We start from the raw sequence: 142,657 nt of genomic DNA, 5'->3' as shown, positions 1-142,657 counted from the left end.
GATGTGTAGGGGAGTGTTTTTTTGTAGGCAATGGGGGGGCGTTTTGTCTGAGCAGCCACATCGCTGACGATGCGCCAAGCCGCCGGTGACAGGACACTAGATACGCGCTGGAGGCTGTCTAATCCCTGAGGTGTGATTTCCCCGGGAACAGGAACAGAACCGGACGAGCGTGGTTGAAATGTGTGGCAGATGTGAAGACGTTGATGTCTTCATCGTCATCTCTCAAGGAAACCGGCCTCCCCTCCTCCACCTTTTGTGCCACTGAGACGACAACTTATCCCCGTGAACAATCCGCCTGATCCAGCAGGCCTCGCTCCGCCTTGGCCACCATAAATCGCCGCTCGGCCCACTCGGGACAGCTGGAACAGACCGGATAGAGGCGCCTGAGAGGCTCCTGTTTCACACAAAGCATGCTGGACAAGAGAAGAAGAGGATCCATATCTGATGCCTTTTCACACTCTGGTGCTCTGGTGACGTTTTCCTTCCTCAGCGCAGCGATGAGTGACGACGTATTTTTCCGCCATGCACACCTGACTAGTTCTCTTTTTCTTTTTGTACAGTATTCATAATTTGAGAGTGAGTACGTGAGCATGAAATGTTTACAGTAAGCCCTCATTTATCGCAGTTCATTGGTTCCACACCCAACGGTGATAAGTGAATTTCTGTGAAGTAGGATTCTTTATTTAAAAGTGGAATATTTAGATCGTCAGACCATAGAAAACCTGTTTCCCACCTTCTAAATATGTTTTTTTTAACATAATTAGAGCCATAATAGACCTGAAATAACACCCCTATTGTCACCATACACTCCTATTACCCAATGTAGAAGACTTAACAAGAGAAAACAAGACATATAAGACATAAATAAGACATAATATACACTCACACATGTGAACATTGGGAGAGTTCCTTGTTGTGGTTCTTTTTTTACTTCCACTTTCTGTACAGTAGTACTGCGGTGGCTGTTGTCGCATCCATGTAACATTACTGACACCTAGTGACCAGTGTAGAATACTACATATCATCACAACCTTTGAATGCATCTTCTGAATGCCTTACATTTGTATTTTATTTCATTTGGGCATTTTTATGCTTGAAAATGCTTCATTTAGGCGAAAAATACATAACATTTGCTTAAATGTTATGTATTTTCTTACTAAAAATAGTCCGTATTCAATCACCAAACAGCATTATTAATGAATTAATATATTTTTGAATAACCGTGATAGAGTGACGCTGCGAAATTTGAATTACTGCTTAATTAATTAATTAAAACATAACACAAAACGTTATAACATGAAATGTCGGGACATGGCGTGTACTGTACATTTCTATTTTCATTAAAGACAATCCACGGTAAATATGCTGAGAAGTTGTGCAGTATGTAAATTATATATGTAAGAAGTATTAGCATTATTTGATTTGAACTTGCTCTTGCCTTTTTGCCCTTGTTTTTTTAGCTTTCTTGTGTAATTGTAATTTTAGAAGTCGTCATGGGGCCAATAAAAAATGAGACGTGTCTGCAAATGGATCCCTGGGCGCATCTTGGAGACCCATGATTGAATATCTCCAGCGACCCCTAACATGCTGGTGTTGGGATGTGGGAGATGCCACCCGCTACCAGTCCATAAAAATCCAAGTTATTTCGGTCATTTTACTGTAATTTCTAATCGCATGCTGACTTGGGCGTTGGAGGTGAATAAGTATGGTGGCCTTAAAGGCTAAAAAAAAATGTATTTTGGACAATTGCGTGCTAACGTGAACACTTTAGGGAAGGCGCTAGTTTGTTCCCTTGCGCAAAGCAAGGTGTTTGAACAAGTTTGGTGTGGGAGAACTCGAAAAACTCCCTAATTGAAATATTGTAGAAAGACTCCACATTTTCTTCACTTTTCACGTCCTGTATGTGTCCCGTTACTTTTGTCCATTCTGTGGATATTCCACTCAGTGCTCAGATGTGACAAGTCAATCCTCTGTGGCATGAAACATTAGCACCCAGACTAGGAATGCGTCGGCCTTCCAACGAGGTGCGTTTCATCTTCTAGACATTTTGTGCATGCGCTCCTCTGGAGGTGAAGGTGGGCAAATGCTTTCTGGAAATCTTGTTTACTGGAATGCACGCTGACAGCTTCACGGCCATGTCTTGATGGATGCTGGCCTTCTCCACAAAGCCAGCTGGAGCATCATCATCTGTGTGTGTGTGTGTGTGTGTGTGTATTAGATTAGTAGATGACGTTTCTTTCCTTTCCTTCTCGTCTGTCCTTGCCTGCAACCTCGACTCTGCAGATGCGTTCCCAAGATCCCAGCACATCCGCAGCAGGTTTACGATGAAAATATATCTCGCTGTTTTTATTTCTTCTCTGTGGCTGGGATATGTGTTGACGTGCAGCGCTCTGTCGCAGTCTTTTGCATTTTCATAATTAATGCTGCAGAACAACTTGTGTTTTCATTTCATTTCTTTTTCAATATTTTGACTTCTTTAGGTAGCACAAAAAGTAAGTGAGGATAACTAATTTAATTTAATGCATGTAATGTAATGTTTTTTTGTTGTGCTTCTTATTTTACTTTATTTAGTTTGATTTAATGTAATTCACATTTGTTTAGTTAAATTACATTTTAATTTTATAATTGTATTGTTTGATATTATTTTAATTTATTTTGTTTAAATTAAATTAAAATACATTAAATTATTATTTGTGGTAATATTTTGATTCATTCAAGTAGCAGAAAAAGTAACCCAAATTGACTATTTCATTTTATTTTATTTTATTTTATTTTATACTGTATTTAATTTCATTTAATTTGATTTACCTTAAATCAAAGAATATATAGTAAAATAAGATCAAATCAAATCAATTAAAACACAATTATAAAATAAAATAAATTTAAATTAAATTAAATGTGAATTGACACATTAAATTAAATTAAATTAAATTAAATTAAATTAAATTAAATTAAATTAAATTTTGGATATTTTGAACAGCTCTACATTTAAAACAAATGTTTTTGTCGTAAATATTATTGTTAAACTATGTGTTTTGTTATCCTGTGTGGACCCGTCCCATGTGAAGTATCATCAGTGTATTATCGAAGACTAGTCATTGCAGGTGAGTGAACAACAAAGGTTTTATTGTGTTGTGAAGTAGCTTGTTGGAAGTGTGTGCGTGTGTGTGTGTGTGTGTGTGTGTGTGTGTGTGTGTGTGTGTGTGTGTGTGTGTGTGTTGCGAGTGAAAGAGAGTGTGGTGACCTGTAACAGCTCCATGACTCCGGTTGGGGGCCTTTAAAAGTCCACATGTCGGGGTCCTGGAATGAACCCGTAGTAGAGACCTGCAGGCCGCCCCAATGGGACGAGGATTGTTTGTTTAAGTACTCTTTTATGGAAGCGCGAGTGACAGGAAGTCCTTAAAACAGCACCAGCCACTATTTATGCAGTCCCCTTTGGGAGTAAACACCCCCACCATCAACACCCTGCCGTTGAGGAATGTGTCCATTCACAAGCCGGCGGCCATCTTGGACGCTTGGCTCTCACTTCCTGTTTCCATGGCGACTCTCCCGCGCCATGGAGAGATGATAAGAGCGCTTAATCCTCGTCATCGTCCGGCTCGTTTTCTACATCACTTGATGGCCGTCAGACGCATCCAGGCCACATTTTTGGACGGAAACAAATGTGGAGGGACAAGACGTACAAGGGGACGTCTCTTGTGCAAATATAATAATGCTCATTTTTGATTATTGCATTATTTTTACTGAATGGAAACAACTTGAAGGAAATCCCGCTTCTTTTGGTTGACAAAGTAATGAAATGTGACATGTGACAGGATACGCAGGTTGTAAGGAAGCAGAAGTGAGATGTCCCACATGATGACATTCCCAGAGAGGCCGGCATGGATCATGTGGTCCCAGTGGTCACAGCGATGTGGAAAGCAGATGGCGAGCGCTCCCCACCATACACACAGTCCACAGCGTGATGTGTACATGCCGTACACGTTCATATACAGCCTCCGTGGGAATGTTAAAGAAGAGTGGGGGTTTCACACTGTTGGCTTCATGTCTTCACCCGAGCCGCAATGACCTGGCGCAACCCGATCCTGATGCGACCTCATGGACAAACGTGAAGAAGAAACATTGTGTCTTCCTATCTTGTTTCATAAACAATATTACTCTTAATAAAGTTATCATAAACAACAACTTGGAAAAGAATCAAATGCATTCCTGAAATGTCTCAATGTATTTTTACGGTAATGTATATTTATGGTATTATTTTTATGACCATTTATTTCAATTCATATATTTATTTTAGTACATATCATTTTGAAAGACATTTTCACCTACTCTATTATTTAGCTCTCATTGTATTTGTAACTTTTTTCATTTATTTTTTTCAGTATTTAGAAAGAAATGTAAGTAAGTTCCACTTATTTCAATATGTATTATTAATATTTATGTACTAGTATTGTTTTTATCATCATTTATTTCGCTCATATATTTACAAATAAATGTAAATACATATCTACTTATTCCAATATTTATTATTATTTATTTTGTATAATTATTTCTAAAGTTATTTCTTTTTAATTAATTAATTAAATTAATTTTTTCAGTATTTATAATGAAATGTCAATATTTGTTATATTTACATTTGTTTATTGAAATTAATGCATCTATTTTAATACATATCTTTGTCTCCATTTTTTGAGTAATTATAAATACGTGTACTGTAAATACATTTCCACTCATTCCAATATTTGTTAATATTTTGTTTGTATAATTATTTTTAATATTATTATTTATGATAATTAATACATATATTTTAACATATATGTTCTTAATTTTTGGAGTATTGTGAATAGCAATTTAAATGTAAATTCATATTAATGGACATAAATGTCCATGCATTTCCATCTTTATTATTATTATACTATATAAGTACAATAATCATAATAATTATTATTTATTTTATTCATATATTTACTTTAATACGTACCTTTGTATTTTTTAGTATTTTAATATTATATGTAAATGAATTAATATTCATATTTTACATTTGATTTCACTTTCTTGAGGTGCTCTGACACGGTGATGTCATTTGATGACTACCAGACATTTCAAGGGTCAGAGTTCATGACAAAGTGTCGCTGGATGATAAAACTAGCACACTGTCCCGTTTGCTTTAACAAGAGGCGGTGCTGAGGTGGGGACCTTCCTGTTATCTCCAAGTGCCTTTTAATAGCAATGAACAGAGAGTCTTGCATCCAAACCCACCCCCCCATGCGTTCTCCACCCAGGCCCCTGCTGGCAGAGTCAACAGTGGGCGAGTGCTGCTTTGCAGGTCATAAACACTCTGTTGACGGTCTTTGGAAGCTCATTATCCTCACTGCAAAGGACAGCAGGCTGGAACAACCTGTGCTCTTGTTGTCTCGGCATCTTTCCACCCATCTATAAGTCACAGAGTCATCATTCATCTGAGCCCACTGACCACGCGGTCCAGGAAACGTGGAAGTTGGAAATTCAGTGGAACACTGAACTGGATGTTGGGAACATCGGAGTAAATGGGCCCGCTTTCCCACTGCAGGGTACCCACTCACCTCTGCAGTATTTAACTCCACACTCCACTCCACTCCACATTTAGCTCCTCTTGGATAAAATGTGTCCTCTTACCAGCAGCTGCATACTGAAAAGTAAATACAGGAGAGCCTCGCTCTCCTCCATTCTTGTTGTTTATTAACGTGGGTGTCAGGAAAATATGCTTCGCTATTGCACTGATAAAACGTCCATCATTCCATTTGATTTTACTCATCTGCTCGAGGCACACACCTTTATGGGACTGACCAGCAAGTGTGCGTAAAATTTGAGCAAGATTGGTTGAAAAACATGGCCGCCATCAAGCTAATGTCTACAACTAATTGCTCATAAGTCACTGAGTATTTGTCTCATGATGATGAAACTTAGAGGGTATCAGCATTGCATGTATGCTAGCATGGCTTACAAAGCATTTTGACCACAACCCATAGGGGGCGCCACTAATCTCATTTCTGGTCACGTATGTACACAACACATGTACCTCTACACATATGAAGGAAGTATTCTGTGTCTTCCGTTACAAAACAAGTAGCAGGTTATCACCGTGGTCTGCCTTTTTTTTCGATACTTTGTACCAGGCCGCTCCATGACGGGCCATCGTCAGCTCCAAGTGTTGATATTTCCTACTTTATTGAATGCAGCACCATATTGTCGTAATCAGTTGACCGCACCTATCAGTTCAATGTGGGTCAGAGGTCGCCGCGGCGGCCCGGCACACATACGTGAGTAAATACCACGGTGGGGGTGTGGGGGGGGGGTCTTTGGTGGGGTGTTTGTGCTGTCAGCTTTGGTTCCCAGCGTGGCCCCTCCTGCATCGGCGGCTGGCCCCTCCCTGGCCCTTTGTGTGTGGAGACCGCTCCCCGTGGACTCTCTGGCCTTTCACATGCGACTGTGTCCAATCACCTCCTCAGACACTTCAGACGCTCACCCCCCCGCCCTCGTCTCCCACCAGCTCGTCACCCTTAGAGGTGGGGGGGGAGGGGGGGGGGGGGGGGGCAGCTATCATCAGTGAGAAAAGATGAGGCTCTCATAAAACACCTCCCCCTTGTAAGGCTTTACAAACTAACTGATAATGGCTGCTCATTTTTACTGGAAGCTTCCTTTATCACCCCCAATGCTAACAGCACTAGTATACAAGATGATAAAATTTTTTTATGTAAGACTGGAAATAGTCCAAATAGTCAGAGAAGTCGCCGTAATAAAGCAGAAGAGAATGTGTCATTTCATTAATGTGATCTCTTGCAAGGAATGAATGATAGCGGCAGCCTCCTGCAAGGTCAATAATCACAACAATGGCAAATAAGACTGGAAATAGTCCAAAAAGTCAAATGGCAGGAAAACAGAAGAACAGAATGTGTCATTTCATTCATGTGATCAACCCCACTTCCAGTAATTAATGGTAGTGACAACCTTGTACACAATAAATAATCAGAACGACTCCAAAAAAGACTGTAAATATTCCACAAAGTCATATAAGTTGCAGTAAAACAGCAGAATAGAAGGTGCCGTTTGAGAAACGCGATCCCTCTCTTGCAAGTAATTAATGACAGTGGCAGCCTTGCACACAATAATCAGAACGACTCCAAAAAATGGAAATAATCCACAAAATCATAGAAATTGAAGTAAAACAAGAGAACAGAAGGTGTAGTTTAATTAACACGATCGGCCCTCTTGCAAGTGATTAATGGTAGCGGCAAGATTCTCCAAAATAAGGAATCGGAACGACTCTAAGTAAGTCTAAAAATAGTCTACAAAGTCAGAGAAATGACAGGAACACTGGAATGGAATGTGTCATTTAATGAAAGCGATCGCGCACACTTGGGGTAATTTATGACAGTGGCAACCTTGTAGGCAATAAATAATCAGAACGACTTCAAAAAAGACTGGAAATATTCCACAAAGTCATACAAGTTGCAGTAAAAGAGCAGAATAGAACGTGTCATTTCATTAATGCAAGCCATTTATGATAGCGGCAGCCTTGTACAGAATAACCAGAATGGCTGCTTGGGTTCTTGGGTTCAAAGTTGCGTTCGTTTGAATGTTAACACACAAAACTCGTACGAGTCTGCGTAGCCGTGTTGCCAAGGTAACAACACCATGACATCATTCAGTCAATGGAGGCGTTCTTTCTTCCCCTCCTCCTGTCATGTCAGACATTTGTTGCCTTTGGCCTCCGAGGCCTCGCCGGGCAGAGGATTGGATCACACCTTCCGAGGCTGCACCTGCCGTCTCAGACAGACAGGGTGGGCCTGCTGCCATGGACCGCCGTGGACCGCCAGGCGTAATGAGCGCCTCATGGATGATCATGTTGTTGACTCACGGCCGTACCAACACAACATGACTCTGTCACACGCACCCCCTCTAACAGCCCCGCCTCTGTGATGAGGAAGCGGCCTGAGCCAACCAACACTCGGTCCCGGTCCAACGGCAACAAGAAAAAAAATGAACAACCACCTAGCGTAAGGCAAAGCTCTCAATTTACCGGGCCATCTACGTTCCTACCCTCACCTATGGTCATGAGCTTTGGGTAGTGACCAAAAGAACAAGATGGCGGGTACAAGCAGCCGAAATGAGTTTTCTCCGCAGAGTGGCCGGGCTTCCCCTTAGAGATAAGGTGAGAAGCACTGTCATGGGAGGAGCCAGCTGAGGTGGCTTGGGCATCTGGTCAGGATGCCTCCTGGACGCCTCCCCGAGGAGGTGTTCGGGGCACGTCCGACCGGTAGGAGGCCTCGGGGAAGAACCAGGACACGTTGGAGAGACTATGTCTCTCAACTGGCCTGGGAACACCTTGGGATCTGGACGAAGTAGCTGGGAAGAGGGAAGTCTGGGCTTCCCTGCTGAGGCTGCTGCCCCCGCGAGCCCATCTCGGATAAGCGGAAGAAGATGGATGGATGGACGGGTTTTCCTTATTTGCAGGACAACACGGGTGTCCAAAGTGCAGCCCGGAGGCCATTTGCAGCCTGCAGCTGTTTCTTTATTGGCCCAGGGCACATTCTAAAGATACAATTCAGCAAGAAAACAACAAAAATGGGAAAAAACCCTGCAATATTGTTACGAAAAGAAAGCAGAAATATTAGAAGAAAAAAACGGGAGGAAAAATCATAATCTTGTGAGGAAAAACATGTAATTTTTAAATGCATACAGTTGAAATATTAAAGAAAAAATATGTTATTTTCTAAAGTCGTAATAATAAGAGAAACAAAACAAAAAGATTGAAGTTGCACATTTTGGAAAATGTGGTTGGGAGAATAAAGTCATAATATACGAGAAAAAGTTGTCATTTTAGGGGAACAGATGTCGTCGTTTTACGAGAATAAAGTCCTAATATTCGGAGGAGAAAACAGGCAAAAAGTGTAATTTAAGGAGAAAAAGTTCAAACAAATAATCCGCCTTTTCACCTCTATCACAAAGCTGAGATGCGGGCTGTTTTTTCTTTAAACATACAGGTATATAACTTCTTAGCATATCTACATGGGTTGCTTTACAAAATATAAATATCAAAGTGTCGGTCCATTCTTACATTTTTCAGTATGCGAGAAAAGGCAAAACTAAGTTTGTGACGTCGCAGCCTTCAATGAAAGCGCAATGTTGTGTTTCTGTTTTGTATAAAAAGTGTTAATGCACACATACTATGAAGGGATGACCCCCCCCTCTTGTCTCTCTCTCTCTCTTCCAAGCCCCTGCCCCCCCCCACCCGCTTCCTCCCTCCTCCCTCCAGTGGGAGCACCATGCGGGGCTGGGACATTCCAGCCTGGACGCCGCTGCCATGATCCACGGAGCACGCCGACCTAGGCTCCAGAGGTGCGAGTGTTGCAGCCGAAGACCACCTTCACTCCGCGGCTCCTGACAGCGTGTTGTGTGGGCAACTCAATGGGATTTTGGTTTCGAAAAGCTACAAAAGCACCGGAGTTTTAAAAAAAACAACCTCCACACCTGTGTAAAGTGCTCCACCACAACCAGCAGCAGCGGCAGTTCTCCTCTGGCTCGTAACTGACCGCACGGAAATTGTCGCACTTTGGCCCCGAAGCCTGCGACTCTTCCGCGGGGAGGCGAAGAGGCTCCAGGCTTCTGGTGCGGTGGTCTCCGTGTCGCCTTCGTGGAATGGAGGGCCCCGCTCGGATTTTTCACCGGGAGAATGCGTTTGGCTGCTGACTCAGTCCCCTGCAACCAGCTCTCCTGGAACAGAGGTAAGGACATCGGTGGGGGGGAGCTCTGGGAGTCAGTCTCTCCGGGGGCGGGCTGGAGTGGCTGCCCGGTTGGAGCGTTCGGTGAGCGGCCGGGGGAAGTTCGGAAGAAGGCTCGCCTTCGAACCAGACTGGCCAGAAAAGGTTCACTGATAGCTGGGGAAAGTTAGTAGCGGGTCCGTGTGGAGGCTCGCTAAGTGGCCGAGGAATGCTTACTGAAGCCCGGAAGGAGTTCAGAGAGAGATCCAGGGAGGCTTGCTAGCCACCAGAGAATGGTAGCTCAGTAGTCGAGGAAGGTTTACTCGAGACTCGGGGAAGATCCGTAGAGGGACCGGGGTTGACGCTGCGTGTGGTTGCTATCTTGTTTGTTTTTTTTTTTAGAATCATCAAGGGTTAGTTTTACTTGTTTAATCTTTATTTTTCTGTATTTAACCTTCGAGGAAAGGAGGAAAAGTGGCTCCTGTATTGAAAGGAATGAAGTGGACACTTGAATTATAAGCAAAATGATCCTCTTCCAACAAATCACAATATTGATTCATGTTTTAGTTGTTGCAACAAAAAAAAGGCTTTTGCTCAACATATATCTTCCATGTTTACTTGTGAGGCAGCACCAGGTGACATGCAGAAGAAAGTATTTAGTATCTGCAAAGCATCAACTCCTCATCATGTCCATTATGTCTCCGCAATATCCTCAGTTAACGTGCTGCAGGGTCATTTTCTTTTCACAAAGTCCAAACATGAAGTGCAGTTTTTTTGTTTTGGTGAATCATCAATTTGTAGCAAAGAACGTCGCACTTGCACTTTTGGGAGCCGTATTTCCGCTACATTAACCTTGGAGTAGAAACATGAAGTTGTGTTTCTCTCTCAAGTCAGAGAACTTTTATTGTTTGACGTCAAGCGTGTGATGTCATCTGCGCCAAAGGCCAAAACTAGAAACTTTTGACAGGAAACAGCACAGTTATTTCTTTTCTTTAAGCGTTTACATTTTAAGTATTCAATGTAGTACTGTGACTCCTGGACCTGATTAACATGTCATGTTCAGATCATTGGTGACTTAGTGTAGCATTCTGTCAGGCTAATTGATTAATTGTCGCATCGTGGTCCATGTTTTGTCAGCTCCAGGCAAAGTGAACACTCCAAAAGCGGTGGAGAACAAAGAGTGGAATCGGAGCGGAGCGCCTGACACCGAGCGAGTGCGACACACATGGCTGCTCGCAGATAAAAACGCCTCCCAGTTCAAACGCTGGCCGAGCATTGTGGCGTCAATGGGTGACAAGGAGACACTTCCGACGGCTTTCAAACCCTTTCAGGGATCCCTGATATCATCCGGCTTGTGGACATGTTGGTCTTTGTGATGCGGACTCACTTTAAAATCCTCATTCGGAGTGTTTTCTCACCGTTGTCATTGTCTAGGAATGACCTCAAACGTTTATTTTGGTATAAAGTTTCTTTGGAATTATGACCGACTTCAGCTTAAATCTGATGTTTATGGGTAAACAGTCAAACTCTAATTAATCTGTCAGGTTTTAAACCATAAAATAGAGTATTTTGTCCAACAAAACTCACTCAACACAGTATTTTTCTCACACTGATGCTATGTGGGATCGACCGTCTTTGTTTCCTTGCCTCTTGCAGGGAAATTAATAAGCCATTAGCGGCCCGGCTCTTATCGGACGGGCCTGGAACAAAGCACAACGATGCCATTAAGGGCGCTCCCATCAACTTTTGGCTATTAGCGTGCCCGCTAATGACAAACACATGTTGCTGTGGCGTAGCTATGTTAAGTGGGCAATTTGAATGGGAGCGTGTAATGGTACCAGTCAGCCCTCCTCCGCTTAGAACCACACAAGAACCTTTTCAAGTTCCAGAGGCTAATGGATGATGAGGCATCTTGCTGGTTTCCATAGCAACAACGGCCAGAACAGGTACGCGTCAGGAAGTTGCATCACGTGCGAGTAAGGAAGACAAAGTGACTTGGATATGATGGGTGGGATGAGGAGATTGTCTACAAACAGAGTTAAATGAAACATTAAAACATCATGCTAGCTTTTTCTGTTGCCTATTGCTGCCTACTAACATTGTTAGTCAGCAGCTAATGACATGGCATGCTATTCAGTGTTGCTACTAATCATGCTAGCTTGTTTTGTTGCCTTGCATCATGTGAGCTTATTGTGTTACTCGCGAGTCATGTCAGCCTGTTGATCATGCTAGCAAGTTTGGCTGCTGTGCTAGCTAATTATGCGTCATGCTTGCCGACTTTAGGCCAGACGGTTTGCGGCCCCTGAAGAGAGCACAAGTGGCCTACATCACAGTGCGGCCAGCGTGTTTATTTGAGCTCGTTCTGCCATATTTCTGCTCCACTGTGCTGACCTCTGCTCGAGAGTCATAAAAAGACGAGAGACGATCACTGTCAAAATATTTTGACATTTGGAACGACTCGACCTCTAAATCCAAATTCTAAATGATTCAAATGTAAGTTCAACCCCCACCCCTTGTCAAGGACAGACCCTCAGCCGCAGCCCCACTAGGCGGACACGGAGGAGTAGCGGGCAGTGTGCCAAAGGGCCGCCATGATCAAGGAGCCTCCGGGTGCTGATTGACAACACCCAGCAGCCAGGAGGGCTGAGGGCGGATGGGAAGGACATGGGGCGACCCAAGTTTGAGTCCTCGAGGACACAAGCCCTCATCTGAAAGCACCAAAAAAGGAAGAACTCCTTCCACCTACTGGCCTCCTGTGTAAAATACTTTATAGAGAACATAAATTATACAACATACCAATATATTATTCACCAATTAATCCTTAAGCTAAACAAAAATGAGACCAGCAGTGCAGGTGGAGGCGCCGAGCTAAATTTCTTCAACAAAATAATGAGCATGTCACCATGTGGAAGCAGTCCAGCTGCTAAAACCGCTACCATTGCACAGAACTTGCGGGAATTACTCCTACAGTAACGTGCTAACTTTGCCAGCCTGGGGAACCTCACTCCATTCATGAGGGCGTCGTAATATCGGCAACACGAAGCTCAAAATCTACTTTCAATCACTCCTAAGTCTGTTGTCTTCCTTTCTTTTCTGATTGGACCGCAGTTCGTTTTGTCAGCAAAATACTACTTTTAGCCGCGCCTTCTCTGGTCCATGAAGTTCCCATAACGGAACCTTGTTGTTGGGGTGGTTTTAGGTTGCTATTCCCGAGTTCTTCCTTGTGGAATTGAGCAATCATTCAGTAGCTGAAGGTGTCTGCCCTGTTTATGCAGTGCTGTCATTAACAGGATGTCTTATTTTTAACCGTGCTCCTCAGGGTCCCCCGACTCCTGACAGATGATCCGCCTGTCCTATGCTATATAGCATACTAGGCTATGCTATGCAAGTATTGTTACTCCAGGAGGTGCCACAGGCGGTCCTGAAGGCACGGAAGCTCGACGCCAGCTTTCAGCAGGCGCTCGGGTCAGGTTTCTCCAACCCGGGACCCTGGAAGGACCTGAAAGGGGATAATGACTTTCGAGAGATTGCAGAAATGAAAGCAGGAACATGGGCGGGTGATTGTGAAGACAAACAAGCAGCAGAAACAGATGTTCCAGACAGCCGCTGGAAGGCTGCAGCAGGGCGAGGCGGTACCAGCTGGACTCGAGCCTAACTCGGAGGTCTGCTTCTCCTCTGAGGTTGGTTGTTGGTGTCGTGAAAATACAAACCTCATCTAAATATACACAGAGTATGATAAGGGGATGTAAACCATGAAAATACGTCAAGTCGGGTCATCTTAAAAGACGCAGATTGGCTGCAAGGGAGTCTGAGCTGTGTGAAGCCGCCTCCTTAAGCCATGCTATTTGAAGTGTCTATAAATACTCTTTATTATGCACTTGGAACCATCTGAGGGAGCGCCTTTTGGCTCACGTCGCTGTAATACGCCGTATGTGCGTTTCACGTGTTGCACAGCGCCACATGGACCAAACATCCTTTGATGCAAAACTCGCCTCCGGACAAAACTACCTTGTCATTATCATCACGTAAATGCTCGGCCATTGTGTCTCATGTTCTTTGACGTTGTAGTTCTGGAGATACGGGCGGGGGGTGGCGGGGATTTTTTTAAGCATCCTCAGCATCTCCCTGTTTGTGACGTGACCTAACTAAATATGCCCCACTTTGTTCCTCGGCCCGACGGGGGCCCCTGGAGAGCTCACTTTTTTCTTTTTGAGAGACCGCAGCTTTCTATTTCAAATGCCGAAGCCAACAAGTCACATCTGACTTTGGTTTTCTGCGGCCCAGAATGTGTGCGCTGCTGCGAAGGAGGCGAGGGCCAGCAGGACTATATTAAGGCGGAAAACCAGCGGCCGCCGCTCTCGCCTCCTGGCTGACGAGCAGGCGACCGGTTTGATCTGGGACAAAAACCTCCCTTCAGAGTGCTGGTCGGCGTTGCTGCTGCAGCCTCTGGGCTTCTGGATGAGCTGTGGCCCCATCGGGACTAATAAGCCTGACGGAGCAAGGGTCCGTTGGCACCGTTGTGGGAATGTCTGCCTACTGTTGCACTAACCAATCACAGTCCTCATGCGACTCTTCCACAGTAGCAAAAGATGGCACCAGCTACAAGAGGCCATGCGTTCTCTATTATTGTTATGTTTCGCTGTTGACATGAAGTTGTGTTTTTCTTGGCTCCCGTCGCATGGACTCTTGTGCCGGATTCTCCGACACTGCAGCACGAAGCATGTTGAACTCTTTAGACTTCTTGTACGACAGCCAGAAGCTAAGACTCTCATGATGCATCTGTTTATTGACTCCAACAAGTTTGTTTTGTGATCTTCTGATTGGTGCGCAACAAACAGCTCGCGGAGTAAACATTTCGACAAACTATATAAAGATTTTGCGCACTCTTATTTGCAGCTCCCGGCGGCTGAGTTTGTTTGAGTTTTCCAAGAGGTTTGTGCTTGGGTGAAGAAGACTAATTATATTTAGCCTCTTTACAAATGTTTGTTTTTGTTCTGGCGGCTGACTGGAGCGTTTGCAGACCAGGTTCTCCATCCTGTAAATCCTCACCCCGAACCTTCCCTTAATCCACTTCAGTCCATTTATCATTTGCATGAGTTTCTCCCTCATGCCTTTCAGTGACACAAAGCCTGTTTTCTCTCTGCTTTTTACATGAATAATATTTGTTTTGAAACATTTTGGGCAGCCGCCATGCCTCTATCAGGAGGAGACTGACCAGAAGCTGTTGTCCGCCGCTTGTTGCTGTGGAGACATGTGCAGTGATGGAATCCAGGAGGGAGGGGATTCAGCCCGGTCAGGGGCAGCTGGATCAGATCACTGCATGCCCCGCACAACAGATCCTGACTCCCCCCGGCGAAGGTGGACCTTTTGGCAAACTTGATCCTCCCCTTGCATCAACGCCTTTTCCCATCATTTCTGGAGTCAAGGCTGACTTTGAGGAATGTCTCACCTGGCGCAGTGAATCAGACTCTTGGCACATGTTGGAGTATTATAACACTCCCCGCGGGTAAGAGGGCCCCCTCGGGCATTCCTCCTTTCCATCGGAATTACCTTTTGGTCCGAGTAGGCATCCCGCTGAGGACTGAAAGGCCTGTGAAGTCAGCTGGAAGGACCCCGAGCGCTCCCACAAAGGCCCCGGGTTGTTAGTTACTTTGCAAATGGTCTGGAGGTGGCCTTGTATGGTGGCGATACCCTGGGATCTGTTTCCCGTGTCCGAGGCCCTTATTGAGTTTTGTCACTGTCGGCTAATCCGGCTCTTCGAGGACCTTGGGAAACAAGCGTACCTCCCACCAGCCCCTGGCCCTCCCCCTCACAGATTCCCAGGAGAAACAAGACATTGCAGAACAATCTCCAATTAAGACGGGCCTTGCATGCTGTACTATTCAGCCTCTCTCTCTCACCAGGCTCTTCCCCTTCCTTCGCTTCTCTCTCTGTTTGCAGCCTCGGCCAAAAAGCCTCAGGGCGGACTTAGCGTTGTCTCCTAAGTCTCCAACCCTCGCACTTTGGGAGGGTCGGGCTTTGGTGAGTCGGGCGGGATAGGAGGTGAACGGAAGGGGGGGAATGTGTGTCCTTGGTAAACAGGGCTTTGTGGGATGTGACTGTCTGATCCCCCGGGGCCTCCCCTTTCATTCCTGATCCCACAGTGCAGCCATGCCGTCACGGCCGCGGTGTCTTTAGGCTCTGAGACCCGCTTGGCCTTGCTGTCACCCTACGCCGCCTCGACTGTTGACGCTCTGTCCTTTTGCGGGACTTTGCATGAGGATGTGTCCTATTTCTCCGCCTACGCACTCGCACACTTTCAATGACTTTCCCCTCTTGGAGAAAGGTCTCTTCTCCAGCGCATAATTCTCTTCACTCATTCCAAATCACGCCTCTTCTGTCTTTTTTCGTGCTGTATGTCCCACATTGCCAGGGAAGCAGACTGTTCGCTTGGTGCTTTCACTCATGAGTTTCCTCTGTGGCCCCAGGCTGCCTTGGTGGGTTCATCCAGACCAATAATGGACTCCTGGAGTCTCTTCTCTCAGGAGAGACCAAGCTGAAAGTACAGTAGTTGGACTGAATCATCAGTCAGTTTTTTGGCAGACGTTGATGCGAGCTCAGCCATTATCTCTGTCTGAGAGGGGGGGGTAGAATGAGACAGGGCTTGGCAACTTTTCACCTCTTTGTACCCTCATCTTTTCCTTTACCCCCTTCTCCGCTTCTCGTCTTCTTGTTTTGCGTTTATCTCCCATCACGGAGTGTGCACATCTGTCCTTTCCAGCGGGTTAGTCTCTGTGTTGAGCTGAGGAATGTGTGCTCCCTGCTCGGATCCTCTTGTCAGGGAGCTGAGGGGCGAGTGCAGGCAGGTTTGGGGTATAGCATGTGTTCTGCTGGCAGGTCAGATCAGACCATCGTACCGCAAGTGACCTCCTTCTGCATTCCCTTATTCTTCAAACCGTCGTCTCCTCGGGTTTGATTCAGTGTCGTACAAATATTTCCAGATCGATGCCATTCCGGGAAGGAGATTTGATCGGGTTCCCGTTGCCTGCCGTTGTTTGTCATTGCTTTCACTCAGCTGTGCAGCCTTCTGAAGCCGAGTCAGGAGCGCCAGTTGCGACCTGTTCTGCCTCTGCCCTCTGGGTCTTTTGATGCTCCGCCGCGTCGCTTTTATTGTCCCTGTTTAACCAATACGCCGGGGATAAGGGTCTGGCCCGCATGGGGGCTGATGGGGCTTTAAGTAGTTCCTGCAGGTGCTCGAAACCTCCCAGATTTGAACCCCCCCCCCCCCCCGGGGCAACCTGTCAGTGTGTTTATTTTCTCCTGTGTCAAGACCTCACATCCCTCTTGTCCTGCACGAAGGGGGGGGATGGATGCTTCTATTCTTGCCAGTCCCGCTTTGGATGAATGACGCTGCCTCTGTGCTGCGATTTATTCCGTGATGCCAACATTGAAGATAGATGTTTTGATAGATTTAGTATGTGAGGGATGTTGCCTGCCTTGACTGCTAAGCCAGGTGCCAGTCAAACATTTCTTAAACATACATTGCTCAGTCAACCCCTTCCATTCCTCCTCCCTAAAAAAAAAAAAGAAAAATCTTTCCACATGAACTCCCTGACACCCACCTCATTTATTTCAGTAAGCCTATGTGCATGCGTAGCAGCATTCTGCTCACGTTTAGCCGCTTGACCCGTGCAACGCTTGTACGACACATAAACACAGACAACCGCAAAAGGAGGTGGAAATGCAGACTTTGCAAAGCAGCCAGGAGGTTTGGAGGAGGAACGAAGAGCTAATTCCACTTTCCCTTTTAGCCACGCTAATGATGAACCTTGATTGGTGTGGCGCCAAACAGTCCCGTCAATGACATCTTGTCAACATGAACTAATTCTAGTTTCTCCCAACCTGTGTTCCTGATTTCTGCTTTACTCTGCCACCTCTTTCTCACACTGTGGCCAGTGCAGGTAGACTAATCTTGGGTTGTGTTAGCTAGCGCTGGTGCTGACGTTACTCGGCAGCGCTTGTATCTTAAAAATGTGGCTTTTGTTTGTAGGTTTCAGTGTCCAAAAGGTTACAATTATCCCTTGGTATTGTACATGATCTTGTAATAACTTGTCTTTTGTCGCCGTTAAGAACCGTGATTGACTGTTTAGCGCGCTATAACATTGGAGGATTAGCTCAGACACCTGTAGTTGCTAACAGTGCTATTTAAAGTTGTGTGCGTTGGTTTTAGCTTACAATTATGCCATGGTTTAGCACTTTAGCTTGCAATGACTTGTCTTTTGTTGCCATTCTGACACAGATGATTAGCTCGGACACCTCTGTTTGTGTTCGCTATAAGGCAAGGCGCTAACATTGCTATTTAAAGTTGTGTGCGTTGATTTTAGCTTACAATTATGTCTTGGTTTAGCACACTAGCTTGCAATGACTTGCTGCCAATGTGGACACAGACACCTGTTAATTGAGCTTTAATATTGAAGGATTAGCTCAGATACCTCTGACACAGACACAGATGATTAGCTTGGACACCTTTAGTTGTGTTAGCTCAAAGGTTAGTTGCTAACAGTACTATTTAAATTTGTGTGTGTTGATTTTACGTACAATTTTGGCTATGTATTGCACATTAATTTGTAATAACCTGTCTTTTGTCGCCATTATTATACGATACATGATTAGCTTGGACACCTTTGTCTGTGTTGGCCATAAGGATCGGAACTAACAGCGCTAGTTAAATCTGTGTGCATTGATTTTAGCTTACAATTACGCCTTGGTATTGCACATTAGCTTGCAATAACTTGTTGCCAATGTGGACACAGACACCTGTTAATTGAGCTTTAATATTGAAGGATTAGCTCAGATACCTCTGCATGTGTTAGCCGTACCGCTATTTGCTAACAGTACTATTTAAAGTTGTGTGTGTTGATTTTACGTCCAATTATGTCTTGGGGTATTGTACTTTAGGTTGTAAAACAGTGTTCCCTCGTTTATCGCGGGGGATAGGTTCCCAAAATAGCCCACAATAAGTGAAATTCGCAAAGTAGCCAACTTCTTTTTTTTTTTTTTCAACAATTATTATATGTTTTAACGCGGTACAATCCTTCACTATAGACTTTATACACTTTTCTCAGACAGGCAATAACATTTCTCACATTTTTCTCTTGTTTAAACACTCATAAAAGTTCAAACCTTCTTTTGAATTTCAATGATCAACCTTATTAAGTCACTCACGCATATTTCACACCTGTGACCGTGCCTTTTTGTCTCGGCACTGTTCCTCGGTACTGTAGCCTTTTTGTATCCTTCTTAAAAGGTACTGCTGCAGACGAACCGAAGATTCATGTACAAGCTCGCAAGCAAGCTAGCTAGCGATGAGACATGAGACATAGCAGGACGGCACAAAGGAGATTGATTGACAACGGTCTAAAGCCAATCAGGATGCAGAAAACAATGGGCGGAGCAGACAGATGAGAGAGAGGGAAGAGATAGACACTCAACTTCCCACAATGCAATTCTTCTTAGAGGCTCCACCTGTAACACTTTATAATATTAGCTCGGAGACCTAGTTATGGTTGCCATAAGGCTAGGTGCTAACAATGCTGTTTAAAGTTGCGTGGATTGAGTTTAGCTTGCAATTATGGCTTTGTATTGCACATTAGCGTTTGATAACTTGTCTTTTGTCGCCATTATGAGCACAAATCCCCTGTTTTTCCTTCTATAATACTGGTGGATTAGTCCAGACACCCCGCAAACTGTGTTTGCCACTAGCGTTGGTGCTAGCAGTCACTGTTTAGAGCTGTTAACAGTGCTTACAGCATCATGGCTTTTGTTTATACAATAGCTTGTAAGGAGAAGAAAATTTGTGTCTTTTGTTGCCATTCCGACACAAATTCACCTGCTTTTTTTTTTGTAATGCAAGCGGACCAGCCTGCACACCAGTTGTGTTGTGTTAGTGTTAGCATTGGTTGTTTTTGTTTCAGTTGTGTGCAGCATACAAATCATACAAATGTGTTGTGTTAGCGTTAGCATTGTTGCTAACTGTACCGGTCAGAGTTGTGGACGGTGCTTATTTTACATTTGATTTATTTGATTTGATTTATTTTTATTTTACGTGCTTGTTTATTTCAATGTTGTTGTTTTTTTGTTTTTTTTTAGCCTTTAGCAGGTTTTTTTAGCGGTGCCGCCAGCATTAGTTGCAAATGGGATTTTGGGGGCGACACCAGATACCCCAGCGCTGTGCGTCTCCATGGTGGCGGATGTCAGAGTAAAGGCAAACAGATAACAAAGAAGATGGATGCCCTTGTGTGTTTCCTCGCCGCGCCAGATGAACGGCCGTGATAGGCAGCTGTGTGCCTGTGTTTACACAAGGGCGCCCGGTCGCCACAACGGTAACGGGACGGTGTATAGAAGGATGGCGTTTCCTTGTTCGACATCAACGCCGCCGCAGGCTGCGTGCTTTATAAGCTGGTGTCTATTATTGTAATTCTATATGCTGATTCCAGCGGCACGGGCATGGCGGGGCCTGTCACAGCTTGCGGGTTTGATGTGAAACGCCGCAGAGTGCACTTGAAGTGAGATTACACAGTAGCACGCTGAAATCCAAACTAGCGAGACGGCCTTGCATTGTTTCTCGAAGCACTTTTACACCTGTTTGCTGGGGAATGCATGAATATGAGTGCATTAACGTGACCTCCGAGGGCTGCTGGAGGACCCGCAGGCACCCGCTGGGTTGCCCTCTCCCTACTCTTACATGACCTTTCACCCCGGGCAGAGATGGGGGCGTTGGTTAGCAGCTGGGAGAGTTTATTATTTCCTGTCTCCTCTCTCCCTCTCCTCTTCTTCTCCTTCTTTTTTTAAAGGCCACAGTCAGTGTTGTTTGTAAGCGGCAGCGTCCTCATATTAGCAAAAATGTGCTTGGTCGTGTTCGGCTGCCGTTGTGAAGTAAAAATAAGATGATGCTACTCTGACTTGTCATTGGAAGAATCTCACCTGGCCTACGCGGTCACATGGATGCTAACCTCACTATTTCGAGCTCCATGAGGCGCTGGGACAAAGTTTGTCACAGCCTACAATGGTTAGGTGATGGTTATTTTCAAATAAAATTACATTATAACATCTGTTTTAATATCAATGAAAAAGACAATGTTTAGCATTAGCCAATAAAAGGGAGTTCTGTTAGCTTAGCATGCTTGACCTTGCTTCTTTAGCTTCTCTTAACTAATATGTATTTATTAAACATTATTGACACTATTTTTTTAGGGCTGTCAATCCAAATTAAAATATTTCATCACGATTAATCACATTTTGTCCACAGTTAACTCATAATTAATCGCGTTTAATCGCAGATAAAAATAAGTTTTTATCTATAATAAGTAGGGATGTAAATCTCTTTGAGGTAAACAATTTGATACGCAACTACAGCGTTAGCTACATCAAATTTGATGTAAAGGGATATCAATTTTAGAAATATGGGCCATTATTTTTTAATAAAACAATGGCATAGAAATGCATAGAAATGATTATAAAAAATAATACAGTTAGAAATCCCACAGTTTTTGAATATTTAATCCAAGCGGACATTTGTCCCACTGTTTGACGGTCCTGGAACGCACCTTCTACGTTCTCTCACGCTGCACAGATAGACTACTATACTGTATTTTGACTTTTCCTTTCACCACGTATTTGCTCCCAAATGCTGACACTACTGTATGTGGAAATGCATAAAGGTAAGATTTGATGGCATGATTGAGTGCTAATGTGTATATTTGTGGCAAGTCCAGGCTGCTACTGGTGGATGGTGGTTCTGTATTCATTTAGTGCTTTTAATTGGAAGTTGTTCCTGTCATAGTTTTGCGCAATCCATAATAAATAAGGTAAATTAGATCGCTATGGTGTACGTATGTTTTACTGATGTGTTGAAAATGTTTCCCTGTGACGAGCCAGCTAGCTAGCGCGCTAGCTCATACTATTTAGATCCATTGTCATTGACACTAGCCCCCGAAAAGACAAAAAAAACGGGTAAAAGGATGGAAAAAAGTGCAATAATTTTACGAGTATAGTTGAAATATTAAAAGAATAAAGTTCTACTGTCCCAAAAAAAAGTGGTAATCTTTCAAGAAAAAAAAATCATAATTTTACAGCAATAAAGTCATAATGTTAGACAGAAAAGATGTCATTTAGAAGCATGAAGTTGAAAATTTAAAGAAAAAAAAGGATGTTTTTTTGTTGTTTTGAAAAAAAAAGTCGTAAAATCATGAGTAAATGAAAAAGAATAAAGATGCAACTTTTGGAAAATTAGGGTAGAAAAAAAATTAGGAGAATTAAATTAGGAGGAATTCAATTAGGAGAATGAAATCAAAATATTTGGGATAAAGCCATGCTGGTATGAGAAAAAAGATTTGCAAGAATATAGTTGACATATTTGTAAAAATAATAATCATAATCATCATGAAAAAAGTGTATTGTAAGGAGAAAAAGTCGCTAAACTGCTTGACAAAATGTAAAGTGGCCTCGCATCCTTTGATTTTCCAGTCTGCGGCCTTCGGTGGGAGAAGTTTGAGCGCCGATGCTTTGTTGTATTTTTAACTGCGCGTAAAACCACAATATAGTTTTTTGTGAGGCAAGTTCCGCTAGTAATGGACGCTATGCTATGCTAGTGATAATATGATAATGAAATCAGGTAATCATAGTGGGAAGATGTGAGAAAAGTCACAAAACAAAGCTTCAAACGTATTAGATGTGCTTTTCTTTGGACAGAATTCTTGCCAAAATAAGCCTCTTTAATTCAATTCATTGGCAGGTTTTTACTTTGGTTGTTTTAAACGAGTGCTTTTCTGTCACTAGCATCAATTGCGATGTGCGTTGTTCCGTCACTGGATCGCCACACGTTATTACTTTTCTTGTCTTTGCGTCTCGCCGCCGAGTTCCGTCGACATTTTCTGCTGCCGCGTCGTCCCGAGTGACGATTAGTCTTGTTGCTTCATCTTTGTCCTTTCATTCAAGTCGGTGGTGAGGATCATCATGCCTGCTGGTTCTCACCTGATTAATCGCGCTTTCCACAGGGCTGCAATCTACCTGTGGCGGGGGCTTTGCATAATTGCGCATGCCATTTTCGTGGACCACTTGAGAGACAAAAACTGAGCAAAAAACATGAAAAATAAAAGAAATATGTTTAGAAGTACAAATGAACTTTCTTCTGTCACTTAAAAAAAATGTTTTTTTAATGTCACAAGCAAGACGGAGCCACCCAGGAGGAAGATCAGTACGCGCTTTCATGTTAGTGTCCAAAATAGCTTTGTCACTGGTTGTGTTTGAAAGACTCAATAAATATGGCAGCAAGGTGGCTAAGTTGGCAACACTGATCCCTCCTGCTACGTCTTCTTATTCTCAGGTGCGTTGAGAAGCAGAGTTAGGATGCCATCTAGTGTTCGCAGTTGGAACAACAAGCCACATTGGCAGACAGTCCCATTATGACGTGTTTATGAGCGAGGGCCAACTTGTAGCTCCAAATCTATTTGTGGCGGTCCAATTTTATTTGTGTCGGGCCGCCACAAATAAGTGAATGCTTGGGAAACCCCAACGGATTTTTTTTTTTTTTAAACAGACGTTACGTCTTCAAATGCTCTCAAATAATAAATGAAAATGAATCCATATATTAATATCGTCTAGCGTATATATTTTAAAATATTATATTTTTAAAAATGATCAATATGAATGTATTTCAAATATATTAATAATGTATTGAATGATACAATTGATATCATTGAAATCATGTTTAGAATTTAAAAATGTGAATATATTTAAAGATTTTAATATGTACGTAGAGTGATTACATTTGATTTTTCTTGATAGATTTGTTTACAGTATTTTCATTTTTTTAGCATCGACAACCGGCCCGGTCGTGTATTCAAATTGTTTTCACTTGAATTACAAAACATGGTATCGATGCTGCTGTGGTTCCTGGTCAGGACAGCAGCATCTGTTGTTGCCACGGTGACGGTGAAGCAGGTGGAAACCTCATCTTTTTCATTTGCGACACCCCTGAGCTGCTCTGGGCTCTTCCTGCTGAAGCTCCCTCATCAATATCCCAGCTGGGCGGCCATTGTTCCCGCGTGCTCCAGCTCAAGCCCTGGTTACCGAGTAGGAACCCCCGGGATCAAAGCCTGGTGGGATTACTGTCCTGAAGAGGAGCTTGAGGGGGGGCTGGTGCTTGAAAAGGATGCAGGAATGCTCCTAATTACCTGATCCTTTTTTTCTACGTCCTCCCGTCCGTTCTGGGCCGAGACGTCAGGCTACAGTGAGCCTATGAGGAAGCAGCGCGCTGTGACATGAGACTGATATGAAGAGGACACTCCATCAGTCCTGCGGGGGGGGGGGGGGGGGGGGGGGGGGGGGGGGGGGGCGAGGTGGGGGGTGCATTCCGGCCTCCGTGAAGACCAGTGTGTGAGAAGGGGGGGGTTAAGTGGTGCGACGGGGAGATTAGCGACGTCGTCCTGTGTCTTCTATGGCCGTAACAAGCGGCTCCTGTCTGACGTGTTTGTCTTTTTCTTCCTCCAGGTTGGCCAATCAGAGGAGAGCGTGCACGGCGGGCAACACGGCTGCTGGCAGGGGTCAAAGGGCACCATGGACAGTGGCCTCAGGGTCCTCCTGTCCACTGTGCTGTGTCTCAGCCAGTCCCTGCTCGTCAGCAGCACACGTGAGTTACCTCCACCAAGGCCAAACAGACCGAATTTGGATTGTCGTATGTACTGTATACATGTTGTCCTTAGAGGGACAAAACTTTTCAGGCCTACAGTGGTGTGAAAAAGTGTTTGCCCCCTCCCCTTCCTGATTTCTTGTTTTTGTGTTTGTCACGCGTTTGAGATCATCAAAGAAATGTAAATATTAGTCAATGACAACACAACTCAACACTTGATGCACTTTTTACATGAAACTTCTTATCATTAAGGGAGAAAACATCCAAAGCTACATGTCCCTGTGTGATAAAGTGATTGCCCCCTAAAGCTAATAAGTGGTTGGGCCCCCCTTAGCAGCAACAACTGCAATCAAGCGTTTGTGATAACTTGCAATGAGTCTCTTCCAGCGCTGGGGAGGAATTTAGCAGAATTGTTGTCATTCAGCCACATTGGAGGCTTTTCCTTTTTAAGGTCATGCCACAGCATCTCAATAGGATTCAGGTCAGGACTTGGACTAGACCACTCCAAAGTCTTCAGCCATTCAGAGGTGGACTTGCTGGTGTGTTTTGGATCATTGTCCTGCTGCAGAACCCAAGTTGCTTTCAGCTTGAGGTCGGAATTCATGGTTCCATTTATCACAGTAAGTCTTTTAGGTCCGAAAGCAGCAGAGTAGCCCCAGACCATCACACTACCACCACCATATTTTACTGTTGGTATGATGTTCTTTTTCTGAAATGCAGTGTTACTTTTACGACAGATGTAATGGGACACACACCTTCCAAAAAGTTAGTTTTGTCTCATATTTTCCCAAAGGTGTTGGGGATCATCAAGATGTTTTCTGGAAAAAGTGACACAAGCCTTAATGTTGTTTTTGTTCAGCAGTGGTTTTGGTCTTGGAACTCTGCCATGCAGGCCGTTTTAGCCCAGTGTCTTTCTTATGGTGGAGTCATGAACACTGACCTTAACTGAGGCAAGTGAGGCCTGCAGTTCTTTGGATGTTATGGTGGGTTTTTTTGTGACCTCTTGGATGAGTCGTGGCTGCACTCTCAGGGTCATTTTGGTTGGCCGGCCACTCCTGGGAAGGTTCACCACTGTTCCATGTTTTCGCCATGTGTGGGTAATGGCTCTCACTGTGGTTGGCTGGAGTCCCAAAGCTTTACAAATGGCTTCATAGCCTTTTCCATACTGATAGATCTTAATCTATCTTCCCTCATAATAATCTAAAGTTTCATTTAAAAAGTGCATAAAGTGTTCAATTGTGTTGTCATTGATTAATATTTACATTTGTTTGATTATCTTACATGACCTTGATCTTAGTGGTGTGAAGAAGTGTTTGACCCCTTCCTGATTTCTCAGTTTTTTGCATATTTGTCACACTTTTATGAGGTTGGTGTGTCACTCCTACATCTCGTGAACGGTTGGGTACGAGAACGTAGTGAGGTTTCTACGAGATCTTTTACATTTCTCATGTCACAACTTTAGAAATTGGTGACAGCTGTTCGGTGTCGTTGCTCGCTTTTTACTGACAGTGGCAGGCAGGAAGCGTTCTTTCGGATGTAAGAATTGGACCTAAATTGCATCTGAATCAGAGTAAGGCAGCAATGGCAAGAGTTTTAGTTTTCACGGGAGCGAAAGAGCTAAAGCCGTTTTGCGAACAAAGCAAGGTTCGAGTTCCACGCCCGGTTCTGCCAGCAAGGAAAGCGCTCACTTGTGTCTTTGTGTGCTTTGCACAGGATGGTGCAACATTCCGAAAAAGTACGTGTTACTTCCAGCTATTCCAGGGGTGTCCAAAGTGTGGCCTGGGGGCCATTTGCAGCCCGCAGCTGTTTTTTTTGTTTTTTTTAATTGTTCCGTGGCACAATGTAAAAATATAATATAATATAAATAAAGTCAAAATATTCCGAGAAAAAGGTTGGAAGCTCGCCCTTTTATGGGAATGATGTCATTTAGTTGCATAAAGTTACAATATCAAAGAAAGATGTTATTTTTTAAAGTCGGAATATTATGTAAAACAAACAGAATGACCAATGAAGTAGTAATATTTGGAAAATTAGGTTGCGAGAATAAAGTCAGTCAGTCAATAGTTAGAAAATAAATTTAAAAAAAAACACATAAATGGAAAAACAACTCTAATTTTACGAGAATAAAGTCTAAAATATGTGATAATGAAAAAAAGCTGCAATTTTACAAGAATAAACTGAGAATATAATTCTGAAAAAATAATATCATTTTAGTCGCATCGACTTGAAATATTAAAGAAAAAAATGTGCAATATGGGAATCAAGTCAAATATTATTGGAATAAAGTAACATTTTTATGAGAAGAAAACTGACAAGATTATTTTAAGAAAAAAGACAGCAAAAATGTGGGGAAAAAGAGTAGTCAATGACAACACAACTGAACACAAATTGCAGTTTTTAAATTAAACTTTTTATTATTAAGGGAGAAGAAAAAAAAATCCAAACCTACATGGCCCTCTGGGAAAAAGTGATAAAAGTAACACCGCATTTCAGAAAAAGAACATCACAGCAACAGTAAAATATGGCGGTGGTAGTGTAATGGTCTTCAGCACCTGGAAGACTTGCTGTGATAAACGGAAGCATGAGTTCTGCTGAAGGAGAATGTCCGGCCATCTGTTGGTGACCTCAAGCTGAAAGCAACTTGGGTTCTGCAGCAGGACAATGATCCAAAACACACCAGCAAGCCCACCTCTGGATGACTGAAGAAAAAAGTTTGATTTAAAAACTGCATTTTGTGTTCAGTTCTTTTCATTTAAGTGTGACAAATGTGCCAAAAACCACCCGTGTATATAACTTCTTAGCATATCTAAATGTGTAGCTTTAGAAAATATTAAAGTGGCCAAGTTGCATCCTTTCATTTTTCACTATGTGGCCATTGCTGAAAAAACGTTTGGATTGTCTGCTCAAGGCTAGACACCTCTTGTCTCCAAAACAAGTCGTCCACATGCTTAATGACTTGATTCAAATAGCCTAGTCTGGGCATGTGAGTCTGCCCTTCATGGTCTCTGTCCCTCATAGAAGGAGGATATCAACCCTCTCCTCACATATGTGACAGTTTAGCATGAATGGTCATACATTTTCTCTAGAAGCCATCAGGTTGTATTGATTTGTCTCCTTGCATGTAAGTTTGTTTTTTTCTCAAAGAACACGTCTCTTGAACCTTGAATGTTTTCCCTCTTCCCAGTTCAATACCCGTCCTTCCGCTCTGAGCCCGCCTCCTTGCTTCAGAGCCAAGGCTCCGTGGCTCGCCTGCGCTGCTCCGTCAACCCTCCATCGGCGGCCGTTTCCTGGCGCTTCGGAGACACCCCCCTGCGAGCCGACACCCTGCCCGGTGTGGAGCTGAACGGCGGGTCCCTCACCATCTCCTCCCTGCAGGCCGCCCACACCGGCGTCTATCAGTGTGTGGCGCGCTTGGAGGATGGGCCGGCCGTAGCCAGCCGACATGCACGTGTGGCATTAGCAGGTACACACGGTTCCCTTTCACTCTCATTAAAGCAGGCGGGCGTAAGGCCAGACAGGAAGTTGCACTTAGAAAGGGAAGTGCGTGCTTAGAGAGGACGCCTGCCGCTCAGCGGTGGCGGGAAGGAAGCAGTAGGAGTTTTTACTTGGCGCCCTTCCATCTACATCCTTAATGAGCCTTTGCCTTTTCCTTTTCCTTTGCACTCGTGCACATTACACGCCAATATTGTCTGAGTAGCTTCCTCTCCTTGGACGTTGCAGAGATTTCAGAATACGAAGACAGTCGGCGGCGGACGTTATCCGTGCAGGAAGGCAGCAGCGCAGTCATCGAGTGTCCTCTGCCCCACAGCGTTCCCCCGGCTTTGCCCAGGCTACGAGTGCGAGGGGAGCGTGTGGAGATGTCCACAGGTGGGTTGGGTTGGACCTGCAGATACATCGAATTTCTGGACATACACTACATGGACAACAGCACTTTGTTATTACAACATTGGTTCTGTTGCTGTGCTGTGTTGTGCTATATCAGAGATGTCCAAGGTGCAGCCTGGGGACCATTTGCGGCCCGCGAATGTTATTTAATTGGCCTGTGGCACACTCTAAAAATATAATTAAAAATGTAGACAAATATTATAATATTAATAGAAAACAAATTGTAATCTAACGAGAAAATGTCATAACTTTATGAGAACAACAAAATAATATTATGAGGAAAAATAACATCATTTTAGTTGAAATATTAAAATCCATTTTTTAAGTCGGAATGTTATGAGAAACAAAGCTAAGTTGTTATTTTGGCAAAATTTGGTTGCGGAAAAAGTTATAATGTTGCAAGAATAAAGTGAAAATATTATGCAAATAATCTGCTAATTACGAGAAGAAAATCTACAAGAAGAAAGTTGAGATAGTTGGGGAAAAAAACAGCAGAAATTGCAAAAAAATACATCATTTGACAAAAATAAAGTTAAAACTTGAAGAGAAAAATGTTATAATTATATAAAAAATGTTATGGGAATAAAGTCAAACTATTATGGAAATACAGTAAAGTCATAATATTACAAAAAGAGAATATGTGAAGATTATTTAATAAAGCTGAAAAAAACAGATGTAATTTGACTTTTTCAAAAAGTTGGACTCTAACGAGAAAAAAAGTCACAATTTTATTGTAACTAATATGATGAGGAAAAATAATGTCATTTTAGTGGCATAGAGTTGAAATGTTAATGGAAAAAATACGTTTTTAAAAGGTCGTAATATTATAAGTAACAAAACAAAATAAAGTTATCATTTTTGGAAAATTAGGTTGGGAAAAAACTTCTAATAAAAAAATGGGAATACAGTCATAATATTATGGGAAGGAAATTTATTTGAAATTTTTTTTTTTTTTTAAGTTAAAATATTTGGAAAATTAAAAACAATGGTTAAAAAAAGAGCGAAGACAGAAATTGATACTAACAATGGGCTTTTTCGCCTACATCACAAAGGGGAGATGTTTTGTTCTTAAAATATATATATATATTTATATATAACTTCTTAACATTACAAAGTATCAAAGTGGCAAAGTTGCAGCCTTTTATTTTTCACTATGTGGCCCTCGCTGGAAAAGGTTTGGACACCCCTGTGCTATGTACTTGCTATGTTTTCCTTTCCACTTTCTCATGCGCTCCACATTATTATTAAAGTATTACAACAGCCTCTTCTCTTCAAACCTGGACAACTACTGTATGTCTGGTTTCAGATGACTACTTAGTTCTTCCGTCCGGGAACCTCCAGATTGTGTCTGTGTCAGCTCGCCACCAGGGCGTCTACAAGTGTGGCTCGTACAATCCCGTCACAGGCCAAACCGTCACGCAGACTCATGGTACCAAACTCACTGTCAGACGTAAGCCCACGAGAACTCTGTGTCCGTTTTTTGTGTTCTTTTGTTATGGATCGCTCCTAACGCTTGGCACATTTTGTTTAGACGCCGCCTCATCCCCGGTGCGGATAGTCTACCCCGCCTCCCCCGTGGTTGTGGTGCTGCAGCAGTGGCAGCCTTACACGCTGGAGTGCGTCGTGTCCGGTAGTCCTGCGCCAAAGTCCACGTGGTTGAAGGACGGTAAGGAGGTCCAGCCGGTGTCGTCGGTGCGACGACTGCGCGGCAATTTGGACTTTGGCGCCGTGACGAGGGCTGATGAAGGTGTGTACGCCTGCGTCGCTGAGAGCGAGCGAGGGCTCGTGGTCGGCGCCAACTACACCGTCAAAGTTCTCGGTGAGGGGGTGACTCCCAAGTGTGTGTGTGCTCCGTTGGGGTCTTTTAAAAGTCTGACAGGGGTCTGGCCCTTTGCAGAACCTGCGTCCATCCTGGGGGGCCTCATCGACCAGCGCGCCTCTCCGGGCTCCACCGCCCGTTTTTCCTGCGTAGTGGCGGGAAACCCCGCCCCCAACGTCACCTGGCTGTTCAACGCCGAGCCCGTCACTCCATCGAGTCACGTTCAGGTCTCCGGAGGCTCCCTAGTCATCACGGGCGTGGAGCCGCGGGACGAGGGCGTGTATCAGTGCGTGCTGGATAACGGTGTCGGATCGGCGCAGTTGGCGGGCCTGCTGAGCGTGCAGTCAGGTACGTAAAACTCAATCCTGCTCGGTAAATAAAGCTTTTTCTCATGAGTTTTACTTAAATAACGAGGTGGGGGGCATGAGAAAGGGCAGAGGAAAACGCTCATTTATGGACAATTATTGCACAACACAGCAGCCAAATGAATAGAACCAATGTTGGAATAGCAGTAAGGAGCATTTTTGCACCATTGCACACCCACATGCACCCACATGCAGAGTTGGATGAAGCTGCTGGATGCTGACTACTCGTGATACTTCAAGTGCCACAGTGTGGAGTAAGACTACCTCAGGAGGTTGCCTACAGCCACAGCTGATAAAGCCAATGCTTGTTTGAACTGGCACTAATTAGAGACCCCAGCGGTTGTTTGCATGTGTGGTTAATTGAATAGAGGCGTTAATTAGAGCGTGTGGGCACGGACGCTTGATATTCATGTAACATCTGTCGTGATTTTGTTGTTTGATTTTAATTGAGCAACAGTCATGCATCTACGGAAGCCCGTTTCCGCCACTGAAAGAAAAACATCCCACTGGTAAAGTCCTAATTATGTCTTTTTATCTTTTTATGTCTGACTTTTTATCTCATAATTATGATTTTTTTTTGTCTCAGAATTTTTACTTTTTATCACATAACTGTTTTTTTTGTCTCGTAATTTCGACTTTCTATCTCATAATTAGGATTTTTTAATCTCTTAATTTCGTCAGTTTTTTTATGTCATAATTTTGGCTTTTTACCTCATAATTCCGACTTAACATTGGGATATTTTTTTCTCTTTCAGTGGTGGAAACGGGTCCTCCATATGGATGTGACTATTTCTCTGGCTTTTGTCTCTCTCTGTCGCTTTATGTTGTATTTATCTATGTTTATTTATATATGTTGTATCATAAACAAATGGAGGATGTCCGTTGGGATACATGGTGGTTATTTACATGCATGTCTCGTGGAATAATCAAAGCTTGGACTTGAGTCTGTAGTTGGCTTTGTATTTGTAGGTATCGGTCGCAGGGATGGGGTCAATCCAGTCCGGTATTGGCATCGGTGTAGGGTTCCCATACCAGCATCATTCACCCAAAAATTGCGATACGGCCTGCGGAGCAAATGTAGCTAGAAGGATAACGTAGCCAAAAGAGTATCAGCGAATGTAGCTGTCCTGAGGCGTTCATGGCCCCACAAAACAGTCCTAACACTAAAGAAAACTTCCAGGGTCGCTACAATATCGTGCTTGCCTCGTATCAAATCAGCATTAATGATAATGTAGCTCTGGTATCGGAATAGTATCAGCACATATGCGAATTGAGGTATCCTCCACTACCTTTCCTCCAGAAAGCCTCCACTTCATTGGCCAAAGTTACTTTTACAGTGACACAGTTAGCAAACACGTACCTCGTCCAGAAAGGACAGGGTTAAGTCAAGGGCCCCGGACTACATCTGCAGGGAGTCGCTGTTTGCGTCTTCTGTTTGCAAGGCCAAGGCCGCCCTCCTTCCTTGAGCGGCGCGTGGAGCTCGAGCGTGAGAGTGAGCTTTGTGCACGCCGTCAGGGATAAGCCCCCGGACGCTGGAATGCGAGGAGTAGCCGTGAAGGGTTATGACGAGGAGCAGACCACCCGGCCTGTCAGCGTGCTACACAACTGCCTTTTAGCTACGAAGACATCACAACACCCGCCCGCTTCCTTCGTCCTCCCCTCTGGTGGTTCCACAGGAAGACAAAATGTGAGGCTGATAAGAGCGAAACAACCAGCTGCGGTCAGTTTGGGCTTGAAGGCATCAGTGTGTTATTGTTACTGACCTCAGACAGAACGCACAGGTTATCTGCTTGGGTGTGTTGTCGCCGTCACCGTGGCAACAAGAGATGCCGCTGTCTTTTCCTTTGGTATGTGATTGGCTCTTTGTGAGATGCAGGAGGGCCAACCAACCAACGGTTGGTCATTAAAGTTCTCACACTTCAGCAGCTTGGTAGAGTTTGCGCAGGTGATGTAATTAATTCCTAGATGCAATTAACGTGACGCTTCCCTGTTGACCAATCAGCGAACTGCAATGTCTGTAGCTCCACCCTTTTGGCACCCTACCACTGATGCTTCGCTCTTTGCTCTTTTTTCCCATTTTTTTTTTTATATTTCAACTTTCTTCCTATAAATTTTCTTGATTCTCATAATATTTTGAATTTATTCTCATAATATTGTAACTTTTTTCCCCCAGCCTAATTTTCCCTAAAAACTCCAACTTATTTTGTTTTGTTTGGTTCTCACAATATTACGGCTTTAAAAATAAATAAATAAGTAAATTCATTAATAGTTCAACTTTATGCTACTAAAATGATTCTCATAATATTAAAAGTTTATTCTTGCAAAATTATTTTGACTTAAATTCTCGTAAAGTTGTTTTTTTTTTTTTTCAATTTTCAACTTCAATTTTCTTCTCATAAGATTATGACTTTATTGCCATATTTTGACCATCCATTCATCCGTTTTGTATGCCGCTTCTCCTCATTAGGGTCGCGGGGGCATGCTGGAGCCTATCCCAGACTTTGGGTGAGAGGCGGGGTACACCCTGGACTGGTGGCCAGCCAATGGCAGGGCACATATAGACAAACAAGCATTCACACTCACATTCATTCCTATGGACAATTTAGAGCAGGGGTCACCAACGTTTTTTCTTGCGAGAGCTATTTTATATTTTTAGAATGGCCCCTGCGGCGCACCTTGGACACCCTTGGTCCAGAACTCAAATGAACTTTCTTCTGTCGCTTCTTCTTATCGTTTCTTTTAAATGTCATAAACAAGACGGAGCCACCTGTGAGTACTTTTTGAGAAGAATGATGCGTCTCCAAAAGTCTTTTCACTAGATTGTTTTAAAGTGTATTAGAGGGGTCTGATAAGTCGCTACATATCATCGCTAAGTTGGCAACAATGAACCCTCCTGCTGCATGTTCTTCTTTTCTGGCAGACCAGCCGCTATATAATGTGCTTACGAGCAAATCTATCTGTGGTGGTCCAAATGTATTTTATGAACTGAACTATAGCACTACACCACCTCCCGTCCAGCCAATAATGAAAGTCATCAGTAACAACCTCGTGGACATTAAGGGATGCCATCCATACGTCTGCTTCCCAGCCAGGGAATCCCTCATAGCGTCATCTCCTTTACCTCGCAAAAGCGGAATTTTTTTTTTCTGCGCAAGGCCCCGGCAGCCCTCCCTCCATGGCATCCTCTGGTGCGGCAGCCTCAGCCGTTACTCAAGCGGACTGCATGTGGATTCTCTCCGGTATTTTAATGGTTGGCGTGTGGAATGTGCAGCAGCTGGCAGCGCTCCCAGGATCAGGTTTAGTGTTACCAGCCTGCAGCCTGTTTGCTTTACACTGTCAAGCAGTGCCATGCTCACACGCACACGCGCGCACACACACACACACACACACGCACACACACACACACAGACGGAACAGAACCTTGCAATGTGTCCTTGTGGTAAACCCCTCCACTCTAACCTCTTCCTTCACGTGTTTGGCTTTGAAAATGCCAGCGTGATGCTCGCTGACGCTTCCGTCGCCAAACCGTCGTCAGACTGGAAGGGTTGAAACATCCTGGTGGACTTCAGTGGCTTACTCTTCAACACCTCCGACCTTCAGGCTTGTAGACAAGCACTGTGGCATCTCATAATGTCAACCCGGTTTATCTTCCTCTCTTAGGTCTGCGCTCCAGAGGCGTCACGCCCGACGTGTCGCCGTCGCTCCCGCCCATGCTGAGTGACGAAGGCCACGAGCGCTTCCTGACCGATGACGATGCAGAAGGCGGCGGCGCTGGCGGCGGCTCCGACCGCCTCACGCCGGACGCTCCCATCATCATCAGCCCGCCTCAGACGCACAAACCCGACGTGTACGACCTGGAGTGGAGGGCGGGGCCCGACGGCGGGAGCCCCATCAACGCGTATTTTGTCAAATACCGAAAGGTGAGTCGCATTCAGTGTTACCTTTTGAAATAACGGAGAGTAATAATCTTCTCCAGTGTTTGAAGATGCATCGTAAGTGGAAAAAGAACTTAACCCACCGCAGGAGGTTACGTGCCGATAAACCGCACACACGGCTCACTCCTCCGCCTCCAAATCCTCCGACTAGCTTGATATTGACGTTCTCGTCAGATTTTGGATCAGCATTTGCAATAAAAGAGAATTGCATCGGTGCTCACCACACCGCTAATGAATCATTTAAGATGATCCATGAATAGCGATCCTCACGCCTGACCATCGGGCCATATCGTGCAGCCAGGACGGAGATGTCCTTTGTCGCAATCATTTCCTGTTCTGTGGTTATCATCGCATTTCTCCGGGTACACTTCTGTGGTGGTGTCACCAAAACACTCATAGACAAAGAAAAATCTAAAGTCTCATTAATCCAGCTTTCCCATTGAAAATGAACGGGCACTTTATTTGGTGAAAAAGTTCTCCTCCAATAGCACGAGGCAGTGTGTCCAAAAGTTTGACTTTTGAACAATCATTCTCCTTTTTTTTTGTCCCCAAACTTCTCCAACATTTCTCAGCCGATTGAAACCGTTCCAACATCAAAATGCTCAGCTCGTTTTATCATTAAAAATTCCTATATTTTCCATGATTCAATATTTTCTCTGACATCTTTCCCATTGAAAATGAATGGACAAGTTCAATGTCGCCCCCTATTGGTGGAAATTCATTTCAACTCCCAACCTGACGGTCGCTGGTTCGCTCCTCACTACTCGTGCACCGGTTCAGCGTACACGGCCAGTCAAAGGTTTAGACACACTTTCTCATCCAGTAGCACGAGGACGTGTGTCCAAACGTTTGACTGGTAATCAACAATCGTTGCACAATTTTAAATTCCGATGGTTTTTTTTGGTCCTCTAACTACTCCCACATTTCTCAACCGCTCCGAACCATTCCAACATCAAAACGTTCAGCCCATTCAGGGCATTTAGGCTATCTGTCGGGACTTTGGACTTTTCTAAGAATTCCTACGGTTTACATAATTCAACTTTTTTCCCCATTGAAAATGAATGGACAATTTCAATGTCGCCCCCTATTGGTGGAAATAAACTTTACATTTAACGTTCTGCTTATTCTGCGCATGTTGGCATGGCTCAACTCCCAAGCAGAGGGCGGTTGCTGGTTCACTCCTCGGTTGGTGAATAGATTTCAATGCATTTCTCTGATACGTCACCATTTATTCTACATTTCAGTTCAGCTTCAGCATCGAGTTGTTTAAGTTAGCGTCTTGCAGGCCTGGTTGTGTTACGATAAAAAAAAAAAAATAGTACCTGGACGGAGCTGGATGTTGCTCATTTCCTGTTTTTCCTCGCTAATGAGCTCTCTATGACTATAAAAGTGATTTGGACCACGTTGGCAGCAAAAGAACCTGCTGGCATTGGAAACTGTGCCTGAAATCTCCCAGGCTTTCTTTGTGAATCTCATTTCCCAGAACCATGACCCCCTGCAAGATGATCCCACTTCTGAAGTTTGTTGCTTTGTGTGCCTCAGGTGGAAGAAATGGCCACGGTGATGGAAAACTGGTACACGGTGCGCGTCCCGGGCAGCGAGCGCTCCCTGCGTCTTTCCGAGCTGGAGGCGTCCAGCCTGTACGAGGTGCTGATGGTGGCTCGCAGCTCGGCGGGTGAGGGCCAGCCGGCCATGCTCACCTTCCGCACCGGCAAAGGTGCGTACAAGCGCTTGGCCGGGCCGGCGCTCTGAAAACAACAATTAGCGTCGGGCCTGAAAGGAAGCGCTTTCACACTTGCCAGGATGTTCCCAGTAAATGTCAAGTTTTGTTGTCATACTTTCTGGAAACATTCAGCGGAGGAAAGAAAGACGTGTTTGTACATTAGATTCATCGTCCACTGTGGAAGTATTTGTGTATGGAACACAGCGCACAGTCTTCTCAACACGGGCCTTTTTTTTACTTCTTACTTCATCATTTCCATGTTTAAAAAAACACAGCAGACTGCCAACTGATGCATGTTTTAGTTTTGCAAAAAGGCTACAAAATACCTTTTTTATATGTATTTCAAAACAAAACTACTGTATGTGTTAGCTTTGTGACACAGCATGTTATTATTAACACCTATTATTATTATTATTATTATTATTATTATTATTATTATTATTTGCTGATGTTTTTTTTTATGTAATATAATTTCTAAAATGTGCCAATAATAAACGAGCTACGGGCTGCAAATGGCCCCCGGGCCGCAGTTTGGACACCCCTGATGGAAAAAATAACAAACTTAACTACAAATTCATGCACATTATGATAAATTATTGCTATTATAAATTGACTTATTATGTCCTTAAAGTCTGGGCACAAGCAGAAATGCAATGATAAAAAGTGATGTTAAAAAAATGTATTTAATATATATAAGTAAATGAACAATATGATGCAAAAATATAAATATAAGAATATCCGTCCATTTTCTGCACCGCTTGTCCTCGGTGGGGTTGCGGGTGTACTGGAGCCTAATATGAAAATATAACACAATATAGTATAATATTTATACTAAAATATTTTTTAAAGCATTTTTTAAATGTATTAATATTAATTAAAAAAATTATTCAAACCATTTATTTTAATTCAGATGCTTGTATTATTTATTTATGATTATTCTTTAAAATAATTATTTAAGACATTTATTTTTCACATTTACAAATGATTTTTTTATTTATTTAATTTTTAAATCATTACTCTGGGAAAAAAAACGGATTTGAATCTAACATTTGAGCAACATTTATGTCAAAATAAAAAGTGAAATGGTTATTTAAATATAATGGAAGCTTCCTACCAGAAATAAATGGCGTTGTGCTTACCTGGTGGTGTCTGCATTAACCAGTGGAGAGAGCAGAAACAAGCATGATTCTCTGGCACTTTTCTGGAGGTGAAAAAAATGGGACAAATAAAAATAAAACAAGAACCACAAACGTTGTGCAGCCCAAGAATAATAGCGACCACACCACAGCACGGCTGGAAAACAAAGTTCAAACTGCGTCCAAAGCAGCCAGAAACCACTGCTGTGATTGTAGGATGCTTTTTTTTTTTTACCCTAAATTGGACGCCTCCTCCCTGGGAAATATTTGACTCGTCCGCAAAAGGGCGTGTTTAGATGAGAATGTGCGTCCTTTATTGGATTTCCAGTCATGCTTTATCAGGAAGTATCTGAGGTCTTCCTGATCTTCCTGAAATTGGCGTGATGTTCCGCCGAGACCTTTCTGTTGTGTAACACGGTGGCGCCGCCGTCCTGCAGAAACCTCACGTCCAGTGCTTTTGTCAACTGGGAACATCTTTCCCGCCTCGTTTTGCTCACGCCCGTCTCTCCTGCTGCCCCCCCCCTTCAGAAAAGAGCGCCTCGTCTAACAAGAATCCCTCCAAGCCTCCCGTCGTCTTGATGCCGCCCAAAGCTCCAGAGGATAAAACTCCCAACACCCACTTTGGAGTGGTCATCCACGACAGAGGTCAGTGCGGGATATTTGTCTCCTGCTGGGAATCGAACAGTGAACTCTCTGCCTGCAAGCCGTCCGCTAACCCCTCTCTTCGTCTTACTCTGCTGCCTGTCTAACTGTGTGGCTCTCAGCTGGTGCAGTAAGTACACATTCCTCCTGTGATTTATCCTTTCCTCTTCCTCCTCCTCCGCTAATTTCTTCCATCCTTCCGTGAGTCGGGATGCGGCGACATTTAGAGACGGTCTGCTCGCTTCCAAGCTTCATCTCTCGTTTTTTGTTGTTTTTTTTTTTCTCTCTCCTCCAGTACCAGAAGCTCCTGACCGGCCCACCATCTCCATGGCGACCGAAAGCTCCGTCTACGTGACCTGGATCCCCAGAGCTAACGGCGGCTCGCCCATCACGGCGTTCCGCGTGGAATACAAGCGGGGTCGCAGCGCCGAGTGGGGCGTGGCGGCCGATAACATCTCGCCGCTCAAGTTGTCGGTGGAGGTTCGCAACCTGGAGCCCGGTGAGCCTAAATGATATTTTTGTTATTATAGTATCGGACGCGTGATGGCGTGAACGCTAATGAGCTGTGTTTGTCCGACAGAGTGTGTCTCCAAGAAGTGCTATAAACACTGTATATCACATACAACCTAAATCAATTCATTCTTAAAAAGTAAGGATAGTAAAGAAAATATTGAAGAGGCCCCCCACTTCCTTACAGTTTTCTGAATGTGGCCCTTGTCTGCAAAAGCCTGCTCTCGGGTCACTTTTAGAAGATCTTTAAAAAGTCCCGTGTGCACAATAGTGGACCTTTTTATGTACTTTATAAAATATGATACATATTTGAATGGTTGTCCCATTGTGAAGCATCACCCGGTATGGTCGCTTCCATGGTGTCACCACGCCACTACTGGCTCGGCTTAGCTGACGTCGCTGCTGCGTGTTCCAGGCTCCAGCTACAGGTTCCGGGTGGCAGCCATGAACTTGTATGGCGAGAGTCCACACAGCATCCCATCCAGGCCCTACCAGGTGCCCCAAGCCAGCCCTCGCATGGCGGACCGCCCCGTGGTGGGACCGCACATCTCCGCCACCGACGCCATCAGCGACACCCAGATCATGCTGCGCTGGACCGTGAGTGCTCCTTACCTCCTCCTTCCGTTCTCGTGGACTGCTGTTTGCGTTAGCCCCGACTGTGCGCTGACGTCAGCCGTGTTTGTTTCTCACAGTACAGTCCCTCCAGTAACAACAACACCCCCATCCAGGGCTTCTACATCTACTACCGCCCCACCGACAGCGACAACGACAGCGACTACAAGCGGGACGTGGTCGAAGGTGCGTCACCTCACCTTCTCTGCTCTCAACTTAACTGGCCGGAGGCGAAACGCGAGAGCAGGCACTGCAGAGCGACTCAGATTGCCAGCTGCAGGAAGAAGGGGGGTGGGTCTTTGAACTTGGGATGCTTGGGATGTCTCTGGACGCCTGGCGCCCGTTGGGTGGGTGTCCGCTGGTGGGGACACTTCTAGTATGTCAAGACTTGACTTTAAGATAAATGTTACTTTTGGACATTTGACCGCAAGCTTCATACTAAAACCTTTCATAACCCTAAAAAATCCTAATCGTACCGCTTTATTATACTGATTTATTGCAGCCAGTCAACTCGTTACGTAGATCTGTCATCACAATTTCTAACAGGCTAAACACGGAAAACACGGAAAAAGAGTCAAATTGACCTTCACCGCTGTTATCATTCTATACTTTTAAATGAGTAAATACATGAAAGCTAAAAAAAAAAAAAAAACAGTAGCTTAAATTGCATGCCATAAGACAAATAAATACATAAAAATACTCCAAAAACATATTTAGGAGCATCAAAACCAGATACCACAAGAAATACCAAAAGATGAATAACAAAGACAGTAAATATGCTGCGCTGTACTGCAATAAACTCACTGACAACTACCCACATACTATATATAATATATCCTATACAGTCATCCCTCATTTATCGCAGTTAATTGGTTTAATTGGATTCCATATTTAGAAATGGAATATTTTTGTGGTTAGACCGTAGAAAACCTGTTTACCACCTTCTAAATATGTTTTTTTTACCATTATTAGAGCCCTCTAAACATGAAATAACACCCCTATAGTCACCTTTACACTCCTATTACCCAATATAGTAGACATAATAAGAGAAAATAAGACATAATGTAGGCTCACCCGTTAGCATTGGGAGAGTTCCTCGGTGTTCTTTTCGGGACAGTGCACTCCCTGCGGTGGCTATGGCCTCATCAGTGTAACAATACTGACACCTAGTGACCAGTGTGCAATACGACACCATCACGACATCTTTGCCTTAGATACAGGGCGTATTTGACCTCATTTGGCCATTTTAATGCTTGAAAATGCTTCATTTAGGTCAAAATGTGCTTAAATATGCATCTTTTTGACGAAATATTCAACCAAGAAATGACTTAATGAATTCAACATATAAAAAATGTGCAACACTTTTTATTTTTTTTTTATTTTAAGATCTTCTAAAAATCCTTTTCTGAATTTTAACCAAATTTCTGACATTTGATTTCACCAAAGCATTGGACAAAACGACGCCGCTCGGTGGAGCCACCGTGCGTACGTTGGAACGCAGGCCGAGAGAAGACGCCGGGTGGGGTACTCGGTGTTTGTGGGTTTTTGTTGTGATGGCGTCCATGGTAACGTAACGTCAAAACAATGAAAAAATAAGCGGCGATTCTTGTTGGAGCTGATCTTATTGGAGCCTCATTGCTTGGACATGGTGTGTTTTTGTCAGGTTGTCGTCTCATCTGTGTGTTCGTGTGTGGGGGTGTGTGTGTGCGTGTGTGTGTGTGTGTGCGTGTGTGTGTGTGTTAAGACTGGAGGAAAGCCAGCACAAATATGAGCTGCCATATATGGAGCTGCACCAGAGTAAAGCAACTGCGTGAGGGCCCCTGGGACTGACAAGAAGGGAGTGTGTGTGTGTGTGTGTCTGTGTGTGCGTGTGCGTGCGTGTGTGCGTGCGTGCGTGAGCATGAAAGAACATGACCTCAGCGCGCTGGGAAAAACTAATGACGGTGTGATTACACGGGATTAACAGCGGCGAGAATCAACGGCGTCCTTTTCCAAGGAAGTCATCGCTCACCTGATCCCCCCGCCCCCCCTCTCCTGACCCCTCCCAGGTGTGAAGGACCGCCACATGATCGGACACCTCCAGCCGGAGACGTCGTACGACATCAAGATGCAGTGCTTCAACGCCGGCGGCGAGAGCGAATACAGCAACGTCATGATCTGTGAGACCAGAGGTGAGCCGCCATGCTGATCTGTGATCTGTTCCAGGGTCAAACTGTGCTTCAGATGATGTTTTCCTCGTAATAAACATACAGATGTCATTGAAAGCGTAAAACCTAAACACAACAGCGTGTGCTGTAGACGCTGTCGTCACTCACGCTCTACTTCCCGTTCTCCGCCGCAGCTCGCCAGTCTCCGGGCGCCCCCAGCCAACGGCCCGTCACCCCGCCCTGGCCCCACCCCCAGGAGCCGCCCGCCCCGCCCGGAGGATTGCTGTATCTGATCGTGGGCTGCGTGCTGGGCGTGATGGTGATCATCCTGCTGGCCTTCATCGCCATGTGTCTGTGGAGGAACCGCCAACACAACAACATGCACAGTCAGTCCTCGCCTTGCTTGATAAGCATCGCTTGTGTCCTTTGTCCAACACGTCCATCACACCCCGGGGATTTCTGATAGTGAAACAATATTCAATTCAAAACAAATGTAACTTACTACACATGTGTGTATAATATATAGTACTCTATGCCAGGGGTCACCAAGGTGGTGCCCGCGGGCACCAGGTAGCCCCCCACGACCACATGAGGTGCCCACAAGCCTGCTTTTCATTCATTCTGACATTCTGTGTGTATAATATACTCTATGCATTGTATATGAATCATGGTTATGAATATATTGTAGTTTATTTTTATATTTCAAAAAGTAGTAAAATGTGTGGTATTTCTTCTACAAGTAAAAAATATTCTATTCACTTATTGAAAATATTCTTAATGTGTCATTATTATAAATTATAATAGCAGAATTGATTGATATTTAGACATTTTATGTTTAGAATGATTTGTTTTCTGTTTTGTATAAATATATAACTTATTTCTTCTATGTAAATATTCTATGAATGTATTAAAATATTCTTATGTCCTTATATATCCTTCAAATGAAGTGCAACGTGACGGGAGCTAGCATTGAGCCTTGCGGTACACCTTGTGCTTCCTGCTTCCTGCTGCAGAATACGACCCTCCAGGTTACCTCTACCAGCCGGCGGACGTGAACGGGCACGTTCTGGAGTACACCGCCTTGCCCGGCACCGGCCGCATCAACGGCGGCGTCCACGGGGGCTACGGGCACGGTGGCGCCATGTTGCCTCAAGGCTGCCACCACCACCACCACAAGCACCCCAACGGCCTGGCACTGCTCAACGGCAACGGGGGACTCTTCCCGCACGGCCACGACGGCACCCTGCCTCACGGCGGGAGGGGGGACTGCGAGCACCCCCACCCGCACCCGCACCACCACCACAACGTGAGTCCCGATGTGGTTTTTGTCGTCTTCAAGGACGCGTGCGTCTAAGCGTTGCTTTTATTTCCAGGGAGGCGGCATGTATACGGCTCTCCCCCAGTCCGAATCTTCTGACTGCATGAGCTGTCAGAACCTCTGCAACAACAACAGGTACCAGCGGCTCTCTTTGGAAAATGTCTTTATGTACGAATGATGCCCCCCCCAGGGTCAGTCCGTTGGTGATGGTTTTTAGTCGAGTGCAGCTTTGCTTCCTTTGCGGCGGCACCGCTTTCCCACGCCGCTCCTGTTTATGTACTTAAGCGTCGTCAGCGTCACAGTTTACCCTGCGTGCACCCAGCCGTGCGCGCCCGTCTAATGAGGCCTCTGTTTATTTACCCCCGCCTGCCGCCGCTGCAGGGAAAGAGAGGTTGCGGTCGCGATAGAATCGGGTTCCGATAGCAGGAAGAGCGGTGAAACCCGATGCGAGCCTTTGAATGATAAAGTGTTTACATGAGGGGGAGATTCAGCCTTTCATCTTGAGGCTTTCTAACCTCAACCCGCACACACGTGGTAAGATTTACGTCTTTACTGGCGTCCCTGCAGGTGTTACAACAAGACCAATGGCGCCCTCTCTGGCGGCGCCCTCATGCATCGAGTGGCGCCTTGCCACCAGCAGGACGGCCTGGAGATGGTCCCTTTGGGGCAGACGTCGTCGCCCTGCCCCCGCCGCCCTGCCGACGAGCCGGAGGGAGACGCCGCGCGGCCGCCCGACGAGCACAGAGAGTCTTCGCCTTCGCCGCATTCAGGCTGTCTGGTCGAAGACGACACAGGATGTCCAGCGGACGACACAGGTGGGACACGAGATCGAGACTGTTTGGGACTGATTGGTGGGATAGCCCCGCCCACCCGTATCGTTACGTCCAGCTGACCCCAAATAGGAACAATCTTACTCATCCCACAAATACTAAGGGAAGAAAAGTCGCCTTTTATATTTCATTCAATATGAAATTTTAAAAAAAGTCAATTAAATGAAAAATAACACTAATTGAAACCAAATAAACATAAAACGACTCAATTCAATGAAATGTAAAAATAAATGAAAGGTAGAAAAAGCAACCTCATGTCATTGAATCGAAAATAATTCAGTTTCATTTGATATTGAATGAAATCCAAAATAACATTCGAAGTTCACGTGAACTGAAATCCAATCCGATGAAAGAAACGGCAGGTTTCACCCTTTGAGCTCCCAAATTCAAACGCATTTCGCTCAATTCAAGTTAAATAAATGAATTGAATTAAAAACATGACGTCACTGAATTAGAATTCAAATTCCGTTTCATTCGTTAATTAGACGTGGAATGAAACAAACAAAAAGAAGATGATATAACCGAAATAAGGTTGCACCCTTTCAGCTCCGAAATGAAATTACATTTCATTCAATTCAATGTGAAAAGAAATCAAATTGAACTAAAAATAATTAAAATGTGTTTGGTTAAATGTGAAATTAAATTGAATCAAAAATAGCATTATCAAAAGGCAAAATAATCCTAAATAATAAGAGTAAAAAGAATCTAAAATGGAAATAAAGTCAAATGCAGTTCATTAAATGGCAGCTTTCATCCTTTAGACTCCTAAACGGAATTACATTCAGTAAAAATAAAAGAAATGTCAAATAAAACTGAATGAAAGTAACATTATGTCATTGAAATTACTGGTTGCACTCTAGAAATATATTTTCAACATTTCAAATTTAGTCGGAATGACATTAAATCAACAACTTTTAGCAAAGATCCGTGTGTGCTGTAGACCCCCATGTTACATAACGGGGTCCCTGACCGTGTGTGCAGCCGAGGAGGATCTGGACTGCGTGGACCAGGACGGGCCGGTGCTGTGCTGGGACAGCCTGGGCCTGCCGGACTTGGACTGCGACGAAAAGCCGGGTTGGATCTCCGCTGGCGGCCTGACTGGGGAGCTGATCCGGGAGGTCTGAGGGCGGGGCCAGATGCGATGACGCGCCCCTCCTTCAGACAAATGGAGGCGGGGGGGTGACTGTGGCGATGTCACATGTGGGACCTGAGAGGGGACAGTCGGGGACGCTGGCCATGGACGTGTCGGGGAAAGAGACTGACAGCACATCCCCCCCCCCAAAAAAAGACTCGTTAGGCGACTTATTTATTTTTTTCTAGTAGTGGAATCTCATTTCATATGAATGTATCTGTTGTAAGAACTTTTATATTATTTATGCTTTTTGGGCCTGTTTTCCTTTTAGCGATTGTAAAGTTTTGTAATAATATAAAGAGAAGATATGGAAGCGTAAACACGCTTTTTCCTTTGGATAGAAAACTCTCATGTATGTTTACAGTAGTGTGTAGGTGTGTGTGTACATGCGTGTGTGTGTGTGTGTGTGTGTGTGTGTGTGTGTACATGCGTGTGTGTGTGTGTGTGTGTGTGTGTGTGTGTGTGTGTGTACATGCGTGTGTGTGTGTGTGTGTGTGTGTGTGTGTGTGTGTGTGTGTGTGTGTGTACATGTGTGTGTGTGTGTGTGTGTGTGTGTGTGTGTGTGTGTACATGTGTGTGTGTGTGTGTGTGTGTGTGTGTGTGCATCCTTCATCCAGCTTCTTTCTGGCCTTCTTTTTAGCCTCCTTGGACGTCTGGGGGTCAAACTAGCTTGAAAGATGGCTTGGACTGATGTTCCCTCCGAGAAGACGAGGAGAAGACGCTCCTGCGTGTTCTTGCCCGTCATTCCTCACCCTTCCTCCTCCTCCTCCTCCTCCTCCGCCCCTTCATCAGGCAGCCCGTGCAGGAACGAGCGCCAGCGTTCTTTTGCTGTTCCTCCTCCTGATGAAGCGGTGCTCTTAGGGATCGCTCCACATTCGGCGTCGTCTTTCGGAGGCACAAAGCGAAGCATGTTGGCGGCTGGATGAGCTCCAGCGACGTAGCAGCCGGCTCCTCGCGACACGTGATCTCATCCGTCGTCTTCATCACGTGGCGCTTATCTACAGGAAGCCACGCCAGGCGTTATTTGTTTTTGCGTTAACGCGTAGGAAAAGCATGAAAAGCGAAACAGGAAACTTAAAAGAAGACGGAGCCGCCCGTCCGCGCTGTTTTTGCTGGCTTTTTCCCAAATATTTCAACTTTCTTCTTAAATAATCTTTGCAAAGGCTCTTCTCGGAATATTTGACTTTCACCCGATTATCTTTTCTTCTTTTTCTCCAATATCATTTTCCAAAAATCACAACTTGATTTTGTTGTTTGTCATATTCTGACTTCTTAAAGAGAACAAGTTTGTTCTCCAGTAGAGTACAACTTTTTTCTCTTAATATTTTAGAGTTTAGGAATATTGGAAATTACAGCTGTTTTTTTATTTTGTTTTATTTTCACAAGTTAAATAAAAGATGACTTATTAAGAACTACTTCAACTTTATTCACAATTCTTTCTTGGCTCCGTCAGACAAACATTACCCGGAAGTATCGATATTTTAATTTGAGAATCGATTTCCAAGCATGAAGAGTATCGCTATCGGAAGTATCACGATTGATCCGCGCATCGCTAGCATGTACACGTTTTGGCCCCCCGCGGTGCCTGTAACAAGCCTTGTGGTACGGAGCAGTTCTTCTTCTGTGGTTATCGTCACACTTTTCATTGTCTTTTGCAGCACTGGGGAGGAAGGAAAACCTGCTTGAATGTTTTGGTTGGATCATTTTTGTTGATGTGTGATGTCAGCAAGTGTCAATCCTGGTAAAAATGTTATTTTTTACGGTTGGTGGTGGACATCCAGCCTCGTGAAGTAGAAGACCACCTGGGCCCCTCCCCCAGCGTGGTACACGGCCTGGCAGGTGTATGCGCCCGCCGCCTCCTCGTGCACGTCCTCTATGACCAGCGCGCACGTGTCGGCGGGCACGTGCATGCGACCCAAGCCGCCCGACTGGTCCTGCAGCTTGGCGCCGTGTCCGTCGTCGTAGACCAGCGCCACGCTGCTGTCCGAGCCGGCTCGGGTGAAGCCCCAGATGAAGATGGAGGGTGGGGTGGCGCCGCAGTCCAGGCGGACCGAGCCGCCCACGGTTGCCGTGGCATTGGACCCTAAGTACTCCACCTCTCCCGCGTCCGATAGGGCTAACGCTGAAAGACAAGATGAGTTAAATCGCACTTCCTGTTGTTGTTCCGCGTGGACGCGTGCTTTTTAAGATTTGAAATTTCACACACAAATCGGCCATGGTGGGTTTTTTAAGCGTGATTCGGGGGAAACATGACTGCTATCGACCAAAGCATCTTTGCTCGCTGCTTAATGGCGGCTAATAAAACAATCTGAGCCGGGCCAAAAGGGGGCGCCACAACTGCCAGGCTAGATGTTAACAATTTCAAAATGTTCGGGTGTGGTCTATTTACACCACTTAACAGCGGCAGTGTCACACGCCGGATGGGAACGCCGTCGAAAACAAAATATGTGTCTCGTTTAGGACGAGCGTGCTATTACTTTTCTCAGCCCAAACTATTTTTAGTTCGGAAATAGAAACAAACGCCAAAATGCCGTCCCAATGCTCCTCAAGGCCACCAGAGGGCGTATTTGCATGGGAATTCTGGTCATTTCTGGAGCATCCACACACAGCACGGGTCAGATGTTAATAAGCATGCTAGAAGTTTATCATCCCGAAGAGAAGTCCTGGTCCTCACCTGGAAGAGGAAGAAGCAGCAGCCAGAAGGCCAGCAAACTGATGCGAAGAAACATCCTACGAGCTTTCACGCCGTTCTCCGACTCTTCTGACGCTCACAGCAGAGCCGGACGACGTCTTTCAAGCGCCACGCTAAAATATTTACTAGCGTCGGGTGTCAGAATACCTCATGTTTTATTCAGCGTCTTCTTCCAGCGCCTGTGAGCCAGCGTGGCCATTTAGTTAGCCGCCTCAGCAGCTTCAAAAAAACATTTTTGGGCCAAACTTTGCCGAGATGGTGAAGAGGAAAAGCCAACACATTTATGTTCACTTCTGGATGTCCAAGTCCGCTCGCATCGGGGTCAAGGGGAGCAGTGTGTGTCACTTTGTAAACAGTTTTTTTATTATTACAAATTTTTTACAAATAAATGGACATAATAATAACGTTAAATAACAACATAAATCATATGAATATTTGAATAGAACAAAGAAATACTGTAAATATTGCAGAAAATAATTCATAACAATTGTAATTGATTGTGACATTGTCCTGAAAAATAATGAAAAAAAGTTTTTAAATAATTAAAATGTGTACAATAAGCAGTTAATAATAATACAAAATAATAAGTTGTATTAATCATAATTATGATTTAGTGTACTTTGCACAATATGCGTAACAAAATACCAAAAAAAAAAGTTGTAAAATAAAGAAATACATAAAAGAAGGAAATAATAACATTATATAATATTAATACTCGTTAATAACTAAGGAATTAATAACAAGTAATTGACAATTATTATTACTATTTATTGTATTTTGCACATTATCCTGAATTTTTATTTTTAGTTAAAGAATGAAAAGAAACACAGTAACATATAAAATAAACAAATAATAATACAAAACAATCATTTGTATTAATAATAATTATGTATGCTGAACAAAATACCCCCAAAATTTAACAAAAATTAAAAAAATACAACAAATAAATAAAAGAAGGAAACATTAAAACCAACCTTACATATTAATAGAAATACTTGTTAACAACAAATCAATATTGCATTAAATAATAACAGGTTATTATTATTTATTGTATTTCGCACGTTCTCCTGAAAATGTTTTTTAAGTGCAGAAAGAAAAAAACCTTTTAAAATAATGAAAACATATGTAAAAATAACTCATAAAATAAGCAAGTACTGATAATAGAATATGGTATCATCACTTGTATTAATAATGAATACGATGCCTGCAGTTATTAGAGTACAGTTTATGGTTCTATAGCATGATAACAGCAATAGTAACATATTATTATTATTATTATTATTATTATTATTATTATATGATACAGTATGTCTCAACACCCAGCAGGCTGTCGAGTGGAAAATGACGAGTGGCCTGTGGACAGCTGAGTGGTTGCTGCGTTGACGTGTTGTGTTGTGTTGTGTTGTGTTGTGTTGTGTGCATAAAAGCGGGTAAAATGACACCGCAGGTTGCGTTTCAAGGAGACTTTTGGACACGTCGTGTGTGTAATGTTGGCGTGAAAGCACACATGCATGTGCGTGCGTGGAGAGGAGGACGGCGATCAACCGTCACGGCGCTCCGGGCCTTGCGAGAAGCTCGTAAAGTTGCTCTCATGGAGGTAACCTCAGACAAGACAGAAGGCTCTAATTAGTCGCTTTATATTTAGTCTGACACCAAACAAATGTGTTGGCCTGCTGGATGAGACTCTTCACGAAGACGGCACGTTAGCGACCTTTTATGCTATTAACTCTGCTTCACTTCTTTTTACACTTGGGAATGTTGCAATACGGCTGGAAACATGGAAACCCGTACGCGTAATAACGCTTCCGTGCTGACCACACTTTGACCGTTTGGGTGCAGATGTCGCGACAGTCTTATCTGGAAAAGCTTTCAGGTGGTCCATGTGGGCCGAGGAGATGTTTTTGTGCTCCTGGCAGCAGATGAGAGAGCAGAAGGAGACCCTGATGGCTGCGCTGTGCAGCACATTAGTGCCACCCAGCATGCACCGCCACACACGCACACGCACACGCACGCACTCGATGTTCCCTCAGCGTTCCCCGGGATTGTTACTGACGTGCGGCACGTTTCGGTGGGCCCGTGCGTGACACGGCTCTCCGGCAGAGAAACACACGGTAGAGCAGCCGGACTTTTTCCCAGTGAGGGCCACGTAGTGAAAAATGAAAAAATGGATTGCGACCATCATATTTGGATTTTATTCCCATAATATTAGAACTTTTTATTCTTATTTTTTCTTGTTAGATTACAACTTTTTACTCTTAATATTCTGACTTTATTCTCGCAAAATTACAGCTGTTTTTTTTCCCATTTCTACTGTTTTTTTAAATTATTTTATTAACTATTTCAACTTTATTCTTGCAAATTGTCTTTGTGTAACTTTGCGTGACTTTATTCCTATTATATTTGGACTTCATTGTCATAATATTGTAACTCCCCCCTCCACCCCCCAACCTAATTTTCCAAAAATGACTTTATTTTGGTTTTTATTCTACAACTTTATTCCGACTTTTTTTCTTTTAATATTTCCAACTCTGCGCTCCTAAAATGACATCATTTTATAAGTTTATTCTCATCATTGCCACTTATGTGACTTTTTCTCGTAATATTTTGACTTTATTCTTGGAAAATTACAGCTGTTTTTCCCATTTCTGCTGTTTTTTGGGTTTTTTTCCCCCAACTTTCTTCTTGTAAATTTTCTTCTTGTAATATTATTACTTTATTCTCATAATATTTGGACTTTGTCCACATATTATTTTTTCTTCTTCAACATTTCAACATTTTTTCTTTAATATTTCAACTCTATGCTCTACAATGTCAGATCTTCTCATAATATTAGGACATTCCCATAATAGTTTGACTTTATTCCCACAATATCTTCACTTTATTCTCATAACATCTTGACTTTTTTCACATAATATTATTACTTTTTCCACAACCTAATTTTCTAAATATTAAAATTTGGGGTTTTCTCCCAAAATGGTGCGTAGGAATGAATGTGAGTGTTCGTCTACATGTGCCCTGCCTTTGGCTGGCCACCAGTCCAGGGTGTACCCCGCCTCTCACCCAAAGTCAGCTGGGATAGGCTCCAGCATGGCCCGGAGATCCTAATGAGGATAAGCGGCATAGAAATTGAATGAATGGATAAAATTTTGTTTTGTTTCTCATAATATTAAAACTAAATAAATATATTTTTTTCTTTAATATTTCACCTTTATGCTGCTAAAATGAGATTATTTCTCCTCATAATATTACAACGTTATTCTCATACAATTACAGTATTTTCTCTTAATATTTGGACTTTATTCTTGCAAAACTACTGCTGCTTTTCCATGTCTGCTGTTTTGTTTTGTTTTTTAATTGTCCAGTTTTTAATTTGTTCCCCATAATACCATCACTTTTCCACAACCTAATTTTCCAAATATTCGTTTCATTTTGTTCTTTTACTTTCGACTTTTAAAAAACAAACAAACATTTTTTCCTGTAATATTTCATCTTTATGCCACTAAAGTGCCGTTATTTTTCCTCACAATATGATCAGGTTAACTTTTTTTCTCTTTCTATCTTGTCTTTATTCTTGTAAAATGACTGCAGATTTTTCCATTCTCGCTGTTTTATGTTTTTTTGAATGCGCCGTGTTCCAGGATGAAAAGAGCCGCGGGGTGCAAATGGCCCCCGGGCTGCACTTTGGGCTTCCTACACGTGCTACTTGATACCTTTTGTACAAATCAGTGAGAACTGCGATCAGAAGAGTTTGCCACACGTGTAAGTTCACTAAAAAGAACAAAAGTGACATCCTTCATCAGTGTAGTATTAATAAAGAATGGGCGCGCTGCTCTGTGGTTATCATCACACTTACTGGAACCTTGCACGGGAAAATCCTTCAAGTCTGGCGTGATGATTGAACGGCGAGTTTTGTTCCACTTTTGCGGAAGGTGAAGAATGAACAATGACCCCGACTGCGCGTTTCATGTTTGCTTGTGTTGACGCGCGTTCAAAGCGAGTCATCTGGAAGCCACGAGGCCTCGCTGGACTTCAAGCATGAAGAAGGTTGGCGGCGTCGTAAACGACACACGAAGAAAACACAAACTCCTCGTGTTCCGTTTCCATGCTGACGTCTTCACTTTGCTTTCAGTTCTTTGAGCGAGGCTGAGGAAGGCGACGTTGTGTAGCACGTAAATGTCGCGTTTCTTCCTCGGCTCTCATCATTTGCATCACAAGAACGTCACGAGAAGAAAGACGTTCAGCAGCCGGGGGGGCTCTCTTGCATGTGTGGCCTTCCCACACGGGCGTGGCTGAGTGAACTTTGAACCGTTGGTCATGCTGAGCCCCCCCTAAATATCACGAAATGATGACGTTTTGACGTTTGACGCACGTCCTGTGGACAGGAGATCCTCGGTCTGCGTACGAGTTTCTCTCGTCCGACAGTCACGTAAGTGGAGTTTTAGTGGAACTTCTACCGAAATTTGCAGCTCTTTTTTGTGTGTAAAAATACAATTAAACATGAAAAGTCAAATATTAAAAAGGCGTTATGTAACGAATGGGGGTGACCATATTAAGACCCAAAACCAGGACTCTGGCCCCAGCAATGTTCCAACGATGTTGGAAGTTTACCCAAACATGCCTTAGAATTACAATACATTTAAAGTAGAAATAGAAAAATTGTTAAACCTCGGTTTTGTACGCCTCAGTTTTTGCATGGTTCATTTTTGCTGAAAATCTCCGCAAGAAATTGCATTTTCCGTACAATATCGCACGCAACAAACTACAAAAAACAGGCTTTTATTGCAGGTTTGAAGGATCTCACATAATCCCTAACACGGGCTACTGGTGCGTCCGCAACCCACGTTGAGCTAAATCTCGACGTCACTTCCTGTCCGCCCCACCCCTCCCACAGCTCCCCGAGCACAGGAACGCATCTACAGCAACCACACACCAGCATGAGTCTTATTTTTGTCTTATTTTGTCCACTGCATTGGGTAATAGGAGTGAAAAGGTGACTATAGGGGTGTTATTTTCTGTCTAGAGGGCTCTAATAAATGGTAAAAAAGAAACAACATATTTAGAAGGTCGAAAACAGGTTTTCTATGCTCTAAGTATGAAAATATTCCATTTAGGTACAAATAAGGAATCCTACTTCGGGGAAATTCACTTATCACGGTCGGGTCTGGAACCCATTGACCTCGATAAACGAGGGATTACTGCAATGACGAAACCTGAGGTTCCGCTGTGTTACAAAATGCTACCTAGAACCAAGCACAAATTACCAAGGAAGAACGTTGAGAAACCGGCACAAAAATGATTCCACAAACAGTTGACTTAAGTGTCGGAGTGCAATCGATAGTTTCAGGAAAAATGTGCCCTCTAAGGTCGCACAACTTGGGAATTTTAACTGGCGTTGTGCACGATGTCCCCGACGTTACGAGACTTTAACTCAGCAAACATCTTAGGTTTAACTCCGAGCAAACCTTCCACTTTTTATTTGGCTTTTTGGCAACACGAATTGAAAAAGCAACATCATCTCGGGGATTACATCGCATGCATGAGCGCTCTAATGCTGCGGGACAACAGGATGTTCTGTCACCCTAGTAATGAGTGTTTGTCGGCTACAACACAAAGCTGAGATGCGGGTTGTCAGCGTCTTTCAGTATACAGCACCTGTCAAAAGTATGGAGACATTTTGTCATCCAGTTGCATGAGCAAGTGTCCCCAAACTTTTGACTTTTGTTAGCATAGCCGCATTGGATTGGTTTCAGCCTGAATATCAAAATGCCGTCTTTGATTTTTCACTTTTTGGTGGCCCCCGGCACACCTTTCCATGCTCGCTCAGCCGAAGTCTCACGAGATTTGCTGAAGTCTCGCGTGACATCACTCGTGATGACAGGTTTTTTATGGCATATTTTTCCAGAAAGTTTCTATGGAACTTTTTTTTTTTTCATGGGTCGGCGGGGCAGTTATGATTGCGCCCCATGAAATCTGCCTAGCAACAAGTGGCTGGAGTTGTATAATGAGCTGCAAAGAGTCAGAGAGAGTACTGTAGTTTCCCTGCTAGCAAGTGCTTGGTGCCCACATGCTGTATGCTTTATAAAAACCACCACGGTTGCTGTGTCGCTGCCAGCTTTTATTTTTTGGACATTAAAGACATTAAAGCATTACTTCCCCACCCCACCCCCACTCGTACCCCCTTGAGTTGGTGCGTCAGCATCTGGAAGCAGTGGAGGTTTTGTCTTGAAGATAAACTACTAAGGACGTCCAATGTCCAGTCTGGGATCAATTACACAGAAAGAGATATTCCATATCTACACGCGTAGCCTCACAAGCACACACTACACAACAGCTTGTGTGTGCGCGTGCCCCGCCCCTGCCTGCCGCACATGTTTAACGAGCAGCTTGTGGCGTCTCCAGATGTGCTGCCGGGCCACGTGACCAGGCTGGATGAACGCAGCGGGCCGATTGTCGCTGCGGGCTTTAATGTCACACCTTCATGACTTGATTTGAAGTCTAATTTCCACGTTTTTACAAGCCCCTCCGCCCCAGGCTACAAGTCCATCTCCTTGTGGAAACATCTGCTGGCCAGCCTGGCAGCAGTGCATTGTGGGAGGACGCCACTTGTGACGCGTGGAATATAAATAAGTGCCATGTTGGCCGGTGGAGACTGAATGTTTGTTTGTATGTGTGCTGTGATCGACGGGTGGGCTGGGATAGGCTCCAGCTCACCTTAATGGCCCTAATGAGGCGATGTGTGTCGCAGAAGGTGGATGGATAGATAAGACGGAGGCTGTCAGGATGATCCGGCCAAAGCCACACCTTCTGTCCACCCTCACCTGGCGTAGCCCCCAGTAAACTTCACACAGGGCCTCACAGTCCACCTCAAAGCATGTATTTACACACGTGCAGTACAGTGACAAATACTCGTACTACTGCAAACATGCCATGTACGTTTATACAAGAGCTTGTAAAAAAAAAAGGCAAAATATACACACAGACTGACAAATGTATACTATATTTATTACCTCTAGTGGTATTTCAGCATGATACGCTGAAAAAATACTGCTTAATACATTTTTAACGGTGTGTCTATCTATATGCTATGTTCATTTTTTTAAATATATATGGACCTTTACTGTTCCATATCTAATCATAGGAAAGGCCAAATGACTGCTTTGAAAAGACATTTATTTTTATCACATTTCAGGACTTCCACAGCGAACGCTTACCTGCCGCGTCATGGAACTCTGCTGCCATCTAGCGGTCACTCGTATTCCTGCAGTCCCTTATTGGCACCTTGTCGGGGGTTTTTATGTGAATTTGTCAGTTTTAAAGACTAAATTGTGTGTGTGTTTACCTTGCTTTTATTGTGTATCATAATGTTCTCTGATTGGATGATCAATGCATTGATTAGACCTGTTACGGTTCAGATATACGAGTTATGAGTCAGTAATCGGTAACATTCTGCAGAACAGAGTGTTCCGTTTCCCCAGGTGAGCGTCTTGTTGTCCTACGGTACACTGCAGCACACAAAGGCATCAAGGGGGAGCGTGTTTCCATGGAAACCATCAGTTTCTTGGCAACACACACATCATCTCACACTTCCTATTTATTATTATTACTTTAGCATTGTTATGAACTGACAGAGCACTTTTGTATCATAATGTGGACGCTTGTTGCTAGGCAGAATCTGTCCAGACACTTGTGATGGGAAGCTTAGTTGGTGACTGGCATGGGCGGTGTAGTGGTTCACATAGCTGATGTCTGTGCACATGTAACATCCAATTAGTTAACCTTACTTAAAAACATGCAAAACGACTGCCTTGAAAAAAGTAAGTAAATGTAACTAACAGCCATAGTTCACCACAATAGATGTTTACGGTATACTTGGAACGCACAAGTGAGATGAACTTTTTTGTTGTTGTTCTAATTATCTATCTGAGTTGGGAGTGCTATTGGATTTTACAGTGCAGCTGGCGCCCTGTAAACAATCGCTCTGTGATTGACAGGTGACGGTGTAGCTAATGTATGGCTGTATTTATGAATGTGTATAGCTAAGGTAGGAGATTTTGGACGCATTATTTAATGGGACACTTACTGCGACTTAATTGTTAAATTAATTGTATCATTTTACAAATTCATTTGAGAAATTTCCATCCATCCATCTTCTTCCCCTTATCCAACGTTGGGTCGCGGGGGCAACAGGCTACTTCAGCTCCTCCCGGCTGATCCCAAGGCGTTCCCAGGCCAGTGGAGAGACATAGTCTCTCCAACATGCTCTGGTCATTCCCGAGGCCTCCTACCGGTCGGACGTGCCCTAAACACCTCCCCAGGCAAGCATCCTGAGCAGATGTCCGAGCCGTCAATGCGGAGGAGTCCAACCCTCACTGGAAACGGGTCCGACTTATTACCGGCAATGCGAACCAAACTCTGACACCGGTCATACGGGGAACGAACCGCCTGAATTAGGCGGTCCGGTACCGCATATTCCCAGAGTACTTCCCACAGGATTCCTCGAGGAACACGGCAGAAGGCCTTCTCCAAGTCCGCAAAACACATGTAGACTGGTTGGGCAAACTCCCATGCACCCTCAAGGACCCTGCCCAGAGTGTAGAGCTGGTCCACAGTTCCACCACCAGGACGAAAACCAGCTGCTCCTCCTGAATCCGAGATTCAAGTATCCGGCGGATCCTCCTCTCCAGAACCCCTGAATAGACCTTACCAGGAAGGCTGAGGAGTAGGATCCCACCATAGTTGGAACACACCCTCCGCTCCCCCTTCTTAAAAAGAGGGACCACCATCCCAGTCTGCCAATCCGGAGAGGCACCGCCCCGAATGTCCACGCGATGCTGCAGAGTCGTGTCACTCAAGACACCCCCACAGCATAATGGGCCTTAAGGAACTCATGCACACCCGGTGCCCTGCCACCGAATTAGTTTTTTTTCAATTAATTAATTTTTTGCAATTTCCTTCCATCCATCCATTTTCTATGCCGCTTTTCCTCATTAGGGTCGTGGGGGCATGCTGGAGCATATCCCAGCTGACTTTGGGCAACAGGCGGGGTACACCCTGGACTGGTGGCCAGCCAATGGCAGGGCACATATAGACAAACAAGCATTCACACTCACATTCATACCTATGGACAATTTATTGTATTGTATTGTATTGTACTTTATTTATCCCACAGCGGGGAAATTCACTTGTTACAGCAGCAAGCAAGATACGCAAGTAAAGAAAGCATAGTGTCTACAACATGGTTCAGGTGGTGCAGGTGTTGTAGAGCCTGACAGTGGTCGGTATGAAGGACCTGCGGAACCTCTCCTTCTTACACCGTGGGTGTAACAGTCTACTGCTGAAGGAGCTGCTAAGGGAACAACAGTGTCATGTAGCGGGTGAGAGGTGTTGTCCATGATGGATGTCAGCTTAGCCAACATCCTTCTCTCCCCCACTTCCTCCATGGAGTCCAGAGGACCGTCCAGGACAGAGCTCGCTCTCCTAATCAGCCTATTGATCCTGCTCTGTCCCTGTCCGTGCTGCCCCCTCTCCAGCAGCCCACAGCATAGAAGATGGCTGAGGCCACCACAGAGTCATAAAAGGTCCGTAAGAGAGTCCTGCACACACCAAAGGACCTCAGTCTCCTCAGCAGGTGGAGGCGACTCTGGCCCTTCTTGTAGAGGGCGTGGGTGTTGACGGACCAGTCCAGTTTGTTGTTAAGGTGAACACCCAGGAATTTGTAGCTGTCTACCAACTCTATGTCCGCTCCCTGGATGTTCACCAGTGTGAAATGGGATGTTTTCCTCTGGAAGTTAATGATCATCTCCTTTGTCTTGCTGGTGTTGAGTTGTAGCTGGTTAAGCTCACTCCAGCTGACAAAGTCCCTGATGACCGTCCTGTATTCCAGATCATTCCCCTCTGAAACACAACCAACGATGGCTGTGTCGTCGGAGAACTTCTGGATGTGACACTGTGTGGAGTTGTGTGTGAAGTCCGAGTTGTAGAGGGTGAAGAGGAAAGGGGAGAGCACCGTACCTTCCTCACCGTTCCTTTATTTACTTGTGGTTTCTGTACAGTACTTCCTGTGGTGGCGATTGTCTCATCAATGTAACATTACTGACACCCAGTGGCCAGTGTAGACTCATCATTGCATCGTCTTTGAATGCCTTATATTTGTATTTTACTTCATTTAGCCATTTTTATGCTTGAAAATGTTTCAATTAGGCAACAAAAGTGTACTTAAAATGTGCTTAAATATGCATTTAGTTTTTACTAATAGGTCGCATTCCAACACAGAACAGCGTGATTTATTCAATGAATATATTTTTTAAAAACCACTGGAGAGTGAACAAACTGTGTAATAGCTGAAACATGGAGAAGGGGTGGAATTAAATAAGATGTGCGTCTTTTCGGACATGTGACAAGTGTAAACGTGATGTGAAATAAAACCACGATCATGGCTGTCCTGTCACGTACGTTTCTACTTTGCGTCTCTGTCGTGACGCGTGTTGCGTTCAAAGCCGTCCTGATGGACACACTTCTTGTCTTTCTTCCTCCTTCAGCTCACAGAGAGTCAATTTACATTTCTTGTTCCTCTTCACATCCATGCCAGTTTCCATGACAACATTATTTCACTCTCATCCTGTTTTCTCTCCCGCTCTCTCTCAACGACCGCCGCCACGTTCTCCTGACCTTCCTACACTGCTTTCATTTTCTTACCTTGCACAAAACACACACACACACACGCGCACACACAACAGCAGCAGCAGCCACGTTCCTATTCTTATTACCGAGGCTAATTGCTCGCCGCGTGCCAGCGGGGAGATGATGGACGCGGATAAAGTGGCTGACATTTTTATGATGAGGAACAAATCAGCACAGTCTGCTTGCAGGACATCTTCATCCTGATCTTTAGTTGCAGTATCTATCCATCTATCATAAAGCGACATGTGACCGAGGCATTTCTTTACTCAACTGCAGAGAGTGCCTGGCCTTCATTAGTGGTAAGACGTCTATTAGGGGCACGGCCTATATTTGTATAAATTCATTCTTATAATACTGCAGTGTTAAATAGTCGTGCATACAGCATTGTTTTGGCTTAAGTGAAAAAAGAAGGGGTTTATTGGAGGTGTGGCTTTAAATAAATAGGATCAAATGAAAATAAGTTATTTAAAATAATTGGGACATGGTGTCTATTAGAAAAGAGGCGATACATGACGTGAAAGACCCCATCAGTGCATGCTCAGTTAATATCGTTAAAAAAAAGAAAATGGAAAAAATTGCAAATAAATCTCTTTAAATGATTTATTACAGAATTATTGAGAATAATACGTTTCATTTGGGGGACTTTGAAATTATCGCAACTATTGAGTAAAGGAATGTGAATGCATGCGCACGTGTAATGTTTTACTCTTTTGAGAGAAGCTTTTTTTTCATGCATTTTGGCTTAAGGTTGTAATGCTACAAAACGTGGGGGGACAAAAGTGTAAAAAAGTATGAAGGCGTACAGCAGGGGTGTCCAAACCTTTTCCACCGGGGGCCGCATACTGAAAATCGAAGAATGCAAGGGGATCGCTTTATTTGATAAATTTTGATGTATTTTTAATTTTGTAAAAACGGCAAAAAAAATCTTTATACTGTATGTATTTAAAAATTGCTTTATTTTATTATTAGTTATTAGTAGCAACATTTCAGCGTCTTCTCTCGACAGTTTGCCTTTTTGCTCTAATTTTCCCACTTTTGCTGTTTGTGTTTTAATTTTATTTCTTCAAATGTGCAAGCTGCGGGCCGCAAATGTCCGCTGGGCCACACTTTGGACATCGATGGCGTACTGTTTACTGGGAATTAGAATGATTTGAGTAGTGGTTAACATGGATGGAGTGCCTTGACAATATGATTACCGTTATGGTTGTACTTTGTGTATAACTGTACTGCATCACACCAACAGTGCTGTTTCTAATATTTGGCTACCACGTGTACAGTCACTGCATGGGAAGGTCATAATATTAGAAACAGTAGGAGGAACTGCAGTGCAAACTACACAGACAATAACAAACATATTGTTAAAGTCAAACCTTAGCGTAAAGGCTTGTGTTGGATGTGATGTGGAATGTGTACCTAATGAAGTGTCCAGTGGGTGTCACCATGGGAAGTCCACAGTGACATGAGTCAGTGACTTACGGATGCCGGTGAGGACACCCTCATGATTGTCAGCGACTCGATGGCGACTCGTCCTGCCCTCCTTCACACTCTCGCCGAGTGGGAGTCATGAACTGCTGCAAGGTGACGCGTCTCCTGATTTCGACCCAAACTTCCAACGAGACGCGCCGCGCCACTCTTTGCCCGCTCTGAGTCTCCGGTCAGACAGACAGACAGCCGGACTCTCGCCTGACACCCGGGCCCCCTCCAGCAACCGGGACCTACCGCGCGAAGCAGTGTGGCCACAAGCCGGCCGAGCGAGCGGTGTCAGCGGCGGCAACCCTGCGGGGAATGTCGGCCGGGGCCGTCGCTCCTGACGTCGGCCTCCTTCCTCGCGTGTCACAGCAGCGCAGCCAGAATGAGGTAGAGTACGCAGCATGTTTGGACTCTTAACTCTCCCGCAGACACAACATTGTCTCTTTAACTTTGTTAATTTGATTTTAATTAAATGTTCGCGACGTCAGTGGCAAAAAGTTCCGAGTCCGGTTAGCAAACACGGCGTCCACGCAGCGAGCAGCCTAGCGCAGCAGTCAATTAGCATGCTAAGTTAGCATGCTAAGTTAGCGGGGGCTCGCTGACGCATCCACGGGGAGTTCAGCTCGTAGGAGTGGGCTTCCCTCCGACGGTGAGCGTCCTTAAAAGCTCCCTCCCGGCAACGGGAGAGGCACTCGGCTGGCTTCGCGCCCCGCTAGCCGGCCGACGAGTGTGTCTCATAACGCCCCCCCACACCGCTTCCCACAGCTGGTTCGTATTAGCTTGTCAGCTAGCTCATGACAAGACGGCGGAAGCGACGGTGGAGCTAATCCGCGCTGTGTGGGGTGACAGGCGGCTGTCACTTCCACGAAGACCCCGCCTGACTGGGCACGCTGACACGCTGCTGACATGCCATCCTGACACTTTCGCCCTCGCCAACAAGGATTTTATTACTTTGAAGTACTTGTATTGGACATTATTGTACGTTTCCACTTGATGACAGTGTATATAAGTTAATCCTGCCTGCAGAGAGGTGTGTTTGCTCTCTGCACACAAGGCACCAGCAGCCTGTTGCATATGGTTGCCATAACGCTGCTGCAGCTTTAAGTGCACAGCCTGCCTGTTGTATCTCCCATATCCCAGTCAGCTATATTTAGCACCTAACAGAGTTTGCAACTTGAGCCGAATTGTCTTGTGGAGCTCCAGCACACAGCCTTGCTTTGCACTGGTGGTGGTGGAGGGAAATGTGCTTAATCATGATGTTTTCAACTACAGTACATATTTTTGTGGCTTTGTTATCAAAAATTCAATATTTGACCACCAGGTCAGGAGAGGTGGAAAAATTGCTTCAAGTGTTGACTCTTGATATTGTTGTGTAGCAAAAAATATCCAGGCCGATGATGATTTTGAAGTTGCAGTTTTGTGCACATGAAAAAAAGCAAGCGACATCACATGAGTGGCAGGAAAAACAACTTCCTGCCTCTTCTGTCTACAATTGATTTTGAGGGGGGGGGTTGCTTGTGACACGCTGTCTTAAATCCAATATGACATTTCATCTGAACCGTCAACAGAAAACATACTGTACACATCCAGCCGCCACCACATTAGGCACACCATCTCAAGCACGGGTGTCCAAGGACCTCCTTTTTTTATTGGTACATGGCATTTTCTAAAAATACCATGAAACATGGCCTGCATCAAGGCAGTAGAAGTCGTCAATTTTTCTGTATGCGGGCCTCCACGGGTGTTTGTCGTGGTGCAGGTGACATTTCATGGTTTGGCCCTTGAGATTTTTTTTGTTTTAACCTAATGAAGCAATTTCAGTAGAAATTGCGTGTGAATGCTGAAACTGAACTGCAATGTAGACTGAATGTTGAACTATCCTAGAAACGTTGAAATCTATTCACCGACTCGGGATCGAACCAGCAACCATCGGGTTGAGAAACAAGTGGACTGTTACAGTAATGGAAAACGTCATTAGGGGGCACCGTTTAATTTGGCCATTCATTTGTAAACAATCCTAAAATCGGCTGGATTTTAAATGTTGAAAAGTGAACATGCGGATTGAAGTTGAATGATTACAGTGGGATTGAGGAATGAACCAGCAGCCGTCGGGTTGGGGAATCACCACGCCCTGTCCTGAGCCATGTCACTCTGTAGAATAAGCAGAATATTACCTAATGGGCAATTTATTTGTCGCCCCCTACTGGTGGAAAATAATTTCCCATTGATTTTGTGGTGAAGTCCTGATAGATGGACAACGTGTCCTGAATGAGCTGAACATTTAGACGTTGGATTGGATTGAAGCGGTTGAGAAATGTGGGGGGAGTTAGTGGAAAAAAATTGGACAGAATTCCAAGAAGGGTTCATACCCTTTGGGGTGGTGACGGCGTTCTGTATTGCTATTTGACCGCACACAGACTACGCGGGTATCAAAATAATGCTTACGGTCTACAGTAATATGCATGCAAAGGTATACCCGCAAGGCATGCTGGGTAACTTCAAAGTAGCTGCTTTTCCTGACAGGCTAGACACCCATTTTGGGTCACCACTTGTCATGAACATTCAATACCAAAATCGTAGTTAAATGTTTTTATAAACCCGAACGCCCGATCCCTACAACGTATTTATACGTCTTTAAGTTGTTTTTGTGTGAGAGGCTAAATGAGGAACTGATGCAACTCCTCACCACTGGATTAGGCTTGCGAGCAGTTTTAATACCATAGAAACGGCCAGTCAGTGGCAGAAGTGCGTTTGATAAGAGCTTGGCAGGGATCATGCCCTTGCATAAAGGCAGCTGTTACACTGTGTACCACACCAAAAAATATATTGTTGGAGGAAAATTTGAATGCATGCACATGCACACACACAGAGTTCAGTTCCAACTCACAGTTCCAAATGTGAAAATTGTAAATACTTTTATTATACTGTATATGTATTATATTTGTAAAAAAATGTTATTTTGATGTTTTAAAAAAAAAAACTTATTTGTGTTGTTTATGTTGGTATAGTTGTTTAGATATTTGAGCTGTCCAAAAGCAAAAAATATTTGTGTCAAAAGGAAAGTTATGCTTGAAATGTGTCTTTTCAGTAAAATCTGTTTTTCTCCCTTTTCTAGTTGGGAACTGATATTTTCCTGAAACTTACCTACGTTCTACTGCTAAATACTAAAGAACGGAAAAAGGTAGAAACAAACTTTTTTTTTGGATGAAGGACAGGAGTCTGTTTCTTTTGGTAGGTTCCATGTTTATATAGCCATACAACACAATATTCTGTGTCCCTTGAAAGATCAGTCAAAATAATCTAAAATGGCCACTACTGAAGGGGTTGTCTTTTGGAAAAATGGCTGGGATTGAATGAGTTAAAGGGTGACAGTGGGTCCCCGCAGCCAAAACCAGTTTAAATTAGTCGACTATTGTAAAAATTAGTTGTTAAAAGTGATTGGTTAGTGGCAGCACTAATTAACAACCTTGTCGTGACAAATTCAGTGTCATGATTTGGTCTCCAGGCTGTGTTACTTGTGGGCATGTACAGGTGCGCGCCAGGTAACCACATCGGTAGCAGCTTTTCCCAAACCGACAAGACCTCATCTTTCTGATACTGTGCCACAGTTGTGCCACAGTCGACTTGAGACATACAAGTGTCAAGTGTTCGATAGAAATCATTCCAGCAGCGGGAGTGGGACTTTGTGTTGTCTGTACACGCAAAGCAAACAAGCTTTGTTTGTTGTAGTCATGTGATCGCGCGTTGCCAGTTTAAGGAGCAACCAGCGCCGTGGCCTAACGGGCCTCAGGTGACATCTGCAGCTATGTTTAATTCATTAACGAGCTGGCTGACGGCGTGAGCGTGGGAGGTGTGTCTTGTGTGAAGATTAGATTGGGAATATGTTGTGTTGTTGTCGTGAGTCTTGTCAGTCTCACAGTGTGACCATCTGCTCTTGGCCGGCACGTGACGGTTTTACGCATGATGCGGTTCGCCGAGCTGGAAACGTATAAATTGTGCAGCTGTGAAGGCAAACAGGCGGCTGGTATCTCATCAAATTAACGGCGGTGGTCGTGAAAACCTGACAATTAAACACAAACTCCTAACAGAAGTTGTGTTGTGTTGTGCGTCTGTGCAGCTGTTTTCTTCCCGTCAGCCCCTCTCCGCGACACTTTGATGAGGCTGCACTCCCCCCCCCTCCCCGGACACCCCCCACCCCCCGCTCCAGTTGGCGGCCTTCCAGGCATGCGTTACAAAGGATGCCACCTTTGACCCCTGTGTGCAAGAATCAGCCATTACTTCCTTGTTTGAAACGGAGGCTTAACTAGGAACAAGTTACTTTCAGTGCTGCTTCTTGGGTCGACTGTGGTTTGCTCGCAGCTCGGCTGCGACAGCTGCAAGCGAGGGAAGGCGTTTTCATGCAAAGTGTCAGCTGATGGTGTCGATCTGATTGTGTGTCTCCAGACTGCCATCATGTCAGCTAATCACTTTTCCCCACTGGAAATAATAGCAATACTCTCTTGCAGGGTCGTAAAACCTTTATTTACTGTACAGCAGGGAACGTCAAACTCGTTTTGCAGTTAATGTTGCCCTCAGAGGGCAACATTAACCGTAACTGTGAAACTATACAATATACTGTGTATAATGTATAATGCCTTCATGGTATTATTACACATTTGTTTACTGTATTAAGATTTTCTTTTAGTAATACTGTACTAGCAAACTTACATTGAAATCAGAAGTCAAGGTGCCAAGCAGAAGTTTGAGCATATAAAAATTTTGATTCACCTTAAAAGGGTTTTGAAAAATTTGTCAAAATTTACAGAACACATACCAAGAAAGATGAATCGTCTTTTTCATTATTTTATTTTATAATTTTTTTTAGTAATATAAATATATGAAACATTTAAACAAATAAAATAATGTACTTTTTTTTTAAGTGTCTTTTTGACATGCATTAGTAAGTGTCTTTTCAATTTAAAAAAAAGATTTTTTTTAATACTATCATCTAAATATATGAAACCTTTATTTAATTTTTAAAGTCGCTTTTTAAAGATTGGCATTTTCATAATTTTATTATTTTTTAATAATATAGATATATGAAACATTTCAGCAAATAAAATATTTTTTAAAAAGTAATAAAATAAAATTTTTAAAAGTGGCTTTTGACATTTACTTTTTAATATCATAATATAAATATAGAAAACATTTCAACAAATAAGAAGATGTAAAAAAAAAAATAAATAAATAAAAAAATTTAATACTTTTTTTAAAGTGGCTTTTTGACATGCGTTGGGTGTCTTTTTAATTTTGAAAATTATTGTTTTTGTCATAATATAAATATATGAAACATGGAAACAAATAAAAACAATTTTTAAAAATAAATATATATTTTTTAAAGTGTCTTTTTAATGTGCATTATTTCCAGGCTTTCGTGGGCCACATAAACGATTTGCCGGGCCAAATCTGGCACCTGGGCCTTGAGTTTGACACGTGCGCTGTAGAGCAGCGATTCCCAACTAGGATGTATGCGCACCTCTGGTGGTCCGCGAGCAAACTGAAAACATTTCATAAATTATTTCCAAGATAAGTAAATATTCATTTCATATTAAGCCAGGCATTAAATAAAACTCTTGAATTGAATGTTGAACTACAACCACTTTCCTTAGGGAGACAATAACCTGTGGCACGACTGCGCCAAAATCCTAACAATTGTGGTACATTGTACTTTTGGAGAAAAATCAACGCGTATGAGTGAGGGGGTCCTCAACGTATGAGAAGAAGACAAAAAAGGCAGGAAAACACTGCTGTAAAGGAAAGTTTACAGGGTTTCCCACAAAACTGCAATGATGAAGACATCATCTAATTTGCATAATTGGCCATGACACTTGCGTGTCATTTTGATGGATGTTATGGATTTGTTAAGAAATACACAGAAAATTTCTTCTGTCGTGTATTTTGTGTGTGTGTGTGTGTGTTTTTTTTTAATGTCATAAGCAAGACGGAGCCACCTATGGTGGAGGAATGATACGTGCCTTCATGTTATTGTCCAATCAGACCAGAAAAGACTGCTAAATTTGACGCGAGAAAAGCAGAATCTAGAGGGGGCTGTATACTCGCCAAGTTGGCAACACTGATCTTTCTTGCTACGTCTTTGTATTCTCAGACCGTCTCATTATGACGTAATTATGCGCGAGGGCAAACAGGGAGCGCCAAGTTTCTGGTGAAGACTGAATTTATTTATGGGAAACACTCACACGGCACACTCACTCACTCATGCAAGCGTGTAATAACAGACAAAAGTTCATTCATTCATGCGATCGCTCCTCTCGCGAGCTGATGAACGATAGGCCTCGTTTGTAAGCGGGTAGAACCAAGGAAGTGGAGTCAACTCGAGGAGAGCGAGGAAGAAGTGTCGGCCGTCATGCAAACGACCTTGTGAAATGGCAGCGTCTGTTTGCTGTGATGCAGCTCGTGAAGATGTACGATAAGCTACGCGGACAGTCCCATTATGTTTGTGAGCAAGTAGGAAAAAAATGTCAAAATACATGTCGAAAATAAATTAAATATAAAAAATTTACATTTTTTGTAAACATAAAAGGTAGCTCCAAATTTATCTGTGGCGATTGAAATGTATTTGTGGTGGGCCGCTGGAGTCTTACTGCTTTCAATGTGAGATCATCCCTTGATGCTGGCTGAACTGAGTTGTAGTGGGGGTTGTGGTTTTCTGTGACTTTAGAGGCGTCCCCCTAAATTGCACGGAACTCGGGGGTGATTGACTTTAGATTTAGCAATTTTTAGGACATCTTTTTTTGTCCGGCAAGTCATTAGTGGAAAAGGAATGAAAATGTGAACTGCTAGTAAAGTAGAATTGCTCACACTTGGATAAAGTCATGCTTGGGTGAGTTTGGTGTAGAAGAACTAGCTCGCACATGGACAAAAATCAGTCTGCACCATATTGTCTTCCACGTTCCTGTAGGTTTCACTGTCCCAATACTTTGTCCACACGGTGCATCTTGCATGTCCTTTCTAAACTTTAAGGCGGCGTCTGTTATTTTCCGCGCTGTTGTGCAACGTTAATGCAAGTTGCAACCTGCTGCCAGGGCAGCGTCTAATGCTTTGACTCGCCGCCCGGCGTTGGCTGTTTATGCTCTCGTAAAAAGGAGGAAGGGGGACGTCTCAGGTCAGCGCATCTCGCTCTGCAGCGAGTGCTGCAACATCAGACGCCCGTGGGCCTATCACGGGCCCTCCTCTCCGCGCGTCAGCCGCTGGTTGGCCTTCGCTTGTTGTGTTTCCACAGCAACCCGCCACAAAGGCCGCTCATGCAGGGTTAGTTGTTTGTCTACCCGCTCGCCAGCGTGCGCACGCTGCACTTTACTCCCGGCCGCTCAGGAGGGCAAGCCGTACAGACTGGAGGCGCAGTTTGCAGGGCCGAGTAATTCTCTGTTTATCAGTGATGGGACTGATAACGGACAACGTTTGTGGGCGTTTGTGCGAGCGGATGACAACCTGGAGTAACCTTTTGATGCACGCGTCTCCTCTGATACGCTCCAGCAGGAAAACAAACGGGAGACAAAAGCGTGCATGTGACTAGACTATGTGGACAAAAGTATTTGGACACACCTCTTCATCAATTCATTAACCAGAAGTTGGGCTTGACACTTTGAATCTTAATTGTCCATCTTGGCAAGACTCCAGTCATGCATGCTTTGATGACTGATGAAGAACCACCTAAATCAAGGGCGTCCAAAGGGTGGCCTGTTTTTTTTTTTTATATTGGTCCACGGCACTTTTAAAAAATATATAACTTAACAAGGAAAACTAAAAACAAAAACAGCAGAAATGGAAAAATCAACAACAATTTTACAAAAATAAATTCAAAATATTAAGAAAAAAACTTGTAATCTAACATGAAAAAGTCATAATTCTACCAGAATAACCTCGTAATATTATGAGGCAAAATAACATCTTTTGTTTTTCTTTTTTGTAGCAAAGTTGAAAAAAGTTTTTTTTTAAGTCGGAATATTTTGACTGAATTGAATTTTTGGAAAATTAGGTTCGGGGGAAACTTATATTACGAGAATAAAGTCAAAATATTATAGAAATAAAATCATAATGTTGTGAGAAGAAAATTTACAAGAAGAAGTTGAAATAGTTTGAAAAAACAGCTGTAATTTTTGGGGAATAAAGTCACTAACGATCAACTCATTGGCGCTATTGATGCTGGCTCCTTAGTGTTATTGCAACATTGGTTCTGTAGCTGCTGCGTGGTGCGATACACTTGCTCATAGGTGAGCAAGTGGTCAAAGAGAGCTTCCTCTATACTTCCTCATGCCGTCAAACACTCTTGGGTTTGTTCCATGAAGGCCTCAAGGTCCAAAGACAAACAGTAGAGCAGCCAAGCACATTTCACTTATTTTCCCTCCTGGCGCCAAAGTTTGTTAAGAAGCAAATTATATATTTATAAAAACTGTAAAAGATGCGGTTGTGCGTCACTGATTGTGTGTCTAATAGTGTTCACTCACAGTGGCATTACTGTGCCCGTCCATGTTGGTACTTCTTGCTGTTGGCCACTCGGGCTCTCATTATATCACTTTGCTCCAAAAATAGTCCTTACGGAGCCAACTAGGAGAGGATGTAAACACCCTGTAACCAGTTCTACATGTTGACTTTTATCATGCCTGTTTTGTTGTGCCTTCTTCTAAATGGCATCATTAATTCATATACCGTTATCCCTTTTTTAGCACGGTTAATCAGTTCCAGACCCGACAGTGATAAGTCAGTTTCCACAAAGTCGGATTCCTTATTTATAAATGGAATATTTTTGTAGTTAGAGCTTAGAAAACAATGTTTACGACCTTCTAAATACAGTGTTTAACATTATTAGGGCCCTCTAGACCTGAAGTAACACCCCATAGTCACTTTTACACTCCTATCCCCCAATATGGTAGACCTAATAAGAGAAAATAAAACATATAAGACATAAGTCAAACTCGTGCTCGTGTGTGTTGCTGTAAATGTGTTCCGATGGTGTGGCCAGGAAGTGACATCGGGGATTTAGAGTTAAGTCTTAGCTTGGCGTGGGTTAGGGCCGCAACAGTAGGGGTTATTGTGCTTCAGGGTTTCCCTCTAAGATTTTTTGAATCTGTGGTGGTGGGCTGCATGGGAGGGCGGACTGCTGCCGCTGTGTCTTGCCGCTGCTGCGTCTGTAATTACTTATTTATTAACATATTTATTTTTTACTTTTTCTAGCAGAACATGAACCGAGAAACTGAGCGACTGTTAATTTAATGGCTGAGAGCACTGCCAACATTTAAATTGCACTTTATTTGCAAAGCACATCTCCATTCAGTGTGCTCATTTGTTATTAAACACAGGTGCCATGTTTGAATAAAACACTTAAAAAAAAAAAAAAAAATACTAAGGTGAAGCAAATATTCTTTGGTGAACTCCTCAACTCGGCTACCTGTTGGAGACCCCTGTGATAGCATTACTGTCTAAAGCTGTACACACTATGTTTCTGTTGCACAACTTCCACACACAGCTATTGTTTTGAAGACAAGCCATAAGTATTGTAATGATAGCAAGACTAAGTGGCACTTGTAAGTAAATTAAGTTGTGAAGATGATTGATTGATGTAGCTCATGAACGTAATACCCACTTGTAGCTCCGAGCTAGCTAGATGCTGCCAGCCAGGCGTGTAAACAAAAATGCCAGAAAGTGGAATGAGATTGAAACGCGAGCGATCACACACGCTGGCTAGGGCTGGGCAATATGGACCAAAATTCCGATATATTTAGGTTGAATATCGATATAATTATTTTTTTAAGCATAGTGAATTTGGATAAAATCAAAGCCAAATATGCGAGTCAAGATGTTTTATTAAAATACAGTGAAACCTGTCTTAGCAGCCACCTGTATATAATGGCCACCTGCCTATAGCGGCCACTGAAAAATCCCCCGCAGAAAATGTGCGTGTTATAGACCCTGTGTATAGCGGTCACCTGTCTAATGCGGCCAGCGGCCACCCATTTTGTATCCCTTGGTCAATATCTGACCACTTATAGCGGCCAAAATACTGACTCAAGCAAAAGCTTCATGCACGAAAAAGTTTCGTTTTTTAAGCAATGAAGCCGTTGTGTGTAGACTTTAATTACTGAGTCCTAGCTCAGTCACAATCATTCACAAGATCCACACAAACTGTCAGTTGTTCCACATAAAAAAGCCGTCTTCTTTTGAGCTTGTTGCAGACAGTGACACAGTTTATTTCCTGGTGTGAGACAATGTGCACTGGTCAATACTGTAATGCCGCTTGTTGTGGGGAAGGACAGACCCACGTCGCCGATGCACTTTAATGGCTTTATTAACAACGGAGAACACTGCAGGACTTTACATCCACACCAACATAAACACACTTCCCAACTCTCTCCAAACTCACAGCTAGCACTCAGCCTAGCTCTCCTGCTCGTGACGTCGCACCGTCACTTCCTGATGAACTAAAGCTGTAATGACACTCTGCCGTATATATAGTAGCACAGCTTTGTTCTGTGGGTGATGTAGAATAACAAGCCTAGTTGTTCTTTACAACTTTTATCCGCAGTCCCACAGTGCCCTCTACTGGTCAACATGTAACAGTATAATTATATGTATCTGCAAACACAACAAGCTTCTAATCACAGACATGTTAATATGTGCGTGCACAAATTCAAAATGGCCGCCAACCTGTCTATAACGGCCACTTGCCTATAGCGGCCACTTTTGCCGTTTCCCTTTGGTGGCCGCTATAGACAGGTTTGACTGTAAATACTTAACATCAGGATGTTTTTTGAAGGTTTAAAGCTTGCACGTAAAAAAATCTTATCTAAAAATAACCTCTCAAATAAAGTAGGCCATTCTCTTTTTTAAATAAATATAGAAAAAGTCAAATGGAATCTTTTTTGTAATGAACCTTTAGCTATGCTCAAATCCTCAGCTAATAACTAAACAACAAAATACGAAGTGCCCGGTTAAAGAGGACATTTTAAAATGTCAGCAACTCAAAAATACTTTAAATTGAACAGTAGACACATTTTAGAAGACACAAGCATGTTCCTTATTTTGTGCTAGGAACACCAACCTGTAAAGTGCATCAGGCTTAGCAACTGTCTGTCCTCCTTGTACATTTGTGGTAGAGCTTGTCGTGCTAAATAATTGTGTCTGAGAAGCTCGTGGGACATCACGAGTCCATCGTTGTCAGCAGGTTTTTAAAGCCGTTTTTTCCACTGTTGCAACGGGGACCATATCTTCGCAATGTGATAGGACACCTCTTCATGACAGCACACCACTTTGCTTTTCCTTTCACGAGGAACGCAACAGGAGGGCGGCAGACTTGGACGTTGTGCCAAGGTTTAAGGTGGTGAAAAAGATTTTTTAATATTCTGAATTCGAAGTACCTCCACATTACTGAGCTAAATTGACAGTTGGACAATAACGGCATATCGGATATTGGCAAAAAAGCCAATATCGTTTCCCAATTTTTATGATATTTTAAACTAATTGTGGTCAATATGTGTGTAAATAAGCTGTATATGTATCTAATGTATATAGCACATACAGTATATCTATTCATAAAATATATTGCTTCAAATGAATGTGTAGCGGAAATCCTGTGCCTGTTGCGAGATCATTCAAACCTGCAATAAAAGCCTGCTGTTTTACGTCGATCACTTTTAGATTCAAGAGTTTTATTGTCATATGCATAGTATTTACACTCCTATTACCCAATTTAGGAGACATAATAAGAGAAAATAAGACATGGACTCACGTTAGCATTGGGAGAGTTCCTTGTTGTTCTTTTAGAGGTGAAACCATGGATGAATCAGTGATTAAATTAATCAGCAACTATTTCTATTTTGGTATTCGATGAATCCTTGTTTGATTTAAATATCCTCAAATTTCAGCCTCTCAAATGTGAATATTTTTTTATTTCTTAATTCATCTATGAAAACAGACATCTATGTTGCAGACCAAACCACCAGCTGTTAAACAATTAACTACAACTATTAATCTGAAGCTTGATGTTTCGATTAATTCAGTAAGATTAGACGGACCAAGTCAGTATGAAGCAAACACAAACCGTTAGGTGTTGGATTAACTGGATAATTGATTGATCATCAAGTCATCGATTAATTATTGCCCAAACCACCGTACCTTTGTATGAACCACTGTTACTAATGTACTTCTTATAGACCGATAAGAAGGTCTTTTTCAACCCTTCAACCTTAGTGTATTGTCAAAGAGTAGTAAAGAACATTGTCCCATTGGTGGAGGTTGGCGCTTGACCGCTTGCTGTTTGTGGCTTTTCTATGAATTGACTAATTACCTCCGCCGAGGAGGTTGTTGTTTTGCGGCAATTTGAATTGCGCAAACATGATGTCGGCGTGTCCTGTGAAACTGGTGACTGGGTGAAGGGGAAACCTACTGACACGGATGTTTACATGTCTCTATATCTAAATTAGGATTGGTAGGCCTTGATGGAGGTCTGCAACTCAACCGGCTGTTATTTTACTTGTGTGGTGAACAAGCAAAGTGTTTAAAAATGCAAGGGAAATAGCTGAGACTCTTGTATTGATCAAGTTTCTGACAGTTGGTTTGACCACAGAGGAAGGGCGTAAATGAGCATCATGTTAAGGAACACTAATGAGCACATTAAGTCGGGACTGGAGCCGCCGCTGCCGAGGCTTGGAGAGGCAAACAGTGACGCAAGCAGCAGATGCTCGGGCTGCATGGAATTAACAGCTTTCATTTGCCAGTCACCGCGCTGAATGATCTGGCAGCTGCCGGCCGACAGCTTGGATCGCTGGTCGAGAGACGCCGACATGGTTTGGTGTGTTTAGGCCGTGATTGGCGGCCTGCGAGCTGAGCAACGGCGTCTAATCAGTCTGTGTGCACACATCTGATGAGTCATAGCAGCCTGCTTTTTTTTCTGCATAACAAGCTCAACTGGTGTGTGTACATTTCCAAAGTATGTCAGCGTGCACTTTAGCACCCTGACTGACGCTTAAAATACATCTCAATCATTCATTTGAAATGTCAAATTAAGCATGTACGAGAGACGTGTTTATTTTTAATATGAGCAAGCAGTCTTGGTTATTGTTGACATTGGTTATCGTTTTATCTGCATGTGTTTTGTGATTACAGGTCAACCAATTGTTGGATTATGTTAGCTTTAAAAATCTTAAACTTCTAAGGCCTAATTTAGGAATTTTCCCACAAGAAATAATGGAAATATACTACAAATAATCTGGAGGGATTAACTGATGATTAATCAGTTATTCAACTAAGCGACAACTATCTTGGTATTCTGTTAATCATTTTTAAATACGTCTGTGTAGGCTCTCAGTCGTACAGGAGTTGTCCATCGAGGAAAAGGCTTCTTGAGACGTCATCTGTACTTCTGTGTAGAAGGTGTCGGACGTTTCGCTCCTCATCCGAAGAGCTTCGTCAGCAAACTAATAAGTGCTGGTAGCTTAGGCCTTAAATACAGTAAGAGTGGGCGGAATTGGTGTGCCAACACCCTCCTCCTATTGGTTCGTTACACTAAGCCTGCATTCCTCATCTTTACAGTGGTATAATCCTATCCTGTTATTCACACCTACGATAAAAGGGAAGTGTCGCTCCCTGAATTGGGTATGAACGACTCTGATACTGGCTTGTTAGCATCTATTGTTCTGGCTCGGCCCTGCCTTCACCTCACTGAGACCAAAACCCACAGCTCTTAGTCTTGCAAATGAGGTGAAGGCAGGGCCGAGCCAGAACAATAGATGCTAACAAGCCAGTATCAGAGTCGTTCATACCCAATTCAGGGAGCGACACTTCCCTTTTATCGTAGGTGTGAATAACAGGATAGGATTATACCACTGTAAAGATGAGGAATGCAGGCTTAGTGTAACGAACCAATAGGAGGAGGGTGTTGGCACACCAATTCCGCCCACTCTTACTGTATTTAAGGCCTAAGCTACCAGCACTTATTAGTTTGCTGACGAAGCTCTTCGGATGAGGAGCGAAACGTCCGACACCTTCTACACAGAAGTACAGATGACGTCTCAAGAAGCCTTTTCCTCCATTTTTAAATACAAAAATGTAAATATCCTTTGACTTCAGCCTCTCACGCGACAATGTTTACATTTCCTTTATACCTGCAACAAGTAATCAATGATTAATTGATTATCCAATTAATCGACAACTATTTTGGTGTTTGATTAATCCTTTTTTGATATAAACTGTAAATATCCTCTGATTTCAGCCTCTCAAATGTGAATATTTGTTATTTCCTTTTGAGCTGTAAGAGTTAACTGCCAATTAATCAATAATCCAAGTGATCGACAACTATTTTGGGATGCAATTAACTATGATTAAAATTGCAACAGTAAACAATAATCTCGCTTTTAAATGGATTTTCCGTTTTAACAGTCTGATGCAAGTGCACAGCAACACATCAGCCCGCAGCCCGACGAGATGATGTCAGCATGACGTTTAAAATACTTTTTGAAATGCAACAATTACTTTCAGTGTCGGGGGTGTTAAACTTTGTACCTACCCGTTCACGCAGGCAATATGTTTCCTTTGTTGGGGCTTTGACACTACCGACACAGCTGGAAAATTGCCAGGTGTTGTGTTAACACAGAACAGCGATACGATAAATGCAGTGGAAAATAATGAACTTTTTCTGATTTGATCCCCAAATATTTGCAAAACTATGTGAGAATCTGATGACGTGTGCGTTTTCCTCAACTGGTGGATCAACGCGAGCATTCACATCTCGCGATGGCGTCGACCTCGACTTGTTCTCCTTGAAGTGGGCGTCTGGCTGCTATCTTCCAGGTCGCTCGGAGATAGGCCTATCTCCCGTCTCTCGGCCGTCTACTCGAAGGTCAGCCGCTCGGCATGTTATTAGTCTGCCCTCGCCGTGCGATCCACAAAGCCGCTGAGTCACATTCGTCAATCAGGAGTGATGTCCGACCGACCCCTGCTAAGTTAATGAGTGATGGAGCGCCAGCCCGGCAAACAAGGCGTCTCCTTGTTCTTGAGTTAATTAATGACTAATTACGCCATTGTGTTCACCCTTTGACTGACAAAGGTGACTGAGCCTAGGTGAGTGTTGTTGGATAAAGCGGAAACAGGAAGTCTTTACAGAACTTGTTTACAGGCAGGTGGCACTACGAGGGGAGGTGTCCTCTTGTAATTGGAAGCGGAAGTGACAGTGAATGCTGTAATTCCAGCTGGAGCCTTTATTTACCTGAACCGCAAAGAGCACGTTAATTGGAAACGTCATAATTGGAGAGAAATGTGAAAAGTCATTATAAGAGTACAGTAATCACTCGACACTTTGCACTTCCAATTTTGCAGCTTCACTCTACCAAAAATATTCAAATATATATGAATGAATAAATCATACTGTCGTGGTTGAATAAAGCCTATTTGTAGTCAAAAATATGCATTTTTAAGCGAATTATACATATTCTTTGTCTAAATTAATTTAATTGATTAAAAATGGCTAAAAGAAGTAAAACACAAACATAAGGCATTCGGAAGACACGTTAAAGTGTAGTATTCTACACTGGTCACTAGGTGTCAGTAATGTTACTGTAAAAGCACCAGACTTGATTGGCGGCACAACAATGGTAATGGTTTAATTTATTTGAACATGCATACAAGTTACATTGGAATACAACACATATTACAATTCCCAGCATGTCCAAAGGCAGTAGGATGAAGCAAAGCTTATTTAAACCTACCCCCCATCTGTTTTACATCAATTGCAATACATTTGTTCTCTTCGTGTATTCCCAATGCACTCTCTTCTGGTTGAATACATAGGAAAATGATAAGGTAATGTGGTAAAACAGAAGTCACATTTCTTGTCACCCTAACTACTTCATATGACAGTCATGATTAATAATATGTATGAAAAAGACATAGCAGGACATAATTTGATAATGGGTGAGTACTGACAATGAACTCGCATGAGAGTGAAGAGTTCGTAGTGAGTGTAGTCGTGGACTCTTCTTCCTTGTACTTTGCAAACAGCTGCTTGTAGGCTTTTATTGCAGGGTTGAATGATATCAGTACAGAACAGATACAGTACAGACGTTCCTCGCAGTATCGCAGTTCGATCTTTGCTCCCTCACTGTATCGCGTTTCTTTTTTTCTCCTAAAGTTATTGAATAAATGATCACTGTTTTGTGGTTGAATACGGCCTATTTTTAGCACACAAAAAAATGCATATTTAAGCAAACTGTATTTATTCTTGGGCTAAATTAAGCATTTTCGGTAGGTGCGGTAATGAGCCTCAAAGCTGGCTGCTACTCGACTCCCGCCACCTGCAAGAAAAGGCAACACCACCATGCAGACGTGTCCACTGTGTACCGGTGTCAAGTTAGTTTCACGTTGGATGTTGGATATTGGGCTCCGTAGCTACAGCGGTAGTTCCCCCTCACTGTGCCCGCACTGCTGTGTCATGGTGCGGGGAGCTCGCACGCAGTGGCCCCACTGGCCATCTAGACATTTCAGGTATCAACTTATTGCCACCCCTAAGTGACTAAAGGGTCCTACCTTGGCCACCCCAATGAAAAATTTCTGGGTCCACCACTGCTCGCATGGGAAGTGCTGGCTCTAACCGCTGGTTGTTTACACTAGGGTCTGTCAATAAATTACTATAGAGTTGGTTAAAAAATGTCATATATTCTAAATCACGCCACAAATTGATCTATTACCATGTCAAATGATTAGTCCAACCCTAAAAGTATTTTGCACACCCATTTTTCCAATTTTATCCTTTATTGGATCGACTGTTTTATTGCATGTACAGTATATTTTTTTGGATTAGGGACCTGACTCACAGAAGTTTGTTTCAAAAGCCAAACATTATTAAAAAAGTAAATTCAGCAATACTTTGGTTGCATTATTTTTAATGGTTTGAAGAGCTATTTTAAGAACCATGTTCATTTCCACAAATTCATGTTTGTAACAAAAACGTATTATTAAAAAAAAAAAAAAAAAAAGGATCGGCATTGGCTCGGCAAGACTATTAAAAAAGTCGTATCGAATCGGAAGCCAAAAAATGTGGATGGAGACATATTTAGTACTGCATTCTACATTGGCTACTGTGTCATGTGTTATCTAAGACACTACAGGGCACTCGACTCGTCACTAAGGTTACCTAGGGAACACGTTTACTGTGACACTGCTCCAGCAGGCGTTTTATTTACGTCTTACATGGCTTATTTTCGCTTATTCTGTCTACTATATTGGCTAATACGAGTGTAAAGCCATTTAAAACCACACGGAAGTAAGCTGGATGTACACTGTTCAGAAAAAAACAACAAGAACTGCTAACATGTGAGTCTATGTTATTTATATTTAATATGTCTTATTTTCTCTGATTGTATCTCCTATATTGGGTAATACAACTGTAAAGGTGACAACAGGGGTGTTATTTCATGTCTTGAGCGCTCTAATAATGTTAAAACCCGTATTTAGAAGATTGTAAACAGGTTTTCTATGCCATAACTATGAAAATATTCCATTTATTAATATTGAATCCTACTTCACGGAAATTCACTTGGGTCTTTAACCAGTTAACCGCGATAAACGAGGGATTACTATAATCCCTAACAGGGGCTACTGTTGCAGCCGTAAACAACGCTGAGCTAAAACTCAACTCAGAACCCCCGATGTCACTTCCAAGTCTTATTTGTGTCTTAAATGGCTTTATTGGCTAATTATGTCTCCTATATTGGGTAATATGAGTGTAAAGGTGACAACAAAGGTGTTATTTCATGTCTAGAGGGCTCTAATAATGTTAAAAACCGTATTTAGAAGGTTGTAAACAGATTTCCTATGCTCTAATTATGAAAATATTCCAATTCTAAATAAGGAATCTTACCCCGCAGAAGTCCATTTATCACAGTTGGGTCTGGAACCAATTACTGTAAGTTTTTTTGCTTTAAATAATGATTTGGAGTGCATGAGAAAGTGGAAAGGAAACTATAGCTTTCTTTGACCACAGGGTTATTTACACATTGCACAACACTGCAGCAACGCAGCCAATCTTGTAATAGTGGTACGGATCTTGTGGACTTGTTAAAAAAAAAACGACATCCAGAGGTTGCCTGCTATTTGTGCTTGTCGACCACGCACCCGGCGACTATAGAAGACTCCACATTAGTGGAATAGAGCAATGGTTCCCACAATTTTTTGACCCACGGACCGGCTTGTGTTCCCACAAATCTTCCGCGGACTGGGGGGGCTTGTGCATTATAGCGATCTAATTTATCTTATTTATTATGTATTGTGTAAAACTAAGACATGAATAACATCAAATTAAAAGCACAAAAAGAATGCCGACCCACCATCCACCAGTTCAAGCCTGGAGTTTTTCCAGAGAGATTATTACATCGCTGTTTGACACGTGTGGTAAAAGGCAGTGTGATAGCATGAATTAACTTGACACAAATGTGCACATTAGCACTCAGTAAGTCATCAAAACTTACCTTTATGTATTCCCACATAGTATCAGCATTTGACACCAAATATGAGGTGAAAGAAAAATGGTAAAAATACAGTAGTAGTCTATCAGTGCGGCATGAGATAAAGTTAGCACACGCACAATGGACATGCGTCAAGTGAGAAGGATGTAACAGAGAGAATCCAGCCACTTTTCAAAATAAAACATAATGGAAATTATTTTTTCTTTCTGTGCGGCCCAGTACCAAATGCAAATGGGTTGGAAATCACTGGAATAGAGGCCTTCATTGGAGCATTTACAGTACTGCTAAATGGGGTAAATGTCAAACTGTTGGCCACTTAAGCCCCTTTCACGCTGCCTGAAACAAAGTCGAGCCGTAACGGAGATAGGATGTCGCTTGTGTGGAAGAGTATTCCGCAATGCCAGGACCGGGAGGTGAAATTTACAAGAAGCAGTTGTTGCAGGGATGCCACGTTGCCATGTTGCTTGGGTCTGTGTGAAAGGCACAGCAGAATAAATGTGTTACGGTTCTCGGCTAGCAGCGTAACACTTTCAAGAGTAAGGCATGTGGGCAGGGTGAGTCAGGTATTGCTCCAGAAAGCGTTGTGGAATGTCTTCCTGTGTTTGGCAACGTGTGGCCAAAGGGGAGGGACCCAGAATGCTGCTGGGCTACTTCAGAGCATCAGGCCACGCCCACAATCTCCAAGTCCAAACAATCTGCCGGCAGGCCGTTAAAGACACAATGTGTTCACCGTGCGAGGCCTTTGCTCTCTTATCAGCGTTCCGTCTGGTTCCAGTCTTTGCTGGTGTTGACGCCAAGGCTGAGGAGGATGGCGGGGATTGTCTCCAAGATGACTCCTGATCTCATTGTCTCCTTGACGTCCAGGTCCAAGTGTGTCCACTGAAGCATGACGAGGGAGGAGCAGCATGGCGGCGTCAGGCCTAACCCGGAGCCTCAGTCTGTTTCCAGTCAGCCACAGGTTGAGTATCACGTCATTTTTAAGCTCTAATTGCTACAATGAAACCCCTAAAGTCAAACACCTCTGGGGTTGTACAATTCCTAATTCAAAGAACTTTTCGGCGAAAACTTGCCTCTCAAGTTGAAGAAAACTTCATAGTTGGAGCCGCCGACATGCCAAATGGTCACACAGGTGACATCAGTCTATCGGGCAATTACCGTTTGGCTTTTTCTTTGGCTGTTTTTGGGGGTGGGCACCACTTCTTCTAAAACAATGAGCAGCATCAGCAATGTATATTAAGGTAGAAGAAGGTGAGAGTAGAAGAATGCATAGACAGCTTTAATGTTTTAATATTGACACTGCTGAACTTCTTTTTACACTTGCTTGACAATTAAAAAGCTCCATAAAGCAACACTGGACCTTTTGTCATTGAAGGCTTCAGTATTTATGGACTCTACATGTTACTATTAACAAGGGTTATCTACCTTTTACACTTGTAAACAGTTAAATATGCTAAAAACTATCATGTGAGCTGTGATTTGTGACATGAAGCAACATTATGTCTTGGCCAATATTTTAATGGACTTTACCTCAAAATATTGACTTCCTTTTACACTTGAAATACATAGTTATACATTTTTATAAGCCCGAGCGGCCGATCCCAACAATGTATTTAAACGTCTTTTACGTTTTTGTTTTTTTTTGCACCATAGTCAAAAAGAGGTGATGATGCAACTCCACACTAATGGATTTCACTTCAGAGCAATTTTAAGCCATAAAAACGGCCACAAGGTGGCAGAAGTGCATTTGATAAACGCTCAGCAGGGTTCATCTGGAGGGAAAAACCACACATGACAGGAAGGAGGATGTGAGAGAGCGTAGAGGAGTGTCATGTGCAGAAGATTACGCATTGTCGGGAAATTTGAATGCATGCACACACATAGTTCAGTTCCAAATGTGAAAATTGTAAATAGTTCGTGGTGTTTATATTTGTAAATAGATTGTTATTTTGATGCAAAACAACCAATATTTTGGTATTGTTTATGTTGTATGGTTGTTTAGATATTTGAGCTGCCACAAAAGCAAAGAATATTTGTGTCAAAGTGAAAGTTATGCTTGAAATGTATCTTTTCACAAAAAGCTGATTTTCTCCCTTTTCTAGTCGGAAATTGACATTTTCCTGAAACTTACCTGTGTTCTACTGCTGATTAGCAAAGAAACAAAAAAGTAGAAACAAACTTTTTTTGGTGATGTTTAAATAGCCATAGAACACAATATTCTGTGTTCCTTGAAAGATCAGTGGAAATTGTCTGAAATGGCCGCAACTGAAGGGTTGTCTTAGGAGACTTTACGCTTCAGTATTAACCATGGTTGACTTCTTTTTACACTTGTAGGAGGTTAAAAAGTGTCATGTGTGAGCTGCCTTTGGTATATAAAGCAACATAACTTTCGGAATAAAAAGTTAGTGTTTTTATAGGTCTTAAGTTTTAATATGAACAGTTTGCTTCTTTTTACACTTGTAGATGGCAGTATGATATTCGGGTTGTCCCGATCCACATTTTTAGGCTTCCAATCCGATTTTTTTTTATAGTCTTGCTAATCCGATCCCAATCCTTTTTTCTTTATTTTTTTCTAAATAATAAGCATTTGTTACAAACATGAATTTGTGGAATAGAGTATGGTTATGAAAATAGCTCTTCAAAGAATTAAAATAATGAAACCAATGTATTGCTGAATTTACTTTTTGACCAACAATATTGTTTGGCTTTAGTAACAAACCTTTGTGAGTCAGGTCCCTAATCCAATAAAAGTCCATTCAATAAAAGGTAACATTGGAAAAAATCAGCGCACAAAATAGGGTAGGACTAATCATTTGACAAGGTTATAGATCAATTTGTGCTGTGATTTAGAATACAGTATATGACTTTTTTAACACTCTTCAAGATTCAAGAGAGTTTTATTGTCATGTGCATAGTACAACAGCAGTTATACCATGCAATGAAAATCTTATTCTGTTCATTCTCCCAAGAAAAGAAAGAAAACAAATGAAAGAATAAGAACATAAGAAACATAAACACATAAACATATATACCAATAAATTAAGCAACAACAACAGACGAGACATTAATACAAGTAAATAATACAAATAAATAAATAAATAAAGTGCTATGAGTGTGTGCGTGTGTTGCGTGTGCGAGTGCTTCGTTGAGGAGCCTGATGGCCTGTGGGTAAAAGCTGTTTGCCAGCCTTGTGGTCCTGGACTTCAAACTCCTGTAGCGTCTGCCTGACGGTAGGAGTGTGAATAGTGAGTGTTGTGGATGTGTGCTGTCCTTGATGAGGTTGTGTGTTCTGCGTAGGACTCTAGATTTATAAATGTCTCTTCACAGCAATAGTAATTTATTGACGGTCTCTTAATATACTACTCACATAGGGGTGGCAATAAGTTGATACCTGAAATGTCTAGTTGGCTAATGGGGTGGCCGGAGAGTGGGGAAGGGTGGCCGCGGCCACCATTGGCCGCCACGAAGCGCCGCCACTGTACAGCGGCACTTCCCTGTGCGAGCTCCCGCACCATGACACAGCAGTCCGGGCACAGTGAGGGTGAACTACCACTGTAGGTACAAAGCTAAATAACCAACGGCCATCTTAAACTAACATCACCACAGTACACAGCAGACATGCATGGTGGTTTTGCCTCTTCTTCTTCTTGCGGGTGGCGTGAGTCGAGTGGCAGCCAGCTTTGAGGCGCATTACCGCACCTGCCGTGTTGGCGTGTGGCCCAGAGTTACGAACGCTATACGGCAACCGGATCGGCCCGATCTCGTGGCGGAAGCCGATATTATTCGATCTTCAAAATACAGCGGATCGACATCCCTATTTGATATACAAATACATACAGTACATTTGATATATAGACTGTATTGTATTATGTAATTCATTGTAAAAAAAATTACAATCCTGTTATTTGTGGTTTCTCCCTCAGCGTTGCCTGACGGTAATGTGAACTCCAGTCGAGGGCACAACTTTTCTCCTACAGCGGTCCTCAGTTTCTCTCAGCAGCCAATCAAATGCTTACTGACAATAAACTGGCCAATCATGGCAAGCAGCACAGCGGGGACGGACGATCTCAAATAGCCGCCGTCAACCTGCAGGCTCCGCCTCAGCAGCAGCAGGCGGCCACCGGTCACCTGGGGCCCAAGAGCCGCCTTGGCGCCGGGGGGGGCCATGGGGTCCACAAAAGCAACTCTGCGCCAAAGGCTGCCAGCCAATCGGCGAGCAGCGTCGGAGGGATGCTAAAAACCAAAAGCAAGCGGGAGAGGAGCGTCTCTGTGGACTCTGGTGATTTGCGGCACGCTGCTCCTAAAGCCCTGGAGGCCGACGCCAAGGCAGGTGAGACATTTTAAAGCTCGCTGCACACGCATGCGCTCACTTCCTGTCATCTCGCTATCACTCTGATCTCTACAAACATTACATGCGCTCACCTCCTCCGGCAGGAAGTGCTCAGACATAAGGACAGAAATGCCCCGACCTTTTAAGCGGAGCGCCAGAAAAGCCCCCCCCCCCCCCCCCCCAACAACTCACGCCCCACCCCCGCCGCCCCCGAGGCACTGATAGCGGCACTGACGTGTCTCAGATTTAAAAAAAAAAAACAAAAAGCATCAAGGCTTTGTCCTTGCTCACAAGGTCACACAATGTAGTCAACCCAGGGAGGCCGGAGGAGTTCCCCGTTGATCTGTGAAAGATGCTTCATATGCAGCACTTGTTGATGCATTCCAGGGAACTCCCAACTTTTTCCACCGAGGGCCGTATGTTGTCATACACAGTAAACCCTCGTTTATCACAGTTAATTGGTTCCAGACACGACCATGATAAGTGAATTTCCGCCAAGTTGGGTTCCTTATTTGCAAATGGAATATTTTCCTAGTTCAACCATACGGGTTTTAACATTATTAGAGCCCTCAAGACATGAAATAACATCACATAGTCACCTTTATACTCCTATTACCCAATATAGCAGAGATAATAAAACATTTAAGACATAAATAAGAGTCGTGCTTGTGTGTGCTGCTGTAAGTTTGTTGCGGTGGTGCAGACAGGAAGTGACGTCGGGGGTTCAGAGTTGAGTTTTAGCTTGCCGTGGGTTGCGGCTGCAACAGTAGCCTGTGTTCGGGATAATTGTGCCTGTTGTGACATCATTCAAACCTGTTCCAGCGATCAAGTCTGGTGCTTGTGTGTCTCAACCAACGTCTTTTGAATACGTCTTCTGAATGCCTCATATTTGTATTTTACTTCATTTAGCCTTTTTATGGCTTAAAATGCTTCATTTAGGCAATATGTGTGACATTTACTTAAATATACTACCAAAAAGCCATATTCAATCAAGAAATGGCATGATTTATGAATTAATGTGTGAAAAACCGTGACAGTGAAGCCACAAAATTCAAAGTGTGTAACGGCATGGGATTACTGTATTTAGCAGTTCAACATATTTAAAGACAAAACAGCTGACATCTCAAAATTCCAAATGCAAATGTCAACTATTTTGTTGCAGAATTATAGCTTTTTTTTCTTGGAAACATTCATTTATTTTATTTTCATTATGTCCCTAATGTTCTTTCCTGATGTTCTGATGCTGTGTTGGAATTTTATTTTTAAAATATGCCACAGGCCAGTAAAAAGCTGTTGGCCGGCAAAGGCACCGGGACTAGCTTTTGGACACCCCTGCAAATGACTGATAATGATTTATTTTACTGGCCAACAATAAAAGCTAGTGCAGGACTCATCCTGGCATCAACAGAAGATCATAGCACTTACTGGCTATGACGTCATCCCCATGCTGCTCATGGCCACCAGGGGGCATATTTTCACAGCGTGTTGAGGTTGCTGTTGTAATGTATGCTTGTTGGTGCAGCTGTGCAACGAGTTGACAGTCCGTGCTTGTAGCTGGATGGCGAGCACTCTGGACTCTCATCCTGCGGACTGCAGATTTTTGCACAGGATTATTAGTAGTATTACTTCCAGGTTATCATACACCCAAATGAAACCTTATGACAAAATGTAAATGACTTGTGTACGTGAATAATGTTTGATGAAGCTCTTGTATTGGATTGGTAATTCATCTGTGTGAACGTATGCCACATTTTTACATTGGAAAACTATCAACTTTATTTGTTTTGCTTCCATTTGCCGTCTTTGAGCTTATTCCCATGTTTGCCGTGTGTGTCTTGAAGAGGGTGTGACACGCAGTAAGCGGCGCTGTGTCCTGGAGAAGAAGCAACCATACAGTGGAGATGAGTGGTGCTCTGGCCCTGACACGGAAGACGATGAGGACAAGCCACGCTCCACAACTCACCGTGAGTCCGTGCCAGGCGGAACATGTCAGCGTCAATGGCTTTATTTGCATTTGCAAGGATAATCATGGTAGTGTGTAGGTACTCCACACATGCAATGGAATAGAAGAGCTCCATGAAACCCTTCGATTTGCTTTGACATGTGGTGTAGCTCTATCTAGTGGTTGCGTGGTGTAGCTGCAACAACACTTCTGCAGTTTGTCAGGATATTAGACTTGTTCTCTGTTTTTTAGGTGAGCGAGGACAGCCAGGTCCCAGGCAAGTAAATCCTGATCATCCATCTGCCGGGCCCACACCTGAACCTATAATGGCTCGTGGACCTGGAACTGGACCTGTACTGAAGGCGGGACCGGCGCCGCCGTCCTCACAGCAAATGCTGTATGTTTTCACAACCAGCCTGGCCAACAGGTACGTACCATTTACAGAATAGTCAGTTCTAACTATAATTCTAATTCATTAATGATACTAATAATCCCAAAACTTTTAACAGCGCTGCAGAGGCAGTTATGAAAGGAAAGATGGATTCCATTCTGCATTTTCACCAGCAAAATGTTCCACGAGCCAAGCTGGAGCAGGTCAGACATCACCAACGTCAACGATTGCCAATCACCAACCAATTCAACAAAAATGGCTTTTGTATTCTTTGACTCTTACGCCAATTTGTGCTTATATAAATAAAGTGTACTGTACAATAATAATAACCACAGTAATAACAACCATATTTTCTCACATTAAGTCCGGGGGTGTGTACTTAACTTCAAAGAGTACTGTGTGTCTATTAGAGGTGAGGTGTTTATTATGGGGGTGGCATTTATGTGTACAAATGCATTTTTATAGTAATAGAATTTAATAGTACTGTTCAATTCAAAAATATTTTACAATGTAATATGCATTAACGGGCTGCACGGTGGCCTAGTGATTAGCATGTTGGCCACACAGTCAGGAGATCGAGAAGATGAGGGTTTGAATCGCCACTGGGCATCTCTGTGTGGAGTGCGCATGTTCTCCTCGCGCGTGCGTGGGTTTCCTCCCACATTCCAAAAACATGCATGTTAGGTTCATTGGCGACTCTAAATTGTCCGTAGGCATGAATGTGAGTGGGAATGGTTGTTTGTCTATATGTGCCCTGTGATTGACTGGCAAACAGTCCAGGGTCCAGGACTTCGGGTCTCGCCCGAAGTCAGCTGGGATAGGCTCCAGCATGCCCGCAACCCTAGTGAGGATAAGCAGTATAGAAGATGGATGGATGGATGAATATGCATGAAACTAAATTTATTTTATTTTTTTGTATTTAGAAGGAAGCATTTATTTACAATTGCATTGAATAGTGATATTATATTGACAAATATTATACAATATGCATATGCACAAAATTGTATTTATTTTATTTAGGGGGAGCCATTTATTTGTGCAAATACATTTTTCTAATAATAGCATTTAATAGTAATATTGAATTCATAAATATTTTACAATATAATGTGCCATCCATCCAGCTTCTTCCGCTTATCCTAGGTCGGGTCGCAGGGGCAGCAGCCTAAGCAGGGAAGCCTAGACTTCCCTCTCCCCAGCTACTTTGTTCAGCTCCAGTTGAGAGACATAGTCTCTCCGTGTCCTGGGTCTTCCCCGAGGCCTCCTACCGGTTGGACGTGCCCTGAACACCTCCCCCGGGAGGCGTCCGGGGGGCATCCTGACCAGATTGCCCGAGCCACCTCATCTGGCTCCTCTCAATGCGGAGGAGCAGGGGTTCTACTGCGGCCTTCTCCCGGATGACAGTGCTTGTCACCTTATCTCTAAGGGAGGGCCCGGCCACCCTACGAAGAAAACTCATTTCGGCCCCTTGTATCCACCATCTTGTCCTTTTCGGTCACTACCCAAAGCTCATGACCATAGGTGAGGGTAGGAAAGTAGATGGACCGGTAAATTGAGAGCTTTCCCTTTCGGTTCAGCTCCTTCTTCACCACAACGGACCGATACAGAGTCCGCATCACTGCAAACGCCGCACCAATCTGCCTGTCCATCTCGCTTTCCATCCTTCCCTCACTTGTGAACAAGACCCCGAGGTACTCCACTTGGAGCAAGATCTCATCCGGAGATGGCACTTCACCCTTTTTTCGAGCGAGAACCATGGACTCGGACTTGGAGGAGCTGATTCTCATCCTGGCCGCTTCACACTCTGCTGTGAACCGATCCAGTGAGAGTTGAAGGTCACGGCTCGTTGAAGCCAGCAGGACCACATCATCTGCAAAAAGCAGAGAACCAATCCTGCAGCCACCAAACCAGAACCCCTCAACGTCCTGGATGCACCTAGAAATTCTGTCCATAAAAGTAATGAACAGAATCGGTCACAAAGGGCAGCCCTGGCGAAGTCCAACCCTCACTGGAAACGGGTCCGACTTATTGCAAGCAATGCGAACCAAACTCTGACACCGGTCATACAGGGAACGAACCGCCTGAATTAGGTGGTCCGGTATAGCATAGCATAACATAACATAACATAACATATGCATTAAAGTTTTTTTTTATTATTTATGAGGAGCCATTTATTTGCCCAATATTTTTATAATAGAATTTAGTAGGGACATCCAATTTAAAAATAAATAAATAAATAAATAAATAAATAAAAATAAATATTCTACATTTTGGGGAGGGGCTTTTTGTTTGTTTTGTTTTTGTACACCGGATGTCCTTCCTGATGCCACCCTGGCCCTGTAAGGACAGTTACAGCCGCTTTGTAGTGCCACCTGAAGGTGACAAAAATGGTTCTATTTGAGGTGCAGTGTTGATTTATTCAAGTGGATAGCAGGGCATTAATTGGGGCCGTGTGTCTGTTAGAGTGGATACGGGGTAAAACTGATGCTACTAATTTCCCATTATCTTAATTTTTTTTTTTTTTTTTTTTTTGTCCGACAAAGGGCTACCAACCGGGGAGGATCTCAGAGAAGGTGAACTCCAGCTTGTCTCCACCGACAGGCACCCCGAAATCCAAAAGTGGAACTCCACAGCCCGTGTCCACAGGAGGCGGCGCACCCTTGTTCGCAGCAGGAACACCGACATCCGCAGGACGCTCTGATAATGACTCCCCTCAAACCAGACTTGGTGGCCTCTCTAGCGGTAACTGCGTTCTCTCAAGTAGGCCGGAAGGAGATGGCACATCCACACCTGTTGGACCAGTCTCAGGAACTGCACACGGAGAGGGCCTCCCGGTTGCTACTCTCTCTCCATCAGGGAGTCCCTCCATCTTGTCTGCACATTTACAGAGTGACACAGGCCAGAGGAGTGGCCCCGGGAATGCCGGCAGTCTTTCCAAGGAGCAGCTGGAACACAGGGAGCGTTCTTTGCAGACTCTGAGGGACATAGAGAGACTGTTTCTACGGACTGGAGCAAGAGGAGGCCCTGGTGACGGCAACAGTCATCTCCCAAATAACGCTTCCAACGTAATAAACAGCGGTAGTACTGACCGAGGCGCCATCCCTGAAGACGGTGACAATGGTACAAACACTGGAGATTGCAGTAGTAGTAGCATGGCGCTTTCTGCTTTGGCCTCAATGGGGGCCATGAAGAAGTTTGAAGAACCACTGCAATCCATAATGTCTCAAACACAATCACTCAGTGCTGCCACTGACAGCCCCGAAATGGACCCTCACCACAATCTGCCACAGCATCCTCATCATCAGATGTCTTCACCTGGCCTTGACATGGGTCCTTTACTTGGGCTGGAAGGGCTGACCCCAGAACAAATCGCGTGGCGTAAACTCCAAGAAGAATACTACCAAGAAAAGAGGAGGCAACAGGAAATGCAAAATCCTCAGCACTTTAGAATGATGACTGAGATGGGAATGCATGGAGGTCCCGTGATAATGAGGGGACCCCCACCTCCCTATCACAGCAAGCCTGGAGATCAACAATGGGGTTCTGCAAATATGATGGGAGGAGGTATGCCTGGAAATGTACGAACGGTGGGCATGCATCAAGAAGGACCCGGTCGTCCAAAGTTCTTAGCACATGCGCAGAGGGGTCCACCAGGTGGAGGGGTGTTTCCTGGCAGTCCAGGAGGACTGTTATCTGTTGATGGTCTAGGACCCCAAAGGCCCACGAGACCAGGGATTTGGCTCGAGAACATGTCTAACCACATGGATGGTGGAGGTTCGTTTCCCGGTTGCTACCCTCCTCAGCATTTGCAGGATGAACCAGAACTCGTAACTCGTGAGGAATTGTTCCGCATCGCGGAGAAACGGCAGGTACAGGGGCTTCCTAGGTTTGAAATTGAACGGATGATTGCACAGCAGCAACAGGGCTCAAGAATTGTGGATAATCCCGGGGGCCCAGACTTCTCCACTTTGGGTATGGGCCGCGGTCCACCTTCTAATCAAGGTGATCCTATGGACTTTCCTGGTTCACGGGAAATGATGGGCTCTCCTGTAGGGGGGCCTCAGATAAGAGACGTAATGGACTCTCCTCTAGGGAGCAACCTCTCAATGCACATGAACCCACAGATAAATATTCAACAGCAGCACATGACTCTCTCTCAAAAGCTCAGAAGGGGCGCTGGAAGAGGGGGGCCTTTAAGCGACTTTTTCAGTCCTGGAGAGATAGCAAGAATACGAGCATCACAGAATGAAAGAAGAAATGTGGGAATGATCCCTGCACCTGATGGACCATTTCATTTTCCAACTCATGGCCCTTTCTCCAGTGGACCGGGTGAGGGGCCATATCCTCAACAACCTGGTTCCGAGATGTTTGGGCCTGACCAGGAGGGTCGTAATCAGATGGGTGGTACATCACGCCTCAGTCATATGCCCGTCACTGGAGACCTCAGAGGAATGGGTCCTGGTTCTCGGCATCCAACCGACCTATCAGTCAATGTTCACCCATTGAGCTCTCCTACGGCGCAGCATCCTCATCAGCTCAGTTCTCCATCCTTAAACCGAGAACCACCAGTTCATCTTCCTTCTCCTTCTGCTCCAGGGCAGAAGTCGCCCTCCATTATTGCACCTATTGGCCCTCACCCTCCTCTTCCGCCTGCTTCTGGCGCAGGGACACCTTGCTCTTCTTCCATGAAGTCTCCCCAGATATTAGGGACTTCGAACCATGAGTTGCACTCTCCTTCTGTCTCCCCTGGGCGACTCAAGTCCCCAGCCATTGCTATGGCCTCTCCGGCATGGATGTCTCCTAAAACAGATCCTTCAAGTCCAGGAGGTCCGACCGTCGGCAGGGTAACAGGCAACGGAGGAAGTCATCCTGAGACAGGTATATTCAAAAATTTCATATGTAGTCATTTAAACCTCTTCTCTTATTTTGGTGACATATAACTTCCTGTCCTTTTGCAGGGCGATCACTACCCCCAAGGAGTTCCAACTCTACCCCAAGCAGCCAGCCAGGCTCGTTGAATCCCGGTGTGACATTTACATCTTCGCCCGATGCCCCGTCATCACAGAACCCTCTGTCGCTGATAATGTCTCAGATGTCCAAGTACGCACTTCCCAGTTCAACTCCTCTTTACCACGATGCAATCAAAACGATTGCAACTTCTGATGACGAGATGCTGCCTGATCGACCTCTTCTGCCGGGCGTCAGCATCGGCGGTATGAACAAATTCAATATTTTAGGACTATTGTGAAAATGGCTTGCAACTCATGTTTGAATGCTGGTTTTGTTATACCAACAGGAGGCATGGGGAACCCTCCAACCTCCCAGATCATGGTCTCCCAGAGTTCCATTGGTGCCCACAGTGATTCTCAAAGCCCCTTGGGAATTCCAAGCCAAGGTCCAGCGCAATTGCCCCACGATGCCTCGGAGCGCGTGTTGTCTTCCCCAAACCAAATGGGCCTACCGCTCATGAATTCGGCCATAATGGGAGGAGGAAATGATGAACTGGGCCCTTGCAATGTTTCGCCCATGTCTCAAAACCAGATGGCCGGTTTTGTCCGCATGCAGCCATCGTCTCATGGGCGTATGCGTTCACCCATGGGAAGAATGTCACAGAATTTCTCTCAGGCCAGTGAGGATATTCTGCCACCTCAGCAGCTGCACCTGCTTAGTAAAGACCCCCACCAACGCCACGAGTCCTTCCCACCTCTGCCCATGGGAGACGGTCCGGATCTAAGCGAAGTCATACGGCCCACTCACTCAGGGATCCCTGAGTTTGACCTCTCCCGCATCATTCCATCTGATAAGCCCAGCAGCACTCTGCAGTATTTCCCCAAGAATGAACCACACCAGAATCCAAACCAAGGCTCAACACCACAGCAGCCCACTCCCCAGCAGCTCCTCAAACACTTGTCTTCCTCTGGTCCTCCACATGGAGGTATCTCCTCATCCAACCCCCACTTGGCCAATCTACAGAACATGATGGCTGAGCAGCAGCTGCCACCTCACCCCTCACATGGCGGACCTGGCCAAAGCATGGGTGTTCTTCCTGGAAACGCCAGGGGAATAATGCCTGGTGCGGGCATGGGGCCCATGTGCCCACCTGGGCATATGATGGGAAGGACAGGCCCCATGGGTCCCCAGCAGCAGCTCCAGCAACAGCAAGCCATGATGGCCAACAGTCTTCTCCAGCATCCCTCCAATCCTTATCCTGGAATGATGTCATCTCAGCAGCACCAGCACAACCTGATGGCGCGGCAGAGCGTGATGATGATGCAGGCCAAGCAGCGAGGCATGCCCATTCCGGGAGATCCCTTTGGCCCCCAGGCTCCTTTGATGTCCCCTCAGGGTCCCATGATGGGCCCTTCACATGCACAGACGGGAATGATGGGACACCAGTCCCTCAGACAGAGGGGAATGTCTCTGGACAGCCCCATTGGCTACGGCCCTGGCAGTATGGCCAATATGCCTTTTTGATCCACCTCACGTGGCCTGTAAAAGCGTCTCCATTACATTAGCATTGTGTCCACGCTTTTTCATTTTTCTTTCTTTCTTTCTTTCTTTTTTTTTTTTATTCTCGCTTGAAATGTTATAGCTGTACGTCAGTAATGATGGTCTCCACATTGCTACTGATTTACATGTTGGATATTTAAAAGCACTATAAAATGGTTTGATGTTAAAATCTGAAGCGCTTTTCTAAAATACTGTAAAATATGTACATTAAAGATGTGCTTGTTTGTCGGGAATCATGTGGCAGTTACAAGAGGAGTGCCTACAATTTCTATTTTTTTTTTGCTGATTCGTTTTCTCCAGTTACCAAAATGTTGTGCAAAAATCAAACTCCCTTCAAAAAAAAAAAACAAACAAAATAATAATATATACCTGCTGTATATAAGATGCAATTTGTGATTGTTTGCACTCGTTCTGTATAACTGTGTTTTAATAATAGACGTCTAATGAGAATCTCTATGGTGGATTTACTCCTTTGGAGGCAAGAGGACATGGTTGCGGGAAAATAAATGAAAGCCTTAATAACTTGGTGTGAAAGCTGTCTTGTCAGTCATCCTGGTCATCCTATATGAATACCAACAAACCATTCCATGTAGTACTTATTGTACTAGGCATGGTTGGCATATACTGCCTGTACTTGTGTGAGCTCTCTGGGTACTCCAGCTTCCTCCCACATCTCAAAACCATGCATGTTGAGCTAAATGGAGATGCAAAATTGTCCATAAGTGTGAATGTGAGTGTTTGTCTGTACAGGTTGTGTATACTCACACAATACAAACAGGAGGCCATCACACAATGTAACTGCACCACACAGACGATGTGGGTAGTGAAGTAAACACCAATATGCATGCAAAACAATAGTATTTTATACTAATGTACAGCCTGCAAGGCATGCTGGGTAGTTACACTGTGTGTTCCACGATTTTGGTTGCACCCTGAGGTAAGCATTAAACCTGCTGGTTTAATTATGGAGATTATAAGCATAACATGATGGGTTTTCCCACAAAAGATCCAAAACCCGTTGGAGCTCACCTGTCACCCTAGTAAGGATGGATGGACGTACAAGCCATCTTGTTGCGACATTTATAAACAGCATTTCATTTCCGTCACTGGCATGCATAACAACTTCAATGGCTTTATAAAGGTGAAAGGTGGTTAGTTCAATGACTTGAAGCCATTGTGTTATTTGTCGACTTTAGCTCAGTGACTCGTCACAGAGGTGACGTCCGATTTGGGCCAAAGTGTACACAAATGACGGATACATTACATGCGGTTGATTTAGGGATGGTGGTAAAAATAAAAATATATATTTATTTGCATTGAAGGCGAGGCTGTGATTCCAAATGAAATCAGCTGATCGCGTCGCTGGGGGCGGGCTCATAAAGGAGTGGACGCCATCTTGAAGGCTCGGATGAGAAGAAGCCTCATTCGAAAGCTTGGCTACCATTTGGCACAGCTTTATAAACGACGAATACTTCGCTTATCTGAGGTAAAAATGTGGCACACGTAGACAATTTAATATAATAATTTACCTGACGCCCGAGTCGGTCGCGGGGACTAGCGCCGTGGTATTACAACTGTTAGTGCCTCATTTCGTCATAGTTAGCCTGCTAGAGAGCTAGCTAGCCAGCGGACTAGCTTTTCCTGCTCTGTAACATCGACAGGGCGTCCGCTAGCTAATATTCGGCGTGTGTCAATCTTGGGTTGTATAAAACGTGTAACCTGTGAACACAATAATGTTGAATAGTTGGTGTATGTTCATGTCTTAGCGATGGCTCAACACTTAAGGTGAATGTTCATGTGCTAGCTCTTCCTACGTCATTGGTTATTATTAAAAGGCTAGCTCGTCTATCGTCTACGCTTATTCGATAGTCATAATAGCTTTTAGTGACCGTAGCCGTTTTTTTATCGTACACATCCTGGGGTATTGGTGTATGTGATCGCTGTAAACTCTTACCTCTTAATGAGAGTGTCCGTACATATTTTTAAACGTCATCAGTCACCTGTGTGGTTAGCCGCTAGCAGTTAACAGCGTCCCAAAATAGACTTCTGTCCTCCACAAACAGCACAGCAACTTGTTGATTTAGTTAATTTCTCAGCCTTGAGTTGTCTGACTTGTTGACTTTGTTTCAGGGTTGGTATAAATCTGACGGAGAGGACGCAGCGGCTCAGTGGCGCTAATCAAGATGGCTAGCTGAACAAGTGGGCCCATACTTGAACGCTAGCTAAGCCCTCCAGGAGTTTGGCTGCTGTCTGTTTCTCTTCTCGCTAACGCAACACAAATCCATGCTAAAAACAAACTGCTCCAAACACTGAAGAGACTCTTAATGTCCCACAAACGGCAATATTATATAGTTAGTCTTGGGGATAAATATTTGGACACTTGGTGTATAGAAAACAAAGCCCCGAGAGGGACGGACTATCTTTAAATTGTGAGTGGATTCGCTCCATTTGAGCTTTATTTGCTAGTGGACTCGTAACAGCTAAGGAGGAAACATGAGCACTGCCAGGACAGAGAACCCAGTGATTCTGGGCTTGTCGAACCAGAACGGACAGCTCCGGGGCTCGGTGAAGCCGGCTGGAGCGCCAGGTGGAGGAGGAGGAGGAGGAGGCGGCCCCCAGCAGCAGCCACTAAACCAGATGAAAGGCACAATCAACAATGGCAACGCCCAGCCTGCCCCCACGACTAATGCCGTCATCAAGTAAGTTCCCTGTGTGGAGTTAGCCGTCTCTGCTTTGGCGTGTTTTGTTTCTCACGAGCGTGTCCACTTCCGCAGGCCTGGAGATGACTGGAAGAAAAATCTGAAATTGCCCCCAAAGGACATGAGGATGAAAACTTCGGTTTGTACATGATCTTGTTTTGAAACTGCCAAAAAATTGGATGACTTGAAACATTGTATTGATTGTCCAGTCAGGGGGTTTAGATCTGAATCAATTTTTTTTACTCTAATATGTAATGGAAATGTAATTAATAAAGTTCCAAAGACTCATGATAAAGCCTGTCACACAAGTGTAAAAAAAATAAGGAGAAATGGCGGTTGTAGACGGACTAAGACTGAAGATGGCTTATTTTCCAGTCTATAATTGCCGTTTTGCTCACTGAGCTGAAGTCACTCAATCTGCAGCACATGCTGGTGGTTCAACCGCTGGACTTCTGATTCTGTATGTTACATGTGGCCTCGTTTGTGTTTTACCGTAACATAGTTGTCTTAATTACTTCACCCAGACATTTTTTTTTCTATGCCGCTTAATCCTCACTAGGCTCACGGGGGTATGCTGGAGCCCATCCCAGCTGACCTTTGGGTGAGAGGCGGGGTACACCCTGTACTGGTCGCCAGCCAGTCTCAGGGCACATATAGACTCCCATTCATACCTATGGACAATTTTCTGGAGTCGCCAATTAACCTAACGTGCATGTCTTTGGACATGTGGCAGGAAAACCTGGAGTACCCATAGAGCATGCAAATGCCACACGGAGATTTGAAACCAGAGCTCCTTAGTGTGTGGCCAACATGCTAACCACTTGGCCGCTTTACTGCTATGCAGCAAAATGCACTTTTTGCCGTGACCACTGTTCTGGTTGGATCAAAAGTATTCTTTGCGAATGTAATGACGTGACTTTCTGGATAATTGGGGAGACGTAACAAATAATGCGCTCATAGTTGTTTGTGCCGTTGACCCACAGGATGTGACGGCAACTAAAGGCAACGAGTTTGAAGATTACTGCCTGAAGAGGGAGCTGCTCATGGGCATCTTTGAGATGGGCTGGGAAAAGCCGTCTCCAATCCAGGTAAGTTTGCTCCTCCAACCACTGATCATTTTTTCCTTTTTTTGGTCATTTTTTTGATGAAAATATATTGGTTCATTCTTTAGCCATCTATTTTGCCCTCTCCCAAATGCAGCTGAAATGGCTGTTTGGATACACAGCAGAGGTTCCCAAACTTTTTACATTCCTGGTTCAAATCAGAAATACGTGAAAGTACATAAAAATGTACCATGTTCAAAGAAAAACCCAGTTACACTGAAACGGCTTGGTAAAATTAGAGGTCTCAAAATTTTGTATGAAGTCTTGCACCCGAACTGGATGAATTTAAAATCATACTTACCCAAACTAAACCTCAAGTCATGGCAATAACAATCATGGCTCACTCCAGTCATACCAGATTCTTTTCTCTCAATCAAACTTTTCACTGTACCGTAGAGACCGAACAGATAAAACTGGTGGTGGAGTTGCATGCTATGTAAACAAAATATTCATTCAAGAAGAAATATTCAATCAGAATCATTGCAACTAGTTGTAAACCTCTCAAACCAGCTTCCAGTTACTGTTATCGTCACGTACAAGCCTCCAAATGTCAATTCAGCTAGTTTCCTATTACTTCGAAAACTGTTCAGATTACCCCAATTCATACATCTGATGATCCTACTAATGTCTCCAATTATTGACCGTCAGTTCTCCCAATAGTTCATAAGAAACTAATCCAGTACCTTGAAGACAAACTGCTCAGTGACTGTCAACCATGTCGGCATTGCTTTTATTGACTGAACAGATAAGTGCAGTGCTCTCCTTTTTCCTTTCGGCTTTTCCCTTCAGGGGTCACCACAGCGAATCAATTGCCTCCATCTAAGCCTGTCTTCTGCATCCTCTTCTCTCACACCAACTACCTTCATGTCCTCTTTCACTACATCCATAAACCTCCTGTTTAATAAGTGTAAGATAAGTGCTATGCTAAATAAAGGATATATCACTGAACTGTATACATAGACTTATGAAAAGCCTTTGATACAGTTATCATAGTATTCTGTTGAACAAACTTGTATCTTTTAATCTGTCCTTCTGCAATGAACATGTTCTCATTATATTTAACTAATAGAGCCCAGGTTGTAAAAATTGGTACTGCAATATCACAGACCGATAGTTTTATGGGGGTCCCTCAGGGGAGTATCTTCCTGGTGTACATTAACCTTCCCCATGCACTTACTTTCTCTAACTCCTTATTATACGCCGACGATACTGTACTTTTTGTGTCTGGTGAAAATACAGACACAATAAACAACAAACTAAATACAGATTTTCAGCACTTACACCAATGGTTGCAAAATAATCACCTTACTATTAATGTTAAAACACAATGCATGTACTTTATTCATCTAGGAAGCATTCGTCCATATCTCATCCTGTCAGTTTGTCAAATCAACAACTCTCCACTGTATCCACTTACAAATACAGTATTTAGGAGTCACTCTGGACTTCGACTTCACTTAGAGTGAGCATGCTCAAAATCTCTCTAAAAAGTTGAAACAAAAGTTATGTTTATGGCAAAATTAGCATGAACTTATCTTTTTCTGTCTCAAAAACATATCTTAATGCTATAATGTCCACTTTGTCCTATTGTTTGCCTGTCTGGTCACTTACAACAAATGACATTTTGGAGCCAATGGCCTGACTCTACAACAGGGCTTATAAGAGCCACAATAGACTTCCTGCTCGGACACGTCACTGTCTAATGCTTTTAACATTTCAAAATGATAACACAGGCATCAAATTGTACATTGAAATCCATGGTACCATAACTTAGAACAAGGGCAAAATGTACCCCCAGATTGGTAACCAGCGGACTTCTACCATTACCGTTTTTTAAAAACTCTTATGGACTGAGATCTTATGTCTTTACAAAAGCTTGGAATTAGATCCCACAGCACCTAAAGACTATATAAACTCAGACATAAAAAAAAAAAAAAAAAAGTGCCATGCCCGGCATCTGATGGACAGTCTGTTTCAGTAGACTACTCCTGTTTGCTGCTTTTCACAATTTTATGTATGTTTGGCTTGCCTGTGTTTTGTCCTATGTGGGAGTGATGTATGTGTTTAAGTTCTGCAGAGCAGGAACCTGCTGAAAAACCGCATGTATGCTGAGTCAGGCCCAATTGTTTTTTTGGGGTTTTTTTTTAAAAAAATTTTTTTTAATCTTTTCCTGATTTTAAAAAGCTACATAAAATAGTCACGCAACCCTTCAGACATTTGACTTGAAGCCCTGTACCCCCTACTCCTGCACAGTTAAATTACATAAACCTTTTTTTCTGAATTAACTTGGAATATTGAACATAATTCATTGGTTCATTCATTTTATAGTAATTCCAGGTCAAAATTGTGTATTTTGCAGGGTGACATTATGATGGTTTGACATGAGCACTGATGTAGATAAGTAATCATCCTAAATATCTTTTATTCCGGTCTGATGTTGGCATCCTTCCGTTTTAATGGCTTGAATTTGAGTTCACTTTTTTTTTTTGTCCACTCACGGTGGTTATGGTTTAATTCTGCATTCATTTCATACCAAATTGAAGGTAGTTTGTCCTGATAAAACAGTATCTGTCAGAAAGTCTTATTTAACATTGATGTCTGATGAGTAGAACATTTTGTAACATTGTCTTACTGTTACGAGCAACAAGTGGTTGTTTGCGTAATCATGCACATTCATGTTTGGGTGTGTTTATAAAGCACAACTCCACTCCGTGTGCTCATTTGTTATTAAATACAGGTGTCATGTTTGAATAGAACACTTATAAAAATACTGAGAGGTGAAGCAAATATTTGAACTATTCAACATCAGCTTATGAGCTACCTGTTGGAGACCCCTGTGAAAGCGTCACTGCCTAAAGCTGTGCACACTGTCTGTTGCACAACTTCAACACAAAACTAGTGTTCTGAATACAAGCCACAAGTTATAACGAGAGCAAGAGTAAGTGACACTTTAAAAAAGTAATGATTGATTTATCCCATAAATGTAGTAGCCACTTGTAGCTCTGAGTGAGCTGGATGCTGCCATAAAAATGGAATGAGATTAAAACTGGAGTGACCACACACACGCTGGCATAGATCGGCTTCGCATGTGACAAGCTGTCATCAATTGACTACACTTTACGGCCTATTGTTCAATCTCCCATTAACACTCGGTCTACCAGAATTCTGCAACTACTAGAATGACCATAGCAGTCATTTTGACTCTTTGTATATAATTTGGATTATCATTAAAAAGATCTCAAAATAAATTGGTGGAATAGGTAAAAAACACATCAGGACACTAAATGAAAACTATAGTGATTGAGTGTTTGATTGAATTGACACAACAACACTTCTCTGCAATTACACATGCAAACTTGAACTGCAACCATTTTCTCTGAAGCAAGGCTAAAGCCTCCATAGCTGTCACCTTCTTTCTACTTGTCATTTTTGTCTCTCTTGGGTTTAGAGTGAAGCTATAGCTAGGTTTTAGCATCACAGAGCATAAAAAACAAACAGCCAATAGAGCAGGAGGAAGGGCGGGAAAAATGTAGCAAATAGTGAAATATGACACCCCCTGTAAAAAGCAGGCAGTCAATTTGACTGCTATGGTCATTCGAGGTAGTAACACTCAGATCTCTTTTTGTGTTTTGAAATTTTAATGATAAAACAATGTTAGAATAAAATATGCACACATTTAGGAAAAGTCAGGGTCCTATGGGTACATAGTTTTTTTTTAAACTAAGTTATGACATTGCAAATTTTGAAAACAGTCAAGATGACTGCCTTGGGAGTTCGAGTGTTAATAAGTAACAAAGTGAGTCATGGCGTAGATTACACATGCCCAACATGTGACTGCTTAAAAAAAGAAAAAAAAAGCAGACCAGATGTAGACGCGTTATGAACTTGCGCAGGACCAATTGTCTCTGGTACGTATTGCGTAATGACAGGTACTATTGATCCTGCTTGTTGAGTATGAAGTGTCCATTTGTGTGCGTTGTGACTCAAGACCACCCACAACCTTTTGGACACACACACACACACACACACACCTTTGGACAAACCCACGCTGTATATAAAAGCCTATCCACTTGCATAATAAAAATAATCAAATGATTATCTGACCGAAGTCTTTCCATGGTGACCCAACTCTAAAAGAACCACCACTCACTTCTTTAATAGTATCCGAAATACAAAAATGCATGCAACCAACGATAAAACATTATTTTCGGATGAATCCCCACTGACAGTGAAAGGTGCGGGAAATGGAACATCAATATAAATTAAATATTCAAGGTGAAACACTCTGATTGCACAAAATAACCATCAAACTTATTTGTTCATATGATGCACAGAGAGGAATGAATAACTTCACGCTTCGTCTCCTTCCTGTTCCGGTCTCTGCACCGTGAGGCGTTCAGGCGCACTCATAATTGAGTGTTTGGCGGCAATTGTTTATTTTTATTCACGTACCCCCATGACAATAGGCGTACCTTTTACCCACACTTTGGGAACCTAGGAATACAGTAATCCCTCTTCATCGCGGTTAATTGGTTTCAGACCTGACCGTGATAAGTACATTTCTGCGAATTAGCATCCCTTGTTTATAAATATAATGTTTTTGGCGTTGGAGCACAGAGAACCTGTTTGACCTTCTAAATACATGTTTTTTGTTTTTGTTTTGTTTTTTGTTGTTTTTACATTAGAGCCCTCAAGACATGAAATACACCGTTTTTACACTCGTATAGTAGACATAATAGAAAATAAGACATCTTATATCCAAGACACTGCGATTGGCTGGCGACCAGTCCATGGTGTAACCCGCCTGTTGCCCCAAGTCATCTGGGATAGGCTCCAGCATGCCCCGCAACCCTAATGAGAAGCGGTATAGAAAATGGGTGGATGGATGGATATCTAAGACATTACAAAGACTCACGCGTTAGCATTGACAGCGTAAAATATGCGTATATTTTGACAAATAGGCCGTATTCAACCACAAAACAGCAACCATTTAATTTTTGAAAAATGGCAATAGTGAGGATGCAATGTCCGAGCTGCGATGTAGGGTGGGGCCTGTATTCCTAACTTGTCCCTACGGTTTCAAAGACCAAATTAGATATGACCGGATTTGATTTGTCAGCATTTTCATCTTGTTTTTATTCGTTGCCGAAAATGTCCATTTTGTCATAATTGAAGGAAAACTGACACAATATTCACCTTAAAATGAAAATGAACACACCTCCAGCATGCTGGTGTTCGGTTACAATACAGCTTGAATCTTTATTGCTGCTGCTTGTAGGAGGAAAGCATTCCCATCGCGCTGTCGGGAAGGGATATACTAGCCAGAGCCAAGAACGGCACAGGGAAGAGTGGAGCCTACCTCATTCCCTTACTTGAACGCATCGACCTGAAGAGAGACTGCATACAAGGTGAGCAACATGACATCAGTATGTTGATGAAATACACTGTGTGATCATTTTGAAGATATTGCTCTTATTTCACTGATCTTTTCCTCCCCCACTCCCGCCAGCATTGGTGGTAGTGCCCACCAGGGAATTGGCTCTGCAAGTCAGCCAAATATCTATCCAGGTCAGCAAACACATGGGAGGAGTGAAGGTGATGGCAACCACCGGAGGAACTAACCTACGTGATGACATCATGAGACTGGATGAAACAGGTGAGCGGGAACACCTTTTTAACCCGGGAATTGTGAAGGCTGTTGTTTGACTGAGTGGACAAATGTTGAAATTGTTGTATTTTCCAGTGCATGTGGTCATCGCCACCCCAGGGAGGATTTTGGACCTCATCAAGAAAGGAGTGGCCAAAGTCGGTCAAGTGCAGATGATTGTTTTAGATGAGGTGAGATGCAGTGGTGTTTTTACATTTATTTTTCTCTCTGGCCATACTGTTTTCCCACGGCGTTTGAGATAATGTGACCTTTTGCTTCCCACAGGCTGACAAACTCCTGTCTCAGGACTTTGTTGCCATGATGGAAGAGATTCTGGGCTTCCTCTCCAAACAGAGACAGATCTTGCTTTATTCTGCAACCTTCCCCCTCAGCGTGCAGAAGTTTATGGTATGTTATGTGTCTCCCAGAAAAACTTGAAATATTCAGTTAGTAATGCCTAATTTAGTTTCTAATATCTTTTCAATGTAGAATTCCCACCTGCAGAAGCCCTATGAGATCAACCTCATGGAGGAGCTGACACTGAAGGGTGTGACTCAGTATTATGCTTATGTCACTGAAAGGCAAAAAGTCCATTGCCTCAATACCTTGTTCTCAAGGGTAAGCTTGACTGTGCTGCCTTTTTTCCCCCCAGCTCTTGAGTTCATACTTTCTGAAAATACATGTTTAATTAAGGTGTGTTGATATTTTTTTGTAGCTCCAGATCAACCAGTCTATCATCTTCTGCAACTCCTCTCAGAGAGTGGAGCTCCTTGCCAAGAAGATCTCCCAGCTTGGTTACTCGTGTTTCTACATTCATGCTAAGATGAGACAGGTCAGCATAGTTCTGTCTGTAGGCATGTTGCCGGGGGTTGTCCATTTTTGGCCTGCAGCTCATTTATTGGCGCTGGGCAGATTGTAAAAATAACTAATTAATTAATTTGATATGTTACACTAATAGGCTTTGTCACCTACAGGGAGTGCATAATTATTAGCCAAGTTGTGTTTTTGAGGATTAATTTTATTATAGAACAGCAACCATGTTCTTATTGAACCCAAAAGACTCCTTAATATCAAAGCTGAATATTTTTGAAAGTTGGAGTGGGGCTTTTTTAGTTTTAGCTATTTTAGAAGGATATCTGTGTGTGCAGGCGATTATTACTGTGCATAATTATTAGGCAACTTACCAAAAAACAAATATATACCCATTTCAATTATTTTCACCTGGGAAACTAATATAACAGCTCAACATTCACAAATATACATTTCTGACATTCAAAAACAAAAACGAATCAGTGACCAACATAGCCACCTTTCTTTGCAAGGGGGCTCAAAAGCCTGCCATCCATGGATTTTGTCAGTGTTTTGATCTGTTCATGATCAACATTGCGTGCAGCAGCAACCACAGCCTCCCAGACACTGTTCGGAGAGGTGTACTGTTTTCCCTCCTTGTAAATCTCACATTTGATGAGGGACCACAGGTTCTCTATGGGGTTCGGATCAGGTGAACAAGGAGGCCATGTCATTATTTTTTCTTGTTTTAGACCCTTTCTTGCCAGCCACGCTGTGGAGTACTTGGATATGTGTGATGGAGCATTGTCCTGCATGAAAATGATGTTTTTCTTGAAGGATGCGGACTTCTTCCTGTACCACTGCTTGAAGGTGTCTTCCAGAAGCTTGCAGTAGGACTGGGAGTTGAGCTTGACTCCATCCTCAACCCGAAAAGGCCCCACAAGCTCATCTTTGATGATGCCAGCCCATACCATTACCCCACCTCCACCTTGCTGGCGTCTGAGTCAGGCTGGAGCTCTATGCCCTTTACCAACCCAGCCATGGGCCCATCCATCTGGCTCATCAAGACTCACTCTCATTTCATCAGTCCATAAAACCTTAGAAAAATCAGTCTTGGTGGTGGTCGTTTTTCAGCCTTTCTTACCTTGGCCATGTCTCTGAGTATTGCACACCTTGTGCTTTTGGGCACTCCAGTGATGTTGCAGCTCTAAAATATGGCAAAAGGGGTGGCATCTTGGCAGCTGCACGCTCGACTTTTCTCAGTTCATGGGCAGTTATTTTACACCTTGGTTTTTCCACACGCTTCTTGCGACCCTGTTGACTATTTTGAATGAAACGCTTGATTGTTTAATGATCACGCTTCAGGAGCTTGGCAATTTTAAGAGTGCTGCAAGATATCTCACTATTTTTGACTGTTCTGAGCCTGTCAAGTCCCTCTTCTAACCCATTTTGCCAAAGGAAAGGAAGTTGCCTAATAATTATGCACAGTAATAGACGCCTGCACACAGAGATATCCTTCTAAAAAAGCCCCACTCCAACTTCCAAAAATATTCAGCTTTGATATTAATGAGTCTTTTGGGTTCATTAAGAATATGGTTGCCATTCTATAATAAAATTAATCCTCAAAAATACAACTTTCCTAATAATTCTGCACTCCCTGTATAACACAAAGCTAAAGTGTTTTGTTCAGATAGTTGGCATATATTGACCTATATTGGATTGATTTTAGTGTCTTTTAATACATCAAATATATCAAATTTGGCCCGGCATCCTTCAATTTTTCTGAGCATCGTTTGAATTTGAATGATGATTCCAATTCTTTGTTTCGATTCCGGTCCGAACAGTTCTCGTTCCGGATGCTTTTAAAAGGCAGGGTCATAAGTTTGCATGGTTTAAATGAGGGCAATAACCAGAGTTGCTTTTGGGATAACATTTCTGAGCCTCTCAATGAATTATTTAATTATATGAGCTTTTATCAACTTTACTATGAATTTCTTACAGGGTAATTTTCAACCAGTATAAATGTTATGAAGCTTCCACAAAAGATGTCAACATATGAAAAGTAGTATACTTTGTTTGCTGCGTCAATGTTGGTGTAAGCTATTTTTTATGACAAGTTAATGGGGGCACTCTTATTTTGAAGGCCGGAAGTATGTTGTGAGTTAAGGTCCCTTGACTGTTGCTCACAGAGACGGACTGCAAATGATAAACTAGCCTAGCTGTAGCGCCTGAAACAGCTAGCATCTTGAAACCCTGGGTTACATTGGCATGAGACAAATGTATCGTTTGACTTCCCTGATTGTCCTTGCTTAGAGGAAGTCCGACGTAGCGCATCAAAGACGAGGTACTCTTATTTCTACACCATGCATGTGTGAACATTTAATAATGTTGATCATGCACCCTCTTTTGCATGATATTGTGTTGATAATGTTGCACTGAGCCGACCGCTCTCTTTCTTTATTGGTGCTCGCCGCAACATTAGCCCTGGTTCCCATCGATGCTCCAAACCCTATATGTGACCCTTATTGGAGGAAGTGTGACCAGGTTAATTTTGTCTTATCAAATATATGTTCAGTTTCTTATATTCAATTGTCAGTGGAGAAAGTTTGAACCCCCCCTGTTGTACATAATCAGTCTTAGCTCGTAGGCCATGCTTCGCTCTGGCATACTCGATATAAGTCTTTTTATTTTATTTTTTATTTATTTTTTTCCCCCCAGGAACATCGCAACCGTGTGTTCCATGATTTCCGAAATGGTCTCTGTCGAAATCTTGTCTGCACTGGTAAGGTGTTTTTGTTTTTTGTTTTTAAGGACCCTTTGGGGTGTTATGTAGGTAATTGTGGTTTCCACCATTGACTGTGCAGCTAACAAGCCTGAGCATGCTTAGGTGTGTGTTTGCTGTTGTCTGCAATGATGTATTGTAATGTGAAAGTAAAAAGTTGTTTTGGAAACACTTGCTGCCATTTAAATTCATTGTCACTTGGCACACTTTTCACTGTCATTCTTTTCATTGTTTGCTGCATATTTTCAGTTTGATTTAGAAATGACTTGAGCCGGTCAAATGCTTGCTTTGTGGTTGAATTGACTGTTGACTCTGCTTCTTCTTTCAGACCTTTTCACAAGAGGAATAGACATTCAAGCTGTGAATGTTGTAATCAATTTTGACTTCCCAAAGCTGGGAGAGACGTATCTTCACCGCATTGGCAGATCTGGTAAGAACTCCTCCTGTTTCTCCTGTGCCGTCCTTCACAACCAAGCCGTAAACCCGCTTTAAACCTCGTCCCTCATCCAGGCCGCTTTGGACACTTGGGTCTGGCCATCAACCTGATCACCTACGACGATCGTTTCAACCTGAAAGGAATTGAAGAGCAGCTGGGAACAGAGATCAAGCCCATCCCCGGAATCATCGACAAGAGCTTGTATGTGGCGGAGTACCACAGTGAGAGCGGCGAAGAAGTGAAGCCATGAGCCAGTGAGTGTATTCCCTCTGCTACAGCGGTGTCCAAACTTTGGGCGTACTCACACTAGGGAAATCAAACCATGCCAGGGTCAACTTAATATCTAAGCATGGAAGGTTTGAGTGCACTGAATTGCGTCCAGGTGTGGCATGATTGAAGGATACGTGCGCTGCTCTCATGAAAATTAATGACCAAAGTAGGTGTGTCCCGATATGTTGATAGTGGTTTTATATGCTCGATATCAGCAAAAAAACATCTGATTATATTGGCCTGCATCTTAAATATCCAATTTTGGAGATAAAGCAGTCGATTCCAGACTCCCCAGCACGTTTGTTCACCAGCAACCCGGTAGAGCCCACATGATCAGTTTTTGCTAAGTAGCAAGGAGCAGGAGTGATGTCAGCTGTGGCAGTAAAGACATTGCAGCCGAGTCATACACAAGTTTCCGGTGGGGGCACAGAACTGGGGATGTTTAATAAGACATTTGAGGCGGCATCACATGGGAAACTCCCATGGCATGGCCACTCGTCATTAGCTGTAACGGAAACGAGTCAGCCCCTGACGGAGTAGTGGCTGGTGTAAACGCTTAATTGAGCGCCTGGAACTTCGCTATATTATGCTTAGATACCACTACGTTGTGGATGCATAAAGAAGTAAATGGGTTAGTTTTTCCTCATACTGTACCTACTGTTATTGACTATGATGGTTTTGAGTAATATCACTTGATTGAGCCTTTTCTAACATCCCACACCACAAAATAAAATGTATGATTTGTGACATCAGATCAATATCTTTATCAGCTGATATTCAAGGCTGCAATATCTGTATCGGAAGTGGATAAAGTTGTATCAGGACTAGATGTCCCGATCCACATTTTTTGCCATCCGACACGATCCCCCCCCCCCCTTTTTTTTTTTTTTTTTTTTTTTAAATAAGCAGCTTTTGTTACAAACATCAATTTGTGGAATTGAATATGGTTATGAAAATAGCTCTTTAAAGCATTAAAAATTATGCAAACTATTGCTGAATTCACTTTTCATTACACAGCGTGACCAACAATATTGTTTGGATTTTGTAACAAACCTCTGTCAGGTCCCTAATCCAATAAAAAAAATCATCCAATAATAGAAAATTGGAAAAAAAATGGGCATGCAAAATGCTTTCAGGTAGGACCGCTGTAGCTGCGTAGCCGAATATCCAACGTGAAACTAACTTCACCACGGCACACCGCACACATCTGTATGGTTGTGTTGCGTTTTCTTCATGCGTGTGGTGGGAGTTGAGTGGCAACCAGCTTTGAGGCGCCGTGTTGGAGTGTGGCCCAGGGTTACCAACGTTATACGGCAACCGGATCGGCCCGATCTTGTGGAGGAAGCAGATTTAATCTGATCTTCACAATACAGCGGATCAGATCGGGACATCCCTAGTCAGGACACTCCTAGACAAAAGACACTTGTACAAAATCAGAATGACTCCAAATAAGGCTGGAGGGAGGGGGGAAAAAAAGTCTGCAAATTAAGAGAAATTGTAATACAGCAATATAGGAAGTTACCTTTTAATCACCCCTCTTGCAAGTATTTGACAGCGGATACGTTGTTCAAAATAATCTGACTAAAGTCTGGAAATATTTAATAGAGAATACTAATTAGCTTTATACCAAATGTGTCTAATAATGACTTTTAGCTGGAGGTCAAATAGGTGGTTCTCTGGACAACCCTGTGCTCCTAATAGACTCTAATAATATAATATAATGTGTCACTGAATGTAATCACTTTTTGGTTTTCTGTCTTGACAGATCAGTCCATCCTCCATTCCCCTTTGGACCCTGCCCCTCCCCTTCACAACTTGGATTTTTTTTTTTTTCTTTCTTTTAAATGTACAGTCTGTCCATCGTATATTTTTGGATGCCTCCATCAGGAATGTGAATTTTGTTGGATGCGTGTTGGAAGAACTCATTTGCCTTGTCATAGGGCTCAATGCTGCACCGCCTGCACTGAAGACACCCCCCCCCCCCCCCCCCCCCCCCCACTCCCACCCCACCCCATGAGGAAAGTACGGGACCAAGTGGACAATGTATCAGTGCATACAGAGGTGGCTTTCCACCGTTAACATGAAGCCAGCACCCACAGGCCCCCTAAAATGAGCCCCCCGACCCCTAATACGCCACTTTCTTTGGGAACCAATTTGTATCAAGTGCCTTAAGAAGCAGTCCAACTTGTTAAGTAATAACCATCATCACACATCTCTCTCATTCACCTTACAGAAGATTTGTCGTGCTCTTTTCATTTCCAGTCACCAAGGTGAATTCATAACCTGTTTTCATTTGCCATCAGGGGGGAGGGGGGTCAGGGCTGCTGCTCTCATGCATCCTGCTCGTCTGGGCTGCCTGCACTTAAGTCTGGCTGATACTGCAGGATAAACTTGGATTTTTCTCCATGGACAGATACTGGATTTTGTTTTTCCGAGAAGAAAGCCAGACTTTTTTGTTTTCTGTTTTTTGCCAGCGCTTCTAGAAGAGCCCGTCACTTTCCTCCTGTCTTCAGTCGCAACACAACACAGACAGTGTGCAGCCAACTAACCACCTGATTGAGTTGAGGATTCCTCATCCAGTGCAGTTCAATTTGTAGGAGTTTCTTTCTCACCTTCCTATGGACGGCCAAACTTAACTCTGAGAGCCGTGCAGCCGGCATAGAGGCTGCCTTGCTCCCCTTGTGTAAATACCTTACTTTTAAGATTGTTTTAAACAAGTTCAGAAGGCTGGCTGACAACCGAACTCACACTCACACACACACACACACACACACACTGGCACTGCAGACAGTTTGATTACTGCCTATTGGCCTGTGAATTTATTTATAATTTTAGAAATTGCAGAATTGATTAGATCCACAAGCGGACCCCCTGCATGAACTGCTATTGAGGCCAAGCTCATCAGACAAATTGGAGGTGTAAACTGTCATAAGTGAAACAATGGTTTCAATTGGTTCTCCTGCTGCCAGAGTTTTTTTTGTTTTGTTTTGTTTTTTTTAGTCATGAATTCTTTTGTCACCAGCCTGGACTTGTGAACTTGACTGGAGACTGGCTTAGCTCTCCAGTCAAAGTTGATGTGGAAAGAAAAAGGAAAGATTAGATTCTATCATGTCGTCCTACTTGCTGCAGTGCAGCTTCATTGGCAGATCCTTTTTGTTTTGTTTCTTTTAACCCCTGGGGGAGGCGCTACCAGCTGTTACATGGAGCTACATTGTGCTCTCTGAGCATTGTCAACAAATATTTGGAAGGACTGCAATTGAATCCACCCCCCAGCCCGTTTTGAATAAGAATGTTGTTGGAGAAAAGCATCCAAAACAGTCTGATGTAAAATGTAGCAGGAAGTCTCCGTCTAATGGGATGTTCTAAACAACCTGGAGCAGGTTGGGCTGCACTTACTGCACAGAGCGGTTGACTTCTGGCAATAACACTGACGGCACTGCTTTAGTTTCTTTGTTTTCGTTGGGTTTTTTTTAATTTTATTTTATTTTAATTTGCAAGGCCCAGACAGACATGCACGTTGGTGTGGAAGATCCCAAACAAGAAAGGGGAATGGCAGTGAAGGATTCCTTAACGACTTGGACTGCAAACTTTTGCCGCCTCAGCTTATTTCTCTGCCCTTTTGTTTGTCTTTATGTGGGGTTTGGCTTATACATCCTAACCAAAACCTGATTTTGCACAAAAGCTCTCAGCTGTTTGAGCAGCTCAGAGCCGTTTTTTTTTTTTGTTTTGTTTTGTTTTGTTTTGCAAAGTTTGGTTCCCTCTTGTGGCGAGATGCTCTTTGACTGTTCCAATTGATAACGTCTTAAAAAAAAAAAAAGCTACATCCTTGTGTTGGAACAGCGATCCCTGCTCCCTCGCAGTCTCACTGGTCCCTGAGTAACTCAATCATCCAATTAGGCTAATTTGGTGGGGAGGGGGAGGGTTTTTTTCCAAACTATCCAATTAAACGTGAGTAGGAGCGAGCAGGGATCAAACTTTGCAGACACTCGGCAGCCGTCTGCTTCCTGGTGGCCTGTCGGTGGTATTGCAGTCATGGTTTTGTTTTCAAGACTGGTCCAACTGGATGGTGGTGGTGTGATGGGTTGCTGCTTACCGCCGGCGGCCACCATGCTGAGAACCTTAAAGACTGAGATGATAGCATCTTGCCAAAAATATCGAATTGGGTGGTTTTCGTAACAAACTTGCCTCATTCTTTAAGGTCATTTTAAATTTTGGGGGGGTGTCAATTGGTTGATTTGCTGCCCTGATGCACACAATCCTCCTCGATAGTGGTGACAAGTGCAAACAAAGACAGCCTTATGTCCCATTTGGACCCAGACGTCACTTGCTGTCCAGGAGGATGCTGCTGCTGCATCAGTACACGTGGGGGTTCACCTGATCCCATCTTGCCCAAAGTTCAAGGAGATGGGGTTCATGTTTTGGGGAGGGGAAATATGATTTTGGTTTAGTTTTTGCCCAAAGAAAATGTTCAAGTGGAGAACTCAAATTTAAGTGACACAGTTGAAGCCCAAATTGTTTGCTCATTTTTATTTGATGCAAATTTGGTCGTTATTTAATTGGCAGACTTTTCAGTGAAGCTTATTTTACTAAAAGAGTTAAGTTAAAAAGAAATGGTCATAAATATTGGGCTCAAATATTGAAGTTCTGTTCCAAATAAAGCTCACTGAATTTATGTCGTCTGTTTTGTTTTTTATTGTCAGTTTTACTTGGAAAGCTGTCATGTTTGTCATTGAAGAATGTGCTTCACTTTCACGTGAAGTGCTGTTTTCAGATATTTGTTATGTTAGTCATTTAGTGTCTTCTCTTTCCTTCCCAATTCCCCCCCCCCCCCCCCCCCCCCCCCCCCCCCACAGACACACACACACAATCATTTAGGTTGCTTAAAGATTTAAGTGGACCAGGTAACTGAAAATGTATACTTTCTCATTTTTACCTTTTTTAAGTACGTTTGTCTGAAATGGTAGATGGCTGTGGAGTTGCTATTGCTAATCATGAGCACCAGAGGCAATACTTTGACAATGTCATGCATGTAGTTTGCGCGGTTTCAAGAGCCTGATATGGTGCAATAAAACTATTTTCATACTGATGCACTTAAGTCATAAAATCCATAAATGACAAAATAACATTTTCATCAAATTCTGTCTCCTGATTTTTAGGTTCTGTCTTAATTCCTTGGGTCTTCTCTTTTAAGATCTGCTCCTTGGCACTTCCTGTTACGTGGTTCTGTACATTATAAACATCACATTAGATTCAGGGGAATTCCCCGTCCCAGACCACAGAACAATCAAAAGCCGTTGTGTTGCTTTGACGTTGATCATGGCTGGAACCCTCAGGCCCAGGTTTTCAAAGCCTGCCAAACGTCATGATATCCCCAAAGCGACGGGCTGCTTGATCGATTCAACCGCACCCTCGCCGCCCAATTCGCCATCCTGACCAGCAGCACCTAGTTGTAGGCATACTGGATGGCAGCAGCGTCCACCACCTTGTCTACTTTATTCAGCTTTTTCCCGTCGCTGTATTGTGTTAGCAACTAGCTTTGAACCGCCGACAAGCATCTTATTTGTTTTAGGCTGCAACAGCATAAATATATTCCAATGGTAAGTCATAATTATGAGATGCAAACTGCGCATGTGCCACAGGTGCCGCCTTCTTCACTTGGCCAAAGTTAGACAATTGTAAGCAAATAAATTAATATCCTAAGTGTCTTTTATAGATGTTGGATGTTTGCTTCATGTGTAATGAAGCAAAGTTGTCCGCGGTAGCATTCTTGTTTAGTCATCTGGTGTACTCCAAGCACTATAGAACTATTAGTCAATCAGATATGTGAAGTATTTCACACTACATTGGGGCGCATTGCTATGGCAGCTGTCTTGGTGACGTGGTTAGTTTAAATGCAAGGAGGACCGCGTGTGCTTAATTATGTTGTGCTTTGCACATCGCCTGTATCACAATGTATTCGTCCGCCCGGGACAGACGAGTCACATAATGACGAAGGATAGAATAATGTAGCATTTATTATTAATTAAACGGGTCACTGTAAAATGTGACCACACCGTATATGTCGCGCTCGCTGCTAGCTAGCTAGCATGTCCAACAACTTTCACTTTGCGGTCCGGTGTAAACACAACAAACTATAAACACAGAGCGTGGCTTCCTGCCAGTGTTCCACGTCGGAAATGACAAACCACATGGCGTTGCTTAGGACCATCTACTACAATAAAAATGTAGATGATTACAACAGACGGTGTACAGTATAGCTTGTAATGCACTCTTACAGTAACGAAACTAACAGCGATATTGGAAAGATGCTTCTTTGGCTCCCACCTGGTTGGATCCAATAAAGGATTGTCCCTTAATGGCCAAGCATCATAGTAAGTAATCCATACTAATTGACCAGTGTAATGAATGGCATGATATGATGATGTAACCTTCTACTATGTCTTTGGGGTTCTTCCAGCACATTTTGAAATATTTGAAATATTTTTGCAACATTTGTCATTTTTGATTGTGCCAATCCACCCTAATACTAACAAATGATACATTTCATAAATCAAACAGACCATGGGTGGAGACTACCTGGCTCATGCAGTAATCTAACGTCCAATATTTGTAGGAATTCTGATGATATCTGCCTTGTAGGAAGAACTTAATGAGGTTGTACCAACTTGGAACAACGACAGAGCCCAAGTCCACAACTCACAATCACCTCATGGACGTCCCTCCATTTTGCACGCAGTCCCACATCTATATGGAGGCAGAGACTATTTGCAAAATATAAAATATGTATACTTTGTTGTCCATTGACTGCAGCGCTTGTCAGAAGTGATTCAAGGTTGTTACTTAACTGAATTCATACTTCATTGAATTATATATGCAAATTCATATGCAAATATGCAAATATTTCACATCATACGAAGCTGCATGTTTTTCTCAACGCAATTGACTCAAACTTGCAACAGCAGGGAACTTGTAATAACTGTGATGTGAGCCTTTAATGGATGCTGCTGAAGGTCAGTCAAATCCACGTCAAAATCAGAAAGGCTGTATTTTTTCTTCCTTGAAAAAACAACATGGCTAGCATTTCAATCAAGTTCTGTTTTTCAAAGTCACTTTTTTGGATCCATCTCCTTTTTTGGTGCGTCCCTTCTCTGTGTTTATTCTTCATTCTCCAACTTAAGAGGAAGTGCTTTCACGTTATGTGATTCCATATAGTTCAGGCTGTCTGAAGTCTGATTGCAAAAGGTACTTACTGATAGTTGGCATTTTACTTCCTCACAGTGAACAGTCCATACGTATTTGTCAGATCATTTCACCCTTTGAATCTTCAACAATTCCAATATGTGATCATTTACCTCCTGGCTATTAGTAAATACAAAGAGGACGCATGCACCCTGCTCGGAGTCTGACTTGCGTTGCTTCTTTACAGCCAGGTGGGAGCGCTGTTCTGCCAGTAGAAGCTTCTTTCCAACAGTGCTGTTAGTTTAATGCAAGAGTTACAGTATACAGTACTACCTGTATATTACATATGCTGGACTGGCGATAGCAATGATCCCCAATGTAGTGTGAAATACTTCACATACCTGACTGACTAATAGTTCTATAGTGGTTGGAGTACACCAGATGACTAAACAAGAATACGACTTCGCTTCATTACGCATGAAGCAAACATCCAACATTTATAAAAGACACTTAGGATATTCACCTTGCTTACAACTGTGAAGCCATTTTTGCCAAGTGACGAAGGCGGCACCTGTGGCACATGCGCAGTTTATATCTCATCATTTTGACTTTGTATCTCATAATTACGACTTTATTATCTCATAATTATGGCTTACCATTGGGTTGTTTTGTGGCAGATATGGGCTTCCATATAATGACAAGGCGGCGTTGACAAATGATTCCATTCTGGAAGCCGTTTTCAAAAAATACGCTAAAATACGTTATCGTTTCGTGTGCCAGTGCCATGTACCATAATGACTGCTATGCAACATTTGGTTATGGAAAACACTCTCAAATCGGTATTTTAGGAAGATGTGTTCTTTCGATTTTTTCCATACTTATGATGACATTCATATATTATCAGTATTTTAATGATAGGAACCAAGTATCATATACAGAAATCAAAGTTTTCAAAGCACGAACCAATTATTTTTGAAGAAGAATTTCAACGTGTTGAGTGGGCGTGGTCCTCTGTCACACTGAGCGCTCTTCCGTGTTTGACTTCACACACACGAAGGTAGGTATAGCATGGTGCTCATTTTATAATATATTATATATATTATGTTTACTACTGTGTCATGTACAACTGCATTGTATCTTTTAAATCTGTTTTTGTATCTCCTTACTTGCTTTCCTTGCAGGGAAAATAATACCGTATTAGAAGAGTCCCGCTGACGTCACATCACGATGAACCGCTGTGGTCTGCTCACTACCAGCAAGGAGCCAGGTACTCACACTTTTAACCCAGTGTTCATCTTCTACCACTCATGCACTCCAGCTCACCCGTGACCCTAATGACACCAAGCGTTCTAGAAGATGGATGTATGGATGGATAATGAACTTGGCAACGAATTGATGTTGTTATGTTGTGTGTGTGGATTGTTTGAGCAGGAAGTAAACATGATGGAAAAAAGTGCATTTCTTCAATTCCACCTAGTAAAATGGCATTGGAGATGTTTTCATTTATCGGGTGTGCGTTTCAGTTCCTCTAAAGGGCATTGAAGTAGAGCTGGAGGTGAAGGACCACGTGGCCACAGTGGTGTCCACTCTGCACTATGAGAACAAGGAGGACAAAGCCATAGAGGCTGTTTTTGTCTTCCCTCTGCCTGGAGATGCTGCTGTCTGCCATTTCAGTGCTAAGGTTGGACAGACTGAGATTGTAGCTGAGGTGAAGGAGAAACAGGAGGTGAGTCCCATGCATGCCGAAGACTGCAGGGCTGAGAAAGACAGCGTCTACAACCACGTGTTGTCTCCAGGCCCGTGAGGAGTACGACGACGCATTGAGCTCCGGGCAGCAGGCCTTCCTCCTGGAGGAGAGTGATCAGAGCCCGGATATCTTCTCTCTCAGTGTGGGCAGCCTTCCTCCAGGAGAGAGCGCCTCCGTCAGGCTGGAGTACGTCACTGAGCTGGCTCTGCAGGCGGATGACGCGCTGAGGTTTTGTTTGCCTGCGGTGCTCAACCCTCGCTACCAGCCTCAGGGTAGGACACGCAGCAACACCTTTATGATTCACGCTCGTTGTAATATCTCACATCTGTTCATGTTATCATTAGTTTATTTACGGTACATGCCAATGTTATGCTAACACATGGTGTGTTTTAGTAAGTAGTGGAACCAAATATCGGGTGAGTTCTTGTTGTGCTCTTGTTCATTGTACGATGTTTCCAGGGAGTGAAGGTGGCGCGGTCCAGTTGACCTCTGTCCCCGCCTCTCAGGTGCCCTACAGTCTGTCCTTCTCTGCTCGGGTGTCCTCTCCTCGTCAGGTCTCCAGAGTGGAGTCCAACTGTTCCCTGGAGCCTCTGCAGTACCTCAACGTGGAGCAAAGCCAGGCTGCCGTATGTCGAACGCTGACGTGTGTTTGTCACAGTTGAGGCGTGTTATGTATGTATGTATGTATTTATGTATTGGTTCTTAGGTTAAACTGGCTGCAGGACACAAGTTTGACAGGGATGTGGAGCTGCTGATTTACTATAAAGACGCCCACCAGCCGGCTGCTGTGGTGGAGGCAGGACAGGCGTCTGCCGAGCCTGGTGAGTTAGCTCCAGTCTTCAAATAGCTGTAAAGTGATGCGTTCAATGTGTTTGAATGTCTTCTATCGGTCCAAATTCACATTTCCTGTTTCAGGCACACTGATGGGGGATGCGGTGGTGATGCTGAGTGTGTACCCCGAGTTCCCCCAGGCGGTGATGTCTTCACTGGCATCAAGTGGAGAGTTTGTGTTCTTACTGGATCGATCTGGAAGTATGGCTTGTGCTCTCAACAAAAACCAACAGCGTGAGACTCGCATCAGCAGTGCCAGGGTAACCAGAGGGTCAATAAATCATTTACTTTTCCTTCTTCCCATGGTTGCCTTCACTCTTTACCCTTCACTTCCACACAGGATACTCTTCTGCTGCTTCTGAAGAGTTTACCAATGGGCTGCTACTTCAACATCTACAGTTTTGGATCCTCCTTTGAGCACATCTTCCCGTAAGAATGTACCCTTTCCCCAACCATTATATTGCTGTGTTTGGTCTCACTGCAGGAGTACATGTACTTGTGTGTATTTTGATGGCAGTAAGAGTGTGGAGTACAGTGAGAAGACCATGGAAGAGGCTCTGAAGAAAGTCAAGGAGATGCAGGCCGACCTGGGAGGAACAGAGATCCTTCAGCCGCTCAAACACATTTACAGCCAGCCCTGCATTCCCAATCACCCAAGACAAGTAATGCACACACATCTGCACTACTAGTCTTCACACTACAGCTGTAACACACACACACTCTTAAAATATTCCAAACAGGCTGAGCAAGTATCTCTTAATGTGGTAATACTGAACTAACAACTTCCTGCTCGTGTGCACTCTCTTTTGAAACAAGGTTGAAACAGCCATGTGACTCTTCTCTCACAGATTTACTGTTGTGTACATTTTAAGTCAAGTGTGTGTGTGTGTGTGTGTGTGTGTGTGTGTGTGCGTGTGTGTCTACCAGGTTTTTGTCTTCACTGACGGCGAGGTGGGGAACACCAAAGAGGTTATGAGCCTGGTGAAGAAGAACTCCAACTCCCACAGGTCAAAGCACACACATATATACATACATACATACATACATACATACATACATACACACATACATACAGTACATACATACATACATACATACATACATACATACAGTACATACATACACACATACATACATACATACATACATACATACATACACACATACATACATACATACATACATACTGTCATGGCCAGTAATATTGGCATCTTTGGCATGGGGGGGGGGGTGTACACGTACGTACATGCCCCGTGTAAACCAAAGTGACTGTCTTGCAGGTGTTTCTCTTTTGGGATTGGGGAAGGGGCCAGCACTGCTCTCATCAATGGACTGGCGAAGGAGGGAGGGGGTCACGCTCAGTTCATCGCAGGAGCCGACAGGATGCAAGCAAAGGTACATCAAGACGTTCAATGCTACAGTACATCCCAAATAACTGCCAATTGTCTTACATCAGGTGATGCAATCGCTGCAATTTGCCTTGCAACCAGTAGTGGAGGACATTTCCGTCAAGTGGGATCTGCCAAAGGGAGTGTCTGTCTCTGTCCTGTCCCCACCTCTCACAGCTATTTTCCAGGGTCAAAGATCCCTCATTTATGCTCAGCTGACTGGACAGGTTGGCCACATACAGTATCTTGTCTTTAATCACATCCAGGAATGATAATCTCACTTGCTTTCTAATCCTGGAATATTTCCTCAGAGTCCAGAGGCAGCAGATGGCTGTGTAAGTGTCAAGTACCGCCTCGCAGGTCATCCGTACCACAACCAACTCCACTTCCCTCTACAGCCCACGAAGGAAACTGGGTAATGCAGGTTTCATTCACACACCGCTGACTTCAATTATAGTCCTTGTTGCTTGGCACAATTTGCGAGACTCAATCATTAGTTTCCACAAGTGTAATAAAAAAGGCACGGCCAGTCACTCTCGCTATACTGTTTTGTTTTGTTTTTTGAGGAAAAGGGCTCCACTGCCCCACACAGCAGAGAAAGCACAGGTAGAACTGGTTGGAACACGACACAAACTTCCCATATTACTGCAAAATGAGGAACGTTTATTCACACATGAACTCACTGCTTTGTATTAAATATAAAGAGTTTGTGATGGTGTTGGATCCTCTTTGCTGTCGGCAGATTGACCATCCACAGACTGTGTGCTCGAACTCTGATTCGCTGCCTGGAGGCGCAGGAGACAGAGCGCAGCAGAGAGCAGGATGAGACAGTGAAGACCCAGGTGGTGGACCTCAGCGTCCAATCAGGAGTGAGCAGCTCCTTCACCGCCTTCATTGCAGTCCACAAAGCCAGCAAGGAAGCCATTCAAGGACCTCTGCTGCGCAGAAATGTTCCAGTGCCTTCAAACTGCAATTGTGAGTTTCAAAAAGCAAGTTAGCATAGCACAATGAAAACGAAAAATGATTAGGATCAAATGAATCGATAAATTATCATCACTTTGTGGTTACCTGGTGTGTGTTGGGAGTGCCTACCATTTTTGTGATGCACTTTTATTATTTAACTTTTTGCACAGCTTGTAATACACGCCCTAATTATCATGTTTGTTCAATATGTTTTATTTGAATCCCACAGTGGGTGCTGTCATGGCGATGGGAGTACCATGCCGTAAGTAGCGCCAGACGGGCAAACCCTCAGCAGTGATTGGACTTTCTTCCAGCTTACTGAACCTGTTGCAGGCAGAGATGGCCATCAAAGAAATGGCTTTAACAACTAAAAACAATGATCTACTAGACTTTTGTCATGCAATACTATTTAAAGGAAAACTGCACTTTTTTGGGAATTTTGCCCATCATCCACAACCCTTATGTGAGACATGAACACGCGTCTTTCTCTTCTCTGTGCGTTTCAAAGATATAAAAACAGATTAAAAAGAGACAGCTCATTACTGCACGTAGTGGGAAACACTTATTCTGCCTTCTGACAAAGACCGGTGTTGCAACTTGCCGATTTTGTCGCTAGATCCGGCGACATTCCAACCCCCCCTTGACGGCATGTTTCCTCAAGTGACGAGTGACTTTTTCTAGCGTTGGGGAGTTTTCTGGTATTTGGGAACTCAAAGATGAAAGCAGGTATTGTTCTGCGTTTTGTCTTCTCGGTGAGCAACAGCGGGTGCTGTTGACAGTTCCACCCCGCCCAAAGGCAGTCACATGTCGGCAGTGCACAGTCAGCTTCCGTGGCACATTGCCTGGATAAAAGAGTCTATTGCTACTCTTTATTTGTCAAATGAAGTGGATTATTTTTCAATAGCCATTTTAATCAAGGTGTTTTTACTCACTTTTTTGTCTCTCCTGCGAGGTTATGATTTTTTCCTACAGCATTTTGCAACACCTTGTGCAAATTAGACAATGACATCATCTGGTGACTTCAAGGACAGCCACTCGCTACTTTGTTTACAGTTACAAAGACTTCAAAAAGCGCCAACAACGCTCCATTTACATACCATGTGACACGCATATTAACCAAGCTACAGCAACATTGTTATTATTATTATTATTAACATTGTTGCGCCAATCGAACAGTGTTACTGGCGTATCGACTTAGCCATACCACACCAGCTAGCAAAAAGGTAAGGCTACATATTGGAGCTGCCGCCGCTGCTGCTGCGTTTTTATTTTTGAGTCTGTAAACGTTAACACCAGTTGTAGGCGTTCGCTTTTGTGTTGCTATGTGAAATCAATGCGCTCTGGAAGGAACGCGGAGGTAGCAGTCTCAGTAGGGAAGTCCAGACTTTCCGGTCCCCGGCCGCCTCCTCCAGCTCCACAGGGAGGACACCAAGGCGCTCCCAGGCCAGCTGTGAGACATAATCCCTCCAGCGTGTCCTAGGTCTGCCCCGGGGCCTTCTCCCGGCCGGACATACCCAGAACATCTCACCAGGGAGGCATCCGGACTAGATGCCTGAGCCACCTCAACTGGCTCCTCTCCGTGTGAAGGAACAGCAGCTGGCTGAGCTCCTCACCCTGTCTCTTTTTTATCTGTTTTTAGATCTTTACAATGCACAGAAAAGAGAAAAACGTGTGTTCATGTCTCAAAAAGGATTGTGGATGATGGCCAAATTCCAAAAATAGTGCAGTTTTCCTTGAAGTCCAGCATGACAGAAATGGAATGAGTCTGTTCCAGAGTAAAACTGTGGCCATTGCTGCATCTCTGACTGTACAGGTGGTGTTTTAAGGAACATTTGAGTTCACTCTTCCATTGAAGACAAGTTTCTGGTCACTAGCCAGCTGAAAATGTTGCTTGAATTCCATCGTGGGGTGAATAGTGAGGTGGCATTGTCAATTATGGTGCAGTGACTCTCTTTCTGTCCGTTAGAGCTCATGTGTTTGACGGCTGTCGTGTTTTAACCTAATTTTCCTTTGAGACAACAGGTTCCTTTGGCGCTCCCAGGAGGTGCATGGCATATGATAACTCTGCGGATGATGTTGATGCAGGTACTCAGCAAGAGTTATTTCATATGTGTGAGAATTTCCAATTGATACCTCAGATGAAGGCAAGAGTCTGGTTGATTGTTTCTGACAGTGGCTTTTTACTCGCACACGCACAAAAGGTATGAACGTCCAAAATGTACAGGACAGGACAAACGTTTGGACACACCTTCTCATTCAATGTGTTTACTTCGTTTTCATGACTTTCACGAATGAACACATGAATGAACACATGTGGAATTATGCACGTAACAAAAAGGAGTGAAATAACTGTAAATACAGTCATGGAAAAAATGATGTGAGCGTTAGTTTCTTCTTCAGTTTATTGATCCCTTTTAATGCCTGCTACAACTAAAGGTACATTTGTTTGGACAATTAGAATGATTATAACAAATATAGCTCATATGGGTTCAAATTAAGAGCTGATATCTAGAAACTTCCATACTTTTCTCGATAACAAACAAAACCGCTTAAGTTCTTCCATGAATCTCTATAGCATTGTACTGCCAAAAACAAACTATTTTTGTTGTCATTGTTACATTTGTCCAAACAAATATACCTTTAGTTGTATCGGGCATTAAAAGGAACAAGAAGCTGAAGAACGAGGGCGCTCTAATCATTTTCTCATATTTTAGACATATTTGATGTCTTCTAATTATTTCTTTGGTGTTCTCTCAATGAGCTTCATGAGGTGGTCGCCTGAAATGGTTTTCACTTCACAGGTGTGCCTTGTCAGGGTTACGTAGTGGTCTTTCTTGCCTCGGGACCATGGGGTTGCATTGTGTGTGGCCTGTACTGTATATTTATGAATGCTCCGAGAAAAGGCGACTCTGAGCATGTGTTTTCATGACGGCGTTTGATTTGACAGTCGATGGGTTGTGCGTTACCTGCTGCTTTGCCAATGTGTGGGTATTGGTGTACTTTACTTAGCATTGCATCAATAAGAAGATTTGGGGCATCCCCCATTACTCATATTGACTGCTCTCCATGAAGAATAAGTCATTCCACATGTCATATCCATATGTTCACACTGCTGTTTATTTCTAATATTTTAATATTATAATATTTGTTCTCTGTTATCCCTGAAGAACAACCAGAAGACCTTGTAAGGGGTTCCATGGGTATGAAGAAAGGCACGCAGCAGCAAGCAGGCACGAAGAATTGAATCATCTCGCAACTATCTAGTCTATTGAAGGAAGGGTTCAAAGTTGGTACTGCTGGAACCCATCCATCCATCAATCTTCTATCTCTTATCCGAGGCAGAGAAGCCCAGGGTTCCCTCTCCCCGGCTGATTTGTCCAGCTCCTCCCAGCAGATCCTGAGGTGGTCTCAGGCCCAACCTGTCATAGGTCTTCCCCAAGGCCAGTGGGATGTGTCCTGAACACCTCCCCGGGGAGGCGTCCTTGAGGCATCCTGACCAGATCCTCAAGTCGCCCCATGTGGCCCCTAGCGGTTCTACTCCGAGTCTCTCCCGGATGACAGGGCCTCTCACCGTATCCAGCCACCGTGTGGCGTAAACTCATTTGGGCCACACACTACCTTGTGATCTTGTCCTTTGGTCAAAATCCAAAGCTGACAATCTGTGAGAGTAAGAATGTTTGATTGCCTTCCGGCTCAGCTCCCTCCTAAATCACAACGGACCGATGCAGAGGCTGCATGACTGCAGACACCGCATCAATCCGCCTGTCGATCCTTCCGTCACTCGTGAATAAGACTATAAGACTACAATATAAGTTTATGGACAGAATCAGTGACAAAGGGCAGCCCTGGTGGAGTACAACCCTCACTGGAAACAAGTTTAACTAATTAACTAACTAATAATGCGAATCAAGCTCTGACACCGGTCATACAGAGAGCGAATCGCCTGAATTAGGAGGTACCCCATACTCCCAAAGTATGGGGTACTCACCTCAAAGGACACGGTCGAATGCCTTCTCCAAGTCCATAAAACCTATCTAGACTGGTTGGACAAACTCCCATGCACCCTCAAAGACCTTGCCGGGAGCGGTAGAGCTGGTCCACAGTTCCACGACCACGACGAAAACCACACTGCTCCTCCTGAATCCGAGGTTCAACTATCCGGCGGACCCTCCTCTTCGGAAACCCTGAATAGACCTTACCGTGAAGGCTGAGGAGTGTGATCCCACAATAGTTGGAACACTCCCTGCAGTCCCCCTCCTTAAAAAGGGGGACAAACCACCCTGGTGTACCAATCCAGAGGCACCTCCCCTGGTGTCCACGCAATGCTGCAGAGTTGTGTCAAACAGGACGACCCCCACAGCATCCAGGGCCTTAAAGAACTCAGGGTGGATCTCATCAGCCCCCGGGGCCCTGGCACACAGGAGCATTTAGATGACCTCAGGAACGTCAGAAGTAGGAACGCCCATCATGGAGTCCCCAGGCACTCCTTCCTCATTGGAGGACACGTCGGTGGGACTGAATGGGTCTTTGAAGTATTGCTTCCAACCGGTCCACAACATCTCGAGTCGAGGTCAGCAGCACAGTTAGCACAGTGTACTGTTTCCCCCTCCTGAGAAGGCGGATGGTGGTCCAAAATCTCTTCGAAAACCGTCCGGAAGTCGTTGGCCATGGCTTTCCCAAACTCCTTTCATGTCCGAGTTTTTGCTTCGGCGATCGCCAAAGTGGCAAACCGCTTGGCCTGCCCGTACCTGTGAGCTGCCTCTGGAGTCACACGGGCCAAACAGGCCTGATAGGACTGCTGGAAACTATTTACATTCTTGAAATGAATTCAAATGACCACAACAACAGCACTTTTGCTTCTTCTGGCTGACACTTTTTCCTTTTAAAGCCAGTAGAGTTTATTGTGAAGCAACTCAAGGCCTCTGTGTCTTCCAGCTAATTTGCATACAATTCATCATTGTTTTTCTTCTCTGTTTTTTTGCAGCAAAATCAAGGGGAGGTGTTTTCCATTCACTCAAAAAAAAGTTCCAAGGACGCGGGAAGGAGCGTGATGTGCAAAGAATGAGGAATTCTGCCGATACTCGTCAGTTGACAGCCTCTTGAATTACTTTCATTTACACTACGGTTGTCCCTTGCTACGTCGCGGTTCGGGTATCGCGCCCTCTCTCGATTGCGTTTTTTCACAAAGTAATTAATGAATACATGATCACTGTTTTGTGGTTGGATACGGCCTATTACTAGCAAAAGAAATACGCATATTTAAGCAAATTGTACTTATATTTGGCCTAAATTGAGCGTTTTCCTGCATAAAATGGTAATTGAACAAACCAAATGAACTAAAAATACAAATACAGGGCAGAAGAAGCCTTGTGAACGAGTGAAGAAGTGGCTGTAGTATTCTACATTGGCCAGTAGGTGTCGGGACCGAAGCAGAAAAGACATTTATTGCAGGTTTAAATGATCTCACAACAGGCACAATAATGATAACGTCATAATAACAGGCTACTGTTGGGGCCATAACCCATGACACGCTAAAACTCAACTCTGAACCTCCGACATCGCTTCCTGTCCTCTACACATTTACTGTGACTCGTACACACAAGCAGTTTTATTTACGTCTTAAATGCCTTGTTTGCTCTCATTATATCTACTATGTGGGGTAATGCAAATGTAAAGCCATTGAAAGCAGCCAATACATTACACTGAAGAGACAATATCCACTGCCGGAGGTACGCTGTCCAGAAAACAAAAACACGGAACTGCTAACGTGTGAGTCTGTTATCTAATTGTTCTCTGATTCTATCTACTATATTGGGTAATGCAAATGTAAAGGTGACTATAGGGGTGTTATTTCACATCTGGAGGGCTCTAATGTTAACATCCGCATTGATAAGATTGTAAACAGTTTGCAATGCCATTACTATGACAACATTCCATTTATTAATACTGAATCACCTATTAACCAATTAACCGTGATAAACGATGGACAGCTGCACTTGTTTTGGTCACAAAAAAATTGTACATACAATGTTCTTTTTTAAATGAGTGTTTGGTAAAAGATTTTTGTGTTTTAACAACGCATAGTACATAATACATACTGTATAATACATAATACGTAATACAAGATGCTTCAGTGAACTATCCAGTTGAATGCTTGACAAGACCTCCTTTCCCCCCCACATGTTGTAAAGTGCCCTCAGCCAGCCCACCACCAGTAGACCCTTTTCTGCAGTTGGTCTCCCTCCAGAAGGCGTCGGGCAGCTGGGAGCTCAACCCGGCTCTGGCTGCTGCGCTGGGAAAGACCAGCGAGGAGGTGGAGAAGATGAGGCCCGCGTCGGTGGGTCCTTGTTGGAATCGTGTCGTGACAGCTTTCCCTCGCATGTTGGTGTCATGTGTGCTTTTTTCCTTCCGATTTAATGAACTCAGGCGAATAAGAACGTGTGGGCCACCATTCTGGCTCTGGTCTGGCTTCATGGCTTCAAGTGGGATGCTGAGGTGGAATGGAAGCTTCTCGTCAGGAAGGCTGTGTCATGGCTCCTTGCTCAGAAGGGTAAAATAACTCGATGTGTGATGTTTATATTTTTATCCTCTCGATTGATGAGTATGATGTGTGTGTGTGTGTGTGTGTGTGTGTGTGTGTGTGTGGTTTTTTAAAAGAAGCGCCTGTGACAGACTGCGTTGTGGCTGGAAACACTCTTTTGGGCTGCGACGTACAAAAACACATCCTGGGCCTTTGAGGTGTTCAATACAAGGAAGGGGATCCCCTTGCTTTGACAGCATTGCACTGTTTTAATCCAGTCTGCTTCTATCATTGGCATTTCTCTTTGCCAAGTTATTCATGGGTCTGTAACCATCCAATATTTTCTATGCCACTTATCCTCATTACGGTTGCGGGGGTATGCTGGAGCCTATCCCAGCTGACTGTAACACGAGCTTGTATTCATATTTTCTTACAATAATAATCATTCTGAGTTAAAGAAAAGTGTCGTGATGTCGTTTTTTTTAATGTCACCCTGTGTTGTTTACAATTAACTCATCAGCGGTGTTAATGCCGGCTGAGCCGTTTGCTCCTTAGCGCTATTACAGCATTGGTTTTGTTGCGTTCCACTTTCTCTTGCACTCTAAATCATGAAAGTTTAAAAAATGAAGTTATATAGAATGAGGCAGACAGCAGGGCAGGTGTTTTCTAGTAGAGTCAACTGGACTGAGCCAAGATCCAACTGCTTGGTCACATCCTTTTGCTTTCCAAATGCACAACTTTTGGAGGAGGCTTTGCTACAAGGGTGCAGAATTTGGTGCTGCGCCTGAATGTGACTTGTGCATGCCCAAGATTCTGCGCTCTGTGACGAGTCAATCAGAATCGGCTTTAATGGCCAAGTATGCTTCCGCAAACAAGGAATTTAAATTAGCTCTCACTGTGCATATACACCACGCTTAGAAAATAAATAAATAATTAAGAACTAATGAAAGAGTACGAAAGGGATAATAATATAATGACAGTGCAATTCAAGTAAGTGCGTATGTGATTAATAAACCGGGACATTATCTGCATTTAGACATCCGTCATCACCCAAAACTGTTCAGTTTACAATTATGGTGGAATTGTAGAACAATATGGAATATAAAGTCGTTTTCTTAATTTATGCTTTTAGTCAATTAGTAGTCCATTATTCATTTGTCTACCTGTTGCTGGGAAATCATACCCCCTGAAGGCTGTGGGCGGTGTGACTTGGGTCGTTTGGGGCTGGCGGGGGGGGGTCTTGCTCTTTCCTGATGACTTTTTCTGCTTGTCAAGGACTTGCAGATATTTTGTCACACTGGATGGACGCTTCCATCTCCAAATGCCTTTTCAAATTTGAAGTGACGAGGCTGGCGTGCGGACTGGGTGGACATGAATTGCACAGAAAGGTTAAATTTTCACTGTCGGAATCTACGGGAGACAATACATAAAATACCTGTAAATAATCACAAGCGGGGGCAGCCGTGCCTGCAGTGTGGTCAAATTCACTTGCCATTTGACTCGACTGCACCCGTCCTGCGTTGCCATTGGATTGCTGGTTTGTTACGCTAGTTTGCGCAATGCTTCGCGGGTAATGCAGTATGAAGCAAGTCGAGTACTTCGTGGGTAATGCAGTATGAAGCAAGTCGAGTACTTCGTGGGTAGCGCCGCCCGCTGGTAAAATTGGACAGTGACAGTGGCTGCTGTGTAAACGAAATGCAAATACTGTATCTCTCGTCAGGTAATAACTGGACCCGAAAAGTGTCGCTGATTCTCACATAATCTGAACGAGTTCACGTTCAAGTTGTTTATTTACAAATACGTTGCGTTCAGTTCAACTTTCTTAGAAAAACGAAGGTGTTCATTGAACGCGTTCGAGCACAACACTGGAAACATTAATGTAACCTAACAAGAAAAGGTGGGGTGTCTGTTTTGATGTTTCGTGCCCGCTTCCGGGCCCTGCACCGGTACAGGTCACATATGGAGAGGAGGTCGGCTCCACTTATTTTTTTCTGCAGACTTGATCGTCCTTTGGAGTCTGTTCCTGTCCTCACTCAAGTGAGTGACTCCAGTTTGTCACGAAATCGACTCCCATCACGAACTCATGGGGCACACATATAATACAAGAAGGCAGCGTGTACAACTGAGAATGGGTGTCGTCGGACACCTCAAAGAGCTGTTCTAAAGACTCGACTCGTTCGCGAACGTCACATCGAGCACACCCGGAAGGCGTGATACGGACAGGCTTCTTGTATAAATACTGATCTCCGACGCAAGTTTTACTACACATCCTTACGGCTAGGATTTAAAAGACTTGTTTGAGGTATGTTTTTGATGCATTTCTGTTTATCACGGCGAATGTTATGTGCTTAACGTTGTTTTTTAGCTAGCGGACGTAGACCACCATTGTTATTCTTTGAATACTTTTTAACTTTTGCATTAAAACATCAAATATGGATCTGAGAGCTCAAAGCTGAAATATGTATTAAAAATAAACATGCTTTTAAACAGACTTTTTAATGTGACTCTCTCTGTTGAATCTATGTAGCCATCGTGTGCTTTATAAACCATTTGTCATATCATTGTTATGCATATGAAGCACATGGCGACTTTATCTGGGTAAACAGTTTAAAAGCCAAATGTTCTTTCTGCACTATGGTCATTTGTCGCCATCTTGTGACAATAGGCTGATACTATTTATTAGGCGGTAGTATGTTAAGTGATACGTAGTTTTGTTGTACCTACAGTCATACTGTGGCAGTAATAAATGAACTAACTGTGGATATTTGATGTTGTCTACCGATGTAGAGGCATGATGGAGTGCTGCTGCGGATTGATAACTGCCCAGAAACAACCAGGTACAGCAGAAACTGCAGCATACAGGCCATTGATTCTTGGCGTATTCCATCTCATCTTTCTGTTCGTTTGTGTGTGCGTTTCAGTTCCTCTAAAGGGCATTGAAGTAGAGCTGGAGGTGAAGGACCACGTGGCCACAGTGGTGTCCACTCTGCACTATGAGAACAAGGAGGACAAAGCCATAGAGGCTGTTTTTGTCTTCCCTCTGCCTGGAGATGCTGCTGTCTGCCATTTCAGCGCTAAGGTTGGACAGACTGAGATTGTAGCTGAGGTGAAGGAGAAACAGGAGGTGAGTCCCATGCATGCCGAAGACTGCAGGGCCGAGAAAGACAGCGTCTACAACCACGTGTTGTCGTGTCCAGGCCCGTGAGGAGTATGACGACGCATTGAGCTCCGGGCAGCAGGCCTTCCTCCTGGAGGAGAGTGATCAGAGCCCGGATATCTTCTCTCTCAGTGTGGGCAGCCTTCCTCCAGGAGAGAGCGCCTCCGTCAGGCTGGAGTACGTCACTGAGCTGGCTCTGCAGGCGGATGACGCGCTGAGGTTTTGTTTGCCTGCGGTGCTCAACCCTCGCTACCAGCCTCAGGGTAGGACACGCAGCAACACCTTTATGATTCACGCTCGTTGTAATATCTCACATCTGTTCATGTTATCATTAGTTTATGTACGGTACATGCCAATGTTATGCTAACACATGGTGTGTTTTAGTAAGTAGTGGAACCAAATATCGGGTGAGTTCTTGTTGTGCTCTTGTTCATTGTACGATGTTTCCAGGGAGTGAAGGTGGCGCGGTCCAGGTGACCTCTGTCCCCGCCTCTCAGGTGCCCTACAGTCTGTCCTTCTCTGCTCGGGTGTCCTCTCCTCGTCAGGTCTCCAGAGTGGAGTCCAACTGTTCCCTGGAGCCTCTGCAGTACCTCAACGTGGAGCAAAGCCAGGCTGCCGTATGTCGAACGCTGACGTGTGTTTGTCACAGTTGAGGCGTGTTATGTATGTATGTATGTATTTATGTATTGGTTCTTAGGTTAAACTGGCTGCAGGACACAAGTTTGACAGGGATGTGGAGCTGCTGATTTACTATAAAGACGCCCACCAGCCGGCTGCTGTGGTGGAGGCAGGACAGGCGTCTGCCGAGCCTGGTGAGTTAGCTCCAATCTTCAAATAGCTGTAAAGTGATGCGTTCAATGTGTTTGAATGTCTTCTATCGGTCCAAATTCACATTTCCTGTTTCAGGCACACTGATGGGGGATGCGGTGGTGATGCTGAGTGTGTACCCCGAGTTCCCCCAGGCGGTGATGTCTTCACTGGCATCAAGTGGAGAGTTTGTGTTCTTACTGGATCGATCTGGAAGTATGGCTTGTCCTAATGATGATATCGTACAGAGTGAGACTCGTATCAGCAGTGCCAGGGTAACCAGAGGGTCAATAAATCATTTACTTTTCCTTCTTCCCATGGTTGCCTTCACTCTTTACCCTTCACTTCCACACAGGATACTCTTCTGCTGCTTCTGAAGAGTTTACCAATGGGCTGCTACTTCAACATCTACAGTTTTGGATCCTCCTTTGAGCACATCTTCCCGTAAGAATGTACCCTTTCCCCAACCATTATATTGCTGTGTTTGGTCTCACTGCAGGAGTACATGTACTTGTGTGTATTTTGATGGCAGTAAGAGTGTGGAGTACAGTGAGAAGACCATGGAAGAGGCTCTGAAGAAAGTCAAGGAGATGCAGGCCGACCTGGGAGGAACAGAGATCCTTCAGCCGCTCAAACACATTTACAGCCAGCCCTGCATTCCCAATCACCCAAGACAAGTAATGCACACACATCTGCACTACTAGTCTTCACACTGCAGCTGTAACACACACACACTCTTAAAATATTCCAAACAGGCTGAACCGGTATCACTTTCTTGTAGTAACACTGAAGCAACTGATGACAGCAGTGATGTAGTGTAACTTAAATCCATTGTAAACTCTCCTCCCAGCTCTTTGTCTTCACGGACGGCGAGGTGGGGAACACCAAAGAGGTTACGAGCCTGGTGAAGAAGAATTCCACCTCCCACAGGTCAAAGCACATGCACACTATAAATCAGTCATTCTCAACTGGTGGACAGCTCATGCAAAACGAAACAATATTTTAATATACATAGTTGAAGTAAGAACTAATAGAAAAACTAGGGCTGTCAAAAGTAGCGCGTTAACGGCGGTAATATATTACGATCAATTTTTTAGTGTAATTAACGCATACGCGTCATGGCGTAGAGTCACACAGGGTCTGACGCTCTTTTGTAGCTTTATTCTGACCTGAGCACATCAATGGCAGTGCAATTCCAACAGCATACAGTGTTCCCTCGTTTAACGCGGAGGTGAGGTTCCAAAAAATACCAGTGTTAAGTGAAATCCGTGTAGTAGAAGTTGATTTTTTTATATTTTATTTATATATTTTTATATATTTTTTCGTCCATTATATATATATTTTTTGTTTACAGGATATGTTTTTTCATTTATTATGTATTTTTCGTTTACAGTGCATGTTTTTTCATTTACATGATATGTTTTTTTGTTTATTTATATGTTTTTTTTGTTTAAAGTATATATATATATTTTTTTACAACATATGTTTTTTTTTTTACATATATGTTTTAAGGCTGTAGAACCCCTCACCACACACTTTATACACTTTTTCTCAGACATGAGAAAATATATATGTTATAGAGGGCCTTGAAAGCACAGATCACGCCTTGGTCCATGGGCTGAATCAGCGATGTAGTATTTCCAAAATAAGCCTGTCTCATCCATACTAAAAACTTATTCAGGCTTATATCCCCCTTCCTCCATGAAGGCTCTAAATTTGTTTACGTATGCCTCTGCCCCGGCATCCGCAGAGGCGGCCTCTCTGTGGTCTTGTTGCGGACAGTTAAACCCCTTTTTGCATCCTTGTTAAAACGTATTGCTGCTGTCATCCTTATGTTATTTTCCTCCTTCTTTACGGTATGAACTGAAGATTCATTTATTCCGTAATGGCGCCCTAGAGCTGCGTAAGTTCTACCTTCCTTCAGCATGTCCAGAATTCCAACTTTTTGTGCATCTTCCTCTGCCTTTTGGGGGCAACTGCAGGTGCCTTTGTCGGTACAGAGCGTTTAGTCGACATACAGCACGAAAGAGCCACACTGCTAGCGATCGAACAATTATGTAAATTAGGCAAGCTGAATGCATTCTGTGCTGTACAGGACACATGGCATGGAGGAGATTGATTGATGGTCTACAGTCCCTTAGCGGGACGCAGAAGACAATACGGGTTCTCCCTTAGCGAATCAGGGCGCAGAACACAATGCGTTCATATGCTGTAAAAAAAAGAAAAAAAAGCATGGCACGTGAGAAGTGTAATAGCGAGGCCGCGTAAAGTGAACCGCGTTATAGCGAGGGAACACTGTATATGTATCTACAACTCACAGACACGTATCCAGTCCATTCGTCATTGCAACGACACTTCCTCATTGTCACTAGACAGGCCGCGAGATGCATTCATGGACACTCCGAACATCACAACAACATCTTTATTACGCGTGTGTGTGGTCTGAATAAACAGAAATGCCAAGAAAATCAATAAGTGGATATTCTGATCACTCACTTTGTAACTCTTAATGAGGAAGTGCAATTTGTTGCATTTAAGTGTGCTCGGAAATCCCACAAAATTCACCCACTCATGTGAATTCACCCTAAACGCCGTGGTGTCTTTGAACGCAACTCCTCATTGCTCATAATAATACAGTTGGAATCTGATTCAAGTAATCTGCCATTAAAGAAACCACTTTTAGGAAAATAGATTTTCAGACATGTGTGCCAACTGTTAACTTGATTTAAATTCTAAGTAAATTAATACACGCTGTTAATACACACACACGCATATATATATATATATATATATATATATATATATATATATATATATATATATATATATATATATATATATATATAAAATCCTGCCCTGTCATTTATCTTTGTTTCAATAAAATACAGTAAAAATGGGCATATTTCAGACATGATAATGGTTTCATTTATTTTGAACATGCATGCAAGTTACATTGGAATACATCACATGGTAAAATTCACAGTTCTACATGTCCAAAAAGGAGTACGAAGAAGCAAAGCTTCTTCAATCCTACCCCCGATCCGTTTCACATCAATTGCAATACATTTGTTCACTTCCTGTATCCCAAATGTGCTTTTTGCAAGTTTAAAATACATAGGAAAATGCTAAGTTAATATAAGGTAACATAGTGTGACATGGTGATTAATCATGATTAATTCATTTGAAAATTGTGATTCATCTGAATAAAAATTGTAATCATTTGACAGCCCTAATAAAAAACAGTTTTGTGGGTCTAATGTTAGATATTTGTTTTATTTGAAAATGCACACTCAGAGAAAGTACCACAGATTTGCATCTTCTGTGTGTTGTTTGTTAATTTACTTTTGCAATATGCCATGGGTCAATAAAAATGAGCCGTGGGCCGCAAACGACCCCCGTGCTGCACTTTGGACACCCCTGTCTTAAGTCTTATTTGCGTGTGTGTCTTTGCAGGTGTTTCTCTTTTGGGATTGGGGAAGGGGCCAGCACTGCTCTCATCAGTGGATTGGCGAAGGAGGGAGGAGGTCACGCTCAGTTCATCGCGGGAGCCGACAGGATGCAAGCAAAAGTACGCCTTCCTAAGTGCTAAACAACAAAAGTGGTTGCTTGATTAGAATGCACTCCAGTATATTGATTTTACAATCACTCTGTGCCTCTGACGCCGCACGTGTATTTGTTCCACAACCAGGTGATGCAATCGCTACGGTTTGCTTTGCAACCAGCAGTGGAGGACATCTCAGTCACGTGGGATCTGCCAAAGGGAGTGTCTGTCACTGTCCTGTCCCCACCTCTCACAGCTATTTTCCATGGTCAGAGGTCACTCATTTACGCTCAGCTCACAGGACAGGTAGGAGCGTAACCATCGTGAATGAAGCTTTCTTTCGAGGTTGACACCTGATGAATGTGAGGGTGTGACGAGTAAACAGCACAAATATGCCATTTCTCTTTCTCAGCCGACAGGCTATTTATACTAGCAGTGATACATCAGGCACCCGGCAAGGCACATACTGTAATACCAGAAAAGAATTGCTAGCTTTCTACCATCCATTGTTTCACTATGATACGTTTACACACACATTTTAACTGTAATATCTGTGCTTGATTCAAAATGTGTGTGTCTGTGGTTTCTAAGTTGGTCGTGTTTTCTTCAGGGTTCAGGGGCTAAAGAGGGTTGTGTGACTGTCAAGTACAGCCTGGCCGCCCATCCAACCCAGAATCAGATTCCCTTCACTCTCCAACCCACAGACCAAACTGGGTAAAATCCTGTTTTTTTAAAAATTATTTTTAACGCTGACAATTTTCAGATTTTCTCCAATAACCTTGGAGCATGTACTATACGTTGACCCTAGAGAAGGCGCCACCTGTTGGTTTGCATGTGTACATCTCTAGACCCCGATGTAAGACAGGGTTCCTACGCAAGCATGGAAATTTATGACATTTGATTTGATGAATTTCCAGGTCTGGGAAAGTAGTCATGTTTACCGCTGTTCTGTTTTCTAAAAGATAAAATTATGAATAACTAAAAAAATAAACAATGAACGCTGTTACAGGCTGAGCCTGGCCCTTTAAGAAGAATTGCATTGTGGGAAGTTGAGTGCTGTAGTTCTGCGCTTTAGCACAAGGTGGCGGTCTCTCTCTCGTCTTTCTCTTCTGTCTGCACCGCCCATTGTCTTCTGCGTCCTGATTGGCTGTAGACAATTGCCAACCAATCTCCTTTGTGCCCTCTCTGTTGTGGTCATCGGTAGCAAACTAGCTAACTGTGTGAGCTGCTTGCTGACTGACAGTAGACAATAGAAGAAACAGAAGAAGCTAACTGTGACGAAACATTCGGCACCCAAAGGGCAGAGGAAGTCAGCCATCACACAAAAAGGAAGGAAGGTAGACGTTGCGGCTGTAGGGCGCCATTATGGAATAAATGACTCTTCAGTTCAAGGAGGACGAGCAGGAGGAGTAAAATACGACGACAGGAGCGATACGTTTTAACAAGGATACAAAAAAGCTACAGCGTAACCGCACCAGGATGACGAAGAGGCACGGTCAGGGGAGTGAAATACGTGTGAGTCACTCAATAATTTCTTGTGTCCAACCTAGCAGGTTGATCATTACAATTCAAACGAAATGTGAACTTTGAGAGTGTTTAAACAAGAGAGAAATGTGGCAAAGTCCAAGTCAAATATGCGTGTGTAGTTGTTTCATTCAAATACAAAAAATCTTATAGAAAAATAGCTGCTAAAATAAAATAGTTCATTTTCCTTTTGAAATAAATATAGAAAAAGTAAAATATAATCATTATTCTTTTTTATAACAAACCTTTAGCTATCCTCAAATCCTCAGCTGATACCAAAAGCTTAAAAGAACAACATAAGAATTGAAGTGCCCCGTTTAAGAGGACATTTTTAAATGTCAGCAGCAACTCAAAAATACTTTACTTTGAACAGTATTATTTTTTGTTTTTTAGAAAGCAGGACCTCGTTGGAGAGACAAAAAAGTGAGTAACAACACCTTAATTACGTTTCGAACCACAAATACACTTCATTCTTAGTTTGCTCATTTAAAAGTGGCCATCACTTCATCAAAATTAAATCATTTCAATATTTTAGCTTGGCTAGCACCTATCGAAATCTCGACAGTGTAATAAGTGCATCCAGACTCGCCTCCACCTTTGATGTTAGTAGTTAGGACTACTTGTTCATTTATCACGCATCCTTCTTCCATCTGACACGTAAGTGAGCGAGTCCCAATGAGGCTTGAGTGTAACGAGTAGTCATTTCCGCCCCGGTGGCATTGCGCCTCGAGGATGTGTGGATCTCCACTATGCAGTGTGGAGCCGGGGCTTCACTTTCACTGTTATGTTCCCAAATAACAGAAAAGCCTCCAATGACGCCAGAAAACGTAGCTAGATTTGTCTCTAGTCGAGAAAAGTCTAGTCGCCAAGAGGGTGTGGAATGTCGCCAGATCTAGCACGGAGCACGGAGGGAGGCGGGGCAGCGGCCCCGCTCAGCACACACAGCAATGATGAGTGAGACAAGAACAGCGCAAAGCTGGCCTATATTGACATGAACCATATGTTTGTTTTTGATATCGTGCATAAAAGAAATATCGATATTTTAAAAAATATCAATCTATTGCCCAGCCCTACAAAATAGTTGTCAATTAATCAGAAAATCGATTAATCATCGATTAACCGCTGCAGCTCTAATGATACGCATCCATTTACAGAGTCGGGAAAAGTATGGAATTTAGAAATGTGAAATCCGCAGGAACCCTGCTGAGAACACCTGTCCAAAAAGCAAGCGAGAGAAAGGCAGTCTATATTGTTGGCAACTGATTGTTGATTTAGCCATATTGTACTGAGCAACCAGGACGCAGACACGTGAAGCAGTTGTGTTGCCATATGCTGAATCTCCACTTCGAGGGTCATCGTTGTCATCCTGTTGGGATACATTGTGGTTGTCTACCACCATGCACAGTTTGCAATGAAATGTCATGAAACAGCTGGTAACATTTCTGCCGCAGGTTAACAATCCACAGGCTGGCTGCTCGGACCGTGATTCGCTCCATGGAGATGGAGGAGGACCATGATGCGACGATGCTTTTTGGGGAAACGGGAGACATAAAAGAGGAACAAGGTGGAGTGAAGCAGAAAGTGGTGGAGCTGAGCGTCCAATCAGGAGTGAGCAGTAGCCACACTGCCTTCGTTGCTGTCCACAAGGGAGGAAGCAGCGCCACTCAAGGACCTTTACTGCGTCGAAACGTCCCAGTTCCCTGTGAGTGTCTTTTCCAAGAGCAGCTCATTTCATGCGTAGACTTCACTATAACGTCAAAATAATCACGTTAAATTCATCACTAAACTCTACAGATGCTCCATATTGGCTTTCTTAGCGTTTTAAATATTGTCAATATCAACCGATAACGACATAGGCAGCAGCTCTTCCCTCAAGCTGACACATTGTGCTTCTTCTACTGGATGCATTACACAAATAATCATTGTTTGTGCAAAATAAGACGAATACAGTGTTCCCTCGTTCAGCTTTCGTGGATTCACTGTTTTGCAGATTTTTTAAAAGTGCACCTTTGCATATTTTTTTAACAGCGTATGAACGCGCGTTGTGTTGTGCGTCCTTGTGGTATATTAGAGCGATCTGTCGGCGCTCCGTTGTATGTGTCTATTCTTACCAGTAGAGGGTGTTGTATACACATGTGAGGGTTGAAGACATGTGCAGCTCCACCTGGTCTCAGTGCGTGTTTACGTGACTGAACCAGCATATTAGGAACCCCCAGTCGACAAAAGCCAGCTAAATATAGAGCCACAACAGTCCTTATTGGCTAAGGGAGAACCCGCCCATTTTGTTCTGCGTACTGATTGGCTGTAGACCATTGTCAGCCAATCTTCATGCACTTTCCTGTTCTGTTGTGGTCAATAGTTGCTGGCAAACTCGCTAACTGTGTGAGCTGCTTGCTAACCACCAATAAACAATAGAAGAAGAAGAAGGAGAAGAAGCTAACTGGCTGAATGAGTCTTCGGTTGAAGGAGTAGAACGAGGAGGAGGATGACGGCAGGAGCAATATGTTTTAACAAGGGTTCCAAAACGCTACAGTACAGCCGAACGACGTGGCGCGGCCATAGGAGTGAAATACACGTGACTCACTTACTAATTTGTGTCCAACCTAGTAGGTTGATCATTAAAATTCTAACGATGGGTTGGGGTGGGGGGGTTAGGGTTCCCAAAATAGCCTGCAATAAGTCAGTGAAGTAGCCAACTTTATTTGTTTCCAATGAAAGCACTTAAAAAATCAGCGAAACAGCGAATCCGCAAAAGGTGAACCGCGATAGAACGAGGGAAGACTGTACTGAGCTTTGTGGAGCACCATGCTGTTTGATGAGGTCTCACTCGCACACGATATCATTATCGGCACAACAACAGATACCGCTGAGATCTGTCCAATGAGATTCATTTGGTCTAACATTCATACATTCTAAACAGTTCTTGTTACAGACCAGAGTTAGCTCGTTGTTTTGCACGGGGGCAGGTACGAAAGAAGAAGCTAACTCTGGTCTGTAAACCGATAAGATCTGATCTTTCATTTTTATGCAGATTTTTATGATTTTTATTGGACATCCCTGATATTTCAGCTTTTCGGCATCGGATGCCAATGCCGATGATGATGTGCTGTATGGCATCGCCTCAACCTCCCGGTGGGTAAATACAGACACATCAAGACACGCAAGAAGTTTTATGCATCCATCAAACAGCGGCATACAGTTGGAATTTTGCCCATCTTCCTCAATCCTTACGGACATGAACACGTCTTTCTCTTTTCTGTGTAAAGCCTTCTGAAAAAAACTCAATTTACGTAAACTGTGACGTGCATATTGACCAAGCTGCAGCAACTTTGTTATTATTAATAGCTTATTCAATACCAAAAACATAGTTATACGTTTTTATAAACCCAAACGCGAGAGGCATAAACAACGCAACTCCCCGCTAATGCATTTCACTTCCTAGCAATTTTAAGGCATAAGAACGGCCACAAGGTGGCAGAAGTGCATTTGATGAGAGCTCGGCAGGGATCTTGTGGATGGGAAAAACACACATGGCAGGAAGGAGGAAGTGAGAGACTGTGGAGGAGTGCAGCGTGCAGACGGTTACGCGTTGTGGGGAAATTTGGACGCATGCACACGCGCACACTCATGCACACACACAGCTCAGCTCCAAATTCAAGAGATTCAAGAGATTCAAGAGAGTTTTATTGTCATGTGCATGGTAAAACAGCAGTTATACCATGCAATGAAAATCTTATCCTGTTCATTCTCCCAAGAAAAGAAAGAAAACACAAGAAAGAATAAGAACATAAGAAACATAAACACATAAACATAAATACCAATAAATTAAGCAACAACAACAGAAGAGACATTAATACAAGTAAATAATACAAATAAATAAATAAAGTGCTATGAGTGTGTGCGTGTGTTGCGTGCGGCGTGTGCGAGTGCTTCGTTGAGGAGCCTGATGGCCTGTGGGTAAAAGCTGTTTGCCAGCCTTGTGGTCCTGGACTTCAAACTCCTGTAGCGTCTGCCTGACGGTAGGAGTGTGAATAATGAGTGTTGTGGATGTGTGCAAATGTGAAAATTGTAAATAGTTCATGGTGTTGTATTTGTAAATAAATTGTTATTTTGATGTACAACAACCAATTTTTTGGTATTGTTTATGTTGGTATAGTTGTTTGAGATAGTTGAGCTGTCACAAAAGCAAAACATATTTTTGTCAAAGTGAAAGTTATGCTTTAAATGTATCTTTTCACAAAAAGCTGGTTTTCTCCCTTTTCCAGTCAGGAGCAGATATTTTCCTGAAACTTATGTTCTACTGCTGATTACTAAAGAACGGAGAAAGGTAGAAAAAAACTTGTTTTTTTTCTGATGAAAGATGGGGGGGCCGCACGGTGGTCCAGTGGTTAGCATGTTGGCCAACACAGTAACAGTCTGTAGATCGGGATTCAATTCTCCCTTGGGCATTTCTGTGTGGCGTTTGCATGTTGTCCCCGTGTGTGCGTGGGTTTTCGCCGAGTACTCCGGTTTCCTCCCACATCCAAAAACATGCATGTTAGCTTCATTGGAGATTCTAAATTGCCCGTAGGTGTGAATGTGAGTGTGAATGGTTGTTTTTCTATATGTGCCCTGCCATTGGCTGGCAACCAGTCCAGGGTGTACCCCGCCTGTCGCCCGAAGTCAGCTGGGATAGGCTCCAGCATGCCCCCGCGACCCTAAAGAGGAGAAGCGGTGTAGAAAATGGATGGATGGATGGATGAAAGACGGGAGTCTAATGTTTCTTTTGGTAGGTTCCATATTTATATAGCCATAGAACTCAATATTCTGTGCACCTTGAAAGATCACTCCAAATGGTCTAAAATGGCCGCTAGTGAAGGGGTTCATGGTTCGTGGTTCATGGTTTGAATTCATCCTGAACATGCATGAGTCAAACAGTAGCACATCACATAGTACAATTCACAATTTTGCATGTCCAAAAAGGAGTAGGAAGAAGCAAAGCTTATTTAATCCTACCCCTCATCAGTTTCACATCAGTTGCAATACATTTATTCACCTCTTGTTCTTCCAAGTGTACTTTGTAGGTCTACATGACAATGTAGTGCAATCATAGCCAAGGTTTTTACTTCCTAAAAGGAAGCTAGAGGCTTAATAATAACTGATAGAATGGTTGAAAGAGTGTTTGATTGATAATGAGTGAGTACAAACGATGTACTCACCACAATGAAGAGTTAATAGTCAGTGTAGTAGTGGTTAGATATACTGTAGTATTGTATGTACACAGTAGTTCAGGTCTCTTCTTCTTTGTATTTTGTGAACATCAACTGCTTTTATTTTTTCTTAAAATCGCTCATTGTTGTGCATTGTTTGAGTTCCTTACTCCATCCGTTCCACAACTTGATGCCACATCCAGAAATGCTGAAAGTTTTCAGTGTTGTTCGTGCATAGAAGTGTTCTAGGTTAAATTTTCCCCTCGGATCATTTTTTTCCTCTCTTGTTGATAAGAATTGTTTTACATTTTTGGGTAGAAGGTTATTGTTTGCTTTATGCATCATTGGGTTTGTCTTTTGAAAAGTGGCTGGGACTGAATGAGTTAACATTTTTACACTGAAGAAGCTGCATATTGAGCTGCCGCCACTGCTGTTGTGTTTTTGTTTTTGGGTTTGGAAAAGTGAACGCGAGGTGAAGCGTTCGCTTCTATGTTGCTATAATAATAATACATTTTATTAATAGAGCACTTTTCAAACACTCAGACGCTTTACATGGTAAAAACAAACAAACACAAGTGTACAAAATAGCAAAATAACGGTAGTAAAGTGCAAACCAAAAGGCAGAGTTCAGAACAAACAGTTAAAAGTGCCTACAAAAGAGCAGATGAAGCTGCTGCAATGTGATGTATTGCCAAACATGATGCTTTCTAGAGTTATTTCTTCAAAGCAGTGCGGAACAAGTGTGTTTTTAAGTTAGTCTTGAAAGTGGGCAGGTCGGCAGTGTGGCGGAAGGGACTTTCAAAGGGAGGGGCCGGCAACAGAGAGGGCTCCGTCCCCCCAGGTTCGGTGCTTGGTCCGAGGGACAGTCAGGAGGTTTGCATCTGAGGAGCGGAGGGTACGGGAAGGGGTGCAGGGGTGGAGCAAGTCTTTAAGGTAAGAGGGGGCCTGGTTGTGGAGGGCTTTATGGGTGAGTAAGAGGATGCTGACTTGGATACAGTAAGGGATGGGGAGCCAGTGGAGGTTCTGAAAGACGGGGGTGATGTGGTCTCATGAACGGGTACGGGTGAGGAGGCGGGCAGCAGATTTTGTTAGGGAGATTGTTGGGTGGGCCATAAGGAATGCTGTCAATGCGTGATGTGATGAACGCATGAATGAGGGAAACAGAGAGAGAGGGGCGGAGGCGGGCGATGTTCTTGAGGTGGTGAAAAGCTGTTTTAGTGACCGCTTTAATGTGTGAGTGAAACCAATGTGCCCAGGAAGGAAGTTTGGGTAATGCTTAAAAGGACCAAAATAGTGTAAGTACGACATGTTATGATGAATGTACCTCTTCCTACATGCTCACATCATGCATATAAAACCTTGTTGGAGGTGTTTTAATAGTGGTTGTTTTAATAGTTGTCTATTTTTGTGCAGTGACTCTCTTTCTGTCCATTACAGCTCATGTGTTTGACGTGTGTCGTATTGTAACCCTGCAGCAGGTTTCGGTGGCGCTTCCATGAGGTGCCTGGCATTTGATGACTGTTGTGCTGATGGTGATGAAGGTAAACATGAGAATTTAAGAGCAAAGCAAAAAGAAAGATTCCTACCAGAATGCTTACCAAATGACCAAAGCGTCAGCATCTACAGACGCAGAGGTACTTTTCCCAATTAAAAGTAAAAGTGCAAATAATCCTCTGCTCACAGAAGACTTGCTTTGTGAAGACTCTGTGGGGGATGTGCTGCCGCCGCCGCCCCCACCCCCGCCCCCTCGCAGGGACCCGTTGCTGGAGTTGGTGTCCCTCCAGAAGGCCTCCGGCTGCTGGCCGCTTCAGGAGGCTCTGGCAGCTGCGCTGGGGAAGACCAGTGAGGAGGTGGAGAAGCCAAAACCTACAGCGGTGAGTCCCTGTGATCGACAAGACAAGACAAGACATGCCACTGAAAAATACATGATGATGCATCCAATTCATAGATCACTAAATCAGGATTGGCTCTGTCGGTCATGTTTGAAGTAACAGTTTGACTTGGGATGCACCATTTTTTTAAGCCAATACCAATAACTTCCTGCTTCTCAAGACCGATACATAACATAACTTTACACGTGCTTACAGCAGTCACACGTACAACAAATGGAGCGCTTGATTTGCTCACCCTATAGCACAGTATGGGTAATCGTGCCTCGTAGGAGTGTTCCTTTTTGAACAGTTATCAGAGAGTATTTTTCTGTATGATGTCATAATTCCTCATATGATATTTATCATGCACCCCTAATTTTAACCCACTGGTTAGTGGTACTCAGGAACCCTAGATTTACAAATTTAAATTAAATTAAATTAAATTACAATATAAATACAGTATAAATCAATTGATTTAAATTAAAACTAAAGTAGATTCCATTTTAAATAAATGACATAAAAAATTAATTACACTAAAATTTAATTTAAATTACATTAAAAATAAATTACATTAAAATTTAAATTACATTAAAATTTAAGGAAATTACATTACTCGAAACTCAACCTTCGTAAGCAAAGGTTGCAAAAATGGCCGTGCTTGGAAAGCAAAATATTTCCATGCACTTTGTATATATTTAAAAAAACAAAACAAGAAGAGAAAACAAAACATTGAGAATAATTGATTTAACCTGGTTCATCTGCCATACAAGCGTAAAAATAAGCCAAGCCAAGCCAACTTTATTTGTGTAGCACTTTTCAAAAACGGCAAACACTGACCGCCGACTCCTTCGCAGGAGTAAAATGAATAAAAAGCAAACGATAAAAGATGGAAAACGTGCATAAAAATAACTCAAACATACAGGGATAAAAAATAAAACAATAAAAAGTAAAACATGACAAAACAACATGTTTAAAAACAACATAATCAAACAATAAAACATAAAAGGAAAATGGTAAAATGGCATCAACGTCTCATACTAGTTAAAAGGTGAGTCTTAAGAGTGTTATATTGTATCATCATTTGGGGGGGAGCTGATTGAAATGTACAGGTGACACTAAATGCTGTGTTTATGCCTTTTAAGACACATTTTAATGCACTTTTCCCCCCATTTTCTTTCACTGGCTGATGAATTAGGTGAGCAAGGACGTGTGGGCCACCATCCTGGCTCTCATCTGGCTCCACGGGTTCAAGTCGGATGCGCAGGACGAGTGGCAGCTTCTGGCAATGAAGGCTGCATCTTGGCTCCGTGCTCAGAAGGGTGCGCATCCTTAAACTACCGCTGTAACAAAACTAAATCATGCTGTACACGCCTTCTGATGGTGGTTTTCTTTTCCAGCGGCATGTGTGAAGGAGTGCGTGGAAGCTGCTAATGCCTTGTTGGGTTGTGAGGTGCAGAAGGACACGCTGGGGATTTGAGCCGTTTCGTTCAAGACGCCATTCTGCTTTGATCTCTTTTTACCATGCGTGTGCCTTACATTATTTGCACTTTGTTTGCTTTGAGGATCAGACTCTCATAGTACTTTGTGACATGTCATAATACCGCAGTTAAAATAATATCAAAGAGTATCAGCGTGATGCTAGCGTTAACATATTTAAACACACTGTATTTCATGCTGACAAATGTGGTTGTATTTCATAGTACGAATGCAGGACTTACACATAAAATAAACAGTTCTTCTTATGCATTGTGTCTGTGGTTGATTTAGTGTTCAGTTTATCTGCTGACAGCAGTACTGTATGACTAGAAATTACCACCATCGGGATGCAGTTTCCTGAAACAGTACACTGTGCACGCAGCTAATTCAACCACCTATATGGGGGGAAAGTATCAACTTCCTGGATGGCAATGACAAAATTAAACAGTTATTGAAAATACAAACATTGCTGCCCCCTGTTGGTGGTCAGCGGACACTACACTTTTTGACAACGACAGCTGGCTGTATATCTTCAAAGTAAAATACATCATAAGTTAATAAGCGTTTATATTTGTTAAAGCGTTTAATTTACGGTTGATACAAATGAAATGCAGGGTTGGTTTAGGGGAATTTTCTGATTAATTCTTTTATCATGTTGTATAAAACGAAAAATAGCCTAAAAGGAAAAATACATCAATAGGTAGAATAAAAACGAGAATGCAAGAAGAGGAGACAATAAAACATAATACATAAAAAAATACCGCAAACCCAATATTGAGTTGAACACATATTACTACATTGCAAGAAATATAGGGAAGAGCGTGTAAAGCTGAGGAAAAGGATTGCTAAGGTAGGAAAGGAATGGAGCATTGAGGGTATTTTAGGAACAGTTGAGGAGGGGGTTAGAAATACACAGAGGGCGGTGAATATAAATAATTCTTAGAATATTTTATTATAGAATTGTTATTATTATTATTGTTATTAGTATTATTATTTTCCTCTGTCTCTCTTATGATCTGAATTACTATAAAATAAGATACTGTACATGGCCCATGTTGCATACTCTGGTACAGCAGGTGACGGTATGCACCTTTGAAGTCATGGTTGCAACCCGCCATTATAAACCAAAAGAAGAAAAGGCACAATATTGAGTTCCGTCTCATGTTGATGACGTCACATCGTATATCGCCTGTAGGCAGCTAACAGGATACGTGGTGGTCCAGAAAAGACAAGAAGGTTGATTTTTTTGGGTTCTAAAACAGACGTTTTGCCCGTCAGACAGGTACGGCGGTATACCTTCGTCCGTCCGGATGCATAACATGTCATGTCTTTTTACTATCAACAGATGAAATCGATGTCGACGCAGCCATGAACAACTTAGCTTGTTGCTTTCTACGCTAGCTAAAGCGCTAGAGTGATTAGCCGTCTGCCAGCTAGCAAAACAATCAAACTGTTTGATGTCATCGCTCAAATACACTAACTGGCCTCACGAAATACATGAAATCCACGTTTAAGAAAGGCTGCGAAAGCGAGGTAACATTTAAAGCCACCGGAGAGTTGACGTAGTGGCTACAGCACTGCGTTCCAAATAGCAGTGCCGTATTTTTAACCGTGTTTGACATATGCAGTACCTACAATGTCCTCCTCATGTAACAATAATTTAATGCCGTATTTTTAACCATGTTTGACATACGCTGTACCTATAATGTCCTCACCATGTAACAATGAAGTGTGTGTATTCTTTAAGACTATGGTCTT

The 142,657-nt window shown here is 43.4% G+C and overlaps 6 protein-coding genes and 1 long non-coding RNA gene across 20 annotated transcripts in view; 6 read left to right on the top strand and 1 right to left on the bottom strand.

The window, feature by feature from the left end:
- Positions 1 to 9,339: 9,339 nt before the first annotated feature.
- cdon (cell adhesion associated, oncogene regulated) lies at positions 9,340 to 44,894 on the top strand. Its single transcript, XM_054795269.1, has 19 exons — positions 9,340 to 9,764; positions 24,270 to 24,408; positions 27,593 to 27,871; positions 28,129 to 28,275; positions 29,600 to 29,743; positions 29,825 to 30,112; positions 30,191 to 30,460; positions 34,138 to 34,397; positions 35,955 to 36,129; positions 37,800 to 37,916; positions 38,209 to 38,412; positions 38,839 to 39,020; positions 39,116 to 39,221; positions 41,084 to 41,206; positions 41,377 to 41,568; positions 42,196 to 42,488; positions 42,556 to 42,635; positions 43,068 to 43,315; positions 44,312 to 44,894. Exons 2-19 carry the CDS (start codon positions 24,336 to 24,338, stop codon positions 44,452 to 44,454), a joined length of 3,324 nt encoding a protein of 1,107 aa, XP_054651244.1. The 5' UTR covers positions 9,340 to 9,764; positions 24,270 to 24,335; the 3' UTR covers positions 44,455 to 44,894.
- Positions 44,895 to 59,288: 14,394 nt separating this feature from the next.
- bcl9l (bcl9 like) lies at positions 59,289 to 91,336 on the top strand. 3 transcript variants are annotated; one of them, XM_054795266.1, is made up of 9 exons: positions 59,289 to 59,691; positions 78,678 to 78,771; positions 81,734 to 82,140; positions 83,982 to 84,104; positions 84,335 to 84,509; positions 84,592 to 84,676; positions 87,014 to 89,348; positions 89,429 to 89,683; positions 89,767 to 91,336. In XM_054795266.1, the coding sequence occupies exons 3-9, from the start codon at positions 81,819 to 81,821 to the stop codon at positions 90,942 to 90,944; spliced, it is 4,473 nt and encodes a 1,490-aa protein (XP_054651241.1). In that variant the 5' UTR covers positions 59,289 to 59,691; positions 78,678 to 78,771; positions 81,734 to 81,818; the 3' UTR covers positions 90,945 to 91,336. The 3 variants fall into 3 exon arrangements, with proteins under 3 accessions (XP_054651241.1, XP_054651242.1, XP_054651243.1); XM_054795267.1 differs by lacking the exon at positions 78,678 to 78,771; XM_054795268.1 differs by lacking the exon at positions 81,734 to 82,140.
- A 979-nt stretch (positions 91,337 to 92,315) lies between these two features.
- ddx6 (DEAD (Asp-Glu-Ala-Asp) box helicase 6) lies at positions 92,316 to 109,378 on the top strand. The gene is made up of 14 exons (XM_054795270.1): positions 92,316 to 92,466; positions 93,111 to 93,679; positions 93,755 to 93,818; positions 94,663 to 94,767; positions 100,061 to 100,190; positions 100,292 to 100,438; positions 100,526 to 100,620; positions 100,715 to 100,837; positions 100,919 to 101,047; positions 101,145 to 101,261; positions 103,937 to 104,000; positions 104,329 to 104,430; positions 104,511 to 104,690; positions 106,472 to 109,378. The coding sequence occupies exons 2-13, from the start codon at positions 93,474 to 93,476 to the stop codon at positions 104,684 to 104,686; spliced, it is 1,458 nt and encodes a 485-aa protein (XP_054651245.1). The 5' UTR covers positions 92,316 to 92,466; positions 93,111 to 93,473; the 3' UTR covers positions 104,687 to 104,690; positions 106,472 to 109,378.
- Positions 109,379 to 112,570: 3,192 nt separating this feature from the next.
- On the top strand, positions 112,571 to 123,780 carry LOC129191621 (von Willebrand factor A domain-containing protein 5A-like). Of its 6 annotated transcripts, none has more exons than XM_054795144.1 (21): positions 112,571 to 112,942; positions 113,067 to 113,152; positions 113,409 to 113,611; positions 113,682 to 113,904; positions 114,092 to 114,258; positions 114,339 to 114,453; positions 114,548 to 114,723; positions 114,804 to 114,892; positions 114,981 to 115,125; positions 115,391 to 115,470; positions 115,744 to 115,858; positions 115,920 to 116,078; positions 116,163 to 116,266; positions 116,594 to 116,826; positions 117,044 to 117,076; positions 118,837 to 118,899; positions 119,982 to 120,044; positions 121,799 to 121,897; positions 123,006 to 123,151; positions 123,241 to 123,364; positions 123,475 to 123,780. In XM_054795144.1, the coding sequence occupies exons 2-21, from the start codon at positions 113,113 to 113,115 to the stop codon at positions 123,549 to 123,551; spliced, it is 2,454 nt and encodes an 817-aa protein (XP_054651119.1). In that variant the 5' UTR covers positions 112,571 to 112,942; positions 113,067 to 113,112; the 3' UTR covers positions 123,552 to 123,780. The 6 variants fall into 6 exon arrangements, with proteins under 6 accessions (XP_054651119.1, XP_054651120.1, XP_054651118.1 ...); XM_054795143.1 differs by having other exon boundaries at positions 112,572 to 112,942; positions 123,472 to 123,780; XM_054795145.1 differs by lacking the exon at positions 117,044 to 117,076 and having other exon boundaries at positions 123,472 to 123,780.
- On the bottom strand, positions 116,540 to 124,887 carry LOC129191622 (uncharacterized). The gene is made up of 3 exons (XR_008573235.1): positions 124,770 to 124,887; positions 124,498 to 124,695; positions 116,540 to 116,818 (listed from the first exon to the last, which is right to left on the bottom strand). It is a non-coding gene; the product is annotated as an uncharacterized LOC129191622 (long non-coding RNA).
- Positions 124,888 to 125,476: 589 nt separating this feature from the next.
- LOC129191619 (von Willebrand factor A domain-containing protein 5A-like) lies at positions 125,477 to 141,167 on the top strand. Of its 7 annotated transcripts, none has more exons than XM_054795136.1 (20): positions 125,477 to 125,636; positions 126,122 to 126,171; positions 126,256 to 126,458; positions 126,532 to 126,754; positions 126,942 to 127,108; positions 127,189 to 127,303; positions 127,398 to 127,573; positions 127,654 to 127,742; positions 127,831 to 127,975; positions 128,149 to 128,228; positions 130,752 to 130,866; positions 130,987 to 131,145; positions 131,450 to 131,553; positions 132,757 to 132,786; positions 133,815 to 134,065; positions 135,433 to 135,495; positions 139,031 to 139,093; positions 139,239 to 139,426; positions 140,619 to 140,742; positions 140,821 to 141,167. In XM_054795136.1, the coding sequence occupies exons 2-20, from the start codon at positions 126,126 to 126,128 to the stop codon at positions 140,898 to 140,900; spliced, it is 2,421 nt and encodes an 806-aa protein (XP_054651111.1). In that variant the 5' UTR covers positions 125,477 to 125,636; positions 126,122 to 126,125; the 3' UTR covers positions 140,901 to 141,167. The 7 variants fall into 7 exon arrangements, with proteins under 7 accessions (XP_054651111.1, XP_054651110.1, XP_054651114.1 ...); XM_054795135.1 differs by having other exon boundaries at positions 139,236 to 139,426; XM_054795133.1 differs by having other exon boundaries at positions 125,478 to 125,636; positions 139,028 to 139,093.
- Positions 141,168 to 142,045: 878 nt separating this feature from the next.
- Positions 142,046 to 142,657, top strand: part of ube4a (ubiquitination factor E4A (UFD2 homolog, yeast)) — a 14,829-nt gene continuing 14,217 nt past the window's right edge. Inside the window, exons 1-2 of the mRNA XM_054795122.1 lie at positions 142,046 to 142,181; positions 142,647 to 142,657. The exon at positions 142,647 to 142,657 is cut by the window's right edge and continues 163 nt beyond it. The gene's annotated coding sequence lies outside the window, so the exon portion shown is untranslated. The remainder of the gene's footprint in view (positions 142,182 to 142,646) is intronic.

Source organism: Dunckerocampus dactyliophorus, chromosome 12 (genome assembly GCF_027744805.1).
Source record: "Dunckerocampus dactyliophorus isolate RoL2022-P2 chromosome 12, RoL_Ddac_1.1, whole genome shotgun sequence".
Classification (NCBI taxonomy): Eukaryota; Metazoa; Chordata; class Actinopteri; order Syngnathiformes; family Syngnathidae; genus Dunckerocampus; species Dunckerocampus dactyliophorus.
The sequence above is the reverse complement of the archived record's forward strand: the minus strand, read 5'-3'. Positions and strand labels throughout refer to the sequence as shown.

What these genes read in the sequence shown, in the direction of transcription:
- cdon (XM_054795269.1), top strand. Translation starts at nt 24,336, where the DNA reads ATGGACAGTGGCCTCAGGGTCCTCCTGTCCACTGTGCTGTGTCTCAGC. An exon ending in ATTTTGTCAAATACCGAAAG is followed by an intron (nt 34,398 to 35,954) that starts GTGAGTCGCATT and finishes TGTGTGCCTCAG; the next exon opens with GTGGAAGAAATGGCCACGGT. An exon ending in CAAGCGGGACGTGGTCGAAG is followed by an intron (nt 39,222 to 41,083) that starts GTGCGTCACCTC and finishes GACCCCTCCCAG; the next exon opens with GTGTGAAGGACCGCCACATG.
- bcl9l (XM_054795267.1), top strand. Translation starts at nt 81,819, where the DNA reads ATGCTTACTGACAATAAACTGGCCAATCATGGCAAGCAGCACAGCGGG. An exon ending in GCCACGCTCCACAACTCACC is followed by an intron (nt 84,105 to 84,334) that starts GTGAGTCCGTGC and finishes TCTGTTTTTTAG; the next exon opens with GTGAGCGAGGACAGCCAGGT. An exon ending in AGGAAGTCATCCTGAGACAG is followed by an intron (nt 89,349 to 89,428) that starts GTATATTCAAAA and finishes GTCCTTTTGCAG; the next exon opens with GGCGATCACTACCCCCAAGG.
- LOC129191621 (XM_054795143.1), top strand. Translation starts at nt 113,113, where the DNA reads ATGAACCGCTGTGGTCTGCTCACTACCAGCAAGGAGCCAG. An exon ending in CCCTCGCTACCAGCCTCAGG is followed by an intron (nt 113,905 to 114,091) that starts GTAGGACACGCA and finishes CGATGTTTCCAG; the next exon opens with GGAGTGAAGGTGGCGCGGTC. An exon ending in AAGAACTCCAACTCCCACAG is followed by an intron (nt 115,471 to 115,743) that starts GTCAAAGCACAC and finishes ACTGTCTTGCAG; the next exon opens with GTGTTTCTCTTTTGGGATTG.
- LOC129191619 (XM_054795132.1), top strand. Translation starts at nt 126,126, where the DNA reads ATGATGGAGTGCTGCTGCGGATTGATAACTGCCCAGAAACAACCAG. An exon ending in TTCCCAATCACCCAAGACAA is followed by an intron (nt 127,976 to 128,148) that starts GTAATGCACACA and finishes CTCTCCTCCCAG; the next exon opens with CTCTTTGTCTTCACGGACGG. An exon ending in AAGAATTCCACCTCCCACAG is followed by an intron (nt 128,229 to 130,751) that starts GTCAAAGCACAT and finishes GTGTCTTTGCAG; the next exon opens with GTGTTTCTCTTTTGGGATTG.
- ddx6 (XM_054795270.1), top strand. Translation starts at nt 93,474, where the DNA reads ATGAGCACTGCCAGGACAGAGAACCCAGTGATTCTGGGCTTGTCGAAC. An exon ending in AGATGATTGTTTTAGATGAG is followed by an intron (nt 100,621 to 100,714) that starts GTGAGATGCAGT and finishes TGCTTCCCACAG; the next exon opens with GCTGACAAACTCCTGTCTCA. An exon ending in TCGAAATCTTGTCTGCACTG is followed by an intron (nt 104,001 to 104,328) that starts GTAAGGTGTTTT and finishes TTCTTCTTTCAG; the next exon opens with ACCTTTTCACAAGAGGAATA.